General features: G+C 49.1%; 5 protein-coding genes across 5 annotated transcripts; 1 reads left to right on the forward strand and 4 right to left on the reverse strand.

Annotated features, from left to right (window-relative positions):
* Positions 1 to 9,912: 9,912 nt before the first annotated feature.
* On the reverse strand, positions 9,913 to 24,683 carry EEF1A2 (eukaryotic translation elongation factor 1 alpha 2). Its single transcript, XM_063404330.1, has 8 exons — positions 24,542 to 24,683; positions 22,890 to 23,103; positions 18,637 to 18,816; positions 17,361 to 17,657; positions 13,104 to 13,254; positions 11,452 to 11,708; positions 11,129 to 11,363; positions 9,913 to 10,260 (listed from the first exon to the last, which is right to left on the reverse strand). Exons 2-8 carry the CDS (start codon positions 23,031 to 23,033, stop codon positions 10,133 to 10,135), a joined length of 1,392 nt encoding a protein of 463 aa, XP_063260400.1. The 5' UTR covers positions 23,034 to 23,103; positions 24,542 to 24,683; the 3' UTR covers positions 9,913 to 10,132.
* Positions 24,684 to 33,543: 8,860 nt separating this feature from the next.
* Positions 33,544 to 36,190, forward strand: PPDPF (pancreatic progenitor cell differentiation and proliferation factor). The gene is made up of 5 exons (XM_063404331.1): positions 33,544 to 33,700; positions 34,446 to 34,534; positions 35,322 to 35,396; positions 35,557 to 35,653; positions 35,839 to 36,190. Exons 2-5 carry the CDS (start codon positions 34,480 to 34,482, stop codon positions 35,942 to 35,944), a joined length of 333 nt encoding a protein of 110 aa, XP_063260401.1. The 5' UTR covers positions 33,544 to 33,700; positions 34,446 to 34,479; the 3' UTR covers positions 35,945 to 36,190.
* A 4,158-nt stretch (positions 36,191 to 40,348) lies between these two features.
* SRMS (src-related kinase lacking C-terminal regulatory tyrosine and N-terminal myristylation sites) lies at positions 40,349 to 49,400 on the reverse strand. The gene is made up of 8 exons (XM_063404334.1): positions 49,045 to 49,400; positions 46,333 to 46,454; positions 45,314 to 45,480; positions 44,304 to 44,442; positions 43,675 to 43,833; positions 42,576 to 42,757; positions 42,265 to 42,421; positions 40,349 to 41,920 (listed from the first exon to the last, which is right to left on the reverse strand). Exons 1-8 carry the CDS (start codon positions 49,398 to 49,400, stop codon positions 41,727 to 41,729), a joined length of 1,476 nt encoding a protein of 491 aa, XP_063260404.1. The 3' UTR covers positions 40,349 to 41,726.
* A 480-nt stretch (positions 49,401 to 49,880) lies between these two features.
* LOC134554051 (peroxidasin homolog) lies at positions 49,881 to 94,769 on the reverse strand. The gene is made up of 23 exons (XM_063404333.1): positions 94,333 to 94,769; positions 85,021 to 85,092; positions 77,991 to 78,062; positions 77,676 to 77,747; positions 75,502 to 75,573; positions 73,922 to 73,993; positions 72,232 to 72,401; positions 70,050 to 70,167; positions 68,386 to 68,555; positions 67,660 to 67,932; positions 67,372 to 67,488; positions 65,125 to 65,283; positions 63,874 to 63,986; positions 62,919 to 63,075; positions 61,262 to 61,370; positions 60,348 to 60,505; positions 57,567 to 59,070; positions 56,970 to 57,104; positions 56,192 to 56,400; positions 55,169 to 55,283; positions 54,720 to 54,813; positions 54,255 to 54,372; positions 49,881 to 53,005 (listed from the first exon to the last, which is right to left on the reverse strand). The coding sequence occupies exons 1-22, from the start codon at positions 94,494 to 94,496 to the stop codon at positions 54,277 to 54,279; spliced, it is 4,221 nt and encodes a 1,406-aa protein (XP_063260403.1). The 5' UTR covers positions 94,497 to 94,769; the 3' UTR covers positions 49,881 to 53,005; positions 54,255 to 54,276.
* A 5,569-nt stretch (positions 94,770 to 100,338) lies between these two features.
* On the reverse strand, positions 100,339 to 109,999 carry PCMTD2 (protein-L-isoaspartate (D-aspartate) O-methyltransferase domain containing 2). The gene is made up of 6 exons (XM_063404335.1): positions 109,804 to 109,999; positions 107,174 to 107,502; positions 105,811 to 105,913; positions 103,883 to 104,054; positions 102,927 to 103,050; positions 100,339 to 101,401 (listed from the first exon to the last, which is right to left on the reverse strand). Exons 2-6 carry the CDS (start codon positions 107,478 to 107,480, stop codon positions 101,016 to 101,018), a joined length of 1,092 nt encoding a protein of 363 aa, XP_063260405.1. The 5' UTR covers positions 107,481 to 107,502; positions 109,804 to 109,999; the 3' UTR covers positions 100,339 to 101,015.
* Positions 110,000 to 119,781: the final 9,782 nt, after the last annotated feature.

The following is a 119,781-nucleotide window of genomic DNA, read 5'->3' on the forward strand; positions in this document are numbered from 1 at the left end:
TTGGCTTTGAAACCAGCAGCCCTGACCCAAGAGAGGTTGGTTCATACAAGGAACTCGACCTGGAAGGAGAAGCTTCCCCAGCAGAAGGTGGAGCCCTCAGGGAAGAAAAGCTGTAAGAAAGAAAATTCATGTGCACAAGTGGAGAAATCTAGATATTTCCAAAGGAGAAAGGTGAGTGTGACATTTCTGGCTGGAATAGAAGGCAATGCTCAGCCAAAGCTTCCACATTTGGGATGAAGATTTGGGCACACTGCAGAGCATTTGCAGCATTTGTGGTGAGGACACTGGTGCAGAGGGGCCACCTCGAGAGCAAGAGGGTTCAAACTGGGCAGAGAACAAAGGCTGCTTTTGGCAATCTGTCACAACCACAGTACCAGCACTGATCTTTTAAACTTTTTTCTTTTTTTAATCACCTGAAATGAAGATGCGCCAGATGGTTTTCCAGTTCTGATCAAATCTGACAGTCATCAGTTTCAATGCTAATTAAGTTTCTATCAATTTCAATCAAAACTAGAAGCCTTGCTAGACAGAGGCTCCCCAATGGCTCCTTCTTCCCTCTTCAAAGGAGATTTTAAAGTGTATCCTCATCTTTACCAGGCACAGGAAAAGGTGTCCATGAGGAGGCCACGCCTCCCAGCCACTGAAAATCTTCAATCAGAATTTGCAAGCAACATGCTGATAAGAAGAAGCCAGGCTCCCTTCATCCTGCTGCTGACAGAGCTGCTTATTTTATATTACATATTTATTGGATGCAAAATTTCTGTGCCGCCATCCATCTTCCTGCCCTGTTCTTAGACAGCACTGACCTCATTGGAGGCTGCTCCAGAAAAACCTGGGACAAATCCTGCTGTATGAGATCAGCTTAAGCTGCAGCTGGAAGTGTCTGACTGTATGAACAGAAATCTCCCCAAGTTACACTGAATTGGCTTGGGAGACACACATGTTCCATTCTTAACTAAAAATTTATGTTCCTCCTTTCTAAGGGTGATTAAAATTGCTGAGGTCTAAATATTAATTTGTGCTGTGGAGGCCTGACTCTAAGGAAAACTGGGTTCTGGAAAGAAAAGCTGTTTGACTGGGCATGTGGAAGGAGAAACAAGTGGAAAAAAACCCCAATATTAAGGTGAATTCTCTTGAATTAAATTGTGTGACTCTCAGAGCACCCACAAAGCTGAAAGTAAGTCATGGAGGGACCAGGACCCAGCCCATTTCCCTGTCACCTTTAGACTTCTGTTCTTCTGCCTTGTCCAGTCCACACAGACCCTTCTCCTGGCAAATTCCCCACTGGCCAGGTCTCCTTCCCCATCTCTCCTCTCCATGCTTCCATCACTGCCCTCGCCTCCTTTGGGACCACGTGTAATTCCCTTTCTTCATTTATACTGTTACCTTGAAGGTATTTTTAGCCCGTGACCACAGTTGCCCCTGAGCCTTCCTTTTCCCAGACTCTGTAAATTTAGCTCTCTTAGTCATCCCTCACGTCTCCCAGTGCTCACATTGTTCCTCCTGACCTCCTTGGGTTTCCTCCTCCTCCTGCACCCAACAAGGACCAAAGCCACACCGTCAAATTGCTGTCACCTCAGTGCTCCCTGACCTCATCCCCCAGGACAAGGCTGCTCCAGGACCTCCTCCACGCCCTGATGGCCACCACAAGCTCCTTGGGGATGGCCACTCAGAGATGGAGCAGCTTTCCCACCAAGAGCCCCCTTGCAGTGTCTCCAAACCAGCGCTGTGCTCCCCACATTGCACAACTTTAAAGCAACAAAACTCAACTCGGTCTCACCTGGGAGCTCTTCCAGCCCTGTCTGCTTTCAGGAGCTTGGAATCCGGCTCAGGACTGGCTCTGCTCCCAGTAAAGCACCTCCCAGAACCATAACTGCATCCTGGCTGTGACCCAGTCCCACAAAGCCCATTAGGAGCTTTGTTCCCATTCAAGCACCTGCCTCCCACTGACTTCAAAGCTGAATCGAAACCTGCATGAATATTTAGGGACTGGAGGTTGTCATCCGAAAGAAACAAGCCCATACTGAAATAGCTGATTCTGACACATCATCTCTGCAAGGAGAGGCACATCAGATTGCTCTGTGCTTTATCCCAACGTGGCAAGGAAACCAGCTCAAATAAACAGGCTCCAAATGGCCCCAAACGGGCTGGGAGGGACCCTCTAGAGCCCCAAGCTCTGTAGGTGCTGGGGGCAAGAAAGGGGTGTTGGTGTGTAGGGCAGGAGATGCTGGGGCAGGATGTGATGGGGATTCCAGCTCTGTTGGGGTCACAGCAGTGGGGAGCTGTGCTGGATCAGAGGGGTCTGTGAGGGAGATAATCCCACCTGATCTCATCCCAGGGATGGGGCGTTCCTTAGGGAAGAGCAGGGAGAGGGAGGACGAGGCACTGGCTGGGAGGGTCCCTGCCAGCAGGAGGGGAGCAGCACGAGGAGATGCAAAACCTCTAAACCTGCATGGAGAAATTTCTTTTTCATTTTTGATGCAAAAGCTTTTTTTCAATTTATTTCTTTCTTTTTGAAATGTCGAAATCCACAGATTTTTCAAGTAAGAAAACCAAATCCAATTACTAAAATGCTGAAAAGCTTTAAGGCTGATTATTTTACCTCTTCATTATTGAGATTAAAAAAAAATCTTCCAAATTTAAAAAAAAATCTGCTTTCCATTTTGTCCATGTAAGTCTTTTTCCATTTCAAAAATGTTAAAGAATATTAGATTTTGATTTTCATTAGGAGGGTTGCTTTTGATCCATGTTTCAGGTTAAAAAATGGATGTATTCTGTTGGGAAGCTGCCAGGCAGACGTGGCTGTCTCCATGCTCCTGCCTCTGTCACAGCATTCCATGTGTCATCTGCAAAGAAAAACTCTTGAAGTAACTATATTTGTAGTTTCTCTGCACCGTGGGCTTTTGCTGCAGGCTTTCTTCAGCCTGGACACCTGGGAAATCAAAGGATCGTGAAAGGGCAAGGGTTCATGATTTATTTATCTTTAACCTGAGGTCTTAAGGAAAGCTGGTGTACGTGCATCTGCATGTCTCTTCCCTCCTTTGATAACTGCAGAGCTTTTGGGCAATTTTTATCTTCTTTATTAAAGATAGAGGGGACATTTCAGATTGCTTTGAGTGAGAATATGTGATGAGAGAGAGGACAGAAATCTCCTCACTGCAGGAAACGCTGATGCACGGACACGATAATAATGGACATCAGAGAACTCACAGGACATTACTGGAAACATAAATCCATGGGAAAATGGACACCCCTGGTTCTACTGATCATGAAATTCCCTCTTTGTGGGCTAACTTTGGATCCTTCATGGGAAGCACCTGCTAAACATCTCTGATGTTGGACAAGGCAGGATAAAGCACTTTGGACACGTTCCCCCAGGCAAAAATGCGGGTGCTGTGCCTGCAGGGTGACATTTCCTCACTTCCAGCCTGATTTTCATGCAACCCCTCTTTTGTTCTCACAGCTTTGCCTTGCTCACACTGTTCCCATCCTTCGGGCATTCAGATGCTCCGGCTGTGCCCTCAAAACCTCTCGTTCAGCATCTCTGCGGGCAGGGCAGGGCAGGGGAGGCAGCTCAAACACCGAGCTGTGTCTGTAGCCCGACAGGAGCTGTCAGCTGGGCACAGTCCAGCTGCTTGGAGAGCGACTTCAGCTCCACCTGTGTGGGAAACGGGTTTGTAGAGGATTCTCAAAGCCTGACAGAAGGCTCACATATTCTTGTGCGTCTGTATGCAAACTCTGAGATGAAGTGTGCTGACTTAGAAAGGCCATGGAGTAGGGCAGACATTGAGAGAGAAATTGCACGAGAAACAAGTGTCAAGTGATGACCTTGCAAGTAGACTGGGTATTTTAGAGAAATAGAACTGTGAAAGATGCATCTTTAAAACGCCTCTCAGGACCCCTGTAGCAATGTATTTGCACAACTTAAGCCATTCTCTGTACCAGCCAAAATCATTGTAGATAACAAGACACCTGTCTTGTTTTCCAGAGCTCTCAGGAATTCATCAAGGTTACTGGGAAAACAACAGGATGAAAATAAGAACAACGAGCCTGAAAAGCTGTCTACAAAGAACGTAAATCCTGGATACAAGAGGTGCAGCGTGAGAATGGACATTTGACCAATTAGGTGACCTGAAGGGGATGAACCTGCCCCTCAAACCAGCGACTCGGCCAACCAGGAGTGTGTGCCCACGTGGGCTGTGGATTTTAGAATCCATAACTGGGATTGCAATGTAAACAATAAACGGCTTCTGGTGAAATCACATTGGTTCTGTTCTTCAGTTGTCCAATTCCCCCTGCAGACGGCTGCCTCTGAGTCAATAAAAGAGTTAGTCCAGCACACTGGAGATGTGCTCAGCCTCGGCCACCCCGCCCTGTCGGCGCTTTGGGCACATTCCCCGTGCTCCCCGTGGAGGTTTTTGGGCGGGGAGGACACCAAAGCTGCTGACCTGCGGCAGCGCTTCGCTCCCGCCGTGGCTGGGATGGGAACCGAGGCGGTGGGAGCGGAGCATCCCCGGGACCCCGCCTCCCTCCCGCCTGCCTCCAGCCACCCTCGCCGGTCACCGCGGCCCTCCCGGGCGCTGCTGGGGCAGAATCCCACTCCGTGTCCTTGGGGAGGATCTTCTGACCGCCCTGCAGGGTGAGAGGTGGCAGGGCTGGCACAGACACTCCCGTGTCCCCTGCGTCCTGCCCCAAACCCAGCTCAGGAACGCGCAGCCTGTGCCGAGTGACTGCTGCCACACCCGTCACACCCCCACAAAGCTGGAATTTGGGGATCGACCTCTTCTCTTTCCTGCTTGTATCCCCATCCCAAAGCCTGGCTGCCTCCAGACTCATCACTCTAAGTGCTCGGCTGTGGCTGGCAGGGACTGCAGAGAGCATTTAGCAGATATAAGGCATGAGAGCAGTGCCAGACTCGGGGTGATTACAAATCATTTAGACTAAGCAAAACCAGGCCATCCTAAATTTGTAGGCAGCAAAGGAGTGTTAGTGAGCAGAGCTGAAATGAGTTATTTGAAGATGCTGCAGTACCTCTACATAAAACATCAGAGCTGTGGACAAATGGTACCCGAGGCAGAAGGGAGGGTCTGGCCCAGAGCTGCACCCTGGGCTGTGCTACAGCTCCAGTTTCTCTCCAGCTCAGCAATATCTCTGCACAGAGTAAAGCACAGGCCAAGAGGAGGATGGGACGTGCTGCATTGCCCTGGCCAGAGCTGCTGCTTTGTGTTCCCCCAGATGCAGATGCACCTGAAAATGTGGATCTCAAACTGGGGAAATGCAGAGGGAGCCAGTCAAAGGAAATTATTCAAAACCTTCCAGGTTTGGCCCTTGGCATGTTATAAAATTTTGGAGGAGAACCTGGCTTCCCAGCTTCCTCTCTGAATTTGTACCTCTGGGGCCAAGGGTGGCTGACGGACTTTGTGAAGGGGTGTGATGGAGAGATGAGACCCACGCAGGCATGGGATGTTCTCTGCTATGATCAGCCTTTTCCCACAGCTTCTGTTCTGGCCCATCCTCTGTTTCCCAAGAAGGTTTAGCCTGAGGGGTTTGTGTCCAGCCCCAAGGACACAAAACCCAGGGAGAACTCTTCATCCCCACTTGGCCAGGCACTGCCCAGGCTCAGGGGATGGCCCCAGCCCCATCTGCTCTGACCTGGGTGCCCAACATTGTGAAGATTGCTCAGGAAAGAGGCCAGTTCCAGATACTTGGGCTGGGGAGCAGAGCAGAGGTGATTTACACCAACACTGGATGGAGAGCTGCCCACTGGCAGTGCAGCTTTGCAAGGGGAAATGTGCTGTGCAACTGCCCAAGGAGATGAGAAGCATCTGCTGGGACACAAGGAAAGGCATTGGTCAGGGGTGAAGTCACTTTCTGAGGTGATGTAGTCACTTTGTGCTGCATGTGCATCATTCCCACAGCTACCACAGATGATTCAGCATCTCCATCACCAGCAGGTGATGGCAGGAATCCCTGGGTGGTGTCCTTTGGGAATTCTGGGCTGAACAGCACCTTGGCCTCCTTGGCAGTCAGTGGCAGTGTCTTATAAGGCAGCAAAAATGGAATGGGAGGTCAGGAGAGCTTCGTTTGCTGTTTGCCCCCAGTGGGGTGTTTTCAAGTGCTGTGTAAATGCTTCAGATGTCACCAAGACTTTTGAGTCAGCGTGACACAGGCAGGACCTCACTGCCTGGCTGGGGTTAAGGTTCAGCAAAATCTGGGGACAGATGATGGAGCCATGGGAGAGGAGCTGCCCTGACTGGAGAGCTTCAGTGATGTGTGACCTGTGCTGGGTCTCTGCAGGGACCTGCCCAGGCTGACAAGGGGTTGTGGCTGATGCTTTAACTCCCCTCCAAGTGCAGAAGGGCAGCAGGCAGTTCAGATTTCCCCAGCTCAGCATCTGCAGCCTGGATTTCACTTGCAATCTTGCAAAAGCCTTATAAATTTTTTAGAGCAGCCCCAAACGCCTGCTGAGTCGGCCAACCAGATCCAGTGGATTAAGAAAACTTACTTTAAATTATTAACAGCACACAGCCAGACACGAGGGTAGAGGTGGGAAAGGAGTACTCCATCCTCATTCCACTGGATGCCACAAGAGCAGCCAGCACCAGGCTGGGGTTTGGCAGAGGTCTCCACTCACCCCTAAAGGATGGTCCCATGGGTGGGACCTTCCCTTCTCCATCAGGAACCCCCACCTGTGCCATGCTGTTCACAGGGTGTGCTGCCTCGTGGAGGTGATGTCCCTTTTGGAAACGGGCTGCTGGTTCACATCCAGCCCCCACACACCTCCCTCTTCTTCCCTCCTCTCCCGGGCCCAGGGGCTTCTCTCCTCTTGAAGAGCTGATGCCCAGCTGTACAGCAGCCCTGATGTTTTTTTGAGTTTCCTATAACCTCAAGTAATTTTCCCTCCACCAGCTTTAAATTTCAGGAAATACAATCACATTTGCAAACTCTGGTCCCCAAAGAAATGGCAGTAAGCACTTTGCATCTCCCGAGGCTTTTCCTTTTGCTTGGGACGTGCTGCCTGCCTGCCAGGATCAGGGTCTGGGTTTCCTCTGCTTGGCAGCTGTTCCAGGAGGACTTTGTCCCTGTTTCCACGAGATGGCACCGATGAGGCTGCTAGGGAGAGCAGCCACCGCGACGCCTTCAGGGAGGACCGGGATGAAAAACGATTCCAAAACAATAAAAGTTGCCATGAAAAAAATTCCTCTGAGCTCTGGGTTGCGGCGTCCCCGCACACCCGGCCATGGCAGGGAGGAATTGGAGGAGAATTTGGTATTTTAAAATCCATCTCAGCACCACAGCTCTGTCACCTACAGTGGGTCACACACGCCCACCTGCTCCCACGCGGTGCTGATGGTTCCAAAATTATCTTGAGCTCACTGCAGGGTTTGCCAAAACCCACCTGTGGTGCAGTTCAGGGGGCTGTTGGGCTGTTTATCATTTTGGTAGGACCCCTAAATGGATCACATCAAACTAAGGGCATCATTGCTTGTGTGCCTGAAACCCTGTGGGACCAGGCAGTGATTTGCACAGGGTGAATTATTGATCCAATCCCAAAACACAATGGATTCAAACCCAAGGTTTGGCTGGAGGCAGGTTGTGACTTCACTGATACTGTGTTGAGTTGCCCAGAAATTCAGCATATTTTTCTTTGGGGAACCTCATGCTTGGAAGTGGGTTTAAATAACAATATTTCTGTTAATTCTCTCTCGCTAGAGATCCTGACCCAAACCTCCCAAAATGGGGGAGCTGCTGCTGCTGGGATCTCCCTTCAGGCACCATCTCTTCTTTCTGCTCCTGCAGATCACCTGGGGTGCCAACCCACATTGAAATGAGGCTGAAAACTTGGCCCTTGCTCTGAGCTATGAGCAAGTCTGAGTTAAATCCTCTGGGGTTTATATTTTTGCTGTTCTGCAGTCCCATCATTAATTACCTCACCACTTGTGCAGTGCTACCAGAGTATCTTTCACAGCTCCCCTGGCATATTTCTATGGAAACGAAGCCGTGGTTTTGTCAAGCCTGTTTTTGCTTTTAAAATAGCAAGAGAGGTGCAGGGTTTGCTCTTCTCTGTCCCCCACCTGACCCCACGGTTGTCCCCACTCCTGCTGTGCCAGGGGCTGGCTTCCACGGGGCACCAGGGAGCTGGGGGTTCCTGAGCAGCGTGGGAGGGATATTCCCACAGGAGCTCCTGTTGATGCAGATTTTAAGGATGCAGGAAGATGGTGCACACGAGGATGTTCTCCTGCTTGGAAATACCCAGGAAGAGACACAAGCTGTCTCAGGGAAAACGTGCCTCAGGAGCTGGGAAATGCAGGAGGAGCTGGAAGATGGGATTAAATATCAGTGGGAAAACAGCCTTCTCCCATGGCTGTGCTGTGCCTGCAGGGATCCCTGAGCCCCTTCCAATCCTCCCCTGCCAAGGACACGGCCCTGCGGAGAGCCCAGGTACTGCAAAGACCTTGGGAATCAAATCGATCTCTGTGGATGAAGCTGTGGATGTGGGGTGTGGAGAGGGGTGAGGGGCCTTGGTGGCCTGTGGAAGATCCTTTTGGGGATCTTGGTCCAGGGAGCCAGTCCGTGTTTGTGGGATGCCAGATGCGAACATGGGATGGGGAGAGTTTTGTGGGAGCAGGCAGGGTGGGATCCTGCAGAGCTCTCTGTAATTCAGCTGCATGTCAGCTCCTTGAGGCTCTGCCTGGGGACACTCAGCACTGCAGAACATCAGATGTTAATTAGGATCATTAAGGGCTTTGTGACACAGACAGTAATGATGATACTCGTGCCTCTGGAGCTCTCCCGGGAAGGGCCTCACATGATGCTGCCCTTCACAGAGACCGTGCAGGGCCATCTGTTCCCAGCACTGCCTCCTCCCGAAAGCCGAGTCATGGGCACAGACAAGTTCAGGACGCCCCAGCACGCTGCTAATGCCTCCTTCAGGGAGGAAATGTCCCTTGGAAACATCCCCGGAATGATGTAGTGGAAGCACAACTCTCACACCGCCTGCCTCCTTCCCCCTGCCCCATTGCACCACCTACTGCTCCTCCTCACACCCGGTGCTCCCACTCAGCCCCCCTCAGCTCCTGGCTGCTGCTTTTTGGTCCATCCCATCCGCTCAGCAGCCACAACCCTTTGGACTGGGACAGCTGCACTGGGTGGAGCTCTCCCAACTCCATTATGATGGGATTGAGTCACCACCCTGGGTGAAGACCATGAGTTTTGGGGCTTCTTGTGAGACCTGAGTCATGTCTGGGCTTCAGTCAGGATGAAACGTTCCAGTTGTGTTGTTTGGAAAGGGCTGGGGGACCCACCATGCGTGAGGCAGAGCAGCTTGTGGGGAGGGAAGGCAGTCTCAATCACTGCTCCCAAAGATGATGGGGAATGACAAAAACCCAAAGTGATGCTGCTTGCCCTTACAAGAGACATGGAGTGCCCTAATTTCCTTTCTTTCAGTGGCATAACGGTAGGAGCTCAATTTAAGCCTATTTTGCATGAAAAAAAGTATAATAAAGACCCTGGAAAATTATTTTAGGGGCTTGAGCTGGTTAAGGAGAGCCTCAAAACTGCTGTGAGAGCTGTTGCTGCTTCAGGCTGGGGGAATCACCCGGGTCAAGGGGTGCAAGCTGGGGAAGGGCTGAGTGCTGGCTGACACCCTGAACATGGGCTCCCAGCTGTCCTCCTTCCTCCTTATTTCCATCCCAGGCCCTCCTGTGGCCATCCCCACCATCTACTCAAGTGAGACTACACAACCCCCAGCCAACCCAGCCCCTCTCAGTGACAGATGCACACACACACACAGAGCTTCATGCCTTTTGGGTTGGTTGGTTTGTTTTGGTTTTTTGGGGTTTTTCTGGGGGGAGGGGGGGTTTTGTCTGGTTTTGGTTCATTTTTTCTTTTTTTTTTTTTTTTTCCACTGTGGATGTTGTACCAGTTTTATTGGTAAAATTAACATGAAGCCTCACAAACGCTGGAACATGCTTTTCCTTTTAAAGAATTTCCACTGGACCTTAATGGTGAGCATCCAGTCGTTGACATATAAACTCTTACAAGCTGATGTGCACACGTGCGCCCGGGGGAGACGGTGGCAGCGTCCTGGTGTCAGGGATGGTTTCTGCGCGATGCACTGGGAGCCCACGATTCATTTTCCAGCCTTCTGGGCCTTCTGGGCAGACTTGGTGACCTTCCCAGCCCCACCACTCTTCTTCTCCACGTTCTTGATGACGCCCACGGCCACGGTCTGCCGCATGTCGCGGACAGCGAAGCGGCCTGAGGGACACAGAGGGGAGGGACAAGAGTGAGACACAAAGGCTGAGCTCTGCTGGGATCTAAACCCCCACCCATGGTGTTATCCCTGCCCTTGGAGCAGGTTCCTGCAGGGATAAGCCCTGAGTTAGTTTGTTTGTTTTGGTCTGAGGTTTTTTGGGGGAGGGGGGAATTTGTCTGGTTTTGGTTTGTGGTTTTTTGGGGGTTTTTTTTGGTTTTTTTTTCCACTGGGGATGTTGTACCAGTTTTATTGGTAAAATTAACATGAAGCCTCACAAATACTGGAACATGCTTTTGCTTTTAAAGAATTCCTTTTAAAGAACCCTAACCCTAACCCCCTGCTAGTCCTGATGCTCCCCTTGATTTAAATTATTGTTTTTAAACTTAAACCCCATCTTCTCTGCAAGCTCCCAGCACTGCTAAAGCTTGCAGATGTGCAGCATCCACCTGGTCTAGTGGAAGGTGTGTCTGCCCACGGCAGGGGGCTGGAACAAGACGGCCTTTACTGTCCCTTTCAATCCAAGCCACTCAAGCATGGCACTTCCCTGCATTAAAAAGTGGCCTCCACTGAGGAAACTTCCCTCTTTCATCTCCTGACCAGTTGTTCTAGAGCAGAGAAGAGGAAACTGGAAAATGTCTCTGTGTTCAGAAACTAGCAGGGTTCAGTAACCATTAGGGAAAGGTCTTGTTGCTCCCAGAGGGAAAACCCAGCCTTTAGAAACCCAGCTCTGCAGCACATGGGAGAGCAAAAAAACCATCCTCAGCTCCCTCCCAACTATCTGGGAGAAGCTCAGCATGTCTGATGTGAGCCCTGCACCCACAAAGCCCTCATTCCCCTCCTCAGGAGACCTCCAAAGAGCAGTTCCCTTACCAAGGGGTGGGTACTGGGAGAAGCTCTCCACACACATGGGCTTGCCAGGGATCATCTCCACGATGGCTGCATCACCCGACTTCAGGGACTTGGGGTTGTCCTCCAGCTTCTTGCCGGAGCGCCGGTCGATCTTCTCCTTCAGCTCGGCGAACTTGCAGGCGATATGTGCGGTGTGGCAGTCGATGACGGGCGAGTAGCCAGCACTGATCTGGCCGGGGTGGTTCAGGATGATCACCTGGGGGACAGAGCAGTGTCACGGGCAGGGCTGGGAGCCGGGGGACAGCAGCACACCGGGCGTGGTGGCATTGGCAAGCCCCGCTCACCTGGGAGGTGAACTGCGCCGCCTCCTGCGGCGGGTCCGACTTGCTGTCCCCGCAGACGTTCCCGCGGCGGATGTCCTTCACCGAGACGTTCTTCACGTTGAAGCCCACGTTGTCCCCAGGCAGAGCCTCGCTCAGGGCCTCGTGGTGCATCTCCACGGATTTCACCTCAGTGGTGATGTTCACGGGGGCAAAGGTGACCACCATGCCGGGCCGCAGGATGCCGGTCTCCACTCGGCCCACAGGGACTGTGCCAATCCCTGCGGAGACAAGGGCAGAGTGCAGCAAAATTCAATCTGCTTGGAATAGCCCTGGGCCAGAACCTGGATTCAGCAAAAGCAAGATCTCTCTCCCCTCTCTCCAGTGGCCCAGAACATGTTTGCTCCTTGCCCAAAACCCCCAAGTTTTCAGCAGATCAACACCAGGATCTTGAAAATGACCATGAGTCCATCCTTCCTACTCAAAATCTTGTAAAAATGAAGTAACCCATAATCAGAAAGTCCTGAGCAATCTGCATGCCCCAGAAGTTCTCCTCCTGGAGCAGCTACGGCATCTCCTGCGTGGAGGACTGGGACACACCAGCATGTGTGCAACAACACTGTCCACATCCCTGATGGCCACACCACCAGGTGTGACAGAGAATGAGGGTGGCTCATTAAATGGCTGGGATCTTTTACACCCTGTGTCACCAGGAGACTTTGGGAAAATTCCCCTTTGGAGGCAGGTGAAGAATGATTGAGAGAAACAACACTGAAAAGAGATGGAAGAGGCTGGCTGGACCCATCTTCTCCTCCACATCCACCCTGCTGCCTCCACCTCCCCTCTTCCACGGTGTCTCTGCTCCCCAAGGACCTGCCTCCCAGTAAAAGCAGATCCCTTTGCCCCAGCTGAGCTAGGGGAGGACACAGACCTGCTCACCACCTTTCACGCCCACTGCAAACAACAGCAGCCTGCATTAAAAACCCAGCTAAAATCCCACGTTCAACCCCTGCGGTGCATGTGTCCTTGGAAAAGGGTGGGAAAGAGCTGGAAAAGTCTGTGCCTGCCTGGTCCAGCAGCCAGGGAGTCAGCAGTGCTGTCCACTTATGCCAGCAGGTCAGAGAGCTCACAGGGTATTTATAGCTGAGCAAAGTGTCCCCAGCACCTCTCCAAGGGAAGGGGACACGCGTCAGCCACGGTGCTCCCTGCATGGCTGGCACAGCTCGGCAGGAGGAGGTGCTGATGATGGACACCAGCATTTGGGAAGCTCAGGCAGGTCACAGCCGAGCTGCCACGCACCAGCTTCAGTGGCCCTCCCTGCTGGTCTTGTCTCTCATCTGGGTCACAGAATGTTTTTTGCCACCTCCAACTTGCCTGGCCAGCCATGACCTCTGGACATACGAATTTGCAGCTGTTTTGGCATCATGTGTTCCCTGGGGAGAGCTCACAAACCTGCTGCTCCTCTCTGGTCCCTGGCACCTTTGGGCATGTCCACCTCCACCCCAGGCAGCCCAGGCTCAAACGGGGTCTTTGCCCAGGAGCTACCACCCTTTTCTCCAACATCACCTCTGGTTTGAAGAGTCAAATCCCTCTGGCTTCCCAACACCTGGAAATGTCATTCCCAAATTCCTATGGAATGAAGACTCCAGTGAAGGCAGAGGCATGGCAAAGCTCACCTCCAATCTTGTAGACATCCTGGAGGGGCAGGCGCAGGGGTTTGTCTGTGGGGCGGGTTGGGGGCAGGATGGTGTCCAGGGCCTCCAACAGGGACACCCCGCTGGCGTTGCCTTCCTTGCGCTCCACCTTCCAGCCTTTGAACCAAGGCATCTGGGAAGAGAGCAGCAACAGAGAGCCATAGAACCACAGGATGGTTGGGTTGGATGGGACCTTAAAGACCATCTTGTTCCACCCCTCTGCCATGGGCAGGGACACCTTCCACGAGACCAGACTTCTCCAAGGCCCATCCAACCTGGCCTGGAAACACTTCCAACTCACTGAGTGTGCCTGTACTCAGCACACAGAGGTAAACCCAGAGAGATTTCCCACCAGGACAACTTTCATAAAGTCAGTCCTGCCACATCCTGGCTTTACCAGGGGGCTGGAGAGCTCCTTCCACTCCACCATCCCTTCAAGCTTATCTGCTCCCCTTTGCTCAATCTCCCTCTCTTTCTTCTAGAAATGAGAAAGACATCCATTAACAGGAGAAAAAGGATGGAAGTGGTTAAAACCAGCAAATGCACAGCCCCCACTTCCAACATCAACCCACGGGCACTGCACCAGCTGCCTGGATCCTGCCCTCCAGGAATGCTGCCTCCAGCACAGGGACCACAGGCTCTGCAGCCAAGTACCAGCCACAAAGTGCTCAACCTTCAGTCTTGGGGTCCAAGAGTCTCCAAGGTGAGCCCCAGGGAGATGGTTCTCCCCACTCACTCCTGCTATCACCCCTCCAGGGTCTGGATTGTAAACCCTGGCTTGGGAGAATGCTGGAAACCAAGCTGCCAAGAGACAGGATTGCTTTCCACAGATGTTCCCTTCTCCTCCCTAAAGTGGGTTTTGAAACTAAAAATTGCCCAGAAAAGAGGCAGAGAGGGGTGGAAACGTGCTCAGGCACCATGGTGAAATGCAGGGAACTGCAGTGCTTTACTGGGGTGATGCTGCACATCTGGATGTTGTAGCTACACCTGAGCTTGGCTGGTAAGAAAAGTTTAGTCCTGGGTCTGAGACAACCCTGATATGACAAGCAGAGATCAGAGTGTGCAAGGCCATTCCCCTGCCTCTGTACAGAGAGGGCTAGACAGTATTTCCCCCTTCTAATGTCAAATGCTTCCTATGTGTCCCAAATCCATCACACACTTTGTGGATGTGGCTTTTTTCCTTTATCCCCAACACCAGCGGCACAGTGCAGTGGGCATGGGGGGCTGGGCTGAAGCAAGGCCCCCAAAGTGCCCCCAGCTGCACAGCCACCCCTGCAGGATGTGGCTGTGCCAAGTCTGGTTTCCTATCCTGCAATCTGCACCAGCTTTGGGAAGGAGAGAGGGAAAGACAGGATGCAGCCAGGGAACTCAGCTTGCATCCAAAGCTTGCAGGTCAGCCCCCTTCAGAGGGTCACATCCGACACCACTTGTCTTTCTAGGTGGCAGTGGCAGGAGGAGCCTGAGGACTCTTTTGCAGTGGGTTCTTCCCAGGGCATTGCAGCTCTTGCTGTGCAGCCAGAGCCAGAGCCAGGAACAGCTTGGCAAAGTGAAACCTCCATCCAGGCAGTGAAGGAGCCTCATGTGAGGTGCAGGATGACTCAGACCTTCCCCCATTCTGCAGGGACCTGTGCCAGCAGCTGCCTGGTGGCCACCTGCCCACAGGTTCTGCTCTCGAGGATGAGGCCACCAAGGGCCCACAGCTCCCGTCTCTCTGCCCCACACAGCTCTGGCACACAGGAGAATAACAACCTCTGCCCCTGACACCTGGCTGTGAGAGCTATCCCTCTCTCCAGGGGACTTCTGACATGTCAAGAGTCAGGTAAAGGCGAACTTAGCCACGTTCTGGGAACAAATCCCTGCAAAACCTCAGCATGGCCTCAGGGTGAAAGGCTTCTGCACAGGCTGGTTTGTGCTGCCTCCTATGGCCACTCAAATAAAACCTCTGCCATATATTCCCCAAATGTGTCCTCAAAGAGCAATTCCTACTCCACCACTCCTACAGCAAAAGCAGGACCTGACCAAATCCTGCAGACAGACATGCTCCAGCTCCCCAAAATAACAGCTGAGCTCCAGCTCTTTTACACTCAAAGTTTATTTTACAGAGCAGTCGCCTTTCCCTGATTTTGCCCAGCCCATGGGCACCTCAACACCCCCCACACACACCCCAGAGTTGAGGCTGCAGTCCCAGGCAGCCACACCAGAGTCTGGCTGTGTCTGGGCTGCAGCATCCATGGGGTGAGAGTCTCCCAAACCACACAGAATGGCCCCATTCTGCCAGCTGCAGCATCACAGCTGCTTCACAGAACACCCCACTTCCCAAAAAGATCTCAAATGCCAAACTTTGATGGAAGCACAGCCCAGCTGCCATGTTTTGCAGTTGGCCTTGGGATTCTGTGCAACAGGGATGTGGGCTGGAGTCTCCCACACAGAGCCGGTTCCAGCCTGATGCACCACCACACCCCCCTTGCTCAGAGGCAACAGGAGCTTCAGGGCCATCATGGCTCTAATCCCCACCTTCTGATAAGTCCCCTGACAGACAGACAAGTCACTTGACTGCCTTGTGCTTCAGTGAAACCTGTCCAGAAACTGCAAGTGAAAATAATCAGAGCTTTTTCAGGCGAGGAAAGAGAGAAGAGACATCTACACCAGGTTCCTGCTTAAGCTTTCCCAGAGCTGGTGCAATATGAGGAGGAGGAGTCTGTCCCTCAACTCTCTCCAGCAGAGCTCATGCTGTTCCAGACCAGGCCAGGTTTTCTTCCCAATTCCCTGGATCAGGCAGAACCCTGGAGCCAGTGATCTCCTTAGGACAAAGGAGAGAATTGTTTCATCCTCTGCCTTCTCTCAGGCAGCACATGACACTGGGAACCTGCCCTGAGACCCCTCTGGAGGAAGGGGGCCACAGAGCCCCTCCTCCTCTGTGCCTCCCCTCTGCTGCCTATTTATAGGAGAATTGTTCAGGATCATCTTCCCAGCCCAGCAGCTGCTGACATTTGCAGCCTGCCTGATTTGAGGCACCCAGGAACCACAGGGCAGGGTTTGGCATGGCTGTGGCTGACCTTTATCCCAACTCTGCTCCTCAGGGAACAGGAATCTCCCAAGCACCTCAATAATTCCTTCCTTCCAAGCCATCCCAATGAGCTGCCTTTCCTCTGCAGGGCAGGAGCTGTGTTTCATGACTGTGTGAGTTTGCATTGCAGCACTCCCCTTCGTCAGACCTCCCCTGACCTCCCTCAGTTGCTGCTGGACTCATGGATTGCCTCTCTTATCACAGAGCCCTGCCCTAACCCACAGGTGATGTCCTGAAGTCCCCCCAAGCATCAAATTTCCCATTGGTTTCCCAAGAGATTCCTGGGGTGTCTGATCTGAGCAACTTGCTCAAGGTCACACAGAAGTCAACAGGAGGACAGGGACCTTCCTCTGGCCACAACTTTCCAGCCCATCATTTCTTTAAAAGACTAACTCTGAGGTAGTTTTTTCTCCAACAAAACCGGTGTCAGAATAACCTCCACCTCTCTTCAGCTCTTCCTTCTGTTGTATGAAATGAGGGCACGGGCCCACCCAGAGCACCCTGCCTTTGTGTCCCCACCATCCCCATCACAGAGGAAGTAAAAAACAACTGGAAAAGGAGCAGCCTCAAATGGAACTCCAGGGAACTGTGGTTTTGGCACGGGAAACCTGGTACTGCCTGAAGAAAACGTCACCTTTAGGAGTGAGATGCCAGCACTGGAAGTGGAGGTTTGGCCACTGCAGTGACACAGAGCATCGATGGGAAAGGGGACCTGAGACCCAGCACGAGGGAGCCTGGCTGCACTGTTTGAACTGCTCCGAGCCCAAACCCAGACTGTGTTATTCCAATCAGAAAACAATGCCCTGAAAACACACCCGCTGCTCCTGCAGAGTGACAACTGAGAGCCACAATTGCTGCTGTAATGTCACCGTGACTTCCGACAAGGCAAAAACCTCAAATCCTGGCCCAGAAGCAAAGCCAGACAGATCATCTCCTGAAGATGCTCATGTTTAGTTGCTGGTGTGCCTGGCCAGGGCACAGCACCCATGAAGAGTGAGCCCATTCATCCTGCCCAGGGCCAAGCAGAGCTCCATGACCCATCATCCGTGCCGCCAGCACACGCCTTTGTGCACAGCGGGTGCATGAAATGCTTGCAGAGCACAGAGTTCATCTTCAGCCTGAGCTAGGACCCTCAGGCCGGGGGGGAGAAGTGTAACACAGGGCACACTTACATTGGGAGAGGGCTCCAGCATGTTGTCTCCATGCCAGCCCGAGATGGGCACGAAGGGAACCGTGGCCGGGTTGTAGCCGATCTTCTTGATGTAGGCGCTGACCTCCTTGACGATCTCATCGTAGCGTTTCTCGCTGTAGGGGGGCTCCGTGGAATCCATCTTGTTGATGCCCACGATGAGCTGCTTCACGCCCAGGGTGTAAGCCAGCAGGGCGTGCTCGCGGGTCTGCCCGTTCTTGGAGATGCCGGCTTCAAATTCACCCACGCCGGCAGCGACGATCAGGACAGCACAGTCAGCCTGGGGGAGAGAGCCAGTGAACTGCTGTCACCCTGGTGACACCCCTGAGGGCTTCGAGGGGGTCACAGATGGCTCCCTGACAGCTGCTACCCATAACCCTGCTGATCCATCTCAAAACTGATCCAGCTGTGCTACTTCAGACTTGCCAACCCCACATGGTTCTGCACTGTGATGGGAAACCAATGTGGATCCCTCCTGGACACAGGACTCCGACCAGGACCTCATCTTGATCATCTACAGGCAAGGTTTTATTTAAAAACCCTACTGAATTCTTACAAAAAACCTCCCTGAGTGATGGGTGTGACTCCAGCCACGCTGTTCCCCAGATTAGTTTTGTACCAAAACACACACCAGAAGCTGCTTGGGTTTGGCAGAAAGCCCAGCCCAACTGGTACCTCAATGGAAATCTCACTGTAATGAGATGTAGCGGGGTTCATCCAGCACCCATCAGTCACAGGGAGATGCAGAAATGTCCCAAATGCAATGAGGGGAAAACACCCTATCCAGGAAGGGTAGGCCATTTGGTTTGGCAATATAATGTGGGACAAAGACAGCTGTTTTGAGGAAAAAGAAGAAAAAAATCTGTGGAGCCTCCTTTATCCAATAAAACCTAGCAGATTGTTGGAAGTTTCTTGTCTATCTCATTTGGCTGAGGCTGAAAGAGTGTGGAGATGCCCTCACACAAAGGCATGTAGCTCACAGCATCCCAGCTCCCAGGCAGCAACATTCATCCCACCTTCCTATGTGGGTGGAAATGGGGTGGAGAAACCACCTCTTTGTGCCCAAAGACACCCAGGGAGGTGCAGGACCACAGCGTGCCGTGTCCCCTGGTGCCAGTCTGTCTCCTGGGTGGACCCTGCTGAACACTCCTCAACATCTGCTCTCTCAACTCCCCACCTCCAAAAGGGCTCCAACAGCACCTGCACAACCCTGAGCTCATGAACAAGCCTCAGCCTCCCCCCTGGGCCCCACCTCTCACCTGGGAGGTGCCGGTGATCATGTTCTTGATGAAGTCCCTGTGGCCAGGGGCGTCGATGATGGTGATGTAGTACTTGGTGGTCTCAAACTTCCACAGCGAGATGTCGATGGTGATGCCACGCTCGCGCTCGGCCTTCAGCTTGTCCAGCACCCAGGCGTATTTGAAGGATCCCTTCCCCATCTGGCCAACACAGAGGCAAGGACCAATGAGAAAACCAAGCTCACAGCACTGGTGATGCCCTCCCACCCTCCAGGGCACTTCCCAAGCTCACACCACAAACATTTAAAGGTGAAATTCCCTAAATTCAGTGAGAGCTGTGGTCTATTTACTAAAAAATACAGGTGAAAGGAGATGTTGTTCTCAACGTGTTCCTCAACAGGATGCAGGAGAGGCTGGAAGAAGAGCCATGAAGTGAATTTGTGAGTGGGGCTGGGTGGGCAGGACCTGGAGGCAGCGACCCATGAGGTCTCCTCCATGAAACACCATGGCCCTGCTGCTGGGAAATCCTGTACAGAAACATGGAAAGCTGCTTCTTGTCACACTAAATGTCTCTGTGAAGATATTTATATACTTGTCCATTTCCTAATGCTAATGGCATTATTGAAAAATATCTGTTTATGAGATTTATTTTGTTTTATTTCCCATGGTTTCACAGAGGTGCACACAAAGGGATGTGGTCTAGTAGTGGGCTTGGCAGTGCTGGTTGGACTTGATGATCTTAGAGGGCTTTTCCAGCCTCAATGATTCTCTGATTCTGTGATGTTTAATCCATGACTCAGACCTGTGAGACAGCTGGTTAGTGGGAAAGGGCACTACCACATGAGTGAGCCCATAACTGGCAGGGGTGGAATGGGTTAAAAGAAAATGAAATGAGAGACGGTTGCTACGAGCAGAACAGAAACGTGATTGATTTTTGCCACAGAGTGTGCAAATTCACAGGAAAAGCTACTGTGAGCTGCAGCCAGACCAACTGTCGTTGCCAAATGGCCAAAATCTCAGCCAACATTGTAATGCAGGAAATCACGCTGCAGGAGATCAGCTCCAGTAAATCTTCCTGCCCTGTGATAAAGCACATTCCCTCGTGAAACCACGGTGGCACTTCCAAAGGGCCTTCTCCTTTGGGTTGGAGCCCTTTGACGTCACCACGCCAGGGAGAGCTGGATTTCCCTCCAGCGTGGAGGTCGTGCTCCCAGTCTGAGCTGGGACCCTGCCAAGGTGGAGATGGGGCAGGACAAGCCCACCCTTGCTGACCACACTGTGTGCTGGGGCAGTCAGGGGAGCCCACCCAAAGCAAGGGGTTAAAATGGGCTGCAACCATCAGCTCTTGGCCTCAGATAGAAGGAAGGTTTAAGGTAGAGAAAGGAATTCAGGTCATTTGCAGATGATTTAATGGTCTCCTATTGCTATGCAAGGTCAGAGCTGTGATACCCTGCTCCCATCCATCCATCCATCCATCCATCCATCCATCCATCCATCCATCCATCCATCCATCCATCCCTCTCTTCCCTGCAATCACAGTTTCTGCTGGCCCATTATCAATCACCAGAGGGAAGCACTTCCCCACGGCAGGTACCGAACACTCCAGGGTGAGCCTCCCCAGGAAAGAGAACACAGCATCACATCCAAACCTGCCCTGCCCACACCGTGCCCGGGGGCTGGTCTGCTCCATCTCCCACACTCCAGCCCTGTTCCCAGCCAGCACAAGGAATTAATGGTGACAGCCTGTTTCATAACAGCTGAGTGCTGCGATGACTTTGCAGCTTGCTCCGGAGGATTACGGGCAAAATCCTAAAGCCAGGGGCAAGATTTCCCCTCCTCAGAGGGGATGCCAGGTTGAGGAGGTGTGCCCCATCTCCGTTGGGAAGCTGTGAGCTCTCAGTGGGATGGAAAGATCCAGAATCAAGTCTCTGCTCCTGAGCATCTTCCTGACACTGGGTTTAGCAAGGGGGTAGAGCAGGAGCTTGGAGGTTTTTAGAATCACAAAATGGTTCGGGTTGGAAAAGACTTCAAAGATCATCTCATTCCAACCCCTCTGCCAGGGACAGAGGCACATTCTACTAGACCAGGTTGCTCCAAATTCCATCCAGCTTGGCTTTGAGCACATCCAGGGATGGGGCCAGGTTAACCCTTTCCAGCACACACATCAAACTCCCCTTCCCAGGGAACAGGGAGAAGTCATCAGTGTGCTCACTTACTGCTGGAGACGGAGATACAGAGGGAATGGTGCATTTGTGCACTGCATTAATAATGGGCTCTTCTCGGGCAGGAGGTCAACCAGCACATCCCACAGCCTCTCCCCCATCAGTAGCCTCCCTTCTGGATGGGGAAACTGAGGCACAGAGTAGACCCCTGGCTCTCCCACAGCAGCTGAGTGGGAATCAGCACCTTTTTGCCATCAGCCATGTCCACACACACAACCAGCTCCTCATCACGTGTGAGACCCCCCCAGAGCTCAGCATCACACGTAACGTGAAGACAAATGAGAGCCTTTATTTAGCAGTTTCCCTCCTTTCACGGGGTGTATTCAGTTACCCAGAGCTGGTGTTGAAAAACCCAGGGTATTATCTAGCTCTGCACAATACCTTCCCTGTTCAGCGCCAGAAATAGCCTGAATTTCCCTGATCGAACCCCAGCGGAGGGACAGCTTTCTATTCGGGGGCCACAAATACTGATTATTTAATTTTTTTTGAAACAGAACAACTCTTCTTTCAGAGATACTGTTACCTCTGCCCTTGAATCAAAAGGAAAAAAGGGAGAAATCCTCGCTCTTTTCTCTTAAATAAAATAACAGACCCTGGGTTTTTTTGTTGGCCTTTTGGGTGCACGCAGGCCTCCATTTCCTGTGAATGCCACCTAATGGAAGCAAACTCTTCCCCAGCCCTGCATCAGAAAATGGAGTCTGTAAGCTCAGTCAATAGGCTATTAATAGCAGCCTCCGGTGCCCGCGGATCCTGGCAAGTCAGTGAAAGTGTCTGTTCAGTCAAAATCACTGCAATCACATCGACGAGAACCTTATCATGCCTTATCTGATCTTATAGGTAAAGGGGGGGAATTTATGGGAGGATATCAGCAATCATTTTAAACCAGGAGAGAGGGATCATTTTGTATGAAGGAAGAGGCTCTTTGGCTTACGGATGTGAAAAAAAGGCTGCAAGTGAGGCAGGAAAATAAGGGATTTAGCTCAGATGCTATCGGTAGATTAAAAAGGTTAAGACAGACAGACAGCAAAATGTGAAATCAAAAGTGGCAGCTCTGTAAATATTTTTTTTGTCATTGAAATGTGAAATCTTGACCAGAAAAAAAAAAAAAAAAAAGAAAGGAGAGATATCTGCATTCCCAGAGCGATGACGACAAGCCATCTTCTGAGTGACAGGAGCTGCCCTGTGGATAACACAGCCAGGCTGTTCCCGGCTCACCCACTTCTCTAGAATTTACCATCAGTAATTTCCCAGGGTTCCCCACTGCCATTTTTCTTCCCAAGTCTGTTTCTTCCTCTTTAATTTTGGGGTTTGCCACATTACAGGGGGTGCTTTGCTATGTAGCTTTCTATGCAGCTTCTATGGCAGCTTCTAAATGCATGCACGATAAAACTGTTACAAATGCCACCATTGCAAGGGTCAAACAAAAGAATTTAACTTAAATGCTCAGACTTCCAGCCAGTTTTCTGTATCATAGGCTGCCAATCACACTTCATGCCAGACCACCTTCCTGAGGAAAACAGGAATGAGGTTCTTCAACTGGATCAAATGAGTGGTGCAGCTGATGCACCTTGTCCCCAGCAGGCACTGGAAACTGATGCTTCAGGGTGAAATTCAGGCAGCCCTGACCTCTGCAGTGAGGGATTATCAGGTTTTCCCCCTCGTGCACCACACCTAGAAGGAATTTCATGCCTTGAAGCACCACGGTTTGTGGCTTTTCCAGCACCCTAGTGGTTACTGCTGGTTCCCTAACTCGTCTCGCAGACCTCGCCGTGCCCCTGCCCTCATTAGCAGCGGCAGCGCGGAGTCCCCAGCTCCGGAAAAGAGGGTGGCGAGGCCCAAATGTCCTATTTTCCCAAGGCCAGAGGAGTCGGGAAGACCCAGGGGTGCAGAGGGAGAAAAACAGACGGGAACAAAGGGGGAAATAGAAGGTAAGAGTAGGGCAGCACCCACAAAATGGGAATATTGCCTGCGGGATGCTGGCGGGGATGAGCTGGGAGCATCCCCGCGGGTGGGAATGCGGGGTGGGGGCGGGCTGAGGGGCGGGCTCCTCACCTCGGCAGCCTCCTTCTCAAATTTCTCAATGGTCCGTTTGTCGATGCCCCCGCATTTGTAGATGAGGTGCCCGGTGGTGGTGGATTTCCCAGAGTCCACATGCCCGATGACGACGATGTTGATGTGCGTCTTCTCCTTCCCCATGCTGCGGGGCTACGCGGGGCTGGCGGCGCTGGGGAGGGCGCTGGGAACGCGGCTGCCTTTTTGGGGGAGGCTGCGGGGGAAGAGGCAGGCGCATCAAAAAAAGCCCCCCTTGTGCCAGCCCCTTCCCAGCCCTTCGGGAAAGGCTGTCCTCCCCTGGCCCCACCTTCCCGCTGGACCATGCGCCCGGGGGTGCCCGGTCTCGTCTGGCAGCTCTGCCCGCTCTGGGTCAGAGCCAGCCTGGCCCCGGAGGAGGCCAGCGGGGCTATTTCGGGCTGCCACGTCCAGCCTCCAAGTCTCGGCAAGACGCCGTGTTTTTCGGCATCTTGCCCTCCACCGCCCTCGCGGAGACCCCCAGTTCCCAGGGCTACGTCATGGATGCTTCGAAGGTGCCCTTCCTCCCTGGAAAAAAAAAAACCTTCCCGCCGCCTTCTCGCTCTTTCCAAACCCGAGGGCATCTCCTCCATGTCGTGGGTGCCCTGGGAGGAGCCGAGGGTGCCCGTCCTCCCCGGCTGGCCTCACCCCTCCCCAGCTGGGCACAGTTCAGGTGACAACAGGGTGTCTGCAAAGCGGGGTGGACAAAAATAGCCCTCGCCTGCTTCCCCAAGCAGAGCTGTGAACAGCCGGCACTTTTGGGGGGGTTTATTATATTTTGGTGCCATGAAACTGGATGGAACGGAGGGAGGAGGGTGAAAACGCAAACGGATATATCCGGGGAGCTGTCCTGGCATCTCCCGGCGTTGCCATGGCTCTGCAGCTGCACACAGACCGGGCACAATTAGGAGCTTTAGTCTGACGTCTAATAAAATCCAATTTCACGAATCTGCCCATAGAAGTAAAGGAGGTCAGGAGGAGTTTGCTGCTCTAATAGCGATTCAGTCATGCGGGTGATAACATTCCCAGCGAGAAGCTTCCCTGGGCAGCAGGAGCGGCGGCTGTCCCGTCCCTCCTGCCCTTGAACCCCGCCAGCCCGGCTCTGGCCATTTTGCGGCTCCCCGGAGATGCTCGGTCCCGGGTGCGGGTCCCTCTCCCCCTGCAGACCCCTGCCACACGGGGGGACATGCAGGATCGCTTTGAGAACTGGGGGATTTTTTAATTATTATTTTTATTCCTTCCCCAAGGAGCCAAAGTCATCCCTGCCCGTGGCAGGGGGGGTTGGAACGAGATGATCTTTAAGGTCCTTCCAACCCAAATCATCCGAGGATTCTGTGATTCTAAAGGCAGCGTGGGGGGAGGGGAGAGCTGGGGGGGATTATCAGGTTTTCCTCCTCATGCCCAACATTTGGAAGGATTTTCACGTCCTGAAGCACCACGGCTCGCGTGTTATTTCCCACCTGCGGGAGGGAAGACGCACCTGCGGGATGAAGGATTGGTCCAGCCCCATCCTTTCCCCCCCACCCCAGGGGCTGACAGCACCCGCACACGGGGGGGGCACTGATGCCCTGGGGCAGGACACCCCTCCCCACATCCCGGTTGTCCCCCCCATCCCGCGGGGGTCCCGCAGCTCTTACCGGGGCGGCGGTCGGGGCGGCCAGAGGCTGCCGGCTTGGGCTCCGCCGGCTTTATCTCCGCGGGAGGGGCCCACCTATCGACGGCGGCAGCGCAATGCAGCGGCCCCCCCGCACTACGGCAATGCGGTACCGGGCGGGGGAGGAGGAGGAGGAGGAGGAGGCGCGGGGGGGACGGGGGGAGGAGGAGGACGACGAGGAGGAGGAGGAGAAGGAGGGAGAGACGGGGGACTGGGAGGGAATGTGTAAGGATGGGAAGGAGGTGGAAGGATGGGAGATAAAGGGATGGGAGGAAGATGGAGGGATGGGAAAAATGGAGGGGTGGGAGATGGAGGGATGGGAAGGTGAAAGGCTGGAAGGGTGAAGTCAGAGGGAGGCAGAAAGATGGAAGATGGAGAAATGGGAGGAAGGTGGAAGGATAAAAGATGGAGAGACAGGAGACATGGAAGGTGAAGGCATGAGAGGGAGGTGGAGAGGTTGGAGGCAGAAGGATGGAAGGATGGGGAAAATGGAGGAGAAATGGAGAGACGGAGTGGTGGAAAATGAAGGGATGGGAAGATGGAGAGATGGAAGACTGAAATCAGAGGGAAACAGCAGGATGGAAGATGGAGGAATGGGGAAGAGACGGAAGGATAAAAGATGGAGAAACAGGAGAGATGGAAGATGAAGCCATGAGAGGGAGATGAAGGGATGGAGGAGATGCAGAGACTAGAGGCAGAGGGATGGGAGAAAAACAGGTAGATGGAGGGAAGGGCTTTTTGGAAGACAGGGAAAAAACGATGAAGTGCTGGCCCAGGGGGACTTGGACTCCCTGTAGCATCCTGGGAGTGAAGGAACAGGGCTGGGTTTGGAGGTGGCCACCAAGTCCCACATCCCCTGCTCTGCCCCCAGTGGTGCAGAAGGCTGTGCCCCCCAGGGGCTGGGAGGAGAGGGGTCCCTGCAGGGCACAAACACCACCCCGGGCACCCTGAGGGCACTGCCCCACATCTCTGCCTCGCTGGGAATGCATCAGTCCAGGGCAAGTAACAAAGCAAGGGACAAACAGAGCAAAACAGATTGCTGCACCTACAAGATAGATGGGGACTGCTCAAGAATTTGTGATGTAACAGCATCATCTCATTTTTAACAGGAAGTGGGGTTCAAGTCCTAGGAGGATAAGGAAACCATAAGTAATCTCCTTCAGTAATATAATGACATTTACTTTGCATAAAAATAATATGTAGTGGTCAGAATATTTATGTCTGTGTCAACTGTGCATTTCCAAGGCCAATCCAAAATTTTCTGTGTCCCAAAGCCAAATATAGGTCAAAGGAAAGCTAATTTTAAATAAAGCTATGAAATAACCCAGAACAATTTTGTGGCCCAGACCATCCTTCCTGTGAATTTAACAGCTAAATTAGATACCCTTATGAAGATACTCCTACCTTCCTAGACTAATGGTTAAAAACTTATTCATTGTGTGGATAAAAAGGTCCCTAATTTCTCATTAGTGCTTAAAGGGAGGCCTTTTTTAATGAATATTATAGCTCACTGGTATTTTTGTAGAAATATGATAGTCAAGCTATCTTTTGTTTTTATGAAGCATTCCTTGCACAACATAAAATTCACTGAGTGCCAGGAAAAATAAAAAGAAACTTCCAAGGAGAAGCTCTAAGAGGATTTAAAGCGATTACCCCAGCCTTGTTTTGGGACTGGGGTAGAGGCTTTACCACAAGTCTGGATGGGCTGGAGATGGACAGCAAGTGTGATAATGTGGAGGAGGGAGAGGCGTAAAAATCCCTTATTCTTCCTACCCGTATTTTAGTGCTTTGCCCTTTTTTTACACAAGGGCTGAGGCAGCCTGGGAACTGCCCTCAGAGGGGCAATGGCTGAGTTTAATAATGAAGATGGGGATGGAGTAAATCCTGCTCACCTCTGCCAGGTGAGCATGGGATGGGCCTCTCGTGCCTCCTTTCCTTCTCCAGTAAAAAGGATTTTAGTTCCCACCCCTTTTCCCAGGGAGGAAGAAAGGAACTGGGCAGTGCCCTGTTCTGTACTGAAATAGAGCCTGACAGCCCATCAGCCTATAAATAGTCCAGGACCTGAGCAGGAGAGGGCTGTGAGACCTGGCTAATCCCAGCTCCCTTAAGCCACTTTACCCCAGCCTCGAGAGGCTTAAAGCCACAGCTGTGTGCCCAGGTTTGGCTGGCACCCGGGGCAAAGGACTCCTCTGAACACATGTGGTCCCGGGGACCATCAAGGTCAGCTGCCACACCTGAATGGAATCATTTTCCCTCAGAAAAAATGGTGTAAATTTGCCCTTAAATGTTCAGCCATGTAAAATAAGAGACCCAAGCAAGCGAAATCCGAGGGCGACTGAAGTTTAGAGCCTCGTCTCCCTCCATCTGGTGTCAGATCCACATCCCTGCTGAAACAATTCCCCTACATCATATGGAGGCTTGATTCACCCTCCCCATAAACCATCACCAAATGATTTAGGGGGACTCAAGAAAACAGAACTCCCCCTTCCCCAGAAGGGATGGGCAGGCTGCACACAAACCTGCAGGGACCTCGTGCTCCTTTCACCATCATCACCTCCACCCCATCCAGCCCCACAGCCTCTGGGTGGAGATTTGGTGCTTTAATCCAGGCTAAAATTTCCATTTTCCCAGACATAACAACGGGAATTTATTTTTTTTCCCCAAGAGGCCTGCACAGTGTGACTGGGAGAGGGAATAATCCGCAGTGCCAGTAATTTGTATGGATCTGGGATGTGAACACCCCAGGCTGCCTGCCTGGATTTGCCTGGCTCTGGGGGTGTTTCTGCCTCTGAGTGTTCAGCTCACTGAGCAATTGTGTGTTTGTGGGTATAAAATGCAGCAGGTCTCCTCTGAAGGAAGGGCTTTGGGCAGGGCAGATGGCAGCCATGAGGAATGCCAGCCCGGATGTCACACCAGAAGCTCTGGTCTCACAAGGGAGAAGTTGGGGCTGGACAGAGGGATGGCTGTAAATTGCTATTTTCTTTCTATGCAAAGAAATAGAGTCCTTGAAAGGAAGAAGTGCAGCCTGGCCTCCTGCAAGAGATATTGGAAAAGCAGATCAAAGGTGGGTAGGGCAGTGGTTGTCCTCTAAAGGGCAGTTTGTGGACGGAGTGGAGGCTGTTGGGTTTCCTCCTTCCCATGTTCAGGCTTTCAGCTCCTTCCACACCAGCTCTGGAAGTTTTGCTGAGCCTTTGCACCCTGATATTTCAGCATTTACCATCTGCTGGGAGTGGAAAAACTCAAAACACCAAGGCACTGAGCATCCTCTGCTCATGTACACATCGTGCATCCCGTGGCAATCCTGGCTGCTGGTGCACACAAAACAGGCATTCCCATTGCAGCTAAACCCCAGATTAACTGGTGTTAAACCAGGATGGGATTCCCTGCTGTACACCCCAGGGGTTTCTGGAGCGTGGTTACCTGGGGCTGGCTTTGAGGTCAAACTTTCCAGGTCCCTGTGTTTACATGCCATGACCCTCCCATGTGTTTGCCTGGCAACACTCCTGGCCCAAGGCACCAGATAGGAAGAGATCATAGGATTATAGGATCCCAGACTGGTTTGGGTTGGAAGGGATCGTAAACATCATCTCATTCCACCCCCCTGCCATAGGCAGGGACACTTTCCACTAGACCAGTTTGTTCAAAGTGTTCATCCCTTGAACACTCCCAGGGATGGGGCAGATTTCATGGACTTTTAACATGAGCAGGTTTTTCAGCTCATGCTCATGTTGTAGACCTGGAGAGGAAGAGATAAGGACAGGATTTATGGGAAGAAAGGCAGAGGAAGGAGGAGAAAGGGAGTATTTTGAGGTCCTGCACTCAGCGCATGCTGCTGATACCTTTAAATTGGAGCCAGAGACTTAAAAATAAACTTTGGAAGTGATAACAAGACATCCAAGTCCTCCAGCCACTTGGCCAGCTGGGGATGGAGTCTGGTGTCATCCCTGAGGGGACAGCAGAGTACCCAGAGCAGGGTGGGCTGCTCCTTAGGACCCCCATGGTGCTCACACCACTGGGACCTGCCCAGTGGGGTTCAGTCACAGCCATTGGGGGTCCAAGGTGATGTGAGGTGGCAGTGCTGGAGGGACAATGCCTAAAGGCCTTGAAAACTGTCCCCATTCATCCTGGGTGTCAGTGGCAGCACACAGCTCCAGGGGATGCTCTTCCAGGAACCCCTTTCCCCTCAAATATCTGAGTTATGGGGTTGAGGCTGTGGAGGATAAAACTGCTCAGCCTGAGCTGCTGTCCCTCTGGGAAGCAGCCAGGATGAACATTTCCATGCCCTGAAATATCTTTTAGCACCAGGGAAGGAGACAAACATAATTTCATCCACATCTCATCAGGGATACTGTGACATTTCTGGTGCCTGGATCAGCATCTGTGGGGGCTGCGAGACGCTGATCCCTTAAATCTCCCCCAAGCTGGGGACAGGGCAGGGCCCAATCTAGGTCAGGATATCTCAGATGAGATAAGGCACCTCTGCCCTGTGGCTTTGTGCTGTTTGCAGGATGCTGCCTTGCCCCTGGACCGTGCTGGGTTTTCAGCAAAGATGTCTGGTGCTGTGTCAAGCTGCACCAGATTGAAGTGTTTGTTTTGGCAGCTGTGCACATCTCCCAGTTAGGAAAAGCCTGATTAATCCCAGGGATGGCTTTTCCTATCAAACCACAGCCAGTGAGTGAAAAGAGCCCTGGCTGCCCACATCTGCTGATGGCTTCAGTGGAAATGTTAAAGGAGACACCTGGATAACAGCATAAGCTTCAGATGCATCCAGAGGTGAAAAGAGGATCAGGGAAATTAATGAGAAAATTTTTTGCTGAACCAACCCCCATCAAAGCCCTAGGGTTTATACTGGTGAATAATTTGTTTTCATGTGGTGGTAGTGACTGGTAGTGGCATCTCCCTGATCCCACAAAGGAGGTGCTGGTCTAGGAGTTTTCTGCAGATGTGGATCCTGCTCAGGGTTGCTGCTGGTTCCTGCAAGATGATTTTCTAGTTTTTAGAGAGGAACAGATGCACCAAAAGTCAGGAAGTTGTAGAACCAAGTTCAGCACAAGCCTCTGGATTACAGCAAGCAGCTGTCATCTCTCTTCACTGGCTTTTCCAAATTGGAGACATCCCTTTTGCACAGGCAAATCAGACAGCTTGTGACTGTCTGTCTAACTCTCTCCACAATGGGAGTATTTTCAGACCAGACTCAGAATTCTGGGGGTCCTGATGCCAATTCCCTGTGCCCTTTGGGAAACTGGACTGCGGGTGAGGACAGCAGAGCTGCTCCCTTCACCATGGGCACAGTGATCCATGCCCTGCTCTGACTTTGCTTTATTCTCCTGACAAGATGGCACTTGGGTCACCACTGCATGTGTCCCAGAAAGGCAGAGCACGATTTTCCAGGTAAAATATGCTGCTCAAGCACCATGCTTAAGGAGAGTCTTTCCCTCCATTTCCAGCACATTTCCTTTTCCAATTTAAACCCATAGAGGCAGGGGAAGATGTCCAGGCATTTCTATCAGGACACAACCTGAGCACGGGTTTGGTGTCACAGCCGCTCTGCTCTGACCAGAGATTGCCCTAATGTGGCATCTGCGATGAATATTTGGGGTATTTATTATCCATAGGTGGCAGCAGCTGCCTGCGGCGGGCGGACGCTGCCCTAATCCCAAACCTGGCAATGAGTAACAGAGCCGGGAAAAGGCAGGGGAGGAGGAGGAGGAGCGAGAGAGGGAGGAGAGGGAAGGAAGGACAAGCCTGAACACAGGTCCTGCCTGTTCCCTCTTCTGCAGCAAGAGGTCCTCAACAGAGGGAGAATTCGGGAAACGCCTCCGTGGGGCAGGATCAGGCTTTGTAGCTCCGTAGAGAGCTCAAGTCTGTGTCACTGAACAGGCTGCCCAGGGAAGCTGTGGCTGCCCCATCCCTGGAAGTGATCGAGGCCAGGTTGGACGGGGCTTGGAGCCCTCTGGATTAGTGGAAGTTAATTCCAACTCCCTCCCATGGCAGGGAGTGGAATGAGATGAGCTTTAAGGTCCCTCCCAGCCCAAACCATTTCGTGGTTCTCTTGCTGTGCTAGGACTAAATGCTGCCTTCTTAACCAGGACGAAAATTGCTGCATTCTCTGGTGGAGAAGGGGCTGCTGGGCAACCTTTTCTTGACCAAATTCCTGAAGCACTGGGATGTCACATCCCTAGAAGGAATCTGGTGGCAGCATGAAGCCATTGGGGTGCCCCAAACACGCACGAGTGCTGGTGGAGTCCAGAGCCAGCAGCTCCTTCATCTCTGCAGCTTTTGTCGGCTTTCAGAAATTTCTGCCAAGTTCAAAATGACACAAAAGGCTCTCCCTCAATGGCCCACACAAATGGCAGATAACAAAAGCCAGTTGCCAGAAGCTAAAAGCCAGGTAATTTAAAAAAACAAAACAAAACAAAAAGCAACAGCAACAAAAACCACCACACCTTGCTGAAAAGCAAACGGGAGAGAATTGCAGTCCTAGGCTCTAGCCTAGAGGCTCTAATGAGAGGAAAACCAAAGAGAAAAATCTATCCAAATCTTGTCATCTGCTCACTTTAAACCTACCACTTCTTGATCAATATAAATGAAATGTATCTTCCTCTTTTAGACACACCTGATATGAACAGGCTTTGTCCTGGGAAACCAGACTGGCTGCTCCATCAATCTCCCCTGGCTGCTCTGTCCTACCCACGCTGCTCCTGCTGCATCCTTAAGGCAAAATGGAATTGATTTTGAGAGGAAAAGCAGAACAAGGCACGATTTGCTGGAGACTAATCCCACTGAAGCAGCAAAACCCCAATTCATCCCTCTTGGCTGTGGGTGCAGCTTCACACCCCCAGTGTTATCTGCTTAATGAGGTGATCCTTTAAAAGCAGCCCCAAATGTGGGTGTAAGTGGTGTCATTGCACAAAGGGACTGGGGCAGGTTTGCTCATTTCTGCTCTATCATTAATTAAGGCAATTAGCCTGCTCAGGCTCAGTGGGGTGCACAGCCAGCCTGAACCTGATGGGGAGAATATAATCCATTATAGAATATAATCTTTATATCAATACACTCTAATTGCTCTGTACGTTATTGGGGGATGGAGGATGCAGGAATACATCTCTAGGGAGTTGAGGAGGAACCTGAGAGATGACACAGGATACACTAAAACAAAAGTGACTTTTCATGTCTGAAGCACTGAATTTTTTAGCCTTCTGTCATTCCCTTCCAGGGCAGAATAACCTTCCAAGCCTGTCTCCTGGAACTCCCCGTGCTGTGTGGCCAGGCAGGGCTGGGAGCAAACGGGCTGGCAGTGTCAGGACCCTGAAAGCAAACCAGTGATCAAACCCAGTCACGCAGCACAAAAGCAAAGCCTTATGCTGGGCATGCAAACAACCACGGGGCTGTTTAAAGTGCCTGTTGGAATGTGGGTATTCAAAGTCCATCACAACATCGAGCCAAATCCTTCCCTGGAAAGCGCTGAGTCAGTATTATCAGTGGGGAAACTGAGGCACAGCTGGAGGAACTCGGTCCCCAGCTGGACCACACGGGTGCTTGTGTTGGCCCTTAAACCTCTGGGGTAAATTTTAGAAATAATCTGTTTATCTACAGATTTGTGGTGCCAAGGCTTTCCCTGAAAGCTGTCCTGGCTGCTTTCCTGGGAGGGCGCATGCAGTGTCCATGCCAGCGGCCATGGCAGTGGTCAGTGTGGCCTTCTCCTTGGGTCACCTGGGGACATGGTTCACATGGAGTGTCCCCATGCTGGGGTGGTCATACCCCACTGAGAAACACCCCCTGAGGGCAGCTCAGCCCTTCTGCTGCCCCGTGAGCTGTGCAGGGAGATCGATGTCCTGGAGCAAGCCAGGGCAGCCTCCCCTGGCACTGGTTCCTCATCCTGGTGATTAAAGAATAACTCCAGATTAAAAAGGAAAAAAAAACAGACTGGGGAGGAATCAACCTCGGTGCATGGGGAGATTCTGACAGAACCACCCCAGGCTGGGATGGTGGTGGGCTCCCTTCTGCCTTCAGTCCCTAAAATGGTTAAAGCATCACCCCCAAAAATATTCTTTCCCACAGCTGCACCCAAACTGCAAGGTTTTACTGCAGCCCTCAGTGTGCTGGGCTGCAAAGCTCTGCTCTGGAGCATTACTGAATTTTAGGAGAGAAAAACGAGCAAAGTTTTAGGTATACCAAGTACCACACTGCCTTTGTGAAGATGTCTTAAGGCTCTGGCATCTCTTCGAGTGCATTGTTCAACCCCCCAAATTCCACTCCAAACAGAAAGGAATTTTCTGTGAAGTTTCTGTTCCTCTTAAACAGATCTGCTTCCTCGTACACACACGCATTGCCTTGGCTCTCCCAGACTCACATCCCACAAAACCAGTGATTTTCTGGGGCAGCACCTGTACAGGATGCTGCCCTGGTACCCAAACACGGGGGAGCTGGTCCGTGGTGTGGGCTGTACTTTGACCTTGCTGCAAGCTTTTCCTCCCAAATAAAGCGTTCTCTCCCAAAACTGATAAAATCCAGCCAGCTCAGAATCCCCCGAATCCGCATTTATTTACTTCTCATGTTTACCCTCATTTTAAACTCCGCATTGCTTGAAAGGAGAAAGAAACCTCTCCAGAACCGGACCTGAACCGCCTCAGAGGGCGGGACTTTCAATCCCTCCTCTCCGGGTCCCGGGCGGGTCCGCGTGGCCTCGGGGGTGTCCCCTCTCCCCGCCGCGACAATCGCGACAGCTGCCAGGGGCGTGTCCGGCCACGCCTCCACCGGCAGGGGCGTGTCCACCCCGCCCCCGCTGCCATTGGCTGACCCACGGCTGGGCGTGTCCGGCCACGCCCCCTCTGGCAGGGGCGTGTCCGCCCGCCCCTCTGCCATTGGCCGGCCTTGCGGGGGGCGTGTCCGGCCCGGCCCCGCCCACGCTGCCATTGGCCGGCCTTGCGGGGGGCGTGTCCTGTCCGGCCCCGCCCCTGCTGCCATTGGCCGGCCTTGCGGGGGGGCGCGGCCGGCGCCGATAAAGGCGCGGCGCGGGGGCGGCCGGGCAGCGCCGCGGCTCAGGCCGTGCGGTGCCAGCGATCGTCGGCCCCCGTGCCGGACCCCCCTGCCCTGCCCTGCCCGGCCCGCCGGACCCCGCCGGAGCCCGCACACGGCCCAGGTGCGCTGCCGGGGGGGAGCGGGGCGGCCCCGATGGCGCTGCGCTGGGTCGGGGAGAACTTGCCCGTGCCTCAGTTTCCCCGCTGAGGAAAGGCTGATTGTCGCGGGTGGCGCTCGGGGTCCGCCTGCTGTTGGCGGCTGGCGCGTTTGAAGCCCTGAGCCGTCTTTTAGAGCTTGGAGAATAAGGGGTCAGACTGTGAGAAGAGCCAGCTGCTGGCAGGAAGGTAGTTTGTTCCTGCAAAAAACTCCAGTTCAGAACTGGAGCTGAACAGCTTCGAAGGTGAAGGGCGGGCAGGTTTGTTCCGGCTCTGGCTGACGGGGAGGCTGCTGAGAACAAGCTGGGGCTGGAACTTCTTGCAGGAACACCCTCGATGTGTGCCCCAGCTCAACATTTCTTTGCTCCTTATGCAACATCCGCCGGGGATTTTGTAATGCCAGATGTTGATCCGAGGAGGGGAGCTGGAGTCCTGCAAGAAAAACACCCGGGGAGGAGGGGTCAGGAAGGGGCTGTGCCAGGCTTTGCTCTGGGCAGGCAGTTGTGTATGATGGAATTACTTTGGCTTTGCACGTAGCTCTTGGAGCTCCGTGGGTTTAATCCATGTGCAGTGAGCACCAGCCGCCGTTCCCAGTGCAGGGTGGCACGTCCCTTTTCTGCAATATCACCCTGGTCCATTTACACCCCTGCAGCTTTTGGGGGTGCGGGGGTGGGTCAGGGTGGGTGCTGACGGCTGCCTCTGTGCCCCCAGGTTTAGATCTGCACAAGAACCAAGATCAGGAACCATGGCATCCATCCCATCCAGCGGCTCGCTCATGGCCACGCACAACTATCGCAGAAGTAAGGGCAGGCTGGGGCCGGGGCCTGGGCTGGTGGGTGAGCACGTGGGGGTCTCCACCAGGCATAAGGGGATGTGGCTGGAGCAGAGATGGAGCTGGGCTCAGGTCTGTGCTTCCAGCTGCAGCCCCATGTGAGAGGTTGGTGAGGAAAGGGGACAGCCAGCAATGTCCCCCTGCTGCTGCCCAGACCCTCCTTTGGGACCCCAGCCCAGCTGTACCAGCTGGTGAGGGGGCTCAAATCTCCCTCACTTGTTACTAAAGTTGTAGAGGACAGAGTGGACAGTTTCACCTTGCATTGTTGCTTCAGAAATGAGCTGCAAAACCAGTCTGGGCAATGGTTGCTCCTGGTACCTCACCCAGGAGAGAGTTTCTGGTTTAATGGATTGCTTAAACCACAGGGAATTAAAGGATTCCCCCGAGATAAAACAAGCAGCAGGCTTGTAGCTGTTGTCCTAAAAGTGCATGGATTACACACAGGAATTTGCATCCTCTTGGCCTCAAGTCATCTGCAGAGGCCTCTCAAAGCCACTAAATTTTGTCCTTGGGGTTGCAGGTTTATTCCTACAGAGGTGTTCTGAAGTTTTTCTGCTCCCTGTAGCTGGAATCTCCCCAGTATTCCCTTCCTAGTGGTTTTTACTGGCCTGGCTCTAAACTGGGGAAGTAGTGGAGCGAGTTAGGGATGAGGCTGGGCTGTATCACCCAGGCACAGCCTCACCAAGGCTGTGTTTTCCCTTTCATGGCACATCCACGGGTCAGCAGAGGTACTGATGGCCATGATTTTTCCACAGGGCGCCTGAGCTCCACATCCAGCACCAGCTCCTGCAGCTCAGAGTACTCTGGGGAGGTCATCCCCCACGGCCCCGGTAAGTGCCACCTGTCCTGGCTCATGGAGACTGCTCCCAGTCCCTCTGTGGGAAATCACTGGAGAGGACCCAGCCTCTGCTGTGGGGTGAGGGTGGGGTGGCCATGGGGCTGCCCAGGTCACACTGACCTCAACTCTCCCTGCCGTGCACCGCTCCTCAGATCTGCCCAAGTCTGACCCCGGCCAGTGGTGGGCCAGCTTCTTCTTTGGGAAGACGACTCACCCAGCCATGACAACGGTGTCAGAGTCCCAGGAGAGGTGAGGTGACACGGGGGAGCACCGAGGGCACTCGGGGATATCCCCAATTGGGCGCATTCTGCCCCGATGCGCACGCCCAGGGCTCCCACGCCTTTGCAGGGCAGCGGTGCCACATCTGGGGGCTGGCATGAGCTGCTCTGGGGGCTGGCATGATGCTGACTGTGTCTCTGTGCTGTGTGTTGCAGCCTGGGAGCTCTGCGGGTGGCGGCGGGGCCGATGTCCTGCGCGCTGGTGGCAGCGCCGGGGCGGAGGCGCCACGCCAGCGAGTCCAGCGCGGGGCCCTCGGCGTGAGCAGCTCGGTGCTGCTCCCCCAGCCCGGCGGGCACAGCCCCTCCCCTGTAGCGTAGCTGGCTGCTCCAAGCAGAAGGTGCTGCTTTCCGACGGAGAAATGCACCCACCCTGACGATTCCACTCCAGCCTTTTTTTAAACTCCCCCCCCCGGTGTAACTAAGCCCTCTCGAAGCAGACTTGGTAACACGTTTTTATTACCTGAAACTCGTACAATGGCAACGAATAAACTGGAGCAGCCTTTTAAAACGCTGTGGGGTTGTTTTTTGTCCGTGGAGGGGGGAGCAGGGTGGTGCTGGGGGTGCTGGTGGGGCTACACCAGGACACAGCTCCTGGCCGCAGCAGCAGGATGTGCTGGTGCCAGGTACCACGTGCCAGCCTGACTCATTGGGCCCTGTGTGTTTTTTGCACGTGAGCAGGATCTGGCTGGGCTGTGGTGGCGTTGCAAACGCCTTCCCTCAGCCTCTCCTCTCCTTACTTGGCTACACAGCCGTCCCTGCTGGCACTGAACTTGTTTTGCTCCCCAAACACACGGCTGCCCTGCACTGCTTCGGTAGCTCGAGGAGTGGGGACGAGTGCCAGGGCCTGAGCAGGTGTGGCTGGGGCTGGGGGAAGGATTTGGGTGCACAGTGACCCCTCTGTAATGAGGAGAGAGATAAGGCTTGCTCTAGACATGCGTTTGTGGGTCGGGATATCAGGCTGGAGCTCCTGGTGTGGATGGCAGCTCAGATCTGGCCTGGGTTTGCAGCCCTGGATCCCAGCTGGCCCATGTGCTGCACTGCCCCAAGTGCTGTTTTGCCTGATTTTTGCCTTCAATTAGTCAGTTTGGCTGTTTGATCCTTCTGTGACCTGCCTGAGAGCTGGGAAAACAAGAGCCTGCAAGCGCCTGCATGAAGGGAGTGCCTTTGTTCATGCTGGAGGCAAAAAAAAAAACCCTTGCAGAGGTTGATTTAAAGGTGCCAAATGTTCCTGCTCTGCTTCCAGCCACAGCATGAGGTGCAGGACTGTCTCTGTGTGCACCAGGGCCTGCAGCCCCGATGGCAGCTGAGGCCATGGGACCCCTGAGCTGTGACTTTGCCTCCTGGTGTCCCACGCTGGCAGGGCAAAGGGCAGGGAGCAGCTGGGGACAAGTGGCTGCTCTGCTTTTTGTCTGCTCTGCAGGGGCATCCAGGGTCACTTCCAGTTCTGTTGTTTCTCCAGGGGAAAGTGTTGAGTAAGCTTTTTGCTGAGCTCTGCTTCCCCAGGCACTGGCCCTTGTCTCTGGGGCAGAGAGGCTGTGCCCCCTGTCCCTCCCAGGGGCCAGGGCAGCACTGGCACCTCTGCTCCCCCCGTGTCAGTGTGTGCCTCCAAAGGGAATGGCTCCAGGGCTGTTCCAGCACTCTGGGCACACAGCTTGGACCCCAGGGGCTGCCAGAACCCTGAAGGGGACCCCCATGTCCATGGCAGCAGCTGATCTGATGTGACCTCCAGTCGAGCAAACTGCTGTTGTTGTGGGGCTGCACATCCCAGAAAGGACTGGCAGCCTTTGAACTTCACAGAACACAGGAAAATCAGGATTAAATGAACCCTTTCTGAGTAAGGCAAGGCAAGGTGGGCTGGCTGGCTGGGATGTGTGGTTGTGGCACTGTTCCAGGGTTTTCCCAGGCCCCAGCAAAGCCCTTTGGGTGCTGCTCAACCCCAGGATGCCTCAGGGATCTCCTCTGCTGCTGGCTGCCAGCAAAAGCCACATATTTTGGAGAGACAAACGTTTTTTTTTCCAAGCCCGGAAATCAGTGTGGACACACAAAGGTAAAGTCAATATTCCTGTATTTGCTTGTTTGTCTTGTGATCATGGAGGGACAAATCCAGCAACTGTCCCTAGGCACCCAGAGGAGGAAATGACAGAGCAAAGGCACCAATCCTACATCTCTGGCTTTCATCTGGGCACATTCCCCAGCCTGATCCAGCTCTAAGTGAACTGCTCTGTGATGCCATGAGCACATGGATGCTCCCCTATCCAGCTTTGGGATGCTGGATGGAGGCTGAGTTCATTCCACATTGCTCCAAGGTGGGTTGGATTTACAGCAGGGACTCCAACACCCGTCAGTGGCTGCCCCTGTGCCCATGGTTCCCTGTCCAGTGAAGTAAAACTGCCTGGAAAAACCCTGCTGAATTAAAGGCTGCTTTTCTGAATATCTGTGAAGTGTCCTAGACTCAGACTCCTTCTCTGCTGGGAGTGAAGATGAAGGGAGAGTCCAGATCCCCCCAGATGTGCTCCTGGGCAGCTTCATGGCATTTCTGAGAGCAAAGCCCTCGGCATTGCCTTTTTTTCTTGGGATTGAAAGGCTTTTAGGGCCTTTCTTGCCCTTTCACAGCCTTCAGACATATTTTGAAAGAGCATCTGACAGCCAAGCAAATTTATTTTTGTTCTGTTTCCATCTCCACTGCTGTGGGTGTCTCTCTTCTCAAGTAACAAGTGATGAGAGAAAACTCTCATTTCACAATTGTATGGAACAGTCTCAAATTGTGCCAGGAGAGGTTTAGGTTGGACATAGGACAAATTTCCACACTGAAAGAGTTACCAAGCATGGGAACAGGCTGTCCAGGGCAGTGGAGGCACCCTCCCTGGAGGGGTTGGACAGACCTGTGGATGTGGCACCTGAGGACATGGGTTAGTGGTGGGCCCAGCAGTGCTGGGGGAAAGGTTGGACTCAATGATCTTAGAGAGCTTTTCCAGCCTAAGTGATTTTATGATTCCAGCTGGTTTCCTGTGCCCTGTGTCTTCATGTTGCTGCTGTGGTGGGATAGCAAGGGAAAACACTGTGCAGTAAATGCAAGATAATGAAAGGGGTTCCCCACAGACTGCACACACTCCTAATCAATCCCCTTCTTCCTGTAGGGCTTGATATTGGAGGGGCAAGCACCCACCCCCCATGGCATCAACTCCACAGGGACTGATGTCCCCTCTCTGCTCCCTCAATGGTGTTTTAACTGTTGATTATTTCACATATTTGCTAAAAACTCACTGGAGTTTTCTGCTCGCTCGTCCCTTGCAGCAGCCCTGGTGCCACCCCACCGCCTCCAGTGAGAAGTATTTCTTTACATTCCCTTCCTCTTGCTGCTGGGGCTTGTTTTGGTTTGGTTTATTTCCCTCCAGCAGATTTGCTTCCCCCTCACCCTTCAAACGCTGATGTGGGACCTTAAAAATAGCAATGAGCTGTGCAACTGAAATTCATCACATTAGCCTGAGGCTGCTTCCAAATGCCACTGGGTCAAGGCTCCCATCCTTGAATCCACGAACGGGCACATGCCAGGCTGCAAATGGAGCAGGAGATACCTGTAACAGCAGGATTTGCAATGCCCCCTGGCAGCAGGACTTGCAATGCCCACTCTGGAGCGGTTCCGGAGCATTCCTGCCTTTGTGGAGTGCATTTAAGGAAAAGCCTGGTCCAGTTTTGGGGAGAGGGCTGCAGTGCCCAGCTCAGGCTGAGATCCTGGGAGCAGATCGGAAAATTTGGGTTCCCCTCCCCCCTGCCAAAGTTAATCTACTTTTAGAAAACAAGTAATGACTCTGAGAAAAGCCAAAACCCAGCAGACCGTGTTGGAGGGCAAACCCAGGCTGTGGATTGGCTTTTCATGCAGCGGAGGAGGAGGAAGAGGAGGAGGAGGAAGGAAAACTGCTGTGGGCAGCACCTTGTCATCACATCCCTGTATTTCCCCCCCACACACCCCCAAGAGGTCACTGTGACTGCTGAGTGAGCCGGTTTTGGGCCATGTGCCCTGCCAGCCCTCCTGGCATCTCCAGGTACCCCACCATGGATGGCTGTGCCCCACACCAGCCCCATGGCCTCACACACACCCTTCTCCTCCTGCTTATTTTTGAGCTCCATCTGGTGGGAGCCAGACCTGCAAATTTATGTCGTTATTGCTGTTTGAGCAGCCTGGTCTAGTGGGAAGTGTTCCTGCCCGTGGCAGGGGACTGGAACAAGGTGATCGTGAAGGTCCCTTCCAAACCAAACCATTCTGTGGTGCAGCAGTCCCTGCCCTTCCTCAGGATGCCATAACCCTGCCCCTGCTGCATGTGGCTTCAGTCTTTCCTGCAGGAGAGGGCCTAGGCTGTACATAGGTGTGCTCTCTGCTCAGGTGTTTGATCAGGCTGTGAAATGTTTGTGCAAGGAGTGGATTTCCTCTTGCAGCCGTGTCCAAACCCAACCTGTTGCTTTCCCACCTGGGAACACTAACCAGGAGCTGCTGCCTTCCCAGGACAGGGCTGCAGCTCTGTGGATATGAACAGAGCTGGCTTCATCCCACCCCTAAACCACATTCCTGCCTCCCCTTTCCAGGCCCCTCGTGCTTGGAGACTTGCTCAGCCAAGAGCCAAACTTGTTTCTGCTGCTCTGCACAGCACAGACACTGCCCAGGCGTGGGGAGTGTTGCATAAACTTTATTAACTTTATAAATTCCAACGTTGCTGTTGGCTCAGTCCCACTGGTCACCTGCAAAGCGGCAACATGGGCTTGTCAGGAGGAATTCTAAACCTCTGCCAGTTGCCTTTCACCCACAGCCTGTCTGCTCCTGCCACCAGTGCCACAGCTGTGTTAGGGCCCAACAGCCCCACTTGGCCTGGCCCTGCCTGCACCAGCCTGGAGCCTTGGGATTGCTCCAATTCCTGCTTTTCCATGTGCCCTTCCACTGCTGCCAAGGACAGTCCAGCCTCTGGGAGTGTTTATGGGCAGGGGGCAACAGGGACTTGGCTGCAGCAAACTCTGCCCTGGCTTGGGAGGGACCAGAGGCTCGAGGTCCCCCTGCAATGCCATATCCTGGGATTAGGGAGGAGCTGGGGGTGGGGGGAGTATCTCTTGGCTTGCCCCATGCATGGGATAAAGAGCTAAGCAGGGTGATGCAGGTTTTTAGCTTTGCTGCCTGCACCTGGCATGAGGAGGCACTCAGAACACAGAGATTCATTTTCCTTGGAATAACCACACGATGGTGAGGGGACAAGGTTCCAGAGCAGAGCAGCCCAGTCAGGAGCTGACTGCAGAGTCCTCAGGGCATGTGGGGCTGCTGCCTGGGAAAGGGGTGGCAGAGGCACACAGAGGTACTTGGGTGAATGGAGTCCAAAGAGATACAAGAATGGTTTTATCTGCGGCTACAAGAGTGGGACTGGTTGGAAATCAGTGCTTCCTTAAACCTATCCTTGGTGGGTTCCTTGAAGTGTTCACATCCAGGCTGGACAGGGCTTAGAGCAACCTGCTCTAGTGGAAGGTGTCCCTGTCCATGCCAGGGGGTTTGGAACAAGATGAGCTTTAGGGCCCTTCCAACCCAAGCCATTCCAGGATTCCTGGGAGGGAGTGGAGCAGCGTGTTGAGGGAGGAGCATCCAGCACCCCTGCAAGGACTCCTGCGGGTGGATGCACACACATTTATTGATAAATACACCAAACACACACTACAAGATGAATCAAGCAGAGCCACAACTGAACATGAACTGCAGACCTTCACGTTTGTGTGGGGTGCAGCAGGGACCTCCCACCCTACTGAGTGAACGAAGATGTAAACTTTGAGTGAAGCCTCCGTGGGGCTTCTCCAAACTGTTACACAGCCAAGCTGGCAACCTGTTCTCCAAAACTTGTTGCTTTCTCCCTTGGCCACCTCCCTGCACCCTGACTGTGAGGGACCATGGGCTGTTTTCTGGGGGGATGTGCTTTCCTCGTAGCCCTGTCAGAGGGCAAACCAGAAGGAAGGAACTTCTTGGCAAGAGCTGGCCTGGAGGGGCTTGTGCGGGGAGGATGGTGGGAAGGGGATCCTCAGGAGAGGGAGCTGAGCAGCCGCCTGTAGATGAAGCCCAGCTTCTCCCGCAGGGCCAGGAAGGTGGGACGCTCCTCCGTGTTGCCACTCCAGCACTCCAGCATGATGCTGTAGATCTCGGGGGGGCAGGGGCTGGGCCGGGGGAGGCGGTAGCCCCTGGTGATTTGCCGTACGGTTTCCTGGTTTGTCATTCCTGCAAGGGAGGAGAAGATGCCCCTGATGTCCCCAAAGGATGCTCTGAAGGTACACCTGCAGTGGCCAAGATGTCACTGGTGGTGCTGTGAAAAGGTGTGTCTCTGCCAGAGGGGTGGTAGAAAAGAGGATCTGGGAGATCCAGACCTTCCTGCCACCACTCTGCAACCACTGAATATCCCTCTAAGCCATCCCCTAAGTAGACAATAACCTGCTCATGCTCCAGGAGCTGCTTCCATATCCCTTAGGGAAGGGACAATATAACAATTCATGACCCTCTGGCTTTTGGGGACCAAGCTGCCCAGCAGGTGGATGGAGGGCACAGGAGTGGGGCAGCAGCCCTACCTTCATATGGGATCTGTCCATACGTGAAGACCTCGTAGAGCAGAATCCCATAGGACCAGACGTCAGACTTGAGGGAGTAGGTGCGGTAGTTGGCTGCCTCCGGGGCCGTCCACTTCACCGGGATTTTGGTGCTGCTGCTGGTGGAATAAATGTCATCCTGGAAAGCAGTGGGAGACAGGACATGAGGGATGGGGTGATCAACACAGACACGGCTTTTGGGGAAAGTGGACAGCAGGGAATGGCTTGAGCATGGGGCAGCTTTGTGAGCTCAAGTGGTGGGAGGGAGGGACAAGAGCATCCCCTGAGCTGACCTTGAGGAGCCGGGCAAGTCCGAAATCAGCGATTTTGCAGGTGAGTTCCTCTCCAACCAGGATGTTTCTGGCTGCCAGATCCCGGTGGACAATGTGCTTTTCCTCCAGGTACCTCATCCCATCTGCCACTTGGCAGGCGATGTTGAGCAGGTGGGAGGTGCCCAGGGACTTCCCTTCAGGACCTGTTAATCCAGACAATCCATGAATTGGGGGCAATCAACCAATATGTATTTTGGGTGCTCTGGTTTGGAAGCAGACCCTGTGCTCGCAGTGTGGGACATGGGGAACATGTAAAACCTCAAATTGGTGCTCCTGCCTATCTGTGCTGGTTGTGCTATGTGGAAAGTCCAGCACAGCCTTGTGCTCCTCAGGCATGGGACAGGGATGGGCTCTGAAGAGCACCAAGGTCACAGATATCCATGGCTTGTTCAAAGCCAAAGGTGACCTTCTGCCATGCAAATCTCCCTGCAGGCCTCTCAGCCTGTTGTACCTGTGAGCTCCAGCTCCTCAGGCACCGAATGCTGCCGGAGCCCCAGTCAGAAACAAGATCAGTGTGGGTGGGAGGGGAAGCAGCCTGTAGAAAAACAGGTCTTGGTGGGAGCGGTTTGTTTTGTTTCCTTTCAAGACTGATTGTGCTGGGTCAGGAAAAGAAAGGCCAAGAAAATTACACTGGGTGATGTGTGGTCCACAGCATGTTATGAGCTCTGCACACAAAGAAACCCAGGGGAGGTTTGGCTGTTTCATTCCTAAAGAAGCTGGAGTTGTCCAAACATGGCAGTGAGATTCCGTGCACTGGTGGGAGCTGGCAGACCATGGGTTGGTAGAGGAGGGATGAAGGTCCTTCCCAACAGGCTTGGGCTCCCAGGGATTAATACAGACTCAACCCACATGGACACCCAAAGGATCATGCCAGACTTTGTGATCCCAAGACCATCTCCACCAGCTGCCCATGGATAGCTCTGCATTGCCACTGATCAAACAGGACAGGAACCAGGCTGGCACTCTCTGAGGGTCCCCATTCAGATTCACAGGGCCACTCTGAAGCACAGGAAGCAGTGACCCAGGATCCCCCCTCCCGAGGGGCCAGCACAGCACTCACTGTTGAGGTAGCTGTGGAGGTTGCCTTTGCGCATGAGCTCGGTGATGATGTACACGGGCTCCTCCAGGGAGCACACGGCGTGCAGCTGGATCAGCTTCTCATGCCTCAGGCGCTTCAGGTTCTGAATCTCCTTGGTGAAGTCTTCTGCTTTCATGTCAGCTGTGGGAGAAAGCCAACACAGCCCTTGTGAGCCACTTTGTCATGTAGAATTTGGGAACTCAGTGCCTCCTGGGTTGAGGATCTTTTTTACCTTGTCACAGCCCATCCCCGCTCTCAAACTGTGAGGACTGCACAACCTGTGTCTCAGAGCCAAAGAGATGTGTTCCATAGGGCTTTAGGTCCCATTTTCAGGATTATAGTCCCATCAGGACTTGATCTATCACAAACCCATTTGATTTGATATGACATCATTTATCACAAACCCACTGGCTGGAGCCATTTTATAAGTATGCTGCCCAAGCTTAGGTTTGTGCACAGAAATATTCCAGTGGCTCCTCACCAGGTCTTACTGCAGTTTGCCTGGTAAAACAGTCACAGTGGCCAAGAGGATGAGACTATAAAGGAGGGTCAATGATAATGGCAGTGAACAAGTTACTCAGCTGGCTGCTAACATCTGACTGTCCACGTACCTTTAATGATCTTGATGGCCACTGGCACCGTGTTCCTCCACAGCCCTTCCCACACCTCTCCAAAGTATCCCTCTCCCAGCTTCCTCCGCAGGGTGAACTCCCAGCGCGGGCGCTCCCAGCCGTCCCTCTCGGGGGGAGTCTGCCAGATGGACATGGAATGGCACACTCGGACCAGGCAGCCAGGCAGGGCCTGCTGCTGGAGCCTGCACCAGCCCTTGGTGCCCACAGAGGAGCAGGACAGGGTGCTCCACCAGCCAGGGGCTGAGCCCGAGCATTGCCCTTCCCTCAGTGTTCACTGCGGGCACAGAACGCATGGGGCATCCTCTGCATAGCCCTGCTGGGACCCCACGTGTGCAACGGGGAGAGTTTGGGCATGAAATACCAACAGTTCAAGTCATAATTCACTCCTCATCAGACCTCAAAAGTGGCTTTTCTCCATCTTCCCCAATAAATTAAAATGAGTGAATTAATATTATTGCGCATTATGGCTGATTTAGGCTTCAGCTCATTAAGCATTTCTTTTATCCCACACCTTTCAATTTCACTCTTGGATTATTCACATGGTTAATTGCTATTTCCAAGTCATAATCAGTGGATGGAACACTAATCAGGAAATGAGTTGGCAATTTGGGATTAATACCGTAATTAGACTTATGAGTGCTGAACTAATTGGTATGAAAACTTTATAAAAGCCATGTGTTATGTCTTATATTCTCCGGAAAAAATTGCAAGGGCAGGTATTTCCAGAATCCATATTGAAGAGGATTGTAGCAACTTGTTTTCCAGTCTTTGAGATGGACAACACATTTCAGAAAATTCTGTGCATTTTGCTGGTCAAATATACATATAAGTGCCATGCCCAGCCTTAACGTGGCTGATCAAAGGTGATGCTGGCAGCTATACTAGTGCTGGGCTTTAAATTTAGTTCCAGAAAGCTCAACCCCCAAACGGACAGACCAATTATTTCTAGTTTCGTTTCCCTTTCCTCTTTCCAGGCTGAGCGTACGCACCGCAGGGCTGCAGGGCTGCAGCAGGGGGCTCTGGATCACCTTCCAGTGCTCCGTGTAGAAGGCGAGGAGCTCCTCCATGCTGGGGAAGAGGTGTCCCCTCTGGATGTAGAGGCTGCCCCGGGGGCTCTTGCAGATTCGGAAGTGGCTGACCTTGCCGTGGTTGCGCACTGTGGGGAAGGCCAGGTTGGGAAAAACTCAGCTTGTGCAAAGATCAGTCCCTCCCCAGCTCCCTGCTGACTCCATCCTCTCTCCTTTAAAGACTCTGAGTCTTTTAATAGAGCTAAAACAACACAACTCTCCCCTGGACTGCTTCATCCCACTCTCTCCTGCCTTCTATCTCCTGGTGCAGAGGACTCGTGACCACTGTGACCCAGGCTCCTTTGGACCACAGAGGTGATGCTTTATTATCAGGGATAATTAATGAGCTTTCTTATCAGGCATTATTCCAACATGGACTGCTCAGAGAACGGTGGAGCTGCTCAAAGATGACAAACCAGGGGCAGCTGTGACACCCACAGCCCAGGGACTGATGGTGGGATGCAGAGTTTGCTGTGAATTTTCCTAGGATTATTTTTATGAGGATAAAACCAGATAGTAATGGCACTGCCTGGTCCAAAACCCCCTGAATTCAGATTTCAGTATGTGGGAGCAGCCCAGGCCCTGGTAATCTGGAGTAGCAGCATATTTTTACACAACTCTTAGGTGACAAAAGCTGCTGGAATGAAATCCTGGGAGCTAGTGCCATGAAACCATCATTAAGCTGCAGTGAAATGTTTATGGCTTTCATACCCCAGACAGGAGCCACGCACTTTCCTTTGCCCCAGTGATTCAACAACCCATCCCTGCTCTGTAAACTTTCCCCTCAAAAAGCAGCCTATTCTCTTCAACAAGGTGCTGAAAAGTGCTTTCAGCTTATTCTCGTTTTTCACCCCATGCTAAGCAAGCCAGGAGCCACCCCTAAGGAAAGCCTGCTTCCTTTCCCCATGCTAATTTTATCTGGATAATTGCCACAAGGTCACCTGAGAGGGAGTATTCGCCCTTGCTGCTCTCGCTGTCCCGGACGAGGAAGGAGCCGTGCTGGTTGGGAGGCGAGAGGAGGAGCTGCTCCGCCTCGTTTCGGCTGATCTTGCTGAAGTACCAGCTGGGGAGCAGAGCACAGGGGTCAGAGCAGGGCAAGGGGATGCTGCACACATGGGTCTGCATCCATTTCGGGGGATCCTGCACCTCCTGAGCCAGAGAGGGGAAGCAGCTGCTGGGATCCCACTCTGCTCGTTCCTACAGCCACCAAGTGGCCTGGTGGCTATCATGTCTCAAAACCTGTACATGTGGCTGCCTGCACCAGGGCTGTTCCATCGGGTGGGCTTTACAGGCACTTGCTGCAGTTTATGGCAGCTCACTGCCTGCAGACCATTTCACAGAATCAGAGAATCCCAGAATGGTTTGGGTTGGGAAGGACCCTAAAACTCATCTCATTCAACCCCTCCTGCCATGGGCAGGGACAATTTCCACTAGCCCAGGCTGCTCAAAGCCCCATCCAGCCTGGTATTGAGCACTGCCAGGGATGGGGCATTTCCTCCGCCAGTCTGGACACTGCTGGATCAAACTGTCCAGGTCTCAGCTCCATCCCAGACCCGTGAGGTTTGTACTCTTGACAGCCTGTGGTAAATAAAGCACCAAACACCTGGTGCTGTGTGGAAGGTGCTCTGGTGAGGTTGTCCCTGTGTCCTGCCATGACAGCAACATCTGCATCCCTTTGCATTTCTTGACTGCAGCTCATGGGCAGAACCGCCATGAGCAAACGGCATCAATGAAAACATCTCTGGCAATTGCCTTTTGCTGCTCCAGCCGTGGCAGGGCTGGCTGGGGACTTCACAGCACCAAACAGGGGGGAGGACCCAGCCAAAGCCCTTTTCTGTGTGACATCACTGAGATTCATCACTGAATTCCCGTAAGGAAAGGCAGGTTGGCTGGCTGGGTCCCGACACAGCGGGATGCACAGGAAGACACAGCTCCATCCAGCCTAAGGCAGCCAGGACGTGAGAAGCCAAAAGTTTCATCATTAGCTGGGATCGCCAGCGTCTGAGAAGCCGCGCAGGAAATTATAAATGACGGGGTGAACAAATTAGCACCCAGCTCCGACCTGCGGCTCCGCGGAGTCTGTGTGCTCCCGGCTTGCTCCGGCCGGGGAGCCGGGCACGTTCCCGCCGCCTGCCCTCCCACGCCGTGGCAGCGCCCTTGTCCCTGTCCTCAGCGTGTGGCTGGGCACCGGCTGGGGCTCACACAGGTACACACACACCTGTCACACGTGTACGGACACAGGTACACACACAGGTACACACACACCTGGCACACGTGTACGGACACAGGTACACACACAGGTACACACACACCTGGTACACATGTACGGACACAGGTACACACACAGGTACACACACAGGTACAGACACACCTGTTACACATGTACATACACAGGTACAGACACAGGTACACACACACCTGGTACACATGTACACACACAGGTACACACACAGGTACACATGTACAGACACAGGTACACACACATATAGACACACACATGTACACACACAGGTACACACACAAATACACATTTACAGACACATGTACAGACATATGCACAGGCATGTACACACAGGTGTACACACACAAGTACACACAGATGTACACACACACACGAACACATACATATGCACACACAGAGGTACACACACAGAGGTACACACACACATGTGTGGGCTGCACGCTCTGCTTAGCCTGTCCGACTGTCCCATGCCGTGGGAATAAGGCAGGGAGCCGACCCCACGCCCTGCACCGCTGTGGTCCCAGCACAGCCCAGCCGGACTGGATTTGCCTTCCTCAAAGCACACGCAGGGAGGGTCTCTCCCGTCCCACCCGCACCTCGGGGACCCTTCCCGGGCTCCTCTCTTTACCGCACTCAGCGCAGGGCGAGCACGGAGGGGTCTCCAGGGTGCCCGCCCAGCCCCGCGCTGCCCGCGCCCGGGGTGACTCAGGCCGGGCACAGAGGGAGCAGCAGAGTCTCGGGGCGCTTTGCCCGACGTGTCGGGACCCGGCAGGATGAGCTTCCCGGCCGGCCTTATGCAACGAGGAGCCTGGGCTTTCCCGGGCTGCCAGAGCGCTGAGACATGCCCCGAGCTCCCTGCGGGCTGGGAGGGGCACGGCGAGGAACCCCCAGCCCTGGATAAGCGGGATGGCAGCAGCAACAGCTGGCCCTACAGAGCTCGGGGCTTCCTGGCAGGTACCAATGCTTCTTCCCGTGCTCCCAAGCCCTTTGGAGCTGGCACGGCTCAGGTGCAACTTCCCCAGCTCCCTCCCTTCCTGCTGGCTCGCCTTTAACAGGAGGGAGAGCAGCCGGAACAAGCGGGAGCCTTTGCGACCCTCCCGACCATCACTCCGCACCCCACCCGCAGCCATCCCCTCCCGTGCGAGGGGGATGCAGCCAGGAGGGGGCACCGGCATCTCTCCCCGCTGGATTTGGATCCCCCAAACCTCCCTTCCTCTGCCGAACACCTCCTCCAGGGGCTGCAGGGCAGGGATGCCCAGGGAAGGCATGAGATCCCGGATCAGCCCCAGCGCGGCTGATGGCCCAAGCAGGGACGGGGATGTCGCGCTGCCGCCGCTGTGGAGGGTGAGCGCTGCCCTCCCTGTGCTACCCCAGCCCAGCCTCCATCCCCCGCGGACCCGGAGATACTCACGGGCGGTGAGCGGAGCTGCCCTGGCTGAGGTTGGCCACGTAGGCAGCAGGGACGTAGCCCGTGGCCGGCTCCCCCAGCAGCCGCCGGGCCAGGACATACTCGCCCTCTTCTCTGAGGACGCGCAGTTTGTCCCCTGCGCTTATGCTCAGCTCCTCGGCGCTGCGGGCTGTGAAAGCGTACAAAGCGATACAGAGAGAGGACTTGGGGATGAAGGAAATGGAAGTCGCCTCCGAGTTGAGCGAAACGGAATCAGAGCCAAGATACCCCAGCGAGCAGCTCTCCGTCACGGAGCGGGGACGGAGCTTGTTCCAGAAGGATGTCAGGAAGGTCAGGCGCTTCCTGACGAACTGCTCCATGCCCGGGGATGCGCTGGGTGCGGTGGGCTATGCGGGGGGAAGGGGGCGTGCGGGGCTCCTGCCGCCGGCCCGGGAGCTCATCCTGCCGGCCCGCGTTACCCGCACGCGTCTGGGCGCTCGTCGGCCCTTCCCGGAGAACTTCCTATTTCTGAAAGTGAAACTGGTCCGTCTGGTGAGACGAGTCTGCAGGCGGGACGAGTCTGCAGGCAGGAGTCCCACGCTCAGACCCACGGGCACATCTGGGAGACAGGCACAGCTGGAGCCGGGCTCGCTGCTCTCGAAGAAGAAGGAGAACGGCTGTTGTTTTATTTAATCATTATTTTAAAGTGTGCTCTTTGCTTCTTACCAGAGCACCATAAACACAGCTCTCTGTTCTTCAAGCAGCTCTTGTCACAAGTGGCTGACTCCAGTTAATAGTTTTCATCTCACTTGTGTGGGAGGATATTTTTTTTTCCATAGGACAATAATTGCATCCACAGTGTGGGAGAGTTAAAACAGAATTAAGGAAATAACCTTAGAAGAGATCTGAAGTGTTTGGATATTTCCTGGGTGTATTTTGTGGGGTTTATAACATAAGATCCTTTCTTCCTTCAGTCTACAATGACCTCCCAGAGTTACCCCACTAAAACATTTACCTCCTCACACTAATTTGCTGTTGCAGAGGATTGCTAGGGAATTCACATCCCAGATCCACCAGGATCAGGTAGATCACTCAGCTTCCACCAGAGATGGGTCCCCCTCAGAATCAGGAGATCTTTGCCTGATGCAGGGCCTGGATCAGCCTCAGGTGCTTGCATGGCATCCACAGCCAAGCCCTGGAGTGCAACCCCCAGCTCTCACTGTGCCAGCACAGCCACACTTCCCCAGCCCTGGTCACACTCAGACACTGACATGCTCCAACCCCCTCCCAAATCCTACCACCCATAGCCACCAGACAGAGATTCCTCCCTCACATCTCCTATGTGCACTTTAAGCCAACTGGAGACCACTGCTCTGGTGAGAAATCCCAACTCCAACCCCTCAGCCCCCACCTGGACTTTGTCATTTAACTGTTCCATCTAATTACTGAGAGTTTTGTGCCTGAAAACGCCACTCCTGGCCTTAAGCCCATTATTTCGATCCTCCTCTGCTTGCAGTTGGTCTATGTAGCTCATTTTGGGTGTGCAGTTGGGATTTGAAAGAGGCTGCCTAGAAAGAAATATGAAAACTTAATTGTAGGAGTCTGGGCTGCTGACTGGAACCGTGTGGGGTATGAGGAACAAGCTGGACCCACCCTTGGGTCAACAGCTCTAGACATGCTGTGTCCTGCATCCTGGGTGTCCCATGATGGCCAAAAAATTGCAAAGGGATTTCCTTGTGTGGGTTTTGGACTCAGCAATTTCCTCACCCTCTCCCAGGCAGAGGTGCCCAGGGCAGATGACAGGAGTACAGAGCTCTCCTCAGCGAGGCCTGTGCATTCCTGAACTGATGAGAACTGGGAAGAAAGGCAGTCCTTAATAAAATATTGTGCTCCCTCCTCACCCAAGTAGCACATGAATATATTGGTTAGCCCCCAAGGTCTGCCCCCTGCCCAGCTCACAGCCTCACCCCAGTGCCACACAGGGATGTGCAAAGTGCATTATTCCCACTGTGCAAAGTCTCTGTGCATTTTTCTCACTTCAGCATGAGGAGGAGAACTGAGGATGGAGCACAGAAGGGTTTCCAAACCAAAGGGAAGGGACACCCCTCTGCTGTCCTTCTGCAGCCCTTGTGACAAGTGTGCTCCTCACATCACACCCCATCAGGAGCAAAAGGGGCTGCCTGGTTATGCCCTGAAAAAAGATCTGATCAGATCCAGCACAGAACTGGTGATGAGCCTCACTGTTATGAATGAGGTCTCACTGAGCTTCTGGTCTGTAGAAGGAGACTGTGAGCTGATTTACCTTTATTGACCTCAGCCAGATTAGATTCTCCAGAGGTACCAGTGATAGATGAGTGCAGCTGATTTCTAACACGAAAGGCTTTGGGTCTTGATTTGCACCTAAATGAGAGAGTACTTCCAAATGACAAACATCCCTGAGGACTAAATACTGCCTCTGAGCTGAGCCTACCAGACATGCAGAGCACAGACTCATCCCTGCAAACCTCTGTCTGCACAGGGCACACACACAGCTCAGCCGTGCCAGGAAAGAGATGATAAATCACAACCTTTTTCTAGTATCTTTCTTTTATTATTATTTTCCTATTCAGTTCCAGGAGCATCCCTGTTGCTTTGAATCCCTTTTGGTACTATAAAACACTCCCCCCCCAAAAAAAAGAAGAAGAAAAAGCACGTTCAGTGAAGTTTCTTGTCCTTGTGCTGTGGGAGATAAAGTGGGAGGATGCAGGAAAAGTGATAAAGATAAGGGAGGCACAGATATCTGATTTATCAAGTATTATTTTCTCTTCAGCCCCTGTGACCAGCTTACAAGGATGTATTAAAACCCAATCTGTCCACAGATTTGGGGCTGTGGTGGGTACACAGGGACTTCAGTTCTAGCACCACTAAAGAACAGCTCTGAAGAGCACCAAAAGCAGCAGAGCCGAGCAGCAGAGCTGCCTGCACAGCTCTGGGCTGGCTGCAGAGCACCAGGGAGCCATAAACACAAACAGCACTTTGCATCCACCCGCCTGTCAAACACCACAGCGTGGCCTCCCAGCCTAATTGACAGAAACCAGCAGCTCCCCTCCACTAATGAGAGCACCATTACACCTAATTAGCTGAGGTTCTTTTCCAGGTCCTGTTACGTTTACACTCAAAATACATCTTCCAGCAAAGAGCCTTTTTGGAGGGAAAACAAAAAGGAAGAGGAGCATAATTCCAATTAAGCCCCTAAAGGGGAAGAAAGTTGGAGAATGCAGGTCATGCTGAGGAAAATGGTTTTGAGGAATGGTAGGTGACTCTGGGGTAATGGGATGTGTCACTTGTCACCAACAACTGGCAAAGCACAGCTGAGGATTGAGGGTGGCCATGCCATGCCTGGCACCCCATCCTAAAACACCCAACCCTGAGGTTCCTCTCGGTCTTTTTGATGGCATCAGAAGATGGCTGGGGTTTCTTCTGGGCTTCATGTTCCTTTATCTTTTTTTTTTTTAAAGTGATTTCTCCAGATGTTTCCTGGCACCACAGTGCATTTGGGAAAGGTTTAGTCTCTTAATGAACTGTTTTGGGTGGGTGTCCATGGGACACTTCAGACAAGGGCTGGTGGGTGATGACAGTAGGGCATGGGAAGAGGAGCAGAACAGAACAGTGGCATTAAAGCAGCTTCAATTTGTCTCTATTTCCTGGGGGCTGTGGAGGAAAGAGGCACCTTGGCAGACTCTGGGCTGTCACCATCGAGGGCAGGGTCCATCCCTGGGAGGCTGACAAGGGCAGGAAGGGTCCAGGGGCTGAAGGGCTCATAGAGAGTCAGTGCAGAGGGTTCCATACAGGCAGAAGTGCAGTGGTCCTGGGACAGGGAGTAGGTACAGGTACAGGAGGTTTGAGAGCAGGCACAGCATCAGGGGGGTCTCATGGTGGCTCTCTGAGCCCTGTTGGGGTGTGTTGGACTGGCTGGTGGAGAGCAGAAGTGCAGGTCACAGGGCACCTGAAATGGCACAAGAAAGCAGAAAAGCTCTGTAGGAGCAGCTGGAGGCAGAGTGAGTGTTTGTACAGTGCCTGGCAGGTCTGGGGCAGGAAAACTTTTAACCCACAGTAATACTTTTTAGGGACCCTGTAAACCCAGGCCTCATCAAGGATCTGAAACAATGACAAGGAAAAGCCAATTCATAAATCACACTGCACTCTGTCACATTTCTGAAGCAGAGCCACTGTTTGAGTGGAAAATCTGTAAAGACCACAACACCAAATCCTGCTGATAAACAGTCTGGGCAGCCTCCAGGCTTTCCCTTTCTGCTTTTTGCTGTGTTTATCAGCACAGACCAGCCTTTGCTTGCCCCATCCTTTAATCTGACTTCCAGAGAATGAACGCTTCCCCTAGCACTGGCTGCCTGGCAGAACTGCACTTCTCAAAACTCCCCTGCTCCTGTCCCTGAAGCGATGATTTGTAACACATAAAACCCATTCAGCACCTTCTCCAGACTGGCAGGTGCCAGTTCAGCCTCTCTGTGAAGGCTGCAGGGATCTCCATGGCAGGGGGAGAAGGGAGCTCAGGCTGTGTTCCCCGTGCCCCTGAACACCTGGCTGGAGTTCTGGCCAGGACTGTGTCACTGCTGAGAAGCAGTGGGAGTCCCCAGACTGGCAGGGGCTGACAGGGACTTTGCACAGTTGTGCTGCCCTGCCTTGGGCTCAGCAGAGGACTGGTGCCTTCAGGAGTGAGGAGCACAGTGACTCAGATGGGAAGGGGGAAATCTCTGCCAGTTTGTAAGCAAATGATGGATTGCTCCATCTGCCCAGATGTCCTTGTTCCCCTGGGGAGGAACCAGTCCATCCACTCCATCACCAAGCTTTGTGATACCTCTCCCCTCAAAGGTCCTTCCAAGCCTGTTGGATTTGGGGTTATGACACTAAATGTTGTTAGAATAAACCTATCCAGAGTCCCAGGAGAACAGGCCCAAGAGACCTCACCCAATCCACCCGGCCCATCCTATACTTATGTCTTTCCCCATCTTTGCCAAACCAGTTCTTAAAGGACCTCCAGGAACGGATACGCCACCACGTCCCCAGACGTTCAGTGAGTCACTAATCATCGCCAGCAGAAACGAGTGTCTAACCTGCTGCAGCTCTTACCTCATGTCCCATTCATCACCTCATTGCTCCATTCCTTCCTGCCTGGGAACACTGCTGAGGTGTCCCTCCACACTGACCCTACAGGGCCCCAGAATAAACACACTGACCTTACACAAGGAGGTGACATGGTCATCTTTTTCTCCATTTGTCCCCGGTCTTCTTGCCCTGTCCACGTGTGCTGGTGTTCCTGTGGTGCCACCTCAGCTGGCTCTCTAGTGCATTCACCTGGGGGTGAGAAAGCAGCAGCTCTGAGAGGAGTCTGCATCACTGCACAGCTAATCTTTAACCTGTTCCAAATAAAGGAATCTGCACCACTGCACAGGTAATCTTTAACTTGTCCCAAATGCAAGGAGTCTGCATCACTGCACAGCTAATCTTTAACCTGTCCCAAATACAAGGAATCTGCACCACTGCACAGGTAATCTTTAACCTGTCCCAAATGCAAGGAGTCTGCACCACTGCAGAGATAATTTTTAACCTGTCCCAAATACAAGAAGAAAATGCTGGCTCAAGTTTTCTTCGCTGAGGTTCATGACTCCACAAGAGACAAACATTGGGGCACCAAGTTTTACCTGTTTCCGTAGGGAAGTGACTGTCTTCTCCAGTTCAGCTACAAGGGACTCAAGATTGTCTCTGGAGGAAGAGCTTGGAGAAGGTGCCTCATCTCTGGGGTCAGGGATAAAAAGCGAAAGGGTTTATGCAAAGAGCAGCTTCCTAGGTGAGGGAACCATTTTGCCTTCTCCAATGTCAGCCCCCAAGTGAGAATCAAAGGGAAGGGTCCAACTGGTCCAACTGCCAAATTCCCCAAGAGATGCCAGCCAAAGAGCCCCTTAGCCCAGGTATTTACACATCAGAGCTGAGCTTTGCACTGGAGTGTGGAGGACTGGCTGAGCTCAGCACCTCTCTACTGATCCACCCCTGACCCCAGGCCTCTGCAAAGTGCCAGATTCAGAGGCCAGACTGGACTGAGTTATTAAAATTTCTGTTTTATAGAATGGAAGTAGAAGAGGTGATACTACACCTGGGCAAGGCAGGCTTGTGCTTTGCAGGCTTTTCCTCTGGGTAGCTGAAGCCAGGAGACCTCTTGCTTCGGAACCGCTGCGAGAGAGCCCTGAATTGCCCTCGTGTCCGGCAGTCTTGGGAAGGGAGGGAAAGTCTGCAGTGAGCACTGGTGTTTAAAGCAGGACTGTGTGAATTGCAGCAGCACAAGGCAGCACTGCCCTCCTGCACCATCCACCCTGGACACATCTCTTGGGCCAGAGGGATGGAAGCAAAAAAGGTGTGGAAAAGGATGTGCATCACTCATGGATTACCACGTCTCAAATGGACATCTGAACCAGAATGCAGCCCAAAGGGAACATGGAAGGATCTGAAGTTCATTGGCAGAGATTTAGGCTCCCAAATGATTCTGTGAAGTGGCACATGGTGCGGATCATGTCCTGTTTCAGTCTCTCCCTCAGCCAGAGAACAAAGCCCTCAGTGAGGTGAACTTCCAGACAGATTAAATGAAGCTAGCAGGCTTCCTAGAGACATGGCCAAGGTCTCAAACCTCTAGGGGTTTAAGAAATATTTGGATATGATAATTATTAAGACATAATTAATAATTTGCTTTAACTTTTGATCAGCCCCAAACTGGTCATGAGGTTGGACAGGATGATTGCTGCAGGCCCTTGACAACTGAAATATTCTATTCCATTCCATTCTATTCTATTCTATTCTATTCTATTCTATTCTATTCTATTCTATTCTATTCTATTCTATTCTATTCTATTCTATTCTATTCTATTCTATTCTATTCTATTCTATTCTATTCCATTCCATTCCATTCCATTCCATTCCATTCCATTCCATTCCATTCCATTCCATTCCATTCCATTCCATTCCATTTCTATATTCAGTTCTCTTTGCACGCATTTGCTGACACAAGGGCCTCACGGTGCAGCCAGAAATAAGCTACAATTTCATAAAACCTGCTGTGGCATGTACCAAATGCCATCCAGAGTGATGCCCACATCAGTCAGTGCCAGGGCATCCCTCTCCTTACCCTCACAACAGTCCTGCCACAGGCGGAGGTCCACGGCAGGAATCTCCTCACAGCTGACCATGCCCTGCAGGTATGATGCCACCTGGAACACATCTCTCTGCAGCTGCTGGATGTGGTCACTGTTGTCACAGATGACACGAGCCAGGGACGCCTGTCTGATCTGAGTCAGCTGCGCCGGCGTGAAGACTCCGGGGTTCTCATACCAAAATCTGCAGTGGGGTGTAATCACAGCGTGACTCAGGAGTGGGAGAGGAGTCAGAGAGTGAGTGAGTGAGTGAGTGAGTGAGTGAGTGAGTGAGTGAGGCTGGGAGAGGAAGAAGAGCTTCCTGACATCAGTGTGGCAGCACCCACACCCCTCAAAATGAGCGTCTGCTCAGGTGTCAAGTGGCTGCAAACACAGATGGCTTTTTCTGAACCCACAAACCCCCATGCTCCTGCCCTAATGCATCACCAGGCAAAGGTGTCCCGTTCACACAAGCAGTAAACAGGGACTAGAAAAAAATATCTTGTGGGAATTTTCTAGGATTTTCATGAGATATTGGGAACATCCTTGATGATTCCCAGTGTTCTGCAGTGAAATGAGAATCATTAAATCAAGAAAGGACACCTTGACAGTAACTGTAACAAGTGTTTTTGCAAATACACTGGACAGGGAACACTGTTCCTCATATCATAAGACAATCAATAATAAAAAATTACAGATTCTGCTTCTTCCTGTAGGGCAAAAAAACTCCCAAAGAGAATACCAAAGGATTTGGGATGATTCGAATGGCAATACCTGTCTCCATCCCTGAGCCTTCTGAACTGAGTTGTTAACAGACACATCAGTGTTGGTCCCACTCTGGTCCCAGGGACAAGATCCTCCACCATAAGAGCTGGAAACAGGTCAATATTTTTTGTAGTTCCATATAAACTGCAGGATAACAGATATACAAAAAAAAAGTTAAGAGGCTCTCAAAGAGTGGTGATAATATAAACCTGATACCGACATAGAAATTTGTATGTCAGGAACTCCTCTGGACAATATTTTTAATGGTTTTGTCTAAAAGACAATAGGATAAAGACCTGCCTTGGAAGAGGCAGTCAGAGCAGATAGCACGCAGTTTAGTCTGACTGGAAAATAGCTCCAAGGCTCAATCTGCTCCCAAACTACACCACAGCAGTGCCTGACAACATTCCACCCAGAACCAGACTGATCACTTGGAGAAATGTCATTTGTCTTACCCCATTGTTAAACCACAGTTATTACCCTATCTTAACATCTGTGGGGGGCAATATCTGGGAAGGATACTCCATGGATGTACTGGAAGAAGCAGGAACTTTTCACTGACTGGTCTCCAGTAATTTTGATCCTTCCACATCCAGGCTACAGTACCTCCTGAGCTTTTCTCTGATCTCTAAGTTCTTTATCTCGTTTCGGAGGTCCTCAAACTCCTGTGCAGAGGAGAGGTTGCAGAAGACCCTGAAGTCGTTGTAGGGTGGGATGCCGTGGTCTCTCCCTCTCTGGATGTTGATAGCGGCCAAGTCCAGTGACACAGAGTGTGCCATGGAGAAAAGTTTCTCTGTCAGCTCCATGTTGAGGAGTTCAGAGGGCACCCGCATTTTCCCAGGAACCCCAAACAGCCCACGGAGGAGGGGGTCGATCCCCCCTTCCTGCATGATCCTGAAAGGAGAGAAGAAGGCCTTGTGCAGGGGGATGTGGCCTTGTTGGATGGGCTGGAAGGTCTCGTTCAGCCGGTACAGGATGGGGTTGATCAAGGTGTGCCCGAAGCGGAAAGCGGCCGTGGCAAAGGCGTTGAGAATCCCCGCGTTGATGTTGGGGTTGTAGCCTTTGTACTCACCCAGCATCTTCATCCCAGCCTCCCCGAGGACCTTGGGCAGCCACTGGGAGTAGGTGATGTGCTGCATCTGGGCACCCACAATCTTCCTGGCCTCGTGGTACAGGAGGTCCCCGTCCCAGTGCGGGTTGAGGGCAGCCAGCTCCGTGGCGACGCGGTTGTGCTCCCTGAACCACAGCGTGTGCATGGCCGTGAGCCCCAGCTGCTCGTTGGCACGGTGGTCTCCTGCCAGGAAGCACGGCACGGGGCTCTCATTCTCATCCCTCATGCACTCCGTGGGTGGCCCCACAGCGAAGGGAAGGAGGTGCTTCCCTGAGCTGGGTACAACTTGCCCTCGCTTCAGCAGCCCTTTCTGGCCGCTCAGATCCCGCAGCTCCCGCGACTCCTGCTCCGTGCTGCCATAAACGTTGGAGGCGTCGATGTAGGATGTCAGGTGGTTGATCTGCTCCCTGGCATAGACAGAGTTCATCAGCAGGGAGGTCATCCCGCTGCCACACACGGGGCTGGAGCGCACGAAGAACATGCAGCGCCCGTTCCGCACGCGGGGGTCATTGGCAGGGACGGCGATGGAGAAGCAGGGAGGGTCGTTGGTGCACACCTCGCTGCAAGGGGCTCCGTCTGAGAAACGGGACATGCTGATGGCTGCCACTGTCTGGTCCATGTCGTGGTCCAGGAACTGGCCCCACTGCATGAGCATGTGCGTGAACTGGTCATCGGGGGTGATGGTCTCGGTCCCGATCATGGCAGTGGAGACAAGGCGAGGTAGAGGAAGGGGCAGATCCCTGGCGTCTTCTGCCAGGGAAAACCCTCGGGGGAGGTTAAATCCGTTCTGGTAGGCGGGTTTGAGGAGCCTCTGGAAGGCTGTGAGGGATGCACCCCACATGGGGTGCTGGAGGTTGTTACAAGAGCCGTCGTGGGTCCTGTACTTCTTGTGGAAGCAGATGTCGGAGCAGTTGGGCGTGCGGCGGTGCGCGGAGCAGCCCGACAGGTTGGCGATCATGGTCAGGTAGTGAGGGGACACCAGGTCATTGTAGCGATAGCCTGCAGAGGGAAGGGCACAGCACCAGGTCAGGCATCACCTGCAGCCTCCTGATCCCCACAGTGCCATGGAATGGCTCTGTGTGAAAACCCCCAGTCAGGATGGGCATGGCACAGCGGGGGCTCTGAGTGCAGTGTTGCTGTGGAATTTATGGGAAGCAAAGGAAGTGCAGGATCACGTCAGGCCCACAAAGCAAAGAAGGGAAAAGAGTTGAACTGCAAAGAGCTGGAAACCAGAAATGTTGTGACTGGCAGAGCAAACTGTGGGGGTGGTCTTGGTCTCTATTCTAGGTTTATTTTATGGCTCCCTGGGTTGCTGCTGCCACCACGAGCTCCATCACCCACCCAAGCTCTACGTGACCAGCAGCAGGAAGCCGTGGGTGACTGCCAGGGCGCTGCTGCGCCGTGTGAAAGCGTTGAATGATGCTGCATTGTGTGGATGCTGACAGGGCAATGAGGAGGAGAGGCTGGCAGTCCAACCAGCCCAGACCAGACCTGCTGCCTGGAGAGAGACTCCTCGCACCCTGGAATACATCCAGGCAGGAAAAAATATTTACAGGCCCCAAACACACATGCCTGCTACATGATGAATGACACGTATAGGTAGAAGCACACAGTGTATGGGAATGTTCGCTGTATATCAAGGAGGTGCTAGGTAGAAAATGTTGGGGTCCAGCTGCTGCATGATTAGACCTCATTAGGTATTTTTGGTGTTACATTGCTTTGTTGTTTCCTATCTTACCTCAATAGAAGGAACCTGAGTTGCTGGGACTTACCTGAGTTTGTAGCTAAGAGGTCAAAGTAGTAGAGACAGAAAAGGGATATCCCACTGCCTCTGCAGCAGCACCCAAATACCTCAGACTTCACAGCACTGTTCTCGATGCCATTTGGAGGACAGGAAACATCTCAGACCATGCTGTTGAGGGTCTAAACTTCAGACCCACAAGGATGCTCCTTTATCAGTTAGATGGTTAATATTTTTTTAAGGAATAGGGCTTCTTTAGCCATCTAAGAAACCTTTACCAAAACAGGGAATTAAAACATTTTCTTGGGTATCAAATTGGTTCAGTAAACCCAAGACCAACCCTTCAGCTATTAAAAAAAGAAGTGAGATATAGAAAGAATTGCCACCCAGACAACACATTTCTTGATATACCCAACATTTATCTGCATTTTCTTGATACACCACTGCACATTTTAAACTTCCTGGATGTCTACACATCATTGTTTTCATTTCATCCTGCGCACAAAATTAAGAAGGGAAATAAAATCTCTCCTACCTGTGACATTCATGTCCACAATCAGCCCTTGCTGCACGTGTTCCTGGATCAGCTGCAGGGTCCTTTCAAAGATCTCCCCTGCCCTGGCGGTCTCGATGGTGTAGGGGTCCCTTGGATAGCGGAACAGAGCCAGAAGGTCATTGGGAGTCTTGGGGCGCCTGTTTCCAGGAATGAAAAGTGATGCAGGATCATTAAAATTAATCAACTCTGCTCAGGGCAGTGAGAGCCTACAAGCAGCAAGAGTCAGGCTCTAAGCTGGTCTAGTGCTTGGCCCCCAGATTAGTGCATAAGATCATCGTGGCTTGCCTGCACATTGAAGATGATTAAAGAAAGGATATTTTTCCCCAGGAAAATGCACATATTTAATTCCCTCAGTTTCTCTGGTTTTTTTTTCTGTGATAGCAATTTATTTTTTCACTTTTCAACAGCTGAAACCCAGAGGGTTTCTGGCTTAATACAAACTATCCATCCTTCCAATAAAAACATATATTGGGGTAGAAAAGGAGGGAATCATATTCATTCAAGAATTTATTTTTTATTGAGGAAATGGTTGGAATTTTTATATTATTATTATTATTTCTGTTCACCCTCCACAAAGTCAATTGCATTCATAAAATGACTACTCTGATTATTTTCTTTTTTATTCATTATCTCCAGAACCAACTCCAGCTGACAGAACACAGATGGAAGTGACACAAGAGATGATGCTCGTGCATCTCATTTTTCCAGAATCCCAAATCTGTTGGGAAGCTCTGTCACATCCTTCACGGTGCAGCTTCAACCTCCAGCACTCGAAACAACCCCGTAGCTTTCCTTTGCGGGCTGCCAGCGATAAAATGAGCTTTGAGAAAGCTTCATTTCTTGCTGTTTTTTTATCACTTTTCTGCTTCAGGCAGTTCCCATCCCACACTTGCCTGCTGAAGAGCTCGGTACGTGTGGAGTTGATGGCGTGGTCCACACTGCTGATGGCCTCGCGCAGCGACGTGGCCACAAACGTGTCCCCGCTCCGACCCACGTCCGTGGCTGCCCAAAGCACAAGGAAACAACAAAACACCCTCAGTTTGCTTCAGTATTAATTGGCCCTCCCAGCTCATGAAAATCTGTGCGCCAGCACCAGCTCCAGAGTGACCTCACTGCAGGACAAACCGCGTTTCTGTTTGTAATATAAACACCGCGATTTTTTAAAGACAGATATTCTGAAGAATGTGAACTGCCTGAAAAAAGAAGGTGACTTTTTCAGGAGATGACTGTGGACACACATTCAGAGTTTTCTCCTGTACAGCTTTGCAAAAAATAATGGCTGTTTTGGTTAGTGGTTAAACTGCAAAAAGAAAGTTTAAAAATCACAGTGAGTTAATCCAAAATAATATATTTGCTTCCCACGAAGGTGCTTCTCAAATTCATGAAATTAATTTAGATATATTGCTCATTCATTAATTTTCTCTTTGTGGAACACTTTATTTATTAATTATTGGTAGTAATTAATAGATATTTATGATAATGATAGTTCAAACTTAGTCTTAACACATCTGCTACATCATTTTGAATCAAAAATACCAAAGTTGTTGTTGGAATACCTTCAGAAGTAAAGACATCACTTCTTTAAAATTGCTACAGGATGAATTTTTTAAGCCAGGGCCTTTGTCACAGCTGAACAAACCAGTTCCCAGTTGGCTACTGGTGTGTGCTACAACCAGCTGGTGAATGAGGCACCAATCAAGAATAAACCACAGAAATTATCTCAGGAATTATTTCAAACAACAAAGATATTTCTGACCATTTTCAGCTCCTTGCTTACAACCCCTGTATGGAAAATGTGATTAAATTAATCTAATAAGTGACTCACTATCCACTCTGGCTATTGCTGGAACAGATCTTTATTTATATTTTAAACTTTTTTCTTGCTTTTGATTTCATTTTTCCTTCGCCAGATTTCTTACCCTCTAAGAGGTACAATTGCCACTCCTGACCTCTGGTTTGACCTGCAGAGGACAGCTACTCCTCCTAGTTCATTGCAGCTTCCCTAACACACAGAGCAGGAGGTTAAAAACCATATTTAGTTCCCATTCCCAAGAGTGGTACATGGTCTAAGGTTGGACTTGGTGACCTGGGAGGTCTTTTCCAGCCTTAGTGATTCTGTGATTCTATGACCCTATGACTGAGCAGACATTTAAACCCTGTATTTGCAGTGACAATGTTGTTCTGCTCCTTCCTTCCCTGGCGTGCAAGGTTTAGATGATTTGTGAGCACGTTGGCACATTTTAATAAGTTTCTCCCTCCCAGCAGAGGCAATAACAACATGGACACTGACAGCTGGGCTTGCAGGAGGAGGTTTAAGACAACACCTTTGGCTTTGCAGGGAGCAACTGCAGCTCAGCTGAGCAAACAGCGAGGGGCAGCTGGGAGGTGCGTGGGCTTTCACAACGAGGTGACTCCGATCCGAGGGACCTGTCTGCAAAGAAGCTGAAAAAATCATTTCTTACATAATTATCTGCTCAAAGTGTAGCTGTGAGCAGGGCACAGCACCTCCTTACACGAGAGCCAGGGAAGGCTCGGGGGAAGATACAGTACCAGTGATGGTGAGCTGCATGGCACTCGAGGTGAAGCCAAAGGGGTTCCTTGCTATGCACTCGTATCTGCCCTGGTCAGCCACACCCAGGTCCTGAATGGAGAGGGTCCCGTCCTGGCTGATGTGGAACTTGCCACTCTCTGTGATCTGGATGCCCTCCTGTTGCACCATCAAAAGACAAAAGTTGTGTCAGAGCATGGAAAGCTCCCCACCAGCCCAGCCTTCAGCCTGCTCAGCAAACCCTGGGATGGATGTGATGAACAAATGTGGCCACCAGATGTTAGCATTGCTCTTCCAGAGAAACCAGAGAGAACCAAGGACACCTTTTCCTGATGGGACACACAGTGAGGAGGTCCTTGCTCAGCTCCTTCCCCTGGCCCAGCCCAGGTCATCCCCACAGGACACCCCACACAGATATCCCACACAGACAGGCTGGCTGGAACAAGTCCCAGGCCCCGATGCCCTCACAGAAGTTTCATGGCACAAAATTAAGCTGAAATGTTTTCAGTTTTAGGACAATCTGAAACTGATAGATTTTTGCTGGCCTTGATCTGCAGATCTCAGCTTTTGCTGGCTCTGACAGCATCACTCAAACCCAGCCTCTCAGCCTGGCTCATGGCAGAAGTGACTTCAGGTTTTACTTTTTTATTCTCCTGCTTCTTTCTGCTGCTCTGCTGCCCTCTCAGGCCCTTTCCTTCTGCTCCCACTGGTTGAGCAAGAAATGTCACTAGCTTCAAGTGACTCTTTCAGAAGGAAGAACAGGAGAATATTTGCTGCAAAGCTTTGAGACTGAGAAACTGCAATGTTCTCTTGAAAACCCCAAATCATTGGAAATGTTGGTCTTTTTCCATGTGTATTGCAAAACTACTGAAGCTGGGAGAGGTGTTGAAGGAGAGATTGTTTAATTCACCCCAGAGGAGCCGTCCCTCTCCCCAGGGAGGTGAAATCACCACGTACCTTGACCCAGGTTATGGTGGGCCGAGGGTCTCCCTGGGCAGCGCAGGAAATGGAAACGTCCTGGCCTGTCTCTGCCACCAGGTCTTGGGGGGGATGAAGGAACACCGGGATCACTGTGCAACACAGGGGAAAAAGTCACTGGGGTGAAAAATGCATCAAGGAAAACAGAGAAATCTGTGTGTAATAAAGCATCTCAGCATGGGAAAAGCAGAGCTGCTGCTTTTGCAAGGGCTCTGCACAGGGGCAGCAGCTCGCCCTGTGCTCTGTCTTGCTACCAAACTCTCTGTTCATAAATTTATGTAATTTATGTTCATTATTTTCTGCTCCTCTGCATCTCTGCTTGGGACAATTACACAGGAATGTGCTGTATCATTTAAAATCCTTAATTCAAAGGTTTTCTAGGAAAGATGCTCCAGCTGAAACAGGGATCATGACTTGCTTCAAGAATTATAAGATGAAGCTCTCTTAAAGTGTTAGTCAGGCCAGATTAAGTGATTATATTGATCCTTCTGGTCTTAAAACATTCTGTGAATTCTGTGCTTGAAGCTTCACTAATTTCATGCTTCTAGACAGTTTCCTTCCCTCCAGTCTGCCCTTAGTAAAACTCTGTCCTTTTTGTGAGCAAGAAGGGAAATTTGCTCATTTAAAAGAATGATTTATAAGGAAAAAAAAAAACCATCAGAAAATTAGGCAAAAGCCTTAAAAAACTAAGGGGAAAAAAAATTAATTAAGCTTTAATTAAGTAAAAGCATCCCTGTCTGATTTCTGTTTTAAAGAGTCTTGATTTTAGAAAACCTAAATTTAGATTGAACCTATGACCTGGTAGGGAATGTTTAAGACAAATGTATCAAGAGCCAGAGTTAAATGTTTGCTGGAAGGAAACATTATGTTTTGCAGAATGTTTTGTTTGAAAAAGAATTTTGCAATTAGTTCTATAGGAAACAAAAAAATGAAATTGAAATATATATATAGATATTAGTAAGAATTTAATTAACGCACGCTTTTTGTGAAATATGCAGTTTTTCCTTCACCAAAGCAATTTTCTCGATGACAGCTCCCAAACTGCAGCAGCTTATTCCAATTCACAAACCTCATCGCTGGGGAAACCCCTCTAACATTTCCCACCAGCTGACGGAGCCCTCATGGACGGATTCTGTCCCCAGGGGAGACCAAAACAGCAAAGGGGACAGCACCCTGCCTGCTGAAATGGTGATTTACCATAAAAAACCTGAATTACAGCGCCCAGCTCACCTCGCGGGGTCACCGAGAGCTGCACCGGGAGGGTGGCGACGCCGATGGCGCTGATGGCGTGGCACTCGTACTGCCCGTGGTCGTGCAGGGCCACCCGGCCCACCCGCAGCGTGCCCGTGGCCAGCACGCTGTGCCGCCGGTCGCTGGGCAAGGGCCCGCCTGGGAGAAGGAGCAGCTCATTAATTCCCCGCCCTCGGCCCGTCGACGCCAAGATGATTTTTCTGCTCTTGTGCGTTCTTGCTATCTATTCGCGGCTCTGGAGGATGTTGCTGTGTTCTTTTATAGCTTCCTAAAGATATAAAACACTTTCCCTGTTAGGGAAATTCCTGAGGGCCAGTTCTGATTTTGCTTCTTGTGGGAATCAAGGACAAGACACCTTCCCAAGACACTTTCTCATGTATTAGACATAAACAAGTAGCAAGGAGGGAGGCTTCAGAAGGGGTTGAACCAAGAGGGGGAATTACTTCATCACCTGTGTTTCTAACTGGGGATTCTTGTCAATTATGCTAATTTGCTGAACTTATAAAACTCCACTTGCCCTATGTCACATGTGCTTCGACACCTGTGCATTTTCAGCACATTTTTGGCATGCAGTGTGCCATATTTGCCCCTGGACACCTCCAATTAAAGACCTGTTTTTATATTACTTCCTATATTGTTTCAAAAGTGGTGCTGTTTCTAGATTTTGAAGGCATTTTGGAGGGGTCTGTGTGATAGTCACACATTTCATTTCCTTCCCAGCATCGATTGCCCTGAAATACCATTTTTACACTCTGAGTTGTCTTGTCTGATCTGCAGGGAAGAGCTGGAAACCTTTTGCTTTCCTCCTAAGTATTTTCTTAGTGCAACCTGAAGATTTTTTGACCCTTGATGGATAGCAAATCACTCTTCAAATTATCCAAACTCTCTGTTTCATCAGATAAATAGGAGCATTTGTTGGTTTGATTTTTTGGTTTGGAAACAGCTGTTTCAATATTTTCTCTATTTCAACAGAAAAGCTGAGAACTAAACTGCTTTAACAAACCCAAATAAAATCATCAAACATTGTCAGGTTAGCAACTTTTTTTAGTATACTCCCTTTTCTTCCATTTATTCATCCTTTACTTATTCATCCCAAATACCAAAACTCCCCACGCTCTCAAAAGTGGCTTTGAGATGAGCAGTGCTGCACCACTTCCCCTCCTCTTGTCTTGTTTTTAGTATGTGAAAGCACTGTAAAGCTTGGTTGGCTTTTTTATTTACAGAGTGCTGAATGCAAACCTGGTTACAAAGCAGTTATGAACCTTGCTTCTTGTCACTGTGCTCCTTTCCACGTGCCTAAGATATATTTTCTGGGAAGTGGAGGAAAACAGGTTAAAGGAGATGGAGAACATGCTGGCAGAGCAGAATTTCAGCTGGTCCTTCTTAACTCCGCGCCAGGGCCATTGCTGTGGAAGCTGGAACACAATACCCACAAAATCTCCACAGCCCTAAACCATTAATTATGGCTTGTGAAGCATAAGGAAAAGTTGGAGGACCTCTGGGCCAAGTGTTACTGGCTTCTGTCCCAGAAAATGTTGGATGAAATCAGCTCAATGGAGCCAGCATTAACAATTATTTGAGACTTTAAAAGTTCACCACCACCTGTTGTCCCAAAATCTTTTTTTCCTAAGCTAAGAGAAAGCTCTGAGATGTGCCAGTGAATGGTGCCCTTCTGCAGTGTGTTCCCCGAGGGCAGCAAACCAAGGACAATGACACAGAACTGGCACATGGTGGTGCTGCAAAGGGAATGGTGGAGTCATCATCCACAAAAGTGTTTAAAAAAAAAAGTGTAGATTTGGCATTTGTGGTCATGGTTTAGTGGTGAACATGGCAGTGTTGGGTTAAAGGTTGGAATTCATGATCTTAGAGGTCTTTTCCCACCCAAACAATTTTGTGATTGATATCCTCTGACCTGGAGTGTCCAGACCCTGCCTTTTCAAGGGAGGTAGGAAGCCACTGCAGGAAGAAGTGTGAGGCTTTTCATGGATTTCATTTCAACACACTCCTTCCTTGTGACAGAGACCTAAGATGTTCCTTCCTTGGTGCTTAACACCTCCTTGGTGATCTACAACACACCTCCTAGTGGGGCTGGGTCTGTGCTGGTCACAATTTGTCCTGTGCCACCACTGCAGGCCACCACCCTGGACCAGCAGCTCAGATGTTCACACCCACAGCCCGTGGATGATGGCATGGGAGAGAAAAGCCACAAGTCAAATGAGGCAGTACCTGCCCTTGTCCAGGTAATCACTGGGGGAGGGTGACCCTCAGCAGAGCAGGGGAAATCCACACTTTGTCCCTCAGTTACTGTCTGATCCGTGGGAATGACGAGAAACCTGGGAGAATCTGGAAGGGAAAGCAATGACTGAGCAGCAGGAAACACTCAGGCAGCAAACTCAGGGAGGTAATGGGAGCAGAACCAGTCACAAGACTCAAATACACACCTCAAATACAGACCAAACACTATGTTCCAGAAATGCCACAGCATCTCCACAGGATCAGCCTGGGAGCCCTCACCTTGCACTATGATCCTTGCTGTGGCCTGGATGGATCCCTCAGAGTTGCTGGCATTGCAGTTGTACTGTCCCTGGTCCGAGAAGGTGACGTTCTGAATGAAGAGCCCTCCAGAGCTGGTGATGGTGAAACGGGAATCCTGTGGCAAAGGAGAGCCCGGGCCAAGGGTCCAGCTGATGCGAGGGTGGGGGTGCCCAGAGACCCCACACTCCAGGGTGACACTTTCCCCAATCAGTACTTCAGTGTTCTGTGGTTGGATCACAAAAGTGGGCTTGGCTGGAAGGAAAGGAGAGCTTTAGGAACCAGCTCTGCTGCTGCTCACTGGTGGGCAGAAGTTGCTTGGACTCCTCTGCAACCCAGTAACCCACCCCAGTTCTTCCCCAATATCCAAATCCTCTCTGTGAGCAGTGCCCCCAGCACCTTCCTACCACGTCCTCACTCAGTCCTGGGGCTTCCCCACACCCTTGTCCCCTTCACCCTTGTGCTGCAGAATTCATCCCAGACTTCAAACTCCCTCCCCAGTCCCAAATTACCCTCAATCCCTAAGTACTCCTAGTCCCACTCCAGTGAGAACCCCTCAAACTCAGGCCTTGCTCAGCTGTCACCACTCTCTCCTCCAGAACACCAAGAACATCTTGGCACATACAAAACTGGCAATGACTCTGATTTAGCTCTACTCCCATCCCCAGTCCCAGCTGGGTCATAAAGGGGGGCACAAAGCTCAATTACATGGGGTGCCAGAGTAGCGCAGCACGACTTCCTGTGTCTTGACCTCCCCAGCAATGTTCTTGGCCATGCACTGGTAGACTCCTTTGTCTGACTCCTTGGTGTTCTGGATCATCAAGGTACCATCTTGCAACAGGTTCAGGCGGTTGTCATCTTTCATGTCAATCTTATTACTGAAAAAACAGCCACAAACAGGCAAAATCTGAAAGGGATAAAGACTGGTGGTTCCCCCTGGGGGGACTTGGGGGCTTTGCACTGCAATAAGCTGGTTTTTTTTGGAGCTGTTCTGAGGCTTCATGAAATTTGCAGCAAGAGTTCTGATTCACAGCCCTGAACTGCAGCTCCAGCTCTGATTTGCTCCCTGGGTGAGCTGCTTTTTCTCCCCCCACTGATTACACAGGACATTTACAGCCCATCAGGAGAGCACTCTGTTCCCATGTCACAGCATCGCTGCCATTGTCAGGGCGTCCTGGCCCGGAAAGCCTGTTCTCCTCACTCACTAAGTGCAAATTTCACTATGAATTCATATTGTTCTGGTATGAAGCCACTGTATTCAAACTCCAGGCTCAAAGGCCTCAGAGGAGCAAAAAGCTCTGAGAAGTCACCATGGGACCCCAGCACAGCTTGGAGTCCAACCCAGCCCGAGAGCTGTGAAACATCTTCCTTCTTTCTGCACAGACCTGAGACTCCTGGATCCCAGCCCATGGCAGAAGGTCCCAGTGCTGCATCCCATTTGTCCCAGCATGAAGGAATCTTGGATGGCTGCAGATGATGGAAAGGGAAGAAGGGACCTCTCTCCCCCTAGGACAAAGGCTGAACCCACTATGCAATCTAATCTGCTTGCTGGGCATTTATTTAATTCCCCTGGTGTCTCCTTACTCCAGCCATATCTCGTTTGTTGAACATTTATTATCATTACCCTTCTTACAATGCTGTCTTTGGGAGCCTGCCAGCATTTCCCTAACAAAACCTTCCTTCCAAAAGGACTTAACTCAGCCATAAACTTTTGCTCTGGGCTGAAACTCTGCCTGGTGGGGAGTTTGCTGAAGAAACAGACATTGATCATTTTTTATTAATAACTGAACCCTGCTCAGGCTTCACCAGACAAGAAGCTCATAAAGCAGCAAAGCAGCTTCACTTCCACATTGGGCACAGAATATTTTATTGTGTAGCATTTCCCAGAACACTCTGGCATCTAGCACATAAACTATATACAAATTTGCAAATTCTGTCCTTCAGTGGAGCATGGCAATTTTTCCCTTTGGAAAGAAACCTTATACCTAGCATGAGAAGCATTTCAGCAGTTAACAAATGGCAAGCATGGTGGCTGAGAGCAACATGAAACACTAATTTTATTTTTTTTTTTCCTGATCAAAAGACAATTGGTTTCAGCCTGCAGAGTATGTTTATAGGAACGTTATAAGCTCTTGGAATCCGTCACAAACACAGATTAAATATTTCAAATGCAGATGAAAACACCACTTGGATTACGTGGTCACCAGAGAATGCTGTTAAAAGGAAGGTAAATATAACCCATGAAATAACCATTTCTTTTTTCTTCTTTTTTTTAACATTGTGTGAAACAACTTTTGTAATTACAGGCAGGCACTGAAAAGCTCAGTGCTTGAAAACCTTTGCCACCCCAGGGCTCCTTGCATGTGACTTACTTGTTGTGCAGCCAAATAATGGCAGGCTTTGGGTTGCCTTCTGCCCTGCAGGTGAAATAAACTGTGTTTCCCAGGAGCACATCGACGTCGTGGGGTTCTGAGGTTATTCGAGGCCTCTCTGCAAAACAACATTTGAAAACAACCCAGTCCAAAGCAGCACGAAACTGCCTGCAGCCCAGCTGGGCTGTGGTGGGGCACACAACACCCATCCTGCAATGCCCCAACAGACAGGCACCAGACACAGCAGCATCCACTCAGAGGCACCCCAAAACTCACTGATACCTGCAAGTATCATGAAAGAATAGCATCATTCATTTTAAAGGCCCTGGGGAATTGCTGCTGTTCCTTTTCCCAGTATGCTGGGCAGTGGATCAGTTCCCACAGAGCTGACTGTACAGTGGCTCACTATAGAGCTGGTCCCTGCCTCCCCCCAAAGAACTAAAGAAGTCAGTAGCATCCTCACTTGAGTTGTTTTTTTGCCCTTGGCAGCCTGCAGCTTCTTGCTCCACCTGAACACAGAGCCAGTTCCCTGCAAACCACATCCTTCCCAACAGGATTTCATTTATTATGGCCCTAATTCATCATCCTATCCCTGTCCAGCCAAGCCTTTCACTGTGTGCTTCACTTTGAGATGTACTCAGGCACCATGCAAGTTAAAGATTGAAAGGATGTGCTAAAATAGGGAGGAATTTATGGACAAGCCCTGGAGTGCTTGATCCTGATTCAGCAAAAAGCTTATCCATTTCACAATCTGCATGCTCACCAGTAATCCAGTAAAACCAGATGGATTATTCCTAAAATTGAGAACCTGTCACCTCCTCCAGTGGAAGGTCAGTGTCCTTACTCCTCGGACAGCAAGTTAATGGCTCAGAAAAAATCACCAAAGGCAAACCTAGCACAGCTCAAACCCAGCATAGCCCAAACCCAGCACAGCCCCAGAGTACAAAACGCTGACCTGAGGCAGATTGGCCCCTGTGGCTCACAGCTGCTCTAAGCTGTGGGTTAATGGTACCAGCAGCTTTCAGACTGACTCAAATATCAGCCACCTGCATGGGTAGAGCTGTGTGCTGAACTCTGTATCATTTGTCTTCCCAGATGGCACCCCACCAAATGCCAGCAAAATCTTCCCACCAGGTGCTCTGGCTAATTTGACAGATATCCTACTGTGTTTCCATGCCTAAACCAGAACAAATTTGCACTAACAGCTGTACTGTGGCACTGGGAGTGTGTTGGGGACAGCTTGTTGTGTGGCACAGCCACTCCATGTGTCCCCAGCTGCTTTCCCTAGGCATTCCCCCTCCCTTGAGGTCACAGACTTGTTTGTGCCAACTCAACTCTTTGCTTGGCTGTGCCCTAAATTAAGCTGTGAAATATAAAAAATAAAAAAAAAAAAAAGAAAATAAGAAAATAAGAAAATAAAAAAAAAGAGATCATAAGAGAAAAGCTGAATTCAATGGAGAGCTGTTCAAAATCCAGCTGAGCTCACACATTTGGCTCACAGCAGGGCCATGCACAGCTGGACTGGCATATCCAGGAGGGATGCTAGCAGCCAGCCCATGTGGGTGGGAATTTCTCAAACTGACTCTGCCAGCAGCAAAGCACCATGGAGCTACAGACCTCCACTTAAAGTCAGAGATTTGTCTTAACTCCACTTAAAAATCAGAGATTTGTCTTTTTCTATATGAAATAATGAACTTTGGGATTTTTCAGAACAAAACCTAATTTAAAATGTTAAATTTGAAGAATAACAGCCTCACAAAAGCCATTGCTCACACCACAGTCAAACACAGCATTCAGCTCTGTATATTCTATGCCCTCCCTCAGGTTTCCAATTTTGTTCCCAGCCACTGCAGCTCTCCCAGTGCTCCCCTTCTGTTCAGCCTGACGTGGGGTATTTCCTCTGGTTCCTGGTTTAGCCATGGTTGCAGCAGATCCTTTTCCAGCCCTACTCCATGCTAAAAGCCAAGACAACACCCACCAGCCACAACAGAGCTGCCTCAAACACATCTGGGGATGCCAGCTTCCTTCTGCCAACCCCACTGGGATTTTCCCATTTCACCAGCGAAGGAGGGAAGAAATCAAGACGCCAGCAGAGGGAAGAGGGAGGAGAAGGGCTGGAGGAAGCAATTCCCAGGCCAAGCCCTGCGGCAGGGGCTGGCAGGAGGGGCCGGGGCTGGCTCACCGCAGCTGAGGTCGCGCGCGGTGAGGGTGGCGATGGAGCGGCCGTGCAGGCCGCGCGGGCCCTCGCAGGTGGCGGCGCTCTGGGTGCGGCCCTGCTCCGCGTTCTCCTTCAGCAGCTCCGCCAGCCACAGCAGGTCGCAGTCGCAGAGCAGCGAGTTGGAGTCCAGCCGCCTGCAAGGGGCAGGGAAAGGCAGCTGAGAGCCCAGCCCGGCCCGGCTGCGCTGCCTCCTTCTGCGGGAGCAGCCTGCCAGAGCGAGGGGTCACTCGGGTGCTTTGCCCTGCTTTTGATTGTATCCCAAGTGAAAGTTTGAGGTATCTCATTGTCATGATGATGATTAACCAATTAGAAAGATTTAATGCAAAAACTACCATCAGTCATACCAGTTTCAGATAGAAATGATTCGGTTAAACTGGATCGTGTTGTTTAGGACTGCTTGAGACACTGAAATATTGGGCTTTACCTTGGGATGGAGATTTCAGCCTTTACCAAATTCTGTAAGAACTGCCTCTGTTACAGCTTTTCTCTTTTAGCTCCTAGAAAACCTCTCCCTTTATTTATGTGTGGATGGGATCAGACCCTTTCTGTAACCAGCTGTGAGGGGTTGTAGCATTTCTGCACAACTGGAAGAACTTTTATTGCTGCAACACAAGCCTGAACCACAGCAAATGGAGCTCCAGTGACCTCCCAGTGCCCCCAGCCTCTTCCCTGCACTGACCTCATTCCTAAAAGCAGTGCTATCCATGAGGATAAATAAGGACTACAGGGGGATTAGTTTATGCTTCTTCCCCACTGACAGTTTTACAGTTCATGGGTCTGGGCCATCGTGATGGTTTTCAAAACCAGCACAGACATCCAAAAAACAAACAAAAAACCCAGAAAACATGGAAGAAAAACCTAACACTTTGAGGGTCATATATTTGAGAATGTGAGATTTCACACAGGACCGCAACTGAATATTTCATAGACACCCCAGCTTTTTCTCTGGCACCTACAGACAGCATTTTACAAGATATTCCCTGTTAAAGAGAAGTGAAGCATTTTACCTGCCTGCAGAAATCCCTGAGGGCTACAGTGAGAAATACATTATTTTATTGCACTTGAAAATCATGGCAGAACACCAAAAATCTTTACCTTTTGCATTTTTTCCTCCCAAAAGCATAATAGAACTTATTTCCAGAGGTCATAAAACCAAAACAAGAAAAAAGTTAGCTTAAGAGACCGACAGGTAATGTGGGAATGGCACCCTGAGGAATTCCTGCATGGAAAGAGACTCATGTCCCTTGGCACCCCTGTGTCTTATTTCAATCTAGAAAACAAGTCTTATCTTTTATGATTTTTCTTTCCATGTTGGATACTGATCTACAGACATGTTCAAGGTCATATCCATGACCTGGACTTTCTACATTTTTCAAGGATGTTTTATGGGTTCAAACTGTGGTGAAGACTTTCCAGGAACGTTCATTCCTACTGCATTATTAAGCTGTAAGCAGATTATAATTAGACACTAGCATAAAGAAACTTTTAACTGCTTAAATAAGCTTTCAGGTCCAAACAAAACTGTTTTATAAACTTAGCAGTGGCCTTAAAAGTGCAACAACTAAAAGCTTTGCCAACCAGGCACATTATTCCTCATGTCCTGCCCATCTGATTGAAGATAAAGTCCTCTTTGCAGGCAGTGTTTTTTACTTACAGCCGTTTGAGGGATTCCAGTTGAGAGAATGTCCCTGGATGAATCCTGGAAATCTTGTTGTTGTGCAAGAATCTGTAGTGGGAGAAGCCATGCCAAAACATTATTCAGTATTTGCACTGTGAGGATGATAACACCCCAGGTCACAACTCAGTTTAAATGCAAAGGCTGCTCATCAAAATGGAGCTCAGTTTTTTAAATTCCATGTTTGTTTCCATGAGCTGGAGGGATTTCAGCCCTTGGTGGGTGTGATGTAATATGCCAAAGCTGAGAGCGGGTGTGGGCTGGAAACAGTGACTCAGGATGTGATGGAACAGGTTTAAACTGGACCCTTCCAGCTTGTCTGCAAAGGGAGGAGAAAGGGCACAAAATCCCCTCAGACTGGACCCACCCTCTGTTTTCAGGGCCTGGGTCAGCTTCAGTTTAGAAGGGACCTTTTCCTTCCCCTGTGCAGATGACGTGACAATTTTACAAGGGCAGCCATTGGTGTTGATCAACTCCTGCCTTAGACTCCATGGAGTTATTAACCCAAATCCATGAGCAAAACTAATTCAGATAACAGCCACCTAAACTGGGCTTATCTCTGAACAAAACTGAGGCAAATTCTCACTTCCAGAATCTTAGCACACACATAAACCTCCCCAGTTCTAAGGGAGAAACCCTGATTGTGCTAAAACGCACAATCTTAGTGGGGACTGAGAAGGGATAATTAACTCCCCATTCCCATAATGGTGGGGAAATTTATTTGTGTTGGTTACATCTAAAACTCATAAGAGACCGTTGATAAAAGAGATGAAGCAATTTTAGTAGGTGGTGGAACAGGAGAGAACACAAAAGCAGCACAGCTCGAGGGCAAATATCTGCACACACACGTGTGCACCAGAGTTCAGCCTGGTTGCCCAGCTTGGAGGCTGAAAAACCTTCCTTTAAAATTTAAATCCAGAATTTTTGTTGGATCCGTTACAGTGACTGAGATCAGCCATGAACTGATCCAGGTCTGAATTTTCCTAAGGGTGTGGGATCCTACAATTTTATTTCTTTGGCATGTATGGATATAAGGCACATTTCCACACAGCCCAGAAAAGTCTGCTGGTTTCTCCATGGAGTGGGAACCACACATGGACTGTGGTGCTGGTGGCTCCATTACTGCTAGAAGCAATCCTGGGGAGCAGGAGACTCCATTTCCTTACTGCTTTCAAGAAGGATGTGTGTTTTTCCTGTTAGACTTTCTCCTGAATTTATCCCTTTTCCATTCCCATTTTTTTCTCACTCTGCCCAACAGTGACTAATGTTGCTGACCTTATGCTCAGAGTAAAAATTCACTTGGCTTGACCAGCTGTAGGATTTTTGCAGATTTACTCCTATTTAGATGGAAACCTGAACATAACATAAAGTGGGAAATTCCCTTCACATCCCCAGTCACCCTCCTACTTGGCAATTATGTAAAATCTCTTTCTTTAAAGAAGTTTATTTTTGTATTTTGGAGATTGCACTCATGCTACCAAAACTGCCACACTAAATAAAGGGGTTTTCCACCTTCTCCCCACCCTCTTAATCCCAAGAAATATCCCATTTTTACTCACAGCCTTTCAAGTTTAGGCAGGTCACTAAAAGTCTCCAGCTCCAGACTTTCCAGGTTGTTGAAATGCAGGTACCTGAGACACAGAAATCACACAGAAATCACACACAGATTGCAATTTAAGAGAGACAAGATCCTTTTCAGCACAACTGACACATTCCTGACACTTAGATGGATTTTGCACAGTCCCTAAATTGCCTAAACTATTCCCATTTATTTCACACAGGCATAAATTTCACAGCAGACACAGATTAATCACAGATCTACAAATACTCATTCTGCTATTGTAGCTGACTGCATTGAGAAATAATTGCCTAAGCCTCCACATGGCTGTTTGATTTGTAATGGAAGGATTCATGATAAATGGTCCAGTATCAGAGCACAAACTGGGAGAGGGTGACTCAGATTCTGCACTGGAGGGTCACAGTGGGGAACGTGCTCTAATCAGTCTCAGATGTTTGCTGAGATTGCTCTGGGCCTTGAGGAAAGCATCTGATCCTGTCCATCAATCGGGTTTTACTTTTTCTTGAAGAGCTGGCTTGTGGGGGACAGGAAAATGGGGTAGGATTTGAGCAAAGCTATTTCTTCTGGAGCTAAGCCTGCCTGGGATTGAAAACAGATGGGACTTTCAGTGGGTTGTTTGTTGGTTTTGTGGGTTTGTTGGGTTTGTTTTTTTCTTTTATTCGTGACATCAAGTCTGGAACACTCACTGAAATATCCCTGTGGGCAGCATCAGCTCTCTAAGCTCAGCTTAGAGCCAGTTTCAGCTTCCTAAATTTTCTCCCAGGCATCCTTGCTGAGCTGGCTGATGAAAAACTACATTGTACACAAGCTTGGTGGCACATCTATTGTTAGGATTGCCTAAAACTTCCAGTTATGCTCTGTCCTCTTGTGCTGTCAACCTGGAAAACAAGCTGGATCTTATTTCTTTTACAGTAAAATCCTTGGTTACATTCCAGCCCTATAAAAGCTGTGGCTGGGAACAATTCAGGAATTAGAGCAGTTTCACCTTTGGTCCCTGTTCTCCAGTGATATAAGTAATCCCTATATTTCAATTATTTAGGAAGAATAAATCATTAGGAAGGAATTCTTCCCTGTGAGGGTGGTGAGGCCCTGGCACAGGCTGTCCAGAGAAGCTGTGCCTGCCCCATCCCTGGAAGTGTCTGAGCCCAGGTTGGATGGGGCTTGGAGCAGCCTGGAATAGTGGAAGCTGTCCCTGCCCATGGCAGGGGGTTGGAATGAAATGAGCCCTAAGATCCTTTCCAGGCCACACCATTCCACATATCTATGATTTAAATATCCAAGCTCACACTCTCTCCACCAGTCCCAAGCAAGAAAAATCCAGTCCCAGTTTAGGAAGGCACTTCAGGAGAGTCAGACCTGAGTCTGCCCATCTCACCTTGAGAGTGGTGCACTGAGAGTCAAAAAACAGAACTTCCCTGAATAAACACAGGGAAACAAACTGTTTTGCCATACACAGAAGGGGAGCAAATGGAGACTGTTGGAGTCCCTGTGATGGACTCCAGCTGCCAGGAAAACACACGAGGCTCCCTCCATCCCAGATTCAGCACAGAGTGCCACGCAGCTTGAGGGAAGGTCATTACTCTGTTTGTTTGGATCCATCACCTTCTCCCACTGGAATTTCCAGATGCTTTGCAGCATGGGAGCACCACCATCCTGGTAGCTCCCAGGAATACTTGACTGCCCCAGCTCTCAGCTTGCACTTCATCCATTCACTCCCAGCAGAGCTTTGGATGAGAGAGGACCTCCACCAGCACCCTCAATTTAAATAAAGGACCAGATCTGACTCTCTGCATGAGGAATCCCCAGGCACAAACCCAGCAGAGCAGCTGCCTTCTGCTTCCAGCCCTCCTGCAGACCCCTCTCTCCTCCCATCATTAGGTCCTTGGAAATAAAGACCATCAGAAGCACAGCTGGGTTCTTCCTATGCTCCAGAGGTTTGGGGGCAGGACAAAACATATGGAACACCAGTAGGAAGAGACCTCAACACTAACAAACCAAAACCAATACTCAGAACAGCTGTTTCCAAATGAACCCAGTGTAGTCTGGCAAATCTGGATGATAAAAGAGCAGAAGCTCCATCCTACCCCTCACTAAGTGCCTGCTGCTCTCCCAGCCTGGGAACACAGCATGCAAACAAGGCTCCTCTGTACTTACAGCTGCTCCAGGGAACGGAGCCCGTGGAAGGCATGTTGCTGGATGCTCTGAATTTCGTTTTTATAAAGGTAGCTTTCAAAAGGAGAGAAAGGAAAGAGCATTAGGCCAACTGATCAGCAGTTGTGTTCTAAAAAGTCTCAGGAAACAGCAATGACCCTCAACCCCAAGCAGAACTTGCTGCCTGGATTCAAGGGCAGTGTTTTATACTTCTGACACTGAACTCCAGACACACACAATATGTCCTTGACTGGCAAATATTAAAAATGGGTTGTTGGATTTTAAAGAGGTTAAGAAATTACTGAGCTACCAACTCACAGGTATTTCAGGTTCTCCAGATCTTCAAAGGATCTTCTCACGATTTGTTTTATCTGGTTATTGTTCAGCAGCCTGTTCAAATCAAGAAAGAAAAACACAGCTGGTGAAGTCAGCACACGTGAGATTTGTGGCATTTCTGTTCGTGGATGCCCACTGAAAGAATCTGATGGCAGCTTCACAAGTTCTCTCCAGGCACCTGAGCCACACCAGCTTTCCCCCAGCTCTTTCTCAGGTGGAGAATTACACTGAGTTGAAAAACCAACAAGCAACAAACTCAAAAACAAACAACTTTGGAAGTCAGGCAACGAGGGGTTGAGAAAAACCTCCTTATGCTGGATTTGACTGTCCTCCCTGGATTAGCTGGCCTGACACCAGGGCTGTGGGTGGCACTGCCAGGCTGCACATGGCAGGGCTGGGCACAGGCAGCCTGAAGAGGCTGAGGCAGAGAAAGCTGGAGAGCTCCTGCACAGCTGGAAGCAATGGCCCCATGCACACGGCTGAGGTCAAACAGCCCGGGCTCACTCACAAGGATGCAAAAATGATGTCAGCTCCTTGGAACACACGATCCCGCTCTGACAGCCAGCTATGCTGAGTGGAAATACAGTCCCTGAGCATCAACCCAAAAGTTTATTTGATGATTGAACACCCAAGGGCTGGAAATAACTGCCTAAGAGCAGTGTGGGAGAGGGCTTTTGTCTTTGTGCCCGCAGGACAAAGACAACCCAGGCAGTGCTTCCCTCCCTGCCCCTATCAGCTTTCATCTCTGGCCAGAGCAGCACCAAGGCAGCTCCCTCCCTGCTATCTGATCCTTGGCCCCACTTCTGAGCACACAGTGGGCTGACAGATGGGTGCCAGCACCAACGTCATTCCCATGCATGTGAGCACCTGTCACACAGCTGGCATTGGCCATTTGCCTCCCAGGGGACAGGTGACAGTGACCAAGTGAGCAGGGTCACACCAACAGCCTGAGCAGCCCCATGCTGCAGCACAGTCTGGAGCCCTTCGCTGATTGTTATCTTTAATGCTCAGAGTTCAGACCAGGACTGATCTCCACTGGGATTTCAAATTGCATTATGTTGTCTGGTTGTGTTTTGGGGCTATTTAAAAGCATTATCCCAGTCTGTTTTGTTGTCTTGGCTATTTTGTACAGCTCAAGGGAGTGTAATCACTGACCCAGCCAAATAAGATGAATCCTGGAAGTTCAGATGGCAAGCAGCATACAGGGCTCTTATCTCATCGTCTGATACTTAAAAATTTGTTCATTGCCTGATTTAAGAATAAAAATGCATAGAAGAAGCCATCTCTGCTTCCTGTCTCAGGATTCCCCATTGTAATGGAAGCATAAATCCTGGAAAACATTCGAAAGTGAGATAATTATGAAGTCCACAATAATGTACTTATTCCAAAATGCTGCTTTCAGAGAAATCCATGGACAAGGCAGCACATCTGCTCCTAGAAAGACTTTGGATGGCTCCTGCACAGCTGCCTGCTCCTGGACTCCTGTGCAATTCACCCAGCACAGAAGTGTGCAAAATCCTGGCGTGGCCTGGCTATTGGTCCCAGCTGCCATCCATAGCAAAAATGCCCCAATTCCTGCTGCCCTGAGAGGGCTGAAAGCTGAGATCCTACATTTGCTGGGAATAGAGGCTCTGGCAGACAGAGGCTGGGAAGATCACTACCACTAGCATTACCTTAAGCACACCCTGTAGCAGAACAGGCTAAATTAAAAATATCAGAAGCACATTTCTAGCAATAGGATGGGGCATTCCCCTTCATGCCCTGTGAACTGGGCTCCACATGAGTAGGAGAGCTCAATCACACAGGTTTTGTTCCTACAAAACTCTTCTAAGAGGTTTGAGATACACAAGTGCCATGAGATCTGGCCCAGATCCACTAAAAAAAAAAAAAGATTCTGTTCTGAATCTGCTGTGATGAAATGGAATTTGCATTCAGCATCCATCATCAGTGGTCAGAGGGAATCACTGTCTCCATCAAAGATTGTGCACTTTAAATCCTCTGCTAATTCAACTGCTATATATTTGATTTTAATTAAAGTTCTGTCATGAATTATAAAAGATCATATCTTCAAAGTCATTAATTAAGGCCTCTCGGTGTCTGAATACCTACGCTGTAATGACAAGTGAGGTGTACAGTGACTAGCAACAAGCAGCTGCCCAGCAGCAGCACCAAAGCAAGCAGAACTATTATTCTGACGTGTTCAGGAATGCACTTGCTCACTGTTACAGCAAAGAGAACTCCCATGAATACAAACAGAACAGCAGTGGGGAACAGAGAATAGCCAGGGTTGGTGTGGCACTGTTTGTGAGTAAAGTGCCTCTTCCCAGGGTTTGGGAGATGTGCAGCACTCCTTGGGGTCTGTCTCTGAAACCCGAACAGCAGAAATGCCACAGCTCTGCACTATGAGGAGCTGATCGTGCAATCACATCCATTTAGCTCTTGCTTTTACTGTGGGGGTTTGGGGTGGCTACCTGGCTACCAGAGGGCTTCATCCCATCCTCTCTACTCACATTTTACACTGCAAGGTGCCTCATGGAGCTCCACGGGCCCATTCATAACACATGGCACAAGGCAACAGCAGTGTGGATGGCAGGATCTGTTCCCAGTGCTACTGAGAACCATGCTGAGTTTGCCAAGTTTAACCAAATACACTAAGTTTTATGTCCTGACTGCCTCTCCTTTCTCCTTCCCCACCCTCTCTCCAGGTTGCCAGGCACAGGCTTAAGTTGCATTAAATGAGTGGTTTTCTGTTTTGAAGGATGTATTAAATGATGTGACAGGACAGAATTCAGACTCAAACCATGTTCTCTTTCCTCTTTTCATTTCACAAACCACATGCTACAGTCATTGTGACAAAACAGCTATTTTTTTTTTCCTCATGCCAGTAATAGAAATCATCGTGTAGTATATTTAGAGGGGGAGGAAAAGTGAGTTTTATGTTCAACCACACATTCTCCCTTGTTGACAGCATGGTCTGGAATAGCCATTTCCCATATTTAAGCAAGAAGCTTTTATTCTGAGATCCAAGCAGGCTGTGACCTCCCCTCCTTGCTGGCAGGAACACATTCTCTCAGGAGTTACTAGAGGGTAAAAGAAACTCCACATTACTGCTCTGTCCACCCTGAGACTCCTCACCAGCAGCACCTAAAGCAGAGCTTCAGGGCTCACCAGAAGTGTTTTGCTCTCACCTGAGCAGAAAGAGAAAAATGATGTGAGCAGTGACAGGGCAAAGGGCCAGGCAGAGGCACAAGCAAGGTGGTCTCCACAGAGTCCCTGTTCTCTAGGGTGCTCTTGCCCCAGGGAGGACAAAATACACACTGGGGATGTTGAGAAACTTTAGTCCCTGGGTTGGACATTTCTATGGATGGTGCTGGAGAGACCCAAGAAGCAGCAACCCCTTAGGCTGTGTTTGAGAATTCAGCAGTGAACCGAAGGGGTTAACAGGGCAGCGCTGGCTCCCGTGGAGTCATCATCCATCCCCACCCAAAAATGACTTAAAGGAGCAAAACCTGGAAAGCAGAGAGAGGCTGTGCCTCACACGGGCTCACAGTGTTTCCTCTTTCTCCCACAGCACCTGCTCTGAGCTAACTTTGGCTTCAGCCCTGCAGCAAGTGATGGCAAACTGCAGCAAAACAGCTCTTCTGGAGCTGGGGGTTGGGGATGGATGGCATACAAGGTGGGGGGGTTGCATCACTCTCCCTGCTACCCTTTTTTTTTTTTTTTTAATTTTTAAAATTGGTTGGTTGGTTTTGTTTTTTTGGGGTTTTTTTGGTGTTTTTTTTGTTGTTGTTGTTGTTTTTGTGGGGTTTTTTGTTTGTTTTTGTTGTTGTTTTGTTGTTTTGTTTGTTTGTTGGGGTTATTTTTGTTTTTGTTTTTTGTTTTTGTTTTTGTACCAATGGGACATATTAAGAGTTTAAAAATGCACAGCACCATCTGCATAGAAGGGAACAGAGCAGAGCCAGTAGGAGGGGACAAGGAAATCTTACACCTCTCTGAGATGTTCAGCCCAAGAGAACTTCTCCACCTGCACACAGTCAGCAGGGAAGTTCCCAGTGGTGCAGGATTTAACCTCTCATGACCTGTGGTGCTGTACCAGGAGTTCACCAGCTGGCAGCAAACAGTGACCGTGTCTCTTCCACAAACAGGGCTCCTGTTTTTAATGCTAAAGTAGTGCTCTGTGATTTATCAAATCTCACACACCAGAGAGGAGCCAGAGGAGGGTTTGAATTGTTAATCAGCCCCACTGGACATCCACACAGGCTCCTCTCCTGTCAGGCTCTCAACCATTTCTGTGCATCCAACACAGGCTACAAAGGCTTCCTTTTCAGGGTGGTTTATAAACTGTCAAACTTGGACACAGAACAGCCACCCTGCCCTAAAGGAGATGGAGAACAGAAGCTTCACCAGAATCTGTTGCTCTTCCTCTGGCATTAGTGGAGAAAAGCTCTTTTAAAAAACATTTATTTGTTTATGGAAGATTTATTTAAATTCAATGGGAGAAAGCTGCAAGCCCAGAGCTCTGCACATGGAACCTGAGCTATTCTATCCTGCAAACTTCTCACTCCAAATTTTCTGGACAAATTTTCCCAGGAAGTCTCTCAGGGATTTTGAAGGATTTATTCTCTTTATCACTTGAAAAGCTATCTAAGTCCTCAGGCAAAATTTACCATTTAAGAAACATCAGCAAATTCTTCAGCTCTTGTCAGTTTTGATGTGGGAATTGGACAAACCAAAGTTCCTGGAGAGAAATTTGCTTCAGGATGTCCAATGTTCTCTCAGTCAGCTATCAAGCTCCTCAGCTGTGAGAGTTAACTACTACAAGTGTGAGAATAACTGAGTGTTCAGTCTGCTGGCCAGACCAGGAAACACAACTAAGCATAAGAAGTGCTATCTAAATAGAAAGGTTTCCTTGGCAAATCAGGTTGATTTTCAGAATCCAAATATAAAAATGCAGCATTTTGTTAGAGCAGTGTTTCACCTGGTCCAATATTCCAGCTCTGACAATGGCCATAGGACATTCTTCAGGGAAAGCAGGAGTGTCTGCCCACCCCCTGTGAAAACACATTGTTCTCACTTCCCTGGCATCCTAAACCACGAGATCAGGAATGCCTGGGGGTACATTCCTGCCTATTCCCTCTTGTATCTGTTCATGGACTTGCTGTCCTTGAGGTCTCTGTCCAGGAGAGTGTGGAAACAAAGGAAAAAGAACTGGAGAAATTCATGGAGCACAAACAGGTGTTAGAGAGAGACAGGTCCTCCCCTCAGTCAGGCTCTATCTGTATCTACCTCCACGCAGGGTGGAGGAGTCAGAAGGCAGAAACAAAAGTCCTGCACAGGTCAGAGACCAGTCCAAGGTGCTGGCAGGGCAGGGATTGGGATCCCTTGCAAAGCTCAGCAGGTTGGGTGGAGCATCTCTCCCAGTGAAGCCTTGCCAGCATCCTCGTTTTCCCCAGGGCTCTGCTGAAACTCGCCTGGTGGTCCTGGGAGCTGCTGCCAAACATCTGCCTCCATCACACTGAGATGACTTCATCTGGAACCCTTTGTTTCCTCCACTCAGGAGAGCTCCAGGGGTGGAAGAGCAGGGCTGGAGATCAAGAGGCCTCAGCAGAGCTTTGTGATAAGACAAAACCCCACAGACTAGGACTCTATTATCTCTCTAGATATTTCTTTCTCATTTCTCGCTGTATCTCCCCCTATCTCAAATGACAGAAATCCATCCAAAGCATCCTTTCTTCCCTATTATTTTTGGCAATTAAGTACCACTGTGCTGCTTGAGAGACTAATCTGGGCTCTTCTGGATGAACAGCATCAGTGGCAATAAAGTTTCTGACCAGCTCACTTGATGACCACCAGTCCTGGGCCACAGCCAGGTCACTCTGGAGTGTCCTGCAGTCATGGCTTGGCCACTCAGTCCCACACACAGAGTGGAATAATCTTTGGAAAATGCTGATTTTTCAAAGATAACACTTCAGCAGGTCTCAATAATAAAGTCCTGCTGTAATCTCACTTTTTCAACAACCATTTAGAGTTGACTGAATCCTTATTGCCCAGGTTTTCCTTCCTTCAGCTCTGCCACCTTCACAGGATCAGGGACTTCAGATTGCTCAAGGCCAGATAGAAAAAAACAACCTGAACTTCGTTACCATTTGGGATCAGGAATGTATGAACATCTGTCAGGTTCCCAAAGGAGCTGCTTTGCCTCACTGAGGAATTCCAGCTTGGACCTGGGAATCCTATGGCTGTTAGCACCATGTCACAGCTCGAATAATTAGATCTGAGTCTCAACAGCCCAGCTGCATCCAGCACAGTGCAGGGCTGACACAGCTTCTGCTTCTGTGTTTGCAGCTCCTTGGCTATGGGGTGCAGATGCACTCAGATCTGTCTCCAAACCCTCAGACCTGCGGCAGCCAGGAGGAGCAGAGGCTCCCAGGATTTCCCTTGGGAAGAGTGAGAAGCTGGTCAGTGGAGCAGTGTGTTCAGTGAGGTGAGAGTGGGATACAAGGCTGGAGGGGCAGCTTCCTACCCCCATTCCTACCTGGAGTAGGGTAGATGTAGGCACCTCTTTTAGGGCAAGGCATAGGGAAAGATAGAATTTGAAGGATGCTCAGTCAAACTCACGTGGAGCAACTGATGTGATTCATGCATTAGAGGAGATCATGGAAAGGAAGAAGAATTTAATCCATCCCTCCACTGTCTTGATCCCAGGTGAGAACTTCTTTCATTGGCTGCTCTAAGGCCATACCTGCCCAAACATCCTCAGTCACTGCTAGAGCTCATCACATTTTCCTTTTAAACAGAGAGGTTAACTGTGAAAAATGAAAGTTCTTAAACACCACATTTAAATTAAAAAAAAAGGTAAGAAACATGATGCAAGGTAGAACAGAGGGAATTTTACAGATTTGGTTGAATATGCACAACTTGACTGAAATAAAAGCCCAAGGCAACCTCTAAGCCATTTTAGGGGACAGTACCAACACAAGTAATAAATGGATTCCCTCAGAGTGCAACTTACAGTGTGTTGAGGTTCTTCAGTCTTCTGAAGGCTCCAGGTTGTATCTCCTTGATGTGGTTGAAGCGTAAATCTCTAAAAGCAGAGGACATAAGCAAGTCATTAGACCAAGGAAGGGAGTGGAGAAGGAGTGGGGACAATGGCTGGGGTCTGCTTTTGTCTACAAATTCAGCCAGTAGCTGGGACAAACCTGCAGTCAGAAAATTCTTTATCCTAACTTCAGAGAAAACCAAACACTAGAAGGACTCAAGGGACCATTCCAATGAGTACCAGAAAAAAGTCTGCAGCAAAACACTCCAAGTTAATGTGCAATTACTCTTACATCTCATCCTGATTTGTAGAGGAGCACACATCATCATGGGGATCCATAATTAGCTCCCTGCTGAAACTATCCTTGCCCTAAAATGGTTAAATCTGCTCAAATAACCTCATATAATAAGAATTTCCCATTTTGCTCTGCAATGGTCCAAGACTTACAACAGCTTATCACTGCCTGCATTTCAAATCTGTGCCAACTTCAATTAGAATTACTGGAGTCCAGGGGATTCTGGCAAATTTCAACGGCTGCCCATGGAACTACATCAGCTTGGAACCCAAAAACATGGGGTTTGGATTGCTAATGGGATAATGAAATAAGAGCTAAGTGGTTTAACCTGCTTAACCAAGGAGAAACACTTCTATAGGGACATGCATTGATTTGGCACCTTGCGTGGCCCAGTGTATTATAACAAATCACAAAAGGCTGACAAATGGGGATTGCTGCAAGTTTCTGTCCAAAGCACACAATGGAGTGGATTTTTTTTCTCCTGCACCACTTGATCTATCACATTTAGGGAATACACAGCTAGTTTTTTCAGTTTAGGGCAGCCTTTTAAGGGCATTTGCTTTAAGAGGAAAAAAGCACGAGTTGCCCATTCTGGTGGTAAAGTCACACTTGGAGGCAGAGTTTAAAACAAGGATTCTACAAAGAGCTGCAAATTCAATTATTGTTTTGAGGCAAGCAGCAACGAGAATTGTGGCATGTATAAAATTCAAATTAGAAAGAGGTTCAGTCATTTCAGGTAACCCTAAATTGACAGGGAGCATCCAAGGGGGCTGAAACAGCTTGAAGCAAGCACACAGGAAGAGGCTGCACAGTGAGTAAAGCTGATTTTATTTTAAGATCATGGAATCACAGAATCAGAGATTGGTTTGAGTTGGAAGGGACTTAAAAGTTCATCTCATTCCAACCCCCCTGCCATGGGCAGGGACACCTTCCACTATCCCAGGCTGCTCCAAGCCCCATCCAGCCTGGCCTTGGACATTTCCAGGGCTGGGGCAGCCACAGCTTCTCTGGGCAGCCTGAGCCAGGGCCTCCCCACCCCCTGAGTAAAAAATTTCTGCCTAATATCTAATGTAAACCTGACTTATTTCAGTTTAAAACCATTTCCCCAAGATGCAACATTTCTTTAGCATAACAGTTTGCAAAATGTAATCATTCTATGCTAAAAATTGCATAATAAATTTTCTTACTTTTTAGGCAGGAAATGCAAGGCAGTTTTATTTCAGCTATACTGAAATATCAAATCTCTGCCTTGTTACCCCTTTGTTATTACTGGATGAACAGCACATGGACCAGTGGAAGTTGTTCTTTCTGTTGTGTTTTATTCCTTTAACTCTTCCACTTTGACCAAAGGATTCAAAAGTCTAATATAGAAAGAAATCTTTCACCTCTCTTAGTGGTAAGTATTGCACACAGAAGAATTAGAGGGCAGAAAGAAACACAGCTTCACAATAATTTAAAAACCCAATATTTCTAATTGTAATTCGCCTTCTCTGTTTGTCCACTGCAAGCTGCAGGTGATCCCAAAGGATCACCTTGACATTTTCGGGTGTGTTTGGCTTAGTTTACATTATTTCAAATGTGCATTTCTTTCCCTTCTTCTCGGAGGGAGTTCCTTATCCTTCCTCCCTGACAATGTGAATTTGAGGGTATCTTTATGGATTTTCCAGGGCAGTGGCTGCCACCATAAAGCCAAACACAATTAAACACTGGCAGCAGTGACAGCACAGTGTGCTGCCTCTTCTCCACAACCAAGGAAAGACCAGAGCAGGAAAAAAGGTGAAGAAACTTGATATATGCCCTGCAGGGCACAAACACCAACCCTGCTGCCCTGGGGACTGTAAAGGGCCCTGTGATCAGTCCAGGCAGGCAGCTGCAGGCAACAGGGAACATCACAAATACATGGGAGGAGCACACAGGGGTCAGGGCTGGAGCTGGGGATGCTCAGGGAAGGCAGCAGGGAGCAAGTGTAAAATCCAACCTTAGGTCACAGGCTGCAGGTGGGGACAAAAAGCCTCTGAGTATTTTAATGAACAAACACAACTGCAGTCCTTTAAACCACACAGAACTACAGTTCTTGTTAAACTACACTACCCCCAAGGACCATGTAATAAAGCTTAGCTTACTATTGTAATGAAATATTTTAATTTTTCTTCTGTTTTCTGTTCCAGGTAAGGCCTTTATATGATTGTCTGGATCTCAGCTGTCTTTCAGTCCTTTGTAAAGTTCTTTTTGGTTTGTTCTCCATCACAAAGGCAACAGCTTTCCCCACAGACAAAAATGGAACCAAAACACTGCATCTCTTCTCTGAGCACTTCATTTCAAGAAATGATGTGAAATAACTGGAGAGGATCCAAAAGAAAGCAGTGGGAATGATACAAAGTCTAGAAAACCTGACAATGAAAAGAGCTGAAATTGCTTATTTATCCATAGATACAATAACTGTGGCAGGAAATTGCTACAAATAGGGCAAATAATCACTGACTGAAACTGCAGATTCAGGGTTTTTTAAAAAATATCTCAATTAGCGAGGCTCATAAAACACCCAGTGGATTTCAGGTGAAACAGGCATTAGCCACACACGGTTTAGGTGGGTGGATCCTGCCCTGGAGGATGGACCAGGCTGTTCTGCTCCCTGTACCCCAGACAGCATTAAAAGGTACCAGTGCTGATATCCCTGCACAGCAAAGAAAGTCCCTGGGCATGCAGAGGGACCTACATATTTCTCTTTACCATACAAAAACCCCAGTACTTTGGCTCATCCTTAGAATTTTTACTCCAAACCTTGCCTTAGCCTAAAGCATCGCCGGCAGTGAGGGGCTGCACTGGGAATTCCCTGGCTTGCATTTGTTTGACTGAATCATTCCCTGCAGAGTTTGTCTCCTCTCCCACAGAAACACTTGTTCCTCTCTATTCCCAGGGCACTCACTCTGGAAATCCACACGTTTCTTTTCAGGAACAAATGTGCTTTTTACAGGGACCCACCACGGAGCTTCTCCCAGGGCAGCTGCTCCCAGCTGCCCCAAGCCCCAGCAGCTGGGCTCCCTCCCTCCTACCCACCTCTTTCCACCTGGGAATTTGAAAAATAGGGGTAAAAAATAATCCCTTGTGATTTAACTCTCCCCCACGATTTCAAGGATGGCAGTCTGGGTTTACAAAGGACCTTCCCACAAGGGACAGCTGCTGCTGAAGGATTCTGGATCCTCTTCTGCCTTCACACGGAGTGGAGGACAGCAGCATCACCCAACACAGATCCCTCTGGACAACACCAGCTCAACTGGCTCAGCTTAAAATCTCACCAAACCCTCATGCTCTGACAGGAAAGTGACTTGGAATATGAAGATAATCCAGGATTTGATGTAGGAATCAGTCACCTTTCCTGAATTTGGGAATTACTGACAGAGGTAACAGAGAATGCCAGAATTTGCACATGGCTGGGGAAATGAGCCTTTACAGAAGGGCACTCGAATCTGTCTGAGCCTCTCAGCTGCTATCAGAACAATCACAACTGCAAGCCTTGTGTTAAATAATTATCAGTGATTAGGATATAAAGCAATCAATGGCTTTTACAAGAAACTTCCACTTCCTTTTAATCTATTTAGGCTTTCACAGACTCATGTATTACTGTGTTAACTAAGCAGATAATTAGCTACAAGAGGCGTTTTACTGCAGTTCCATGGAAATTACTGGGTTTGTTTCATTGAAGAATCCTTTGTGTTCCCAACGCTGTGCACAGCAGTGATGCTGATGGTTCTGCCCAGAAAGTGGCAGCCACACAATCACTACCAACAATGACACCAAGAGTAAAGGTGCTTTTACAGAGATAAGATGTATTGAAGTTCCTCCCAGTGTTTCCTGGGGAAGGGAGGGTGTGAAAGACATCCCAAACACATCCTAAAATATCCTATAAGTCAAGTTTCCAATATAGAAGAGGAGCCAGGACATTCATCAGAAAGATGCTCGTTCCTCACATTTATCTGCACAACATCAGTCAGCTCTGCAGGTTCTCCAGTCCTGCCAAACCACGCCAGTCCTGGCAGGAAGGGAAAGCTGCCTTGCTGAGATGGAAATGAAGTCTTCCAGACTCACTGTCATCAGCTCCCCAACTCAGGAATGTCCCTGTCCCACAGTGTCCCCAAGTGGCTTTAATAAATGACAGCCTTCATCCCAGAAGCCCTTACATGGACAGCTGAGCCCTGCCAGCCCTGCGAGGCAGATGAGGAGACCATGGGGAGGCTCAGGGCTGGGAATTTTCCAAGTCCTGGCTATTTTGGGCCTTACCAGCTGAAGACACCAAGATTTGACTGTTCAAAGAGTGGAGAGGAGGGAAAATATGTTGAGCATGAAGATACAAGGAAATGAAGTGATGGGATCATGGCTGAAACAGCGGAGAGGAGCAGCTGCAGGGAGCCTCACTGCAGAACAGGCTGTGGTTCCCTGCTGCGCTGCCACACCACTTATTTTGCAGATTCAGGAACAATAGATTTTAATTAAGAAACTACCACAGGCATTCCTGAACCCAGCTTTTTAAGATTTCAGCTCCAACAAAGATAAGTCAGATTTTCAAAAGGGCTCCCTCTGCATCAGCTGGGGCAGGCACTTGACCATAACCCAGCAGCCAGTGTACCCAGCTGGTCTGAGCTCACTTTCTCTGTCCATGTCAGCTGGTGGGAATGCCATGCCTGACAGGCAGTGCCAGGGCAGCAGGGATCTGCTGGTGCCTCATTCCTGGTGGAACCATTTCAAATACCCCCTGGCATCCCTTTAGCTCTTTCCAGGAAGGGTAGGAACAAGGAATACCTCCAAAACATGGTTTTGGTCCTGAACATGTGTTCAAGTAGGAAGATTACATAAGAAGATGCTGAATTTATCAATGTTAGATAATTTGAGCTATTACTTATTAGCAGTGGGATGAAGATTAGAGTCTGATCCTACCCAAAGCAGCTGAGTCTATTCTTGGGCATTTACTGCAGCATGACTTTCTTAAGCTGATGCATAATTCCTTTGCACCTTCTATCCAAGATACTGCCTACATCAAAGGAAGAAAACTTTCCCTCCTCCTGAAGTGTGCTCTGACCCTGATTCAGAGGAAGTAAAATAAACACATTAATACTGTGTCTTATGTAGCTTAAGTGTCAGTCTTCCACTTTTTTAAGAGCAGGATCATTAAAGTTTTTACCCAGAATAAACACATATTCTTTCACCAAAAAATACTGACTTCTCCTTAAAGAGCACAGGAAAGAGTCCTGGTATCCCTGCAGGGAGAGGGATGTGGTAAGGGCAACAAAAATACAAATACTCAAGTGGGAACCAGATGCTGAAGCACTGGGAAGTTCAGGGAAAGCAGGATTTTAAACATCTAAGGTAGATATGATCACAAGACTTAGGATACTTCCATCAAAAGATGCTGGAATGTTTCTAAAAGGAAAATTTATTTGAAATACCTTCCCTCCCCATCTTCCTACCAATGAAGAGACTTCTAAAAATAGAACATAAAGTTCTTGGTCACCTCTAGAAGGTTTAATGAGGATTAAATATTACAGTGAAAGAAGTCAGACTGAGATTCTACCTGGCACATGCAGAATGTGTGGGTGTGCATTTAATGGCTGCATATAAGATTATCACACACAGAGGAAATGAGTAATCCCTTTTTCAACCCAAAACACACGACAGAGACCACAAACAGAGCAGCATTTCCAAGAACTCATTTGCTCAGTAAACCTTTCCCCAACAAATGTATAAAATTCCTTCTCAAAATGTGCTCACTAATAGACTAAGAGAGCTACACCCTGCCCAGTTCCTGCAGGAGGAGGAGAGGAACTGAGCAGGCACCAAAAGCAGCACAAAGAGGGAAGGAAACAAAAGTTGTCAAGCTGGCCATGCTTACACTGCCCAATTAGCAACCAGGTCTGTGAACAAGTGGGTCACCTTCAGTTCATGCCAGCGATGTGTTCAGATCCCAGATCCTGCCCTGGGCCCTCAGCTATGTTTCTCCAGCAGTACTCATTCATTATGTGCCCTGCATAATGCAGAAAGAAGAATAACCCATGGATAATTGGATTGCAATCCATTAGCTGCCAGCCAGAGGGGAACTTCTTTCCATGGATTTCTTCTACTTGTGCCCACACGTTTCGAAGTTTATTGTTTTAAATGTCACACTGCAGAACAAATGGCTGTGGAGGTTAAAGACCTATTGAAATTTTCGGAGTGTATGTTCCACAGCTGTTCCCTTCCTTGGGCTGCTGGCTGGAAGAACTGCCTGAATCCCAGCGGTAACCAGCAGATCACATCTGGATAATCGTGTTCCAGTTGAACAGACACCAGCCAGAATACGTTTGCAGTTCTACACCATGAATTTTTATGGCTTATCTGTACATGTGTAGTCGTTCCTGCCATCCCGTTCTCTGCTCGGGATGAAGTGAGCAGGCTCCATTACCAAAGATAAATAGTCTACTGCTAAAACCAGACTTTGTGCCAGATCCTCAGCTGTACCCAGCTGGGATTGGGAAGGGAGGAGGGAAATGGCGACCCAAGAGGAGCCAGTAACAGCTCATCAATCCTGGAGCTGGTCTCATGCCAATCCCAGCATCGCTCAGAGAAGGCGATGGGCGGCTCCGAGCGCTGCGAGCTGGCTGCAGCTCCTGGGGCCAGCTGCCAGGTGAAGCACAGCCTGTGCCAGCTAGGAGACTTCCCCACTCTTCCAGGATGCTTAGAGAGGGTGGCACAGAGTCACGGAGGTCAGAAAGTCCCAAACTCCCAACTTCAAAGCGAAACCCATCTGGAAGCTGCAGCTGTTCTTCGAGGGAACTGAGCTGGAGCCTGGGATCAGTGCTTGGAGCTGCAGTCACAGACTCAGTCCTGTTCACACCAAAGATTAACTGTGGAAAATATCCCAATCCCACATTTTCTGCTCAGAATAACTCCGTGATCAAGACTATTCTTGCTATAATTCCAACTGTTCAGTCTGACATGAGGGTTCTCCCAGGAGAAACACTAACATACCAAAAAAGCTGGAGGAGTCAGGGCTTGGTTAAGAAGCATTCCTTGATCTTCCATAATTCAAAAAAAAGTTTAATTATCCCAGTGCTATTTATAACAGATATAAATGGGATGCTGGCTGGGACATGCATTTGTACACATCAGATTTTCAATCTAGCCAGACAGTCAGGATTTTTCGTTGCCACACAAAGGCCCAGGATCTGCCAACAGAGAGCACTCACCAGGCTCATCTGTCTTTATGTCTATGAGGATGTCTGATCACCAGTGTGTGGTTTGCTTAGAATTATGCAGAGAGTAGTAAAAGAAGATAAAATGTATAAATCACCTTAAAAAATACTGGTTCATGAAAAGTCACCTTCCTTTGCAAAATTGCAATTTTTATATCTCACACCTATACTATTTTTTTAACATTTTCAAAGCCAGTTTCCCATTCAAGGTGGTGCAGAGAATGAATTGTGCTGCTGCCAGAGGGAGCTGGGAACCACACCATTGCAGAACTGGAAAGTAAACTTCCCTCCCTCTGCACTCGAAGGATCTCTAGCAGGAACACACTCAGGCTCCACTGTGACAGCCAACGTTGCCTCATTTCAAACAGAGAACAGGAATTAAGCTTCAATAATATCAGAAATACCTCAGTTCAGCCAATGGGGCAAACCTTTCCCTTAATAAAATCTAGGTTTAAACAAGGAGGAACAAGTAACTTTGCTAAAATCAGTGTCAGGATATTTTAAATATTCTAATATTTCAAGATGCAGGGGAATAAGGGGTAAAAGTGTGAGAAGTCAGATGCTGCAATTTACTGTAAGAGCACACAAGCACTGCCCCATGAGCAAGTACTGAGCAGGGTCACACTGCAAATAATCATTCCACCACCAGCCCAGGCAGTGAGAAAGCCTTGGGAACTGTACCAAGTGTAGATCTTATCCTGTGGGCCACCAATGCAAGAACCTCTGTGCTCTCCACCCACCAAAGCAGACCTGGATGGCAGCAGCCCAGTGCCAGCATCCTGCCCACAGCACGCTCCTCTGACTGCCAGCAGAGAAAGTGCTTTAGCAATATTAGTGAGATGTCCATGGGAGAAGTGGTGGAATGGATGTGCCAGCTGAGATAAAATTGAGTTTGTGGTAAGCAAAGGGAAAAGCTGCACAAACTCATGTTGGAAAAGTTTTGCAACTGGCAGCAGTTTATGGAGGACGAGCAGGAAGATTCATTTTTGACAAGTCTTTCCAACTACAAAAAAAGGGTCATCCAAGACCAAGGATCAGATAAGAGTAGGACAAAGGGAAGGATTTTGTCACATGTTCACTGCATCTTAAAGCCACCTTTAAATTAGGATTAGTTTAGGATCACAGGGAAGTGCTCTTCTGCACCTATCAGTAAGAGCTCTTTAGGAGTCCCAAGCACTCGAAGTCCTTTTCTTCCACGTTTCCTGTTTGAATGGACTCAGCCACCAGCTCACTCACCTCTTTATTTCTCAAGGAATCTTGTGTTAGTTACCACAGTTGTTACTTTCCAAATAAGCCTTAACTTTGGTATGAACAGTTCAAATAGAAAGTGGAAAATCAGTACTTAAGAATTCAGTACTGAAGTGGTTGTGTATATATAAGGAAAGTGTTCGTGTCACTGGAGACAAAAGCCTGAGCTGCTCTATTTCCTCTCTCTCCTACACCCATATATAAATCCTTCTAAAATGCAAACTGTGTTCCTTTCCACAAGTTCAGTTTAACATTTTTGACCTTTGATTCCCCAAAACTGTCTTCCAGCGCTAGCCCTGGAATTACTCTCATCAAAGTTTTCAGTTCCCTCAATTGCCCCATTAGCAATTAACTGATGCCAAAAGCAGCAGTTTCTGCTTCATGTTCTAAAAGCACAGAACAGTTCTTCAGGCAGATAATTCTGCAGGAAAAAATGAGAATTGGCCTTGACTTTTTTTCCCCCCTTCTTTCTAAAGACCATGCAGGTAAGAAAGGCAGGAAAATGAAGTGGTTACTCACAGAACGTTTGTCTGGGGCGGGATCTCGGGGATGGTTTCCAACATCAGATGCATGCATCTCACTGTAGTCCTGAAGCACAGGCAGCGGCTGGGGCAGGAGCAGGAGAAACCAGGCAGGAGAAGAAAATACAAAAAGCCTCCAAGAGCTGAAGGTTTGATCAGCATGGTGTTTGCTGGAGCGTATTTGCCTCAAATCTGAGCTGCAGGGAGCTGACAAAAAAAAAGTTTCCCAGCCCCGAGGTCCAGGAGGAGGGGACTCATCAGCATGTGTTTGCAATTAAATTAAAGCAGTTTGACAGTCCAACCGCCCACCCTCTCTGCCATTCTGCACATCACTGGAGATCACACTGACCCCACCCCTCTCTAATTGTGGCGCTGAAATACAAACTCTTCATTTGGATCTGTTTTTGTCTCGTTGCTTCTTTTAAACAGCAAGTTAACTCCTCACCTTCTCCTCTGAAAGCACAGTGCACCTCCATGGGCAGCAACCAAAAATGACCCCGTGCTTCCAGGGCTGAGGTGGGATGCAAAAGATCCAGGGCCAAGGTTTTGATGTCAATTTTTTTTTTGCCCTAACACATTCTGCAAAATGAAGAGAGAGTCTTATCTAACAGCCTATCAAATGAATTGTGCTGTAACACTTTCAGGAAAGAGGCTGTCTCTTATTACATGTAGTTACAACATCAAGCAAAAATATGCCTCCAGCCATTGAGTACGCATGGGATGTAACAGATAAGGGATTTTAAAAGGGAGATCACTAGCAAAGATAAATAACCTGCAAATAAAGTCAAAACCCCACCCTGGAATCTGTAAAGCTTCTTAGGCACAGTAAAAGCTGACTCATTTCAAAGGTCTTTGACCAAGTGTAATTTCTTTCAACAAGAATGTCATTTGGAAAAATGTCAGGGGTTTTGAGAAATTCAAGGCAACTGAGGGGTGAAGAGGGAAAAAAAATCCCATTAAATCAACAGAGTTTGAACTGTAGGGAACACAGTCCTCTATTTGTTTCTCCCCACTGGATGACAAAATTGAGATGCAGAAGGCAGGATTTGTTTCCAGTTGAATTAATCACCTTTATAAAGAAGCTACACTGAAACCAGGTCATCTTTAGGTTTCAAGTTATTACTACACAAGATCCTAAGTGTATGGGTTGGGCACGACGGAGGCATGAGGACATAAAGTACTTGAGGAATTTCCAACACAGCACCATCCCACATAACCTGGCAGGTCAAATGAAAGCTTCCCATCAACCTGCACATCTGCTTTGTACTGTACACTACAAAATAATTAATGTGGCAAAGAAGACAAGAGTGACAATTAAACCTCCCTGGTTTGGATTCTCTGTCACTTGAGCGTTTGGGGAGAGCGTTGGGTTTGGTTTTTCATGCCATGGAAGGTAAAACATGTTTTCTTTTGTTCAGCTATAAAAGAGAATTATTCTGCAGGCTTCCTGCATTAGTCCTCGGGCAATCAGCTGTTTGTTCGCCCTGCCATCACTTGGAAATCTAAGCAAGTACACTGAACTCATGGTTTTGGGCAGAGTGTCCTCTAGCGGCCACTCAACCCAACCCAGGCCAACCCTGCTCAAAAAAAAGGGTTGTAAAAAGCCAAAATATCATCTTCAGCCTTCACACAAAAACTGGCAGCTGAAATCAGAGTGCTCTGGTGAACAGGACAGGTTTTATTTCCACTGAGGCATTCGGTGCATTAGAAGCAGATCCTCCATGTGCATCAGGCAATGTGCAGGACGTGAAAATCCTCCCGACTGAAGCTCTCTGTCCTTCAGCCTCATTGCTCCCCACACCAGCTCCTCCCAAAGCACACTGGAGCCTGCTAGGACAGGGCAGCACAGCGGGCAGGAGCTGTTCTGCAAAGCTGAGAAAATAAAAATGCTCTCTCCAAACCATGCATCAGTTATTCTGGAGCATTTCCCCTGGCACCTCTGGCCACTTTGCAAATTCGAGGCTTTCGCTTTCTGCCTCTGTGGTGCATAAACTGGGCTCTAAACCAGCCCTCTGCAACAACAGCAAAAAATTCCTTTTTATTGTATGGCAAAGAGGAGAGGTGGGCCAGGGCTCAGTCCCATTGCTGTGGGTGAGTCCTGTCTGTGGAATTGCATTTCAGAGTCCGGCTGTGCTGTGGGGGAGCAGCCTCGGGATGGATTGAGGGGGATTTGCCTTGTAGGAAGGGGATCTGGAGCCAAGTCAGCAGATTTAACAGAGCACGGGGAATCGTTTCAGTGCAAGAAGGCAAGTTCTGCAACCCACGCATTTTCTGAGAAGCAGATCTTCACCACATCTCTCCTGCCTTGCTCATCTCCCCTCATGACAAACGGGATGTTGGTGAGGGTTAGGGAACCCCAGCAATGCCAGGCCCCTTACTCTCACATTATTTTTTTCTGATTTTCCATCAACATGACAAATTCTTTAAAAAGGAGTGTGCACCCCTAAGCAAGAACAAAAACTTATCTCCTGAACACCAGGAATGATGTCAACCCTCGTGTCCCATGCTTCAGCATTTCCAGCCTCTGCTACACAGGCTTTTCTTTCTACACCTGTAGAAAGCAACAAAGTGGGTGGGATTCCCTCAGGTTTTTTTTTTCCCTTCACTCTTTGTTTTTTAATTTTTAACTCTCCCTTCTGTCTCTTTTTCTTCAGCAGAAAGATCTCCTTCAGGGGACCTGCCCCCTCTCTACACCCCAGGGAATTGTGATGCTCTATGTTTTACAATGAAGTGAGCATAAACATCATCTGACAAATTTAATTTCCTCAATACCATTTGTATGACACATCCACGGCTTTCCAAAGCAGAGAAGGATTTTCTTTCAGCACGCATCACGTGAAGGAAAACATTAACATTGAACTAATCTCCTGTTATAGCTGGGAAAAGGACATTTATCATACACACAGATGACAGGAAGAAACACACAGACAGGCAATTATCCTATGGAATAAAGGTTAACAGACTCATTTAATTAGCAGCAGCTGTATTTGCTATTATGATCAGATTCCTACCACAGCTGAAACCAAAATATTGTTCTCAATACTGGAGAAATGAAAGCCTTGAACACCGCTCTTAAAACTCCACGTTAATTAAACACTCAGAGCCCGGGGGACAAGAGGGGAGCTGCAGTTCAGAATGCACAGAACAAACTCCTGATACATTTGGTTTAGGCAACTCCTTGAAGTACAGAAATGGATGAAATCACCTTCTGATATCTGTTGCTTGCAGGTCAAACAGCCAGGGAAATAAATTCACTCTAACCACGCTGACACATAAAATCTAGATCAGTCCTGTGTGTGCTGATCCCAAAATTCATCCTGCACAACTGCATTACTTCAAGGTTTGGAACCAATCATCTGGGCAGGTCTGAGAGATCACATTCTGAGGAGTTCATCTAAAACTATGCACCTGAACCATATTGTTAAGCATTTTTCTCTGCTGTTTTTGTGTGTTGACCTCCAATTACAGAAATAAGCACTCACCTACAAAGTATTATAATCATAACATGTTGCAAAGCCATGTTAAGAAGGCTAAAAAGTCTTTACTGAATTTATTGATACAGAAACACTTAATAATAATGTTTAAATTGCATAACACTTCTGCATGCCTCAAGCCAGTTGAACTCTAGTTTATATACAGAGATTTTTCAGCTTACACACTCATGACTAAAGCAGTTGAAGTTCAGTTCTTTTTGCAAATTTGCTGCAGGATCAAAACCTAGGAGTCACATACAAAAAAAAAAGTGACAACTACTGAGAACACAAAAAGAAACAAAGCAGGTACAATTCCTGGACAGCTCACAGATCCATACAAACCCAGCTCTGCCTCAGTTCCTCTGTTAGAAATGTCTATAAAACTACAGTGCAAGTGCTTGTGCACAGGGAAAATGTATTTACAATTCCTCTTTATTTACAGGCTATAAGCAATACTATTTCACAGTTATATTGTACATAAAATTTCAATCTGTCTAGATCTGTTTAGATCTGTGGGGTTTTTTTTGGACAAGGGGACAATTTGACAATCTAGAACATAAACTTCCTATATATATATATATTTATTTATTCAACCTTATCCAGAAAAAAATAGCAGTATTTATGCATCTTACAGAAAGCTACAAAAATCTAGCAAATGTAATAAAAAAGGCAAATCTGGTGAAAAATCTGATAAAATACCTTTTATAACTGGGGCTGGGATGGGGATAAAAACCAAACAAGGGATAAATGAAAGATAATCCTCCCTCAAATGGTCAGCTCTAACAGACTCTCTGCAAGGCTTACTAACAGGAACCTGAAGTTTAATGTCATTTTTAGAGGAACTTCTTGAAAAGTGTTGTGATCAAACTGAAGGATGACCTGGTAGCCAAAAGCAGGAGGCACCCTGGACTATGGAGGGGCGTGGAAATTGTGCCACAATCCAGAAAGGCACATACCTGGCACGACACCCATTAAGCAGAATTTTCCAGCAAATGAGAGGCCACAGCCTGTAGGGAAGCACTTGGAATAACTACACACAAATTCCATTAACCCTCTATTCACCACCACATTCAGGAATTGCATTTGTAGAAAGAAATTCATGGGAGTTGCCAGAATCCAATGAGAGGGACGTGCACCTTTACAGGAAACCATCAGCTCAGTGGCCACAGAACTGCCCCACTGCAAATAAAGAAATCAAAATCCAAGGGAGAAAATTAACTTGGGGTACCATTGAGACCAGAAGTGGAGACAGCAAACCAGAGGCAAAACCCAGCCTATGACTGTGTTACATGCCAGCAGCCTCATGATACAGGATTATTACAGACAATGTTCCCAAAGAGACAGAAAAATCCTGTTAAGGAAGGAAAAGTTCTCCACTTCAGGCTTAGACATACAATTTACTCATTTATTTTCAAAGCCACAGAGAACTTTGAATCTATTTTTCATGAAGCAAGAAGTCGTGCAACTCAGGACCAATTGGCAATAGAGTCTTCACTCATTCCTCCTCAGAAAATGAGGAGACAACACACATTTAAAAAACCAAAAGATATCAAAGTGATACCAATTTAAGTGCTTCTGATGGGGCAATGCTTTAACACAGCCTCAAGAGCTGCTAAAAGAGAGCTTTTCATGCCCCACTGCATTAGGACTATTTCACTCCAACACAAACTCCAGGGTTTCTTTTCAGCCTTTGCCAGTTTAGGTACATTTTGCAAACAGGAATAAACCTCTTCTAAACACAGTATTTTATCATCCACAGACACTGTGGACTCCCCATTCCTGGAACTGCTCAAGGCCAGGCTGGATGGGGCTGGGAGCGACCTGGCCAAGTAGAAGGTGCCCCTGCACACAGCAGGGGGTTGGAACAAAATGGTCTTTAAGGTTCCTTCCAACACAAACCATTCTGTGATCCTATGATTCCTCAGCATCTCCTTCCATCACCAGAGATTTGGGAATAAAAATTACAGCTCACATGCACAGAACTGAGAGTGGCAAGTCCTTCCATGTGAACCTGTTAAGATTTCTAGTTCATTGGTGCAGAAATAAAATCACCCACCAAGCTGAGCAGCTTCACTCCACTGTGGAATACCTGTGAACAAGTTGTATTCTGGCCATGTCTGCACAGCAGGGGCACACACACACACAAACACCTGAGAATTGCACATCAGTTTGGCTCTCCAGACTGCTCTCAGGCTCTGCAGACCCTCCACAAAACTCTGCTTTGCTGATTCACTGCTCAGGCCAGTGCTCTGCACCCCACTCTGCTCAGCCCAGATGATCTCAATTATCTCACACAACAGCAAAACCCACGGTTACTGCTTTCAGCTTGCACAAACTCACTGCTCTGCAGCTCTTCTCTACCCTCCTCCCCACTCAGAATTACTCTGTAAATATTTCCAGAGGTAACAGTCCCATCCCTGACTACCCTTGCATCCTGTCAAACAGCTTTGCAATTCCTCGCTTGCCTCCACTGCTTTAAAAAGAACCACAAAAACCCAACTCATTCTAGAGAAACCACTAGAAGAAAGTGGTTCCAATTAACAAAACCATTATTTTTCCCATCAACAAAACCAATATAATACTTTTTACTGAAAAATTTTATATAATTAACAAGCAAAACAGACCAACCAAAGGGGAGCTGATGCTTTCCTTCTCATTCAAAACCTGGATGCCACAAGGGTAATGCCAAAAATTCTTTCCTTTCTGTAAAAGTTGTGCTTTTCAGATTACTGGAAGAAACATGATTTGCCAGGTCAGGTTTTAACTAATAATCTTCATTCTCCATTAAACACACACCATGGCAAATACATGGCAGGTTTAATGGGAGAGAGCACAGACAGGGAAGGTCTTTGGGGAACTGCTCAGGAGTTTTTCCCAACTGATATTCGGTAGAGCAGCCATGAGATTTTTAGGAGGATCTCCTGCAGTTAGTTTCAAGGGAATTAAATCCTCCTTTCCCTACGCAGCTGAGCACTTCACCACCTTGCTTCCTAAGGAACCCCTGCTGTAGGATAAAACTATAGCACACAACTGAGAAGAAAGAAGGAACTCAAAAAAGCTATAACGTCGAAGTTTACAGCAGCCACATTCCCCAGCCAGCCTGCTGCCTCGGGTGTCACATTCGCAGGCAAGCAAGTGGGACACGTTTGTCAAGCCCTAAGGAATACTTTATTCTCTGCCTGCTTCCTATATTCTAGAAGAAGGAAAACTACTTTTCCCTGTAATAAAGCAAGTAATACTTCAAGGGATCGGGCAGAGGAAGGCTCAAGACCTTTTCTCTCAGAAAGTTCACGGGAGGGTCTGGCTTTAGCTCGGAGGGTTTGGTTTCCTCCTCCTCCTCCGGCCTCTCGCCGTCGGCGTCCTCGCAGTTGTTGTTGTCGTCGGAGGGGCTGGAGATGCGGCTGGCGAACACCTCCTTGTCCAGGAACACGATGGTCTCCATGCGCCGCCGCCGCACGCGCCGCCGCTTGAACCTGGGCGGGCTCCTCAGCCCGTCCCCAGCCCTGCCCACGGCCTCCTGGTGGATGATCTTCTTGATGGTGCCTCGGATGGCGATGCGAGCCAGGTCCTGCAGGCTGCGCACGGCCACGGGGGCTGCAACCAAACCAAACCCGTCAGCACACGCCGAGAAACACCCCCAGAAGCCATCCCAGGAAAGATTCTGTTTGCTCAGATTGAATCAGGCCATTTGAATTCCCTGCTGGGGTTACACAAACGGGTCTATTCAGCTCCTGTCAGCTCGGATAAACTGTGTTGCAGCTTTCCAAACAAAATTTAATTGTGCGTTTCTCTCATTAAAAAATTTCCTGCCTCGATTTCAAGTTCTCAATTATTCTATGATGCTTGTCTTAAAGATTGTATGAATGCAGACCTAGTGATGGGAGCTGGGACTGTTTAATGGCTTAGAATAAGGTATTTTCCTGTGGTAGATAACCAGACCTGAAGTCTGTTTAATTCTTCCATAAAATCATTTTTCTATTGTACAGTTCCTTCAGCTTTGCCAAGTTCTGCAATTACAAAACACAAGTACTATTTCTGCTACTCAAAAACTGCTTCAGACTTAGTGGGTGAAGACAGGCTGGAAACCATTTTGTAGAAGTAATTATAGAAACATTAAAATAAGTTACTGTATTAAAATGCCTCCCACAGTAATGGCCTGGAAGACTATTCTGTCTTCTGCACTTATTTGCTGCCAGCCTGAAAATGCAGCAATTTTTTTTTTAAAATGTATAGATGTACACAGAGCCACGAACTAAAATGAATTCAAACTGACATAAAAAAGTCCCTGTCCTCTGCCAACAAATGAGCTTTCCTGGGACCTGAATGAAAGAAGCAGAAAATAACCACATGTGATTTATGTGCAGGTCTCACTACAAAGTGAGAACATGCTGAAACATGCACTTATTGGACCTTCTAGCATGCTGTGGACTGTTTCCTGAGCTCCTCTCTGTCATGCAGACACCTTTCCAGGTTAAGACCAAAGCCTGACTAATCTCTTCATGAAAGTACCCCTGTCTTCATGTGTTCTTAAGAGGCCTCTTGACACTGAAGTCTTAATCCAAAGATTGGGGCCACTGATACAACCTGCATTTCAAACAGCTAACTAAGAACTGCACAACTTGTATCCCTCAAGCATTCCAGGTTCAGGATAATTCTGGATTGCTGGGGGTCAGAGTCTTTGGGTAGATACAACATTTGTTCACAGGTACTGCTTGTGTGTTTTCCTTTCCCTGAGGCACAGAGCCTGAAAACTGTGATAGCATTCAGTCATTCAGGACTGGAACAGAACGTGCAAAAACAAGGATAAAACACCCTGCAAAGTTCAGGTGCAACTTCACAAGAAATCATTTGTGTTTAGAATGAGGCCAATGGAAGGTGTCCCTGTCCCCAGCAGGGATACTGGAATTAGATGATCTTTAAGGCCCCTTCCAACCCAGGCCATTCTGTGAGTTCAAGATTTAGAATCTATTTTGTTCAACTCCAATGCTTGCACAAGACAGAAAACTGTTGAAAAAAAGGAAGCACTTGGAGTAATTTCCTCCAGGATTCCCAGGGATGTTGCAGCTCACAGCCAGGCAGCAGAAGGAACTGCCCCATGCTCAGGAATGTCTGTACTCACGCAAGTGAACGAGCCTTGATTTTCCTGAATCTGCGTGGTTTGGCTGAATCAAAGGGGCAAAAGAAACAGCAAGAATCTTCTTTGTCTCCCAAGCAGAAGGACCAGTCCGAGTTATCTTGGTCAACTGAAGCAGAACAAAGAGATTATTTTCCATTGTGGGAACTACAGTGAGATTTTTGAACAAAAAAATGAACAAATGACTTTCCTGCCTGGACAAGCTGAAGTACTGAAGCTGCAACAGTCAAAGGTGGTAAGGAGAAAGAACATTGGTGTTTTGAAAAAAATTGGGAACTCCTTGCAGGATTAGCCCCAAGTAACTTTATCTATTGCAACAGAGCATGAGCATTGGTAATTTGGGTCACTCTGCTTGCCCAGATCTTCCTCCAGGCTGGACCAGAGCAGCTGTATCTGACCTCTGGGAAAACTCCTGAGTCACCACGAACACGTGCTCCTGAAAAGGTCTGCAGATCAAATCTCCTGCCCTAACCCACTGCACAGCCTCTTACTGGGAAGAAATCCTGCACCCTGCTCCTCTCACGTTCCCTGACAGAGGTAAAAGGTCAGGCACTTAACCCACTTTTTACTAAAAAGAATCCACTGACACTTGTAAATAGAGACATGCTGCATGCTCTTTCAAGAGCCAGTCAGGGTGCAAAAGGTTGTGTTTTGTCATTAGGCACAAAACTAATTTATATAATTAAACAAAGCTTTGCTCACATTTTCTGCAGTGTGGAAGTAAAATTGCAATTAACAGCAGAATGCAATATATGGAAGGCTGCAGAACTACAATTTCTTCAGTATTAGGAATGTGCAGAGTTCAGTTTTCAGTCATAGTGAAAACTGGTGCACTTAATCCTTTCTTCAGCCTGCTACAAGGGCAAGATAAAGGAACAGTACCTGACTAAACCAAGATCAGAATTAAGAATAACAGGAATATGAGTAAAAAGGTACTCAACCCTCTCTTCCAGAGGCATGACAAGAATTCCCCCAACTTTCAACAGGTTCTTCATGTAGTTCTCGTGCTCCTTCTGGACTCCAGCACCACAGTAAACACGGTCATACTGAGTGCAGTCTGGAGAAATCTCTAAACAGTTGCCTATGACAAAGGATGGCTCACAAAACTCAAACCTGAAAGGGAAAGAGACTTGTATTAGACAAGAATACAACAATTTATCGAATAAATTATTTTCACAGTTCTGGAAAAATTGAACTATGAAAAACCCTTGAAAAAACCCCACAGTTTTATAGGATTTCTCCTCCAAAGCCTCCTCTAACAGACCACAGCTAGAAGTCTCAAAACCACGGCAAAATGAGATCAGAATTCATGGATTAAAATCTCTAAAGGATAAGGATACATAATTTTATCCTTGAACTGCAGGTAACTCTTCAGAATGAGCTATTTTTAGTCACCTGATGCTGACTCAGTTGTACTATGCAAATACAAATATTAAACATGCGCTTCCAAATGTCAAAGCCTTTTAAGGACTGCACCTGGGTTTATTTTTGCATTTTCAAAAGCTTTTAACTGGTTTTCAGATGTGGGGAATTACCACCTGATGCTACAGAAGTAGGCTGTGCTGAAACCAATGGAAGTTTTGCCATCAGCTTCAAAAGAACTGTGATTTCACCCCTCATAAAAAAGACTTTTTGCCTACAGTATTTCTGACTCAGTTTAAAAGAAAAATGAGTGATTCTCTGATGCTTCTGGTTTTCCTACAAGCTCCAAAACTCTCAAAGTTTTAAGCCCTATGTTTAAAAGCTGATTTTGGTAGAAGTTGCTCAACACATCCATTCTTTTACTGGTATCTTGAGTGGCAGCTCAACATAGCACCTATTTATTCCTAAACGCTTCCTGGAGCTTTCTGGGTTTGCAAAGAGTGCTGGACATTCAGAGCAGCCAGAGAACAGTTCCTGCACATGCTGTTCCAGGAGCACAACCCAGCAGACATCACTCAGCAAAGCAAATTTTCCAGGCATGTTGATTTCTGAATTCAGCTCACTTTTGCTCCATAGCTATATTTGTCTGGAGAGAGAATAAAGTCTTCCTTAAAACATCTCCTCAAACAATAACAATGTGACTGAAAAAACCCCTGTTGAGCACCATCCATGCCAGAAAGTTTCAGTCCTCTGCCAACATGCAGAAAATACAATCCCCTCCTCAGCAGCTTCCCAGGGCCGCAGGAACAGCAAAAGGCTGAGTAGCCTAACATCTTGCATGTCATGATTTTAATTTTCTTCCTCCCAGGACAGGATATCAGGTATTCACAGATGCTTTGCTTCCCTGTTTGAACAAACTGTGAAACAGATCCAAAAATTAGACAGCCACAACTTTTATTGCTGAGGTTACTATTGGCAATGGTTTTCTAGCTGGGAAGTTATTACTTGTGACAGCAGCAGAATGGAGGGTCTAAGGAAGAACATAAATCAAATCCCAGGCAGTTTTAGTACCAATTTAATCATCATAAAACCACCTTCATATTTTAAAATGCCATTTTCCCTTCTTCTCAGATAAAACATATTAGGCCACCACAAGAAGCAGTTGATAATTTCATCACCATGCAGGCTTTCAGAGCACAAGCACAACCAAGTATTGTTACTTGCAAGTTTTAAGCTGTTCCTGCAAGTGCATTTAAAAATAAACAAACTTCCTCAGCTCCCTCTAAGCCCTGCAATATCAGCACTGCTATTAAAAACACTGCAAACATTTCTGAAAATCCCCCACGACACACACAGCCTCCAAAGGTCACACACTGCAGCTCAGCAAGCCTAAGGAGCCTGAATCCTCAGATTACCCTGAATCCAGAGGGGCCACACGGGAGCAAGAACTGCCCTGAGTAAAGCCAAAAGCACAAAATTAATCCCAACAGGCAATCTGCATTCTTACTTGTCAAAGCTGTCGCTTGTTTTAATGAAAAAGTCCAATTTCTGCTTGGCGTACTCGATGACGTCAGAGTGGAGCTCCACACCGTGGTTAACCCCAAAAGGACCTGCAAGTGCAGAACACCAGGGAATGGCAACAGCAACAACAGAAAATCCAGCAGGATTAATACAATTCGGGTTCCTTCCTCCAGCAGATTGTTCTGTGAGTTCCAGAGTCGTGTTTGTGTGGGGTCAGCCCTCTCACTGCTACAATGGGATTTGCAACCCTATACCTGCAATTTCTGGCAACAAATGAGCCTCTTGTGCACAACTGAGTCTGAATAATTTGCTCTTAACTATGGAGGAAACTTCTCTATAGGAGGGAAACATTGATGCCATTGCTGTGAAAGTGACCACCTGGAAAAAAAACCCAATGGCCTGCATGTTTTAACACATCCATGTTATTTTTATACTCCCTTGCTGATCTGCTAAAAACCTCTGCAATTAATCAGGAACAGTCATCTTACACTGTACCTCAATTAACAGCAAAAATAAACTGGAAAATATAGAAGTTGTTCAGCATTCACGTTTTTTATTCAGAACTGACAGGGTAACTTTTGCAAAAAGAATAGAAGAGCCCTGGAGTTACATATTGGTGTTCTATGTAATGTTAACAAACCTAGGAGAAAATCACAAATGGGAAATGAGATTTTACCCTGAGAATAAACATCCCAGCAGTTAAAATTCTGGACACTTCCCCAAAATTTAAGTAAGTACCCTATAGATGCTATCTATCCTGGCAGCACAACTCTGACTGAAACACTGCAGAGGGAATTTAAATTGTCCAATTACACTGGGATAATTTGCTTTGTGTACTGCAGATGTGGTCACAAAAACAGTTTTGCTGCACTAAAGCGTTTTCCAGAGAATATTCCCATCTGTGTGTTGGGGAGTTAAGAGTCAAAAGTGGATCTCAAACATGTCTCAGTCCAGACAGAACTGTGAACACAAGCCAGGCACGGTATAGTCACAGCTTTTTGTGGACTTGCTCAGTCCCAGTTTCAACTCTGTACTCCCAATCCTGACCTGGGGTCTTGCTTAAGGTGAAACAAACCCAGGTTTGTGTTCAGACCTGCAGGAATCCACTACAGCCACCTCTGGAACTACACTGCTGCCTGTTTTGATCTGCCTATGGAAATCTGGATCCCATCCAGTTCCACAGAGAATGCTGTGAGTATCCTGATAGATTGCTGAGCTGGATTAATGCATTCTTCACTTTCCCAGCTACCTTTTTACCTCCATTAGTGAAGGAATGTCTCATCCTCAATTTCAAAACTTGTTTTCAAAGCTCTAACACAAACATTTAACATGACTGAAGAGGTATTTACCCAGGATGAGTCCAACCATGGAACTCAGGTAACCAGTGCCACTGCCGAGGTTCAGAAACGACAGCCCTGGTTGCAGGTCCAAAGCTTCCATCACCTCTGAGTAAATGCACGGTGCTGAGAGATGAATATTTCCATGCTTCCACGCCAAGTCCTTGTAGGCATTGTCTTTGAACTCCTCCAGGTAGTAATCTGCCCGATCGATGGCTCGGAATGCCTGTTCCACCAGCTCTGTCCTGATGTACTGGGCCTCCTTCAGGTTATCAATCAACTCGTCGTTATCTTCTCCTGCACTCACTGCACCTCCCATCTTCAGCAGCCTCCTATGAACACTGAAAGTGAAACAACAACAAAGCAAGGTGAGGTACAGAACGTGCACTCCAACAATAAATCATGCTGCTGTACATGGAGTACTTTCAAGCTCCAGAAAAACCTCACCCCAGTGCTCCCGTCCCCCTTCCCAACAATGGAAAACAAAATGCAGCAGATCTGGCATCCAGTACCTGACACCAGTGAGAAAAAAAATCACAGTAGGCAATTTCAATGTGCAAGGCCTGTCTTCCAACCCTCCCTGGGTTTTACCAGCACATCAGCTGAACCCTTTTATATAAAGGATTATTCCAGCCCCTGTGCTTAGGGGTCATTTTTCACTGCAAGCCCAAACAACAGGGCAAGTCTGGGCTGTCAGAGCTCCTGTCACACTCAAACTTTCTACCTCTAATAGCACCAATGGCAACTGAGGAGACTAAGACACAGGCAGAAAATCCAGAAAAACCTCAAATTGCATTTCCTTTGAACGTGCATCAGGATGTTGATGGCACAGAGGTTCAAAACACCCAACAAAACTCTGACCTGTCAACCTTGCTTACGTTGGCAAATGCACTTTAGCAAATGCACTTTCACACAGCTCATCTCCACAGCCTGAGCCACCACCATTAGCAGAGCAATTAATGACACAGACAGCAGCTCCAGAGAGAATTCCCACTGCAGCCTACAGGTTTTAAAGGAAAACGTATAGGGGAACAAATCCACTCAACAGTAGCTGGGCTTCTTCTCCCCTTCTCGTATCTTAAGGAAAAAAAAAATCCCGTCCAGAAAGCACAGCATGATTTTTAAGATGTGTTTATTTACAATGCCTTTCCCTGCTCACAGTAATAACCACAAAGCAGCAGCTTTGGAGTTCATTCCTGGGATCAGAAGATCTGCCTACAGCGAAATTGTTGGGGTTTATCTGTAACATTCAGCCAGAGCAAATTATACACTTTCATTTTCTCAGGAAACAAAGCAAAGCTACAGGACCCCAAGGAGATTTCAGTTGTTCAAATAACACACCGTTCTGATTACCTGTAGAGGCACACAAAACAGGATATACTTAGGCAGGGAACCCGAGCCAGTTCTTAATCCATTCATGTCTCACATCAGCCCAGTTCAAGACCATTAATAACACTTGAAATAAAACACCACCACTCCACTTTCTACAGTTACTCCTTCATTTTCTCTACAAAAAATGATTGTGTTTTACTACTTCACAGAGGGAACACATCAGATTGAAGGTTCAGGTGGGTTAACCTACCAATTATTTTTCCCCCTCCTCTTACACACAGAAAACCTCATTGCATTTGTATCATAGGTCTGCCTGTATCTTTGGCCTATTATTTAACATCCCACATTAAAATACTCTCTTCACCGAGTATCTTTGATTCCCTTGACTTTCTTTATATATATTTTTGTTCTTAGGCTTCCTTCATTCTTTCACTTTTTTTGCTATTAAATTAAAAAAAAATTTAAAAAATCTACATTTTTAGATTTAAAGCATGAATAGGAAGTTGTGCCTTTAACAATGCTCCACTTTGGATCCCCAGCAAATTCCTGCCGATGTACGCAAGCCCCACTGGGACAACTGCTCTGACCTGGTTTTAGCTCAGCTCCATGGACAACAAGTGCTCTTCCATGTCCTACGCCATGGAAAACAACAACAAACACGGCTGGCGAGAGATTTTAATAATGGGATCGAGGAATATCCGCACCCTGACAGGTGTCAGTCACTTGTGAAATCATCACTTTCACTGGACATTCACTTCCTGCCAGTAAAATGCGTGTTTTATAGGCAGAACTTAGAACTCTGCCACTCAAACTCCTCTCTTCATGGGATTCACTTTACTTGGTGGAAAATGAGAACCAAGTAGGGCTTATTTTTATTCCGCCTTTCGAAACAAAACTCCCTCACTCCGCAGCCAAACCCAGGAGCATTTCCCTCACCCCTAAGGCAAAACAGATTTCCCCAAATCAGAGCAGAGACAAAGTCCACACGCAGAAATTCGGACCGCTGCCCAAAACAGAGACATCAAAGGTGGCTTTGAGTGTTGAAACTCCCCCTCGTTGCCATCTTCCCCTTTGAGAAAAACAAACCAGAGCACAAACCAAGACGCCGGGCACAGCACCCCGGGACGGGAGCGGCTCCTGCCCAGGCTCACCGACAGCGCCCGGCGCTCGGGGCAGGGCTCAGAACAATGCACAGGGCACAGCACCGCGGCCGCTCACCGCCAGCACATCTCCGGGGCAATCCCTGCCCTGCCACAGCCCCGGGAACAGTAACGGGGAGGTTATTCAGGGATTTAACATAAAAGCGGTACCTCAAAGGATGGCTGAGCTCTGTTCGGCTCCGCTCGGCTCCGCTCGGCCCCGTTCGGCTCGGCTCTGTTCGCCTCGCTTCGGCTCCCTAGGTTCGGCCCGTTTCGGTTCGCCTCGGCTCCGTTCGGTTCGGCTCGGTTCGGCTCGGCTCGGCTCGGCTCAGCCCAGGCCGGCGCCCTCGGGCTGTAAACACTGCCCAGCTGAGAGCCGGCCGCAGCACTGCGCATGCGCGGAGCGCACCACAGCCGCGGGCGGGGGGAGAAGGGAGCACACCACTGCTGCCCGGCGGGGGGCGCAGTCTGGGCCGTACCACGCAGAGCCGGCGCGGGGGGCAGGACTGTACCATGGCTGGTTCCGTGAGGGGAGTCCCGGAGATAGAATTGACTCCATCAGACACGGGGAAAACTTCCAACAGCTTCTCCCAAAAGCCACCCCGCTACCAAAAGCTTGCCATGCACACTCAGTGCAATGTACCAGGGCCGGACACAGGCTGTGACTCTCTTTTTTCCCATTGCAAAGCTCCTGGGAACATCTCCCCATCCCAGCGTGGATGCCTTTCCCCATTGCTGGACTTTCTGCTCTTCCCAAAATTCTTGTTCCCAGCACGAGGCTTCACTTCCACCCCTGCTCCTCCAGCTCATCGCCCAGCTGGCCCAATTGTGCCAGTCCTGGTGCAAGGGATGGCACTGGGACAGCTCCTGGTGGGATGCGGGAGGGATGCAGGGAGTGAGGCTCTGGGAGATGCCAGTGAGCTGCTGCCCACCACCACATGTTCTGGTATCATGGGTCAGGACTGGGAAAAAATCATGGGAACTTAGGAAAAAAAATGTGGTGGGAATTGGTTGATATTCTTCATTTTGAGCTGATGAACATCCAAATTTAGTCACATGCTCAGATTTTTTTTTTTCCTGCAAGCATAAATGCCAGATGTGAATTTACTGAGGGATAAATGAGAAGCAGATTCACCTGATTCCAGGGGCGTGAAGGAAACACAGAATATTGTGAAATTTTGCAATAGCTGATGTGCCATTCATTTCATGAGGGATCTGTGTCCCATAACTGAGTATTGGGCCACAAATTTAAATTTTACACACCCATGTGAGCTCCTTCAGTGACCTGGGGAAAAGGTGTCTCCTGTCACCTGTCTAAGACTGAGAGAAATTATCCTCTAAAAGTGTGTGTTTGTTTTCATGTGCAAGTGACCCACCCAGCACTGGCTGATGCTGTAGATGAAAGAAAATTGTCTGGACTGGCCTTGGATCTAGGACTTCATATGGCTGCAAAATGAGAAGGAATAACTGCAACAAGACAAGAGGCCTCTTAATTCAAGTTCTCTGGAGATGAATTGTAAAAAAAAGAAGCTGTCTTGGCAGACACAACAAGCCTGCAGCAGAAAAAAAAATAAGATTTACCCTGGTGAATGCGACTCAAATAAGAGAAAGTGAATCAGCATGCGAGATTTATTTATGCTGTAAGGTGATTATCTCAGCTCCCTTCATTAACGTGATAACAGCAGACTCTGCAAACAGGCACTGGTAATACTGTAGATGTCTGCACTTTCATTTTGCAGAAGACAGCTGCCTGGGAGAATGGGATTATTCGTGGAGAGCCAGCTCTGAAACTCCTCCTTGCTGATTCAACCGAAACAGGCCGTGGTGATTGCACTCTCCTCATCTTTCACACGGAGAATGCTCAGGGATAATGGCAACGCACTGGAAACTGCAAACGCAGGACACACAAACTCCCTGCACGTGTGATCCCATTCAGCATCTGCTCCCTTTGCTGCTGGAATCACTTGAAAAATAGCAATTGGGGTTTGTTTTTTTGAGTTGTTGTTTTTTGGGGGGTTTTCTTTTGGTGTAAAATTTGTTAAAATAAAAGCTGGGTTAAAAAAAATAAAATGCAGTTGCTGCTAAAGCAGCTGTGCTGTCAGCAGAGGGGCAGAGGAGAGCACTGCTTTCACCTCCTTCTGGCAGCAACGAGTCCTGAGGAAGCCCAGCAAGAACCTGAGGAGTGTTTTAGGGATTCCCAAATACACTGTCCCCTCCCGTGTGTATTCAGGACTCCTGGCAGCCTTAAACTTCCAAGATCAGTGAGGCCTGCAGCTGCTGTTTCCAGCCAGAGAATGGCCAGGAGAAACCCACAGGGAGGATATTTACCCACTGCAGGTCCCCACCTCACTGCCTGCCCCCCAAACGTGTCAGGAGCACAGGCAGGGGGAGGGAGCAGCTGGAAGGACACGGTCACCCCCAAGGGACAGGTTGTTTTCTGCACCTCTAACTCCTGCACATCTCTGCTGTATGTGGCCCAAATCCCTCGTGCCACGCTGTGCCCAGACAGCCACACTGTCACTGCTCCATGGGCTCGTCCCCAGCTTCCCCCTGGTTCTCCTCCCCTGGCAGGTTTTCCCCTGTCTCTTTTCTTTGAGAATGTAGCTGTGGGCTGAAAACAACCTCTGTGGGTGTCAGAGCATGGGTCTCCAGCCCTGGAGGATACCAAAAACTGCCTGATAATACTGCAAAAATCCCCACATATAGAAAAAAAAAAAGAACGGTTGGGTGTTTCATCATTCTGCACGTCTCCAGCTGCTCATTCTCCGTGATTCTTCTTTCCCTGCTCTTTACAAAGCCCCTCCTTTCCTCCTTACAGCTCCCTGGGGCTTTGTGAGGCAGGAGTTACAGTCAGGAACAGATCAGTGACTGCCTCCTGTCCTACAAACCCCTGTGGGCAGCTGCCCCTGGCGTGGAGAGCCCCAGCACCCTGCGAGTGGGAAAAGCAGAGCAGGATGAGGACAGCAGGGCCTGGTGGCACTTCAGTGGCAGCGTTTGTGTCCCAGCCGAGCGCCACAAGGTGTCCCCAGCAGTACGGGATTGCCGCGGGGTTCGGAGGTGGCACCTCAGCATCTTCTCCTAGGCTGGGGCAGGGCAGGGTCCCTCACAGGCACAAGTCCTTTCTGTCTGACCAGGGAGAATCAGTCTCCATCTTTCATTAGCTGAGATAATTGCTCAAAGCAAGCAATTTTCACAGGGCTGAGCTGAAGCCAAGGTTTTCCTTGCCTTTATTTCCCTGCATTTCACGGCTACCACCTTTGGGTTGTTTTCTTTTTTTTTAAGACCGATTTCTTTAATGAATATTTTCAAATCAACAATCGGCATGAATTAACTTCTGAACTCTTAGTGATGCCGAGTTAAAATGAGATGATTTCATTTATTTGGAAGATCAAACAGCAAAAATGCATTTTAGCCCCCAAACCAGGGCCCAGCAGACTGAGCTGACCTGCAGCCTGGTGATACAGATGGTTGGTTAATTCAGCGGGGTAATTAGTGAGTGACAGGAGGACTCACATAAATTAAGAGCTGGGGGAGAATTAAATCATAAGGGTATATTTTTACCCTTTTTTTTTTTTCATTTTGTAAAATATGCTGTGTTGCCTTTTCTGTGGTCAGTTTGGCTTTATACCACTTTCATATGCAAATATTCCATATATGCATATGCACACACATGCATATATGCAAATACATGCAGACATATGCATTTACACTAGAATTAATATTAACACTCTGACAGCAAATCACTTGAGATCCTCCTGCCCATGCAAAGAATTCTATATTTTTATATATATATATTTATATACGTGCATGTGTGTGTGTGTCCTCTTGCTTCACTTCATCTCAGGGCTCTGTGAGTAATTGCTGAAGCAAGAGGAAGAACATATGTCTTGATTTCCACTGGATTGCACCGCACATAACCAGTGCCACATGGAAAAAGGCCTCCTGAAGCCCTGGATTCATCTCACTTAAGTGTGTCATCGAAGGAAGGCAGCCAGGAGATGCTGCAGCCTGGCTGAGAGTGGGAGAAGGTGTCACCCGAAGTCCCTGACATCACTGTGGATGGAGCACAGAGGTGTTTCATCTCTTCTTGGTACTGCCAGGAGCACCAGCGAGCCCAGCTCTCTGTCCTGTCCCTCTGCTGCCTTGTTGTGCCCCATCTGCCATGATTTACGAGGCAGCTCCCAAATAAAAATCTCAGAAATCAAGGTTTTCTTATTGATGGAGGAAGAAAACCATTCCTGGATCTTTCAAGTGATTCATGGATTAAATAAAATCAGCGGGGTTTATGGATTTATAAATAATAAAAATGCCATCAGATGGCAGCCGTATCACACCTCCCTCCTTTGCCTTTGGCAGTCCCACGTGTCCCACCTGCAGACTCACTGGTGGGGCTAAACCAGACACATTTGTCCCCTCCAAGACCACCGGGGCACATCCACCCTGCTCAGAAGGCCCTTCCAAAACCTCCCTCCTCCAGCACCAGGAAAACATCTTCAAATTTCCAGAGGAAATTTATTCCTAGCCAAGATGTGTCTTATTTGAGCTCCCACCCATATATCCTCTAACATAAATCATTCCCCTTCCTCCCACCCTGGATGTATTTATGAAAAGTAATCATATCCCCTCTTAACCTTTGTTTTTCTAGGCTAAACAAGCCAAGCTCTTTTAATCTCCTCTCCTAAGATAGGATCTCAGTTCTGCTAATCGCTCTGCCAGTCCTTCTCCGCACCTGTTCAAGGATAAATTAATCTTTTCTTTTTCCAAAGAGACATCCCAGAACTACACACAATATCCCACATGAGGTCGTACCAATACTGATACTCCTCTGCATCTGCCAAATAAATGGTTTGTTGCATGAGATTTTTTGCAGAACAAATGGAAAGTAGGTGCAAATCCATAAATTAATAACCCTAACACAACCTTAAATATAACAGAACCTTACTAAAGGAGATCACTGTGTTATTTGCACTTGCTTTCTGCTCTTTTGAATTTGTAGGTGCAGGTCCTTAACAGGCCCTAATCAGTGGGTTTCCATGTTTCATTTACTCTGGATGAGCACCAGGACCTTGTATTAAAGGAGGCACTGAGGAAAGGCTTTTCTGTGTTTCCCTCAGCCTTTGCTGTGGCAAAACACCCTTTGAAATCATAGCTGAGGGTTTGAACTGCGGAGATGCAGAGTCAAATGATGAAAAACATTTTGCATTCGTCTCTTCTCTTTTCAAAATGATTTTCCAGTTTTACTCGGGATTTAATTAAATTTCTGTGACCCAGGCAGGGAGTTCAGCCTTTCTTGATTAATGCTCTTTTAAGTGGCTCTGCTGATAAGAATTTAGCATCAACAATTGAGCTAACAAGCCCCAGTGAACAGTTTATAGCAGGAGACTAATTTTATTAACACTTTGCAATGTCAGGACTCCACTTTGAGCTCAGAGCTGAGAGGAGAGATGGGAAAGAGGGAGCAAATGTAAAATTTGGCAACTAAATCACCAAGATTCAACTTCTTTGTGGGCAGAGCTCATCTAGAAACTATTTTAGCTGACAAAATCAGAATTTCACCTGTTCTTTTTTTTTTCCCCCTTCCTGACTGATGTTCTGCACTTTTTTGGCTGGTTGTGATAAGGGCTGGGAATAAGGAGTGGAACTGAATGGCAGCATTGATAAGAGAAATGAAAGGGTAATGCGATGACATGATACTGGAGTGGGGCCTCTGCAGTTAGCCCTGTCTGTGCTGGATGTGTACTGCAGTACAGGATGGTCAGGACAAAGATGCTTGTGCTGACAGTTTCAAATTAGTCTGCTGTGAGAGAAAAATTGAGGTGAATGCTCTGCAGAAACCTTTCTGTTACTTTTTGGGTGACAATAGAAATATCTTGCAGGTCTGATGTGATTCACTAGAATTTTCTCTCTCACTTTCCCTCTCCTCCCTACCCTGCTAAAAGTACCCCTAAAATCTCACTCTGTTTGTGGTACAAAGTCTTGGCCAAGATATTGAAGATCCAGAGCTTCTCATCTCCAGTACCTGGGCACCCAGGTTTGGACTTACCTGTTCTGAGCTGCTCACAAACCTCATGCAAGAATCACCTTTGTGGGAACCTCAGAAGCCAGAGCATTATTTTGCAGCTCTTTTCCTTTCTCTCCTGGACAGCACGGGTGCCTTTCTCCATCCCTGGCCACCATCTCTCCTGTTGACCTTTCTTACTTGCTCAAGGCACCCACTTAGGATCCCCACTCATTCCTGCTTTGCCTGGGATCAGTCCTGTGGCTCTGCAGCTCGCCAAGACCGGAGGAGGATCAGGGATGCCCATGGACAATGGGGAGCTCTGTCACAACAGGAGCCCCCAGCGCCCTTCAGTACCCCCTGAGCTGTTTCCCCTGCCCGTTTCAGGAACAGGGGTGACACTAAGTCCTGCTGGAGCTGATCCCTCCCAGGGGAGTCAGTAGTCACAGGCCCAGCAGGGCTGGGTGGCTGCACCCCTGTGTTCATCCATGCTGTGCTTGGTGTTCAGATGCTGTGCCCGGTTTTAGATTACTTATTTTGCAAAACAGGATAACGATTTGATTCAATTATTTAGGGAATTTGGTTACCTTTGCTGTCAGTGCAGTTATCTGGGAGGATTAGCAGGGTTTCAGCCCCTCATCAGCAGTGATGTCCCACATCACACACTGCTCCTGCTCAAACCCCCCTCCCTCAGCTGGCACCTCTTTGCTGTCCCTAGACAAAACCGATGACAAAACATGCCAAGGGTTCACAGCCGCCCTCCCTCCCTCTCCCCCCGTGACTTTTGCCACAGCATCACTGCAATTTGTAGCTGTCAGCAGGGGAGCACCCTCATCAGGGGACTCCAGCCATAATCACTGCAAAGCGGATGCAAGGCTCTAAGTCCTGGATGCTCCCCAATATCAAATCACAGCAGGGACCCAACTAATACCCTTGTTCCCTCTCCTGAAAACATGAAGAGTCATTGAGAAATCCTTGATGAGGGAGGCTCAGACAGTGCTCCCGACCTCTCAGGACAAGAGGCAGGCAAAGCTCTGGTCCCCAAGGCACCTGCACTGGCGGTGCTGCCAGGGCTGTGCTCGCCATGGGAGCCACGTCATGAGCCTGGTCAGAGATCCCCCTGCCTTCATCTCTACAGCTGTTGGAACTGGCCTCGTGCACAAAGGGCAGTGTCCTCATTAAATCCCGTGGAGGGTTGCCATGTGGCCAGCAGAAATTTTGTTTTGTTTGATTTTGGGAAGCTGCACAGTAATATATTCACCACCTCCGAACACAATGGGGTGACAGATGGGAGCTGGGCTCTGGCTTTCATGGGAAAGGCTCCACTCAGCAGGGAAGCAGCAAGGTTCCCACCTAATCTTCTGCAACCTTCAGACTCCTAACAACTGTAAGAAGCAAAGCAATGGGTAGTTATTAAATTAATGACTTCATCCCCAAGCTGGTAATAAATATTTTATAGTTTTATCTCTCCATCCTGTAGACTGCTCTAGACAGACCAGACTGTTTATTAATCTAGCTTCTGGATTTATGTTATTTAATTGCTAAACAGCCTCAGCGTGGTTAGGCTGGATTATTAAATGTTGGCGCCTGAGAAGGAGTCCTCTAACAAATGGCAGAACCTGAGGAGCTTGATCTTGGGCTTGTCTTATCAAAACCAGCTTCCCTGCAGTGCTAGGGCCAGGTTAGCCCCTGTTTGAGTCCAAACTGTTCAACCATTGCCTCATGCTCAGTGTAGATGGACTTTGAGACTTGTTGTGAGCAAGGAAGAGGCAAGGAAAAGTTCTGGCACCTCCTGGTTTCAATAAGGGTGTGCTGGTGTTAACGTGCAGTGGGCAGGATGCTGCAAGGGCATCTTAGCATGGACAGGTTCTTCTGGGGAAGCAGGCAGAGCATATGTCCTTGTTCTGCTCCTTGATGGCTCGTGTTTCTTTGGGTCATCACAGATAGCCCCTGTCATTTAAACAAAAGAGCACTGCACTCACAGATATGAAGGCAGGCTTTAGAGGCTCTTATACTTCCTTGTAGACAGGGTCAAAAATATCATTAAAACAGATACTACCATTTTTACAACAGTTGCTGGTTTACTCATCCCCACTGAGAGATGGGGATGAAGGTAGCTGGAATAACAAAAGCTATTTGTCTGAAGAGTGCATCATCCTCATACTTTCCAAAGCCCCAATCCCACAAGCCCTTATGTACAATGCAGGAGGTCATTTCAGGATATATCTTGTATAAAAGTGTAGGAGAAGTGAGTGTGCTAACAAGTGCACGCCAGAGCCTTTGAATCCAACCAAGCCGTGCTGGAGCAGTTTCCAGCTCGGGGCTGCTCTGCTGGCTGCAGTGTCATCTCCAGCCCATCCCATCTCTCCCCAGTCTCAGCATGGTCTTTCTGAGGCCCAGGGGGGATGAATTTGTTGCTAAATGGCATCTCTGAAGAGCAAAGTTGCTTTCTCTCCCCAGTAGCCTGATGGGAATGGGGCAACCCCTTCCTGATCACCCAGCTGTGTGTTTTTGAGGACTCCTTGTTTGTGGGAGCAGGGTGGGGTGATTTGAGCCTTCACTCAGAGGAGCTGTGGGGCAAGGGGAACAAAAATCAGAAAAATGCACGAGGCTGGGAAAGATCTCCCCCCTTGCTGCTTACAGCTGAAAGCCATGGCTGGAACACCTCTCCGGGAGAGATGAGGTCAACGCTGACAAGTGGAAGGTACCACTGGAGGATTGAGTCATTAGCAGCTTTTAACAATTAACAGCAGCACCAGTGAGGCCAAATGACTCTCGCTGGTCAATGGTTTATCGATGTGTTTAGAGACAACCATATGCTGACGAGTATCTTTTCCCTGGCATCCTTGAAGCCAAAGGCCCACTGTGCTCTGACATTCCACTCTCACCCTACGCCCTGTTGGAGGAGGTTTAAGAGCTCTCCTAAGCACACCTATAAACTGACAGTGTACCATCTTAAACCAATTCAATTCCCTTCCCTGCGATAAAGAACGCCAGTTCCGAGAAGATAACATCTCCCAGTGATGGCTCCCTGAGCTGCAATTTAGCACAAATCTGAGTGCTCTATTATCCAGCTCAGCCAATTCGTTAAGGAAGGACAGGCGAACACGTCTATTAGCTCGATCATCATAATCAAATATTGGCACAAGGAACTGCTCAGCGCTGCAAAGTCGAGCAAAACCCCCATAAAACAATTATGTGCCCTTCAGGAAAACAGCGTGCCAGCCGCTGAGGTGAACATGAGTCTGACTCCTTTTCTTCCTGTGAGAAAAGGACAAAATCCCAGCAGCTCCAAGTTAAGTCCGGCAAAGCCTCAAAGAGACTTTGTTCTTGGGGCTCCTGGGCAAGCTGGGCTCCATCTCCAGAAGTCCTCATTGCTGGGGGTGTTTATTGTCAGGGACCTGTCTCAGGGATCTTAAGCCTGTCCTAAGCTTCTGCCAGTTGTCCTGCAGCAGGACACCTTGCTGACAGTAAATGAAGGCAGAAGAACTTCCAGTGAACACCCATGGCCATGCACATGCTCAAGGAAAGACTTTAGGAAATCTTCTTTCTACCAAAACTTTTCTCTACATTTTTCTGACTGCAGTTCTTATCTTTTTGGCTGTGTTTACTGTTCCCCTTCACTTTCATGTCCATGGTAGGGCCACCTCCTTCTGCTGTAACCCAGCAGTGCTTGTGCTGAAACCCAGCAGTGCTTGTACTTCCGTGCAGGCACAGACAGAGAAGTTCAGTTCAGTTAATCAGACAATTGAATTTCTTCATGATGAACCTGCCTGAAATTCCCATTTGATCTAATTCACACAGCTCCAAATGGCCTTAACACGATTTACCTTATTTCACCTCTGCTACAGCAGAGCAAAACTGAATTTTGGCAACTTGAGAAATTATGTCCCCAACACAGAGATCAGTGAAAAATTCTCTTCGCTGCCACAGCTTCAAAACAAACTCTTACTATAGAAAATTCTTCCATGAGGGAAATTTGTAAACATCACAGTTGGGTTGATGCGACTGAGCAAATCTTGTTGACAAAAAACCGGTTTTTGAAGTTTTTTTGGAAATGCAGGAGGGAAAAGTGTCCATCTCTGTGTTTCATCCTAGGGCTGACATCTCCTGTACTGCTTCTGATGGTCTCTCCTCTGTTCACACACCAC

The sequence above is a fragment of the Prinia subflava genome, chromosome 8 (genome assembly GCF_021018805.1).
Source record: "Prinia subflava isolate CZ2003 ecotype Zambia chromosome 8, Cam_Psub_1.2, whole genome shotgun sequence".
NCBI classification, from domain to species: Eukaryota; Metazoa; Chordata; class Aves; order Passeriformes; family Cisticolidae; genus Prinia; species Prinia subflava.

What these genes read in the sequence shown, in the direction of transcription:
- EEF1A2 (XM_063404330.1), bottom strand. Translation starts at nt 23,033, where the DNA reads ATGGGGAAGGAGAAGACGCACATCAACATCGTCGTCATCGGGCATGTG. An exon ending in TGATCACCGGCACCTCCCAG is followed by an intron (nt 17,658 to 18,636) that starts GTGAGAGGTGGG and finishes TCTCTCCCCCAG; the next exon opens with GCTGACTGTGCTGTCCTGAT. An exon ending in CTCCCAGTACCCACCCCTTG is followed by an intron (nt 10,261 to 11,128) that starts GTAAGGGAACTG and finishes TGTGTCCCTCAG; the next exon opens with GCCGCTTCGCTGTCCGCGAC.
- PPDPF (XM_063404331.1), top strand. Translation starts at nt 34,480, where the DNA reads ATGGCATCCATCCCATCCAGCGGCTCGCTCATGGCCACGCACAACTAT. An exon ending in CACGCACAACTATCGCAGAA is followed by an intron (nt 34,535 to 35,321) that starts GTAAGGGCAGGC and finishes ATTTTTCCACAG; the next exon opens with GGCGCCTGAGCTCCACATCC. An exon ending in GTGTCAGAGTCCCAGGAGAG is followed by an intron (nt 35,654 to 35,838) that starts GTGAGGTGACAC and finishes TGTGTGTTGCAG; the next exon opens with CCTGGGAGCTCTGCGGGTGG.
- SRMS (XM_063404334.1), bottom strand. Translation starts at nt 49,400, where the DNA reads ATGGAGCAGTTCGTCAGGAAGCGCCTGACCTTCCTGACATCCTTCTGG. An exon ending in CCTCCACAGCTACCTCAACA is followed by an intron (nt 42,758 to 43,674) that starts GTGAGTGCTGTG and finishes CTGGATTAACAG; the next exon opens with GTCCTGAAGGGAAGTCCCTG. An exon ending in GACTTGCCCGGCTCCTCAAG is followed by an intron (nt 42,422 to 42,575) that starts GTCAGCTCAGGG and finishes ACTGCTTTCCAG; the next exon opens with GATGACATTTATTCCACCAG.
- LOC134554051 (XM_063404333.1), bottom strand. Translation starts at nt 94,496, where the DNA reads ATGCTGATCAAACCTTCAGCTCTTGGAGGCTTTTTGTATTTTCTTCTC. An exon ending in CGCGCGCGACCTCAGCTGCG is followed by an intron (nt 70,168 to 72,231) that starts GTGAGCCAGCCC and finishes GTTGTTTTGCAG; the next exon opens with AGAGGCCTCGAATAACCTCA. An exon ending in CATGCAGCTCACCATCACTG is followed by an intron (nt 61,371 to 62,918) that starts GTACTGTATCTT and finishes TGCTTTGGGCAG; the next exon opens with CCACGGACGTGGGTCGGAGC.
- PCMTD2 (XM_063404335.1), bottom strand. Translation starts at nt 107,480, where the DNA reads ATGGGAGGTGCAGTGAGTGCAGGAGAAGATAACGACGAGTTGATTGAT. An exon ending in CATGGTTGGACTCATCCTGG is followed by an intron (nt 105,914 to 107,173) that starts GTAAATACCTCT and finishes CTGCACTTGCAG; the next exon opens with GTCCTTTTGGGGTTAACCAC. An exon ending in ACAAGCGACAGCTTTGACAA is followed by an intron (nt 104,055 to 105,810) that starts GTAAGAATGCAG and finishes TTTCCCTTTCAG; the next exon opens with GTTTGAGTTTTGTGAGCCAT.